The following is a 143,816-nucleotide window of genomic DNA, read 5'->3' as shown; positions in this document are numbered from 1 at the left end:
AGTTGTAGTTGGTAAAATACACTCCCTGGAGGAACACCTTCTATGATGCTGCATTTCTTGCCTTCTAACCTTTCCCCATTTCTTATCTTACATCTTGATTGTATTTTTTTTGGTCAAATTTGATTTCGTATTCATCAGACTTGGTATTCACTGTGTGCTATTAATTTGTTTGTTCGAATGTTGTAAGTCAAAATTAATGGTGTAATTTCATTTCTGATGTCAGAGTTTGACATTGAATGTGCAGGTGTGAATACCAGTGAGTTGTGAAAATAAATCAAGAACTTCTGATTTTACAGCAAAAAGAGCAGTTCACCACTATCAATGGCATTGTCTCATTTGAAGGGGATGAGTTGAGCCTGACCAACAAACCGTTTCAAACAGTCACTAATTTTATAAATATTTTCATTATCTTCATTAAAGATAATAACTCTGGCATGCTAAAATTTATACAATTTGTTTGTAAGATTTATTTATATGTCCATTGCTCTGCCACATTGGGGAGACTGGATGCCAACTTGCAGAACATTTCAGGGAACAGCTCTAGGACTCCAAACCGAAATGACCCCAGCGCCCTGTGGCTGAATACTTTAACTTCCCCTCCCAATCCGTCAAGCGCATTCAAGTCCTGTGCCCCATCCCCCTCCAAGCCCTAGCTACCTGACGCTTGTAGGAAGAACACTTCATCTTTCGCCTTGGGACCCATGGGATCAATGTCGATTTCACCAGTTTCCATATTTGCCCTCACCCTCACTCCCACACCACGCGCCTTGTCCCAGATCCAACCTTCCAACTCGGCATTGGCCTCTTGAGCTGTCCTACATTTTCATCTTGCTTCCCACCTATTCGCTCCACCTTCCTGTCTTACCTCTCACGATAAATCAGCACCTCCATCGACCTATTTCATTCACAGCAACCTCCCCTCCATCCCCATCCTCTTCCCAATTATCTCTCAGCCCCGTTGGACCAACCTTCATTCCTGATGAAGAACGTTTGCTCTAAACCAAGACTGTGGTGAAGGAACATCCTTAATAAGAAAGAGCTCCCAGTTCAGATTTATTCCCCATTTGTTCCCCCGTTCTTCTAGAAGTAAGAAATGTCTTTTTCTTCCACTTGAAAGTGATCTTACACTTTGCAGTGTCTGAAGTGTTATACCACTCCACTTTTTTGCCCACCATTTAAGAATCTTTTCAACCTGTTTTTCGGACAATGGTGGCGATGACCAAAAACAATCATTTCACTCCTCTTCAATGCCCATTTCTCCTCCTCTGAACCACTTTTACAAGTTGTCTGAGTGTACTTGGTTTTCAAAATGTAATTTGGCCATTGAAGTGAACAGGGTTAGTCTATATCGATCGCTAGCTTTGTTTGCACTAACTGTAACTATCGACCAATTTGCTGTTTTTTTTTTTGATCCACCAAAGCTGGAAACAATGATCTGTATTTATTTTGCACTCAGGTGTGAAAAATCATCCCAAGAATCGTCATATTATTATAGTTGATTGAAGCTATAACAGGAGGAATTGTGTGGCAGTTTGAGACTAAAATCTTGGCGGGAAAAAATTTAGATTGATGATGAAAGTCGAAAAGCAGAATCTCTGGCCATAATCTATCAGTCTGGCTTGATTAAGTGGTGGCTCTTCAAAAGCACCTTCCAAGCCATCACCTCAACCACCAAGAGCAGGTAAGTGTGAACACAGCATTCCAACTGTGAAATATATCGCATTGCTTCTTTGTTATTGATCAAAAACCTGGAACTCGCTCCTGAACATCATTGCAGAACAAATCATAATGTGAAGCAATTTAAGAGGCAGCTCAGCACCACATTTTCAAGGACTGTTTGGGAAGGGTTGTTGGCAGAGCCAATGATATTCACATCTCAAGAAATAATAAGCAAAGAGGCATGGATTTCAGGATAGCAAATTGTCACTAGTAGTGTGCCACAGGGATCAGTGCTGGGGCCAAAATTATTTACAGTATGTATTATTTACAATTATTTACTTGGATAAGTAAAGTGAATGCACTATTGCCAAGATTGCAGAAAAGATGGTTGATGGGAAGGCAGGTGGTGAGACGACGTGAAATATCTGCAGAGGTATATAGACTGGTTAAGCAAATGAGCAAACCCTTGGCAAATGGAATAGAATTTGGGGAAATGAGGTTGTGCACTTTGCCGGGAGGAACAGTGCTGAATGTTAAATGGAGAAAGCTGGTGAATAGAGGGATTTGGAAGCCCATACCCATGCATCTCTTCATCTAAGTTCAGTGAGTAATAGGGAAGGCAAATGGGAGGTTGACCTTTAAATAGAGTATAAATGTCGGGAGGTTATAGTGAACCTAATTCAGGCACCAGTCAGGCCAAAACTGAACACTGGGTGGGTCCTTTACCCAAGGAAAGATATACAGGCTTTGGAGGTAGTCCAGTGAAGGTTGACCAGGATGAAAAGAATATCATATGAAGAGAAGTGAATAGGTTGGGCCTATACTTATTAGAAGTGAGAAGATTTAGAGGTAACCTTATTTTCACACAAACGATTCTGAGGAGACTTGACAGGCTTGATGTGGAAAAGTTTACCTTTGTGGGTGAGTCTAGCACCAGAGGGAATAACCTGCCAAGGAGAGATTGCATGTTGAAGACAGATAGGAATTTTTAATGAGGCCAGTAAATCTGTGGAACATGTTATTACAGAGGGTTGTTGAGCTTGGGTCGTAAAGTACATTCAAGGCTGTCAGTTTTTGTTTAACTAGTGAGGGAATTGAGGATTGTATGGAAATAGCAGGCAAGTGGAGTTGATGTTTACCAGAGCTAAAGTGATCTGAATAAATGGCAGAATTGATTCAATGAGCTGAATTGAATAGTTAATAATAAATGGGAAAAGGATACAAGGGGCAACTACAGGCCAGTCAGTGTTGGAAATTAGAGATTGTACGGAGTTGGTAGCATTTTGGCGTTGTTACTGGATTTAACATCTGGAGTTTCAAATTGATGCTGCTATGTCCCTGATGCACTTTGGAATCAATTAATATATCTGGAATTTAAAGCTTATCGCTGCTTTTGTGATCTTAGCAATTGATATAAGGACCTATCTTGTTAAGGAAGGAAATCTTCAGTCCTTACCCAGTTAGGCGATTGTGTCACTCTTGATCCACAGTAATGTGATTAACTGGTAACTGCCCTCGAAAATGGCACTTGGTTTTTCTGGGAGATAAAGTGCCATATCACATGAATGAATAAAGGAAAATATTCAGCAGAAAATTGTCACTGAAGTGAAGATTGTGATCTAGTGATAATGGTTGAGTAACCCAGAGATCTAGGTGTTCTGAGAACAAAAAATCAAATCCCATCATGGCAGCTAGTGGAATTTATGTCCAACTAATAAAAAGATCTGGAAGTGAGAGTTTGTCTCAGTACTGGCCACCAGGAAATCATTATTGTTGAAAACAATGAACTGCAGATGTTGGAGATCGGAAACAAAAGACACAATTGCTGGGGCATCGCAGCAGGTCTGGGAGAGAAAATAGTTAGTGTTTTGAATCCAGCCACTATTGAAGGGCCACTGGACACAAAACATTAACACTAATCTCTTTATAGATGCTGCCAGAACTGTACTGTGTCTCCAACCATTATTGATTGATTGTTGTGAAATTATTCCTTTATGGAGGAAAATCTACCATTCATCAACATGTGATTCCAGACCTACTACAGTGTGGGGCTGACTCTCAGCTGCCTTCTGCATGCAGTCAATTACTCGGTCCAAGAGACGTGAGGGAGAGTGAGAAAATGTTGCACATACCTGCAACAATCACATGCCACAATTTCTTTTTACAAGAAAAGCATTGGTTAATGAAGGACAGACAAGACAAATTGCTATGGGAAGGTCATGCCCAACTGGTTTGATTTCCTTGTAGTAATACGATAATTGTAAGTATTTTTAAAAGTCGTCTTCAGAGGTTACAACACTGTAGGAATACTGAAAGTGTTCAGAAAAGAATTACAAGGACGCTGCCAGGGTTGGAGATTTTGAGCGCAAGAATTTGGGGAAGGTGGGACTTGTACAAACAGGATGGGCTATGGTCCTTGGAGCTTTGGAGGCTGAGGGGTGACTTTATAGAAGTTCATAAAATCATGAGGAGCATGGATAGGGTAAATGGGAAAGGTCTTTTACCTGGGGTTGGGGTATACTGCATGCTGGCCTATTACCTGCCCTCGAACTCTTCATTTCCAACTGCCACCAGGACATTAACCACCTCAACCTGTCTGCCCCCCCCACCCCCACTCCAACCTTTCACCCTCACAACGCACAGATCTCCACTCCCCCTGCTCCAATCTCAACCTCACCTCAAACCAGCAGATAAAGGGGGTGCAGTGGTAGTCTGGTGCATTGATCTCTGCACCGCTGAAGCCAGAGGCCAACTCGAGGACACCTCCTCCTACGGCACCCACGACCATGACCCCACGCCCCATCACCAAACCATCATTGCCAAGACCATACAGAACCTCATCACCTCAGGAGATCTCCCACCCACAGCTTCCAACCTCATAGCCCAGGAACCCCGCACTGCCCGGTTCTACCTCCTTTCCAAGATCCACAAGCCTGACCAACCTGGCCGACCCATTGTCTCAACCTGCTCCTGCCCCACTGAACTCATCTCTACCTACCGCGATGCTGTCCTATCCCTCCTATCCCCCCTAGCCCAGGAACACCCCACATACGTTCGAGACACCACCGATACCCTCCACTTCCTCCAAGACTTCAGTTTTCCCGGCCCCCAACGTCTCATCTTCACCATGGATATCCAGTCCCTCGACACCTCCATCCGCCATGGCCAGGGCCTCCAATCCCTCCTTTTCTTCCTGTCCCCACGTCCTCAACAGTACCCTTCCACCGACACTCTCATTCATTTGGCTGAACTGACCAATAAGTCCTTCGAATCCTCCCACTTCCTCCAGACCAAAGTGGGAGCCATGGGCACCCGTATGGTCCCCAGCTATGCCTGTCTCTTTGTTGGATAGGTAGAACAGTCCATCTTCAGTAATTATACCGGCACCACTCCCCATGTCTTCCTCCGCTTCATTGATGACTGCATTGGAGCCACCTCGTGCTCTTGCGAGGAGGTTTAGCAATTCATCAACTTTACCAACACGTTCCACCTTGACCTTAAATTTACCTGAACCATCTCTGACACCTCCCTCTCCTTCCTGGACTTCTCCACCTCCATTAATGTCGACCGACTTGACACCGACATTTTTTACAAACCCACCGACTCCCACAGCTACCTGGATTACACCTCTTCCCATCCTACCTCCTGCAAAAATGCCATCCCGTATTCCCAATTCCTCCACTCCACCGTATCTGCTTCCAGGAGGACCAGTTCCAATACAGAACACACCAGATGGCCTCCTTCTTTCGAGACCGCAATTTCCTTCCCCACATGGTGAAAGATGCCCTCCAACGCATCTGGTCCACATCCCGCATCTCCGCCCTCAGATCCCACCCCTCCAACCACAGCAAGGACAGACACCCCCACCCCTCTTGGGGTTCACCTTCCACCCTACCGATCTTTGCATAAACCAAATCATCCGACGATATTTCCACCATCCCCAAACGGACCCCACCACCAGAGATAGATGTCCCTCCCCACCCCTTTCGAGCTTCCTCAACGTCCGTTCCCTGCATGACTACCTGGTCAGGTCCACGCCGCCCAATAATCCACCCTCCTGTATTGGCACCTTCCCCTGCCACGGCAGGAATTGAAAAACCTGTGCCCGCACCTCCTCCCTCACCTCTATCCGAGGCCCTAGAGAAGCCTTCCACATCCAAAGTTTCACCTGCACATCATTTATTGGCATTCCAACCGTTGGAATGTCTCCTCAAAATGGAAATTCCTCATTCCTGGACATGATGCACGGCGTACAATTGTGAAGAGGTTTTGGCAAAATATTGTCAGTTAGGAAGTGGAAAAATGTTCATGAAGCAAAACAGAAATCCCACTCTCCAGCTTTGTGAATCTTTGGAAACTCTTTGCAAAGCGGATTTAGAGGAGAATGAGAGATAAACTGTCCGACTGAGCAGAGACAGTCCAGACACCGTCCCCTTGTTGAAGAGGCCGGGAGATTGACTCTGATGTTCTCGGGGTATGAACTGATCTGAGACATTGAAAGAATTGTCGTTCCTGCACATCAGGAATTCAAACCCCTTCTCTCCTCCGAGCTAATGAGGGAACTCGGGAACAGGCAAAACACTGAAAGGCTGGAAGGGCGACGACCTCGGAGTAAGAAAGCTAGTCCCTCGTGACATGGATATGGCTGCAGACTGTCCCCGGTGTCTCCACAATGAATGTCCCAGGCTTTATTATGTAAAAGTAAAACTGTTAGACGACAATTGTAATTCTGGGCGGGGCCGGCTGAATTATGAACTCACTAACAGCCTCCCCTAAGCGATGGTGCAGCCCTCGCTCCCGCTTTCCTCTGTGGCGCAATTGGTTAGCGCGTTCGGCTGTTAACCGGAAGTTTCGTGATTCGAGCCCACCCAGGGGCGGTGTGTTCGCTAGCCGTCCTCGGCTTTGAAGCCGTCCGCTTTTAATGGGGTCAGGAAAATGTTCCCCAAACAGAAACCCTTTCCCCAAAGGGGTTTCTGGATTGAATTAATGTCTGACGTGAGGGAATGCGGATGCTGAGAAGCCGAGACAAAAAGAGAAACTCGACAGGACCTGTTGGAGAAAACGGAATTCTGAAATGTTGTCTCTGATTCTCAGGGCTAGAACAGAACTGTCACCAAATACATTTGCCAATCTACATTCATCCTATCGATTGTCCAGAGACAGTCCAGACAACGTCCTCTTGTTGAAGAGGCCGGGAGATAGACTCTGATGTTCTCGGGGTATGAACTGATCTTAGCCTCCCCTAAGCGATGGTGTACCCAGCGCAGTTGACTGTCTCTGTGACGCAATTGGTCAGCAGAAGCGGCTGTTAACCGAAAGGTTTGTGGTCCAATCCCACCCAGAGGCGGCGTGCCCGCTGCTCTCCCTCCCGCTGCTTCCTTGGTCTGGTGGTGCACTCTTTCTCAACTCTACAGACAGAGAGACCTGGGAAGTAAAGCTGTCAGTGTGGGTGTGTATTCGTGGGCCGAGTAGTTAATGCGATGGTCGTGAAATGCTTTGCCGTTTCCCCGCGCTGGTGCGAGCCCTGCCAACTCCAGTTGAGAAATATTGTCCAAAAAAATGGGACCTTGATCCCTAGTTTCTTCTTTAAGATTCAAATCTGTGGAGGGGGATAAATATTCACCCTCTTTGGAACTGGTTGGAATCAGCGACTGGTGGGAAGCTCATCACTTCCCAATACCTTATGTCTGACATTCCCTGGCCCTGCTTTCCAGGTAAAGGTTATCTTCACGATCTGCCTGTGTTTGTATCAAGCTGCTCATTGACCTCAGAGCTGGACGTTCGGATCGAGCTGGAGATGAGATAGGGACAGAAGCAGGAAGAAATGCGTCATGATTGTATTTAGAGTTTCCCGTGAGTCAGTTGTTTTTAGTGAGGAATGTCTGCCGGGTGCTGTCCTCTTAGATTGCCAGGCGCCGCAGCGAATGCGTCGGTGGATTTTGGGGAATTGAAAGTTGCACGAGCTGCACGTGGGACTGTTTCAACTCACTGTCTATTCCATATCCCAGCTCTCATTGTCTGGAAAAGTGGCTTGTATTCTCCCTCTGATTTTTATTGGAGAAACTGGTGGACATGAAGCACATGGAGTGGGTATAATCCTGAGATCACTGCCCCTGTCCGCGAATGTATCTGCGTGTCTACCTCTGTGGATAAAATGACGATTAGTTCCTAAATGGGGTTTCAACACAGTTTGACCATATCAGACTTCAGGCCCATTGTTGTGTCATTGTGAGATCACAGGGAGAATCTCATTGGCACTAGCCCCGGAAACATCAGAATACACAAGGCTATGGGCGAAATGCTGGAAACTGAGACAAGGACAGATCGATGTCTGATAATCCACACAGCACAGTGGACCGAATGGTCTTTCTGTACGTTGTAAAACCTCGAAGACAGGGAGAAACCAATCTGCAGCGACGATGGTCATAAATGAAAAGGCAAAAACAGTGCAATTGAACAAATATACATTGGCTCGCTCCACCGGTAATCAAGTGCTTAGGATACTATGCTTTTCACGCTGTCCTAAGGGTCCCAGTCCGGGCCAGAGAATGGGAATTCTGCACCTTTCCTTTGTCACGATGGCAACATTTCTGATTTTTTTTTAGAAGCATGAAATACTATGTGAAGCTGGCAGGGATTGATTTTGTCCCAAAAACTATTCAGGTCAATATCAAATAAAGGATTGCAGATGCTGGAAATTTGAAACAAAAACATGAATTGATAGAGAAACTCAGCAGACATGGCAGCATCTATGGAGCGTAACAGAGTTAATGTTATCTTTGCATTGATATGTTATAACACCGGGGAAATGCTCATATTCACCTGTCAAATCAGCGTATTTATCAAAATCTCTCACTCACTTACTAACTTCGCATTTACAAATTTAAAAGGAGATTAGTGGCCCTAATGCTGTATTCTTTTGCCCTGAGCTAGTGAACGGCTGTGCTTAAATGATAACATTTTTCTTTTCATTTCCATCAGTTAGCATCCATGTCGAATGGAGAATTCGTCCTTTCAGTGTCGACCTCAATATATGTCGCCATTTGTCTCTCTTTGTCTCTGTGAATGTGCGCTTTCCACAGGTCCCTTCAGCCTTTTGTCTGGCATGTGGCATGCATGTTCGATACTGTTATCAAAGACCTCCACTGATGTCGTGTAATAATATACTGTTGCGCAGAAGTATGGAGGCTGTGTAAAATTCAACTTTTTTCTAAATTCCTAAATTCTGTTGGTCGACCTGTGATTTCACTCTGAGTCACAACATTTGCCATGTGGCCCACCTTCGCTCTGCTGGTTCTACACCGTAAGTAAACGTGTATCTGTATTCGTATCATTCTCTTGCCTTCTCCATGTAATTCTGCACATTGTTACTTTAAATATGACCACCGAATTCCCGTTTGCGTCTATTGAATCTGCCTCTTTGTCAATGTCAGTTACGGATTTGCTGACCCCAACTACTCCCTGTATGAAAGCGTTCTTCCTAATGTCACTTTTAGTTCTTTTCCTCATGACTTGAAAACTCTGCCGAATCGTTGCCGATCCTTTCAGGCGTGGGAACATTTTGACTACATTACTTTCTGTTGTTGTGGTTCTGTTCGCCGAGCTTGGAATTTGTGTTGCAGACGTTTCGTCCCTTGTCTGGGTGACATCCTCAGTGCTTGGGAGCCTCCTGTGAAGCGCTTCTGTGATCTTTCCTCCGGCATTTGTAGTGATTTGAATCTGCCGCTTCCGGTTGTCAGTTCCAGCTGTCCGTTGCAGTGGTCCAGGTCGATGTGCTTATTGATTGAATCAGTGAATGAGTGTCATGCCTCTAGGAATTCCCTGACTATTCTCTGTTTGGCTTGTCCTATAATAGTAGTGTTGTCCCAGTCGAACTCATGTTGCTTGTCATCCACGTTTGTGGCTAGTAAGGGTAGCTGGTCATGTCTTTTCGTGGCTAGTTAGTGTTCATGGATACGGATCGTTAGCTGTCTTCCTGTTTGTCCAATGTAGTGTTTTGTGCAGTCCTTGCATGGGATTTTGTACACTACATTGGTTTTGCTCATGCTGGGTATCGGGTCCTTCGTTCTGGTGGATATCCAACTGGTCCATTTTGTTGCTTGGGCAGACGTTGAGACCCCTACTCTGGACTTCAATCTCTTCTGGTCGAAGGGTGTGGTCCGATAAGTTGATATAGAAGTCTATTATCACATTTACAGGTGACCACCATTGCACAACACACACACACACACACACACACACACCCACACACACACACACACACACACACTCCTATACACAAATACGTGCACACAGACACCCACACACATGCACCCCCTCACAGACTTAAGACACTCTGAACTCACCACATACACACACACACATGCAAACACACAAAGACCCACATGCACACATACATTTTGTGGGGTGCATTTGTACTTGCAGGGTTACATTGTACTTAGCTCAAAAACTGCATGAATTTATGTAAAACTCTGTTATCTCACTTTTTAGATTGATTCTAATCTAAACATCAGGTCATAGACAGAGAACACGGGGGCCAACACCTTCAACATATTGTCTAGCTATCACCATTGTTAACAGCTAACCCGAGGATGCAATTTTTTTTCAAAAAGGTTTTGTGATTTACACATGAAAGAAGTGAAACTATCACTGTATTCTGAGAGATGAAAGGCTTAACAGACAATCAATTTTTCAATGTATAATTTCAGTTACATCACACTGTAAATTTTTGCTGTATATTCTGTGCATTAGGATTGAGCCCTCCACTATCACCTGATGAAGGAGCATCACTCCGAAAGCTAGTGTACTTCCAATTAAACCTATTGGACTATAATCTGGTGTTGTGTGATTTTTAACTTTCCTATCCATGTATTTGTCCAAGTGCCTTTTAAATGTTGTTAATGTACCTGCCTCAACCACCTTTCACTAGCAGCTCATTCCATATGCATACCACTCAGATTCCCTGTTATTCTTTCCCCTCTAACATTAAACTGATGTCCTCTAGTCCTCGATTCCTCAATTCCAAGACAAAGTCTGAGTGCATACACCCTACCCATGCCTCTCATGATCTTGGATACGTTTTTAATGTTCTTCTCTCAGTCTCCTGTGCTCTCAAGAAAGAAGTCCGATCTTGTCAGACCTCTCCCTATAACTCAAATCTTTGAGTCTTAGAAATATCCTTGTAAATTTCTTCTGCACTCTTTCCAGTTTAATACCATCCTTGTTATAGCAAGTGAACGAAACTGAACACAATACTCCAAGTGTGGCCTCACCAACGTCCTTGATAACTGAAACATAACTTCCCAACTGTTATACTGAGTGCACTGACTGACAAAAGCCTTCTTCACTGTCCTGTCCATCTATGTCTTCAGGAATATAGGACTTACTCCTTTCTCGAGACTAGTCTCCCAGAAAAAGATTGCTGGCTGACTGTCTGATTTACTGAACCTCACAGTGCCCCACAGTCCTTAGGTACATGTGTATGGACCCCTTCTTTATAACTAAGGTGGTATTTGAAACCTTTGTCACCTCTTTGCGATTAATCCTCATTTATTCGATGCTATTGAGTCATACAGCCTAGAAACAGACCCTTCGTTCCAACCAGTCCATGGTGACCCACTAAACTAGTGCAATCTGCCTACTCCAGGTCTGTATCCAGTTGTAATAGTCATAGAGATGCACAGCACAGAAACAGACCCTTCAATCCAACATGTCCATGCTGACCAGATATCCTAACCTCATCTCGTTCCATTTGCCAGCACTTGGCTAATATCCCTCTAACCTCTTTCTATATTTACACACATGAAGATGCCTTTTACATGTTGCCATTTTACCAGTCTCCACCACTTTCACCGGCAGCTCACTCCATACACACACTGCATGAAAAGATTGCTACTCGGGTCCCTTTTAAAATTTTCTCCTCTCACTTAAAACCTTTTCTCTCTCATTCTGGACTCCCCCAACCCAGGGTATGTCCTTGACTATTTACCCTATCTATACCCCTCATGGTGTTATAGACTTCTATAAGGCAACTCCTCAGTCTCTTACACCCCAGGTTAAACTACCCCAGCCTATTCATTCTTTCCCTTTCCCTCAAAACCTTTCCTACTCATGTACCTATCCAAATGTCTTTTAAATGTTGTAATTGTACCCCTGTCCACCACTTAGTCTGGAAGTTAATTCCACACACGAACCACCCTCTCCATAAAAGATTTGATCCACACGTCTGTTTTTCAATCTCTTTCACCTCACCGTAAAAATGTGTCCCCAGCTCTTGAAATCCCCCATCCTCGGGAAGAGACAACTTCCATTAACCTTATCTATACCCCTCATGGTTTTATAAACTTCTCCTCTCAATCTTCTCTGCTCCAGCGGAAAAAAAACATCTCAGCCTACCCAGCCTTAATTCCAATTTGATAATAGTGAAGATTTCGGCTGTGTGTGTGTGTCAAGGATCTCTCAATTCTAAGTCAACACAATGCGTCTTAAGTTCACCCGATCTTAAAATGAATGGCACCCTATTCATTTAAAATGTCTATGTTTTCTGTGCAAAGTCAGTCCTGGTTCGGGAAATTGTCGGTGGTGTTTTATTCCCATAGGCTACGTGTGACCGGGTGTATGCTCTGTTTAGAGATATATGAGTAAAACTTCACAATTAAAGGCGAATGGAGCCTGTGGCTGTCACAGCACAGTGGGGATATGGGCCAATCACTGGCAGGTGGGACTAGATTAGTTTCAGAACACAGTCAGCACAGTTGGACTGAATGGTCTGTTTCTATGCTGTATGACTCTGTAACTGTTCTGTCCTGGTCTTAAAACCAATTTTTGTCTTCCCCCATAACCATCCACTTCTTTGTTTTTCAAAGTCAAGTGAACTCAGCCTTGAATACATTCAATGACTGATCTAACTGCTGAAAGACATCCACACTTCTGAACTCAATTCCTCTTGCTAATATATCACTTGCTTTGCTCATTGCTTGCTACACCTGTCTGACAACTGGCAGTAACTGGTTTCGAAGGTCGCCGAGGCCCCTTTGTCCATCCACACATCTTTCCTGATGAAGAGCTCATGCCCGAAACGTCGACTCTCCTCCTCAATTGCTGCCTTACCTGCTGTGGTTTGCCAGCGCCACACTTTTCAACTCTGATCTCCAGCATCTCACTTTCGCCACATCTCAACATATCACTACATAAGCAATGCATCTCCTTTCTGCTTTTTTTTACATACATCAAAGGCTATACCTTCAAATTGTGGCACTGCGTTTGCAAAGTGAGACACAGACCTGGATCAACTTTTCCAGAGTCTGTCCCCTCCCTCGATTCACTCTTTCCTTTCAGTTGCTATAAATCAATAATTGAACCCCAGTATGAAAAGAAAATGGAAAACATGGTGACAAAAACACTATTATACTCACAAATTTTAGACAGAGGAAGGAATTTATAGTCAGGGGTGAGGTTTAATCTTCATTCAGTGACAAAAGAGTAGCATCAGCGGCTTCAGAGCTCATCATTCCTGATGAAGGGCTTATGCTCGAAACGTCGAATTTCCTATTCCTGAGATGCTGCCTAACCTGCTGTGCTTTAACCAGCAACACATTTTCAGCTGTGATCTCCAGCATCTGCAGACCGCATTTTTTATTCAGAGCTCACGGTCCAACTTCCGCATTTCGACAACGGCTGACTCTGATTGGCAGGAGGACCAGACTGCTTCGGATCTTCCAAGTTTCTCCATTGGTCCATGGAAAGGAGCTCGTGCGCCTTTTCTGCGGACACCCAGGAGTATGTGCAGTACTTTGCTGACACCGGCAGACATGCGCAGTGCTTACTGACACCGCCGAGCATGCTCAGTATGCTCTGTCACGATGCTGGTGTTACTGACAAATTTTAGAGTTAAAAATCACAAAACATCTGGTTATAGACCAACAGGCTTATTGGAAGCATGAGCTTTTGGAGCACTGCTCCTTCATCAGGCGGTTGTGGAGTAAAACATGGGAACACAGAATTTATGATCTTTCCTCCACAACCGCCTGATGAAGGAGCGGCGCTCCGAAAGCTAAGTGCTTCCAAACAAGCCGATTGGACTGTAACCTGGTGTTGTGTGATTTATAACTTTGTACACCACAGTCCAACACGGACACCTCCAGATCATGACAAATTTTAAGTGTCCAAATGCGAATACGAGAGAAAAATGCCAACGCCATTTTTTTCCCGAAATGTTTTATTCCCTGTGCATTTTCTCTGGCTGCTCAACGTTCCTGCCTTTACCTCAGGGTAGTTATTCCAAAACTAGAGGGTATAGGTTTAGGGTGAGGAGGAAAGATTTGAAGAGATTCAAAAGACTCGGCATAGAACATTCACCCCCTACAGGGCAAAAGTGAGGACTGCAGATGCTGGAGATTAGGGTCGAGAGTGTGGAGCTGGAAAAGCACAGCGGGTCAGGCAGCGTGCGAGGAGCAGGAGAATCGATGTTTCCGGCAAAACCCTTCATCAGGAAATAGCTATGTGGAATTGCAGAGCTGCTGCATAATCGAATGGATCTGGATGGGATGCTGTTGAGAAGGATGGTGTGAATGGCCATGAGGGATGATATGATTCCACTGCCTTAGCCACGAGTATATTGAGAAATGATTGCCCCAAATCTGCTGTGGGAGGAGTGGGTTCGTTCGTGGGACACTGATACCAGCTCTGGGGAAGGTAGGATTGTGCTGTCTCTCTCTTCACACTCTGCCCCCCCATCCATTTTCTCCCCGCACACTACCCCCTGCCCATTCCCTCTCCTCACATTGCACCCCCATTCTCTCCCCATAACCCTCTGAACCTTAGTCCTTCTCTACCTCTCAACCTCTGTCCCCCTCTCCGTTTCTCTCCCTTCTCTATCCCCACCAGCGTCCGTACCCGTCCTTTCTGCTGCCTCAGCCCTCTTTGATCGCTGTATCAAGCCCTTTTAAGGAGAGAGAGAGAGAATGGGTGGTGACGATTCTACCTGGGAAACAGGGTGTGCGAGAAATGGCTGATTTTTAAAATTGAGAATAGCTAAAATCATATATTCAGAAACGTTGTTAAAGTCTGGAAGAATGTTCTTTTTTTAAAAAAAACAAGCTGTAGAAATCTTTCTGAAACTTGCATTGATATATGCACAGTTAAGCCACAACCAAGGTCAGGCTGTAAGAGTGAATGAGTGAATAAAAGACAAGTCCCACCTCGCCCATGAGGAGAAAGTGAGAACTGCAGATGCTGGAGATCAGAGTCGAGAGTATGTTGTTGAAAAAGCACAGCAGGTCAGGCAGCATCTAAGGAGCAGGAGAATCAACGTTTCAGACATAAGCCCTTCACCTTGCCCTCTCCAGGGTGTGTTGTGAAACTGCTTAACTGCTTGATCATTTCTATTGGCCGAGCAGAGGCTGATAACAAGTTTGGAGCTCACGAGAATGACCTCAGCAGAGACCTTGGATTCATGTCTCACAATAGGAGACCCAGCTACACAATACACACACAAACTCTCTCTCTCTCTCTCTCTCTCTCACATACACACACACACACACTCAAGTACTCACACGGTTGTGCAGACCCTCTCTGATAGACAGACTCTCAGACACACATTGATACACCCCTCACACTCACCTCCATGCACACACCTTCTCACACAATTATATTCCATCACACGCACACACACAGACTCTCTGTCTCATGCATGCACTCACACATTGACGTCTTTGGGGTGAATTGCATTTGCAGTACTATATTTTTGGAAATAGAACCAGTCTAACTCAAGACTGGGATACAGACAGACTCTAACCTCACAGCTCTCATGCGTTGTCTGACCTGAGGTGTCACCTCCCTTTACAAAACATTAAGTTACCTGGAGAATGTTACTAAAAAGACGTTCTGGGATTTACAGATTAATGAACCGAAATCTGCAACCCATTTTAAAAGATGAAGGACTTAACAGGTTTCTTCAATATATCATTTATGTTGCATGACACTATAATCTTTTGCTATATATTCTGTGTCTTACCATCCCACTCAACAGCTACCTGATGAAGGAACAGTGCTCCAAACCTAGTGCTTCCAAATAAACCTGTTGGACTATACCCTGGTGTTTGTGTCATTTTAAAACTTTGTTTCCAGTGAATACAGCCCACACCTCCCACTGTTGCCAGTAAACTTTGCAATGCCAATGAAACAATAAACCTGCAGTCCTGAAATATTTACAATTTTGAACAATGCTAGCTACTCATTCACTGCTCCTTCTGAGACACAACATTGGAAACTCGGTGCTGGTGGCTGAAAGAACGAGAAGCTGTTGGATCTCACAGCTTTCAATGAGAGTTTAAGCCTCACGGTAAGTTCAGGTCACCTTTACTGCGACCCAACTTTGTTACAGCTTCAGATCTCCACATCACAAGGCGTACAAAAAGTAGGTTTTCTTAAAAAAAACACCTCAAGCTCAAAGTGCACACACTCACCCCCACTCCCCCCACCACACTTTCTTTATTATTGGTCAGTTGAGTTGTCCCTTTGTAACTGGATCCTTCGTACAGCCGGTAAAGCATGCAGCTGGGACGACTGAGTGAATCCTTTTCCGCAACGGCAGTTTCCATCACTGAAAAGGACATGAGTGAATCAGATGGGTTTTTGCCCTCTGAAAATAGTTTCATCCTGAGATTCTGAAGTCCAGATTACTGACCGAATCCCAATTCTGCATCTGCCGCAGCGTGATTCGAACCAGTGAGTCCCCAGAGCTGGGTTGTTAGCGGCACTCGGCCATAGCTCCTTCCATCCACCCTGCGATGGCACGTGAACTCACTGGTGCCTCCGCAGGTGGGAGGAGCAGGTGAAGCCCTTCCGGCACTGACAGCAGGTGAATGGCCTCTCTCCGGTGGGGACCCGCTGGTGGGTCAGCAGTGCAGCTGACTGAGTGACCCCTCTCCTGCACATGGGGCACGTGAATGGCTTCTCTCCCTTGTGGACCCACTCGTGCGCCTGCAGATGGCTGATCCGACTGAAGCCCTTCCTACACACTGAGCAGGTGAATGGCCTGTCCCCGCTGAGAATGCGCCTGTGGGTTTCCAGCACGGATGGGGAAGGGAATCACTTCCCTCAGTCCCCACATTTCCACGGTTTCCCCATTGGGGGAGCTTACATTGTGTTGGTCTGTGTTTGAAATTACAAACAGAACGGGGACATAGTCTATCCCCACCGTGAGGGGTGAGACTTTGATTCCCCCAAGCTGAGTAAATGGTGTGAAGCACTTTTCACAGTCAGCGCACTGAATCTCCTTCACTCGGTGTCTCAGTATTCTTCCTGCCACACCAGTGTCCAAAATCTCTCAAGCAAACTAAAGCAAACATGTCTTCTCGATTTGAATGGTTGCTGATATTCAAGATCCAATGAATCAAGTGACTCTGTCAGAAGTTGATGTATCATTTGTTTTCGAATTTCTTTCGGCACGTCTTTCTGCAAAAAAATCACAAGATAAGTGATCATAGGCAGTACACTAAAACGAACATAACATAGGTGGCAGCTCCTGTAGTTTGCCAGATGCCTGCTGATCACATAATACCCAGCACACAGAAACCTGAAAACCTTCATGCAGCCAGATAGGCTTAGGTGTGTTTCGAGGAAAACTTCATTCAAATCTAATTTAATCTTAAACTAAATACGTGTACATATATATATAGATATATATATATATATCAATATGCCAATCCTTTCAATGCGGCTCAGTTCCATGAGAAACTACACTTTTAATTGTGAACATGAGGAAAAAAGCAATCATTTTCTAGGGTACAAACTGCATACGTGCCAAACTGAAGGAATACACAAGGAAAATACCTAAAAGAGAGATAGAAAGTATTTGAGCACCTTTGCAGAATCTGCTCCATCTCTGGATTCACTCCAGTTGCTACGAGTAAACCTCCCTGGGGGTCAGGCAGCGCTGTATCAGGAAGCACTGGGATGGTCAACTAACACCAGTTTACATGGAGAACACATCTCCGCATTAAACAGCCTCGAGGCAAACTTCCCTTCCTTCCACTTAAACTTCAAGACCCCTCAAAGCGAAATTCCCCAGGTAAGTTTGGTAGAAATTCTTCCAGGTGTTCACTAACCATTTCTATGAGCACTTTCTTAAAGTATGAATATTTGGAATTTTGAAAATTAGTGATTCTGAGCGAAATCATTGTTCGAAAAACAGAATGTGGGAATTTAGACAGAGTTTATTTTTGCACATCGACGATATGTCTGCACAACGGCATATGACACGACAGCAGAGAAGATCTTTTGACGTCATTCTCAAACGTGCCTGCCACACGCCAGATGAAAAGCTAAATACTTCTCTGGAAAAACTGCCGAGCAATGCAGGAGAATGGCACAACGCGGGCGTGTTGGGACCATAACCCAAAAGAGAGACCATTCTCTCCTATTCATTCAACGTCGTCTTCAGCAGCTTTCCCGTATAACTGCGCTCTGTTATGCACCTCGCCTTCTCATCTGCTTCCCAAAAAAGCTTCGACATAAATATTTCACAGTGATATACTGGCCCAATGCGCACAGTTGAGGTGACAGTCTGAGGGGTCTCCTGTTCTCTGTATCCTATGTTGAGGACGATTTGGCAGAGATTGAAAGTCATCAGGAAAATAAGTAAAAGTGACATTAGGAAGACCGTTTTCGCACAGGGAATGGGATCAGTAAGTCGCTGTCTGACAGTGATCAAGAGATAGATTCAATGGACACAAAAGGGAATTCGGTGGGCATGTTCAATGTAACAATGTGCAGATTTACAGGGAGAAGGCGACAGAATGAGACAGTTATTTACATATTGTGTTGAGCCAGCAGATCTAAGGTGGGCTGCATGGCCTCAGTCTGCGCTGTCAGACATTTTGTGATTCTGAGTGAAACCGGAGTGGGACCAACAGAATGTAGGAAATTTGACAACGGGTATATTCTGCCCAACAGGATACTCCATCACAGCAGTGAAGGTGTTTTGACATCATTCTCGAAGGTACATGACACAATGCAGATTCAAAACCGAGTATTCCTTTGAATCACTGAGTAATTTGTTTACAGTTATTCAGTTGAGGAGAGCGGAGTTGCGCATTGGGAGCCACTCCAGTTGATCTGTCGAAGCCGTTTTCTCCTGTGTGATAGTCCCACCAGCACTCCAATTTGCTGTGCTTCCAGTCAGTAGATGCAGATTACTGTCCCATACTGATACACGGGCCACGATGACCCAGCTGTGGTGACAAGCTTGTGAAGGTCTGAGTGCTCTTCTCATGTTCGCTGTCGGCTTTCTATGATCCTAATCATCAAAACTCTCTTCTCTGAGATAGGCATAAACTGGTGAAGGTGAAACACATCAGTTGTGGTGTGTTCCATGCGCAGGAGGCCCTGCAGTAATTGCCCACGCTGTTTCACACAGCAGCACCCTCTCGGTGAATTACGCTTGGCAAAAAAAAAACCGATTGAACCAAATCAGTGTCGGCCACTGGAGTTTAGTGACACCGTTTATAAAATTCAGGCTCACCGTTAATGTGGAGAGGGGCCGTCAGACTGTAGTTTCCGCTCCTTCTGTTGAATAAAGATAATTTTAACTGTGCCCAGTGAGAAGAAAGAATTTACTGTTGGTGGGAAACATTTCTATCTGAACTCGCTGTCACGCTCCTGATAAATTGAAACATAAAGCTGGGAGTCTCTGGATTATGTTGTAAAAACACCGGGATTATGTTATTCACACCGCACTGTCAGCAACTGAACGAAATGGCTGCGTTTAAATCCCGTGATGAACTGGGGGCGCTGAGCATAACACCACCTCCCTGACACAGCGTTCACAAATCAAACTGACAGCAAAGCATGATCAGAAGTCTCCGCAAAGAGGACTCGCCTGAACAGATACACGGAGTGAATGTAATCCTTTCTTGATTTGAAATGTAAGAAGCGGAATTTTAGTGAACCTGACGAGATTTGAACACGCAACCTGCTGATCTGGAGTCAGACGCGCTACCGTTGCGGCACAAACTCACGGGTAATCTGCGACCTCTATTCATGCTTAAGGGAAGTGATCGCACTGCAATGATTTTTCGTTATGAGAAGCAACTGAGATCGACAGTTCATGTCTGTTCTGTCTCTCCCCCCTCTCCTTCTGTCTCTCGAAACAATTTCCAACTCCACCTCAATAAAAAGCTGAAAGAACTGCGGATGCTGTATATCAGAAACAAAAAAAAACCAGGAGTTGCCAGCGACCCTTCCATAGAACTGATGGTGATTGGGAAAACGTTGGTTTCTCTGCAGGAGATATTGTGGGAGGAAGGCGGATGCAGTAAATGATAGATCAGAACAGAGCCCAAAGCGAGGGAAGAACTGTTGGACAGGAAAGGGAGTTGATAACGATCTGCGTGGGAGGGTGAATAGAGACTGTTCGTGGCTAAGAATAGGTAGTGTGTAATGACAGACTATGTGATAACAAGGCTTGGTGTGTGGAAGGGACGAGGATACTAGGAATTCAAGCCCTAGAATTATTGAATTTGATATTGTGACCGGAGGGATGTATGGTCCCCAAGTGGAATATCCGGTACTCTTCGTTCTGCTGGTGCTGAGCTTCGCTGGGACAATACAGCAAACCTGAGACAGAGATGTTGGACACGGAATAGGGTAGGGTGTGGAATTGGCAGGCAACTGGAAGCTCAGGGTCTTTTTTGCAGGCAGAACGTAGATGTTCTGTGCAGCAGTCACCCAGTTTATGCTTCGTTTTCCCCACTGTAGATGAGGCCACATTTTGAGCAGCAAATGCAGTAGACTGGGTTGTGGGAAGTGCAGGTAAAGTGCCGCTTCACCTGGAAGGTAAGTTTGGGCCCTTGGATAGTCAGGAGGGAGCAGGTAAATGGGCTGGTGTCACACATTCGGCAGTTGCAGGGGAAAGTGCCGTTAGACTATTGGGGTAGGAATGGTGTTAGGGTTGGTGGGAATGAAGGAAGAGTGGACCCAAGATATAGCTCCTGCCCATTTATCTATTTGCCAAATCGAGGAATTTATTAAGTGCGTACAAGGACATTTTCTAATTCACAATGTGGATGTACATACAGGCGAGGGTGCAAAACCTAAGGGCCAGCAACCATAATTCTATTAACATTAGAATACTGATTGAAAATAATATATCAGATCTAAAAGTTGAAGTTCTAAATTGGAGGAAGACTCAGGTATTAGGCAAGATCTTTCAAAAGCTGACTGGGGGAAGATGTTTGCAGATTAAAGGACTGCTGGAAAATGGGAAGCCTTCAAATATGAGATAACAAGAGTCCAGACACAGTATATTCCTGTTAGGGTGAAAGGAAAGGCTGGTAGGTTGGGGAATGCTGGATGACTAGAGAAAATGAGATTTTGGTTAAGATAAAGAAGGATGCATGTATCAGGTATCGACAGAGAGATCGAGTAAATCCTTAGACTATAAAGGCAGTATGAGCATACTTAAGAGGGTAATCATGAGGGCAAAAAGGGAACATGAGATAACTTTAGCATATAGAGTCATGGATATCCCAAAGGGCTTTTTGTAAATACATTAGGGACAAAAGGATAGCAAGAGAGAGAATAGGGCCCCTCAAAGATCAGCAAGGCGGTCTTTGTGTGGAGCTGCAGTAGATGGGAGGGTTGGAGTGGAATACTGAACGGATATTGTGCATCAGTGTTTACTGTGGAGAAGGGCATGGAAGATATAGAATGTGAGAAAGTAGGTGGTGACATGTTGAAAAAATGCCCGTATTACAGATGAGAAATTGCTGGATATCATGAAATGCATAATCGTGGATAAATCCCAAAGACCTGATCAGGAGTACCCTAGAACTCTGTGGGAAACTGGGGGAGTAATTGCTGGGCCTCTCACTGAGATATTTGTATCATCCATAGTCACTGGTGAGGTGCCGGAAGGCTAGAGGGTGGCTAATGTAGTGCCAGTATTTAAGAAACATGGTAAGGAAAAGGAACTATAGACCTGTGAGCCTAACATCCGTGATGGGCAAGTTGTTGGAGAGAATCCTGAGAGATAGGATTTACATGTATTTGGAAAGGCAAGAATTGATTTGGGATAGTCAGCATGGCTTTATGCTTGGGAAATCATGTCTCACGAACATGATTGAGTTTTTTGAAGAAGTAACAAAGTGGATTGATAAGGGCAGAGCAATAGACGTGATCTATATTGACTTCAGGAAGGCGTTCATCAAGGGTCCTCATGGGAGACTGGTGAGCAAGGTTTAATCTCATGGAAGCTGAAAATGTGTTGCTGGAAAAGCGCAGCAGGTCAAGCAGCATCCAAGGAGCAGGAGAATCGACGTTTCAGGCATGAGCCCTTCTTCAGGAATTCATGGAATGCAGGGACAACTCGCCATTTGAATACAGAACTGGCGCGAAGGCAGAGTCAGAGGGTGGTGATGGAGGGTTGCTTTTCACACTGAAGGCCTATGACCAATGGTGTGTCAGAAGGATTGATGCTGGGTCAGCTACTTTTTGTCATTTATATAAATGATTTGTATGTAAACGGAGGAGGCATAGTTAGTAAGTTTGTAGATGACACCAAAATTGGAGGTGAAGTGGCAAGCAAAGAAGGTTATCTCAGATTGCAACGGGACCTTGATCAGATGGGCCAATGGGCTGAGAAGTGGCTTTTGGAGGTTAATGTAGATAAATATGAGGTGCTGCATTTTGAAAAAAACAAATCAGAGCAGGACTTTTACACTTAATGGTAAGTTCCTTGGAAGTGTTGCTGAACAAAGAGACCTTGGAGTTCAGGTTGATAGTTCCTTAAACGTAGAGACGCAGGCAGATGGGATAGTAAAGAAGGCATTTGGTATGCTTTCCTTTGTTGGTCAGAGCATCGAGGATAGATGTTGGGAGCTCATGTTGCCACTGTACAGAACATTGGTCAGGCCACGTTTGGAATATTGCATGTAATTTTGGTCAGCTTCCTATTGGAAAGATGTTGTGAAACTAGAAAAGGTGCAGAAAAGATTTACAAGGATGTTCCCAGTGTTGGAGGGTTGAGCTGTAGGGCGAGGTTGAATAGATTGCTATCTCCGGAGCATCGGAGGGTAAGGGGTGACCGTGTAGAGGTTTATAAAACCATGAGGAAGATGGATAGGGCACATAGACAAGTTCTTTTACCTGGGATAGGGGAATCCAGAACTCGAAGGCATAGGTTTAGGGAGGGGAGGGGAAAGATATAGAAGGGACATAAGGGGCAACCTTTTCACGCAGAGGGTGATGCATGTACGGCATGAGCTGCTGGAGAAAGTGATGGAGGTTGGTATAATAACAGCATTTAAAATGTATCTGGATGTGTATATGAATAGGAAGGTTTTATGGGGATTTGGGCCAAGTGCTGGCAAATGGGACTGTATTAGGTTAGGATATCTGGGCTGCATGGACGAGTAGGACCGAAGGGTCTGTTTCCTTGCTGTACATCTGTGTCACTCTGTGAGACTCCATGGGATTCTCTGCCCAAGAGAGCAGTTGAGACAGCTTCATGAAGTATATTGAAGACACAATTGGATGGGTATTTGCGTGGTAGGGGAATTAAGGGTAGTCGGGATTGTGCAGGTTGGTGGAGCTGTGATCTTAATGAATGACGAAGCAGGCTTGACCAAATGGTCTACTCCTGCTTCTGTTAATATGAATCTGTAACACTGCATTTCTCGCGGCAGAGTTTTCCCACGGCACAAAGGAGGTTTTCTAAAATAAATTTAAACCCCTTGCTTTGCTTGATCTCAAACTGCATTGACTTGGAGGAGAGTGGGATTTGCAAAGTGTCCTCCCCTCCACACGTGCCTCAACTGCAGGGCAGCTGTCCGGCCCGCCTCCATTGTTGACGTCACAATGCGGATGCAGCCCTGTCAGCTTCAGAGTGAAACTTCCTCCCTCTGGGCACTATCTGGGAGCAAAGCAATGTCACACCCTTTCCATATACCATCCTCCAGCAGCGAGGGGTAGGGGAGGTAGGGGTGGGTGAAACACTGTTCACTTGTAGCAACTGGAGTGAATCCGGGGAGGGGGCAGACACTCCAAAGGTGCTCAAATACTTTCTATCTCCCTTAAAGCTATTTTCCTTGTGTATTCACTCAGTTTGGCACGTGTACAGTTTGCACCCTCGAATAGGATTGTTTGTTTACTCGTGTTCACAACTAAAAGGTTAGATTCTCATGGAACTGAGCAGCATTTAAGGGATTGGCACATGTTAAAAATATGCAGGGCGCCTTGGGCATGTGGCTCGTTGGTCTAGGGGAATGATTCTCGCTTCGGGCATCCTGGTGCGTGGGCGTGCGAGAGATCCCGGGTTCGTAATCCCGGGCGAGCCCTTGTTTCTTACATTGCCTTGTGCGAAAACGGCCAATCAATTCTCTCAAAAAGCAGCTTCGTTCAACGAGATCCGAATTCCTGAATCAGGGATGGGGCAGAACTACCATTACAATGAACGCGGCAAGGGCAGCACTTGTTCAAAGCGAAAACTAGTTTTACTTCACACAGAGGGTGGTGGGCGTTTGGAACGCATTGCCAGCAGAGGCGGTAGAGGCAGGCGCGGTAGATTCATTTAAGATGCGTCTGGATAAATGCATGAGTGGGTGGGGAGTAGAGGGATACAAATACTTAGGAATTGACCAACAGGTTTAGACAGTACATTTGGATCGGCCCAGGCTTGAAGGGCCTGTTCCTGGGCTGTAAATTTTATTTGTTCTTTGTTCTATATGATGTATATCTGATACTGTTGGCTGTTCTAAAAGTTTCTTTGTAATTATTATTCACCTTCTAATGTAGTAGTGGAGTTACGTCCTTTTTTGTTATAAGTTTTTTATTTAATAGGCCAGCAGGAAGTCATTCAGCAATTTTTCTGCCTTTCTTTTCTCAAGCAGGCTTAACATTTCATTTTCATATCCTTGATTCAGCTCCATTTCTACCATCTTTGCAGGCAGTTTGTTCCATGTTATTGTCACTGGAATGAAGTTTTCCTCCATACATTCTCTCCTGCGTGCCTTTATTGGAAAAAAAACCTACCCAGGTACGTTTGCGCTACACCAGCTTCCGGGTCCGCTCCGCACTTTTTTTGAAAAAAAAATTAAATTTAAACCGTGAAACAAACGTAACCGTGTCTACAAACAGACAGTGCCAAACAGCCCTTACCTGCTCCGCGGAGAGAGTGAGGATTGTTCACTCGTTTGTGGGTGTTGGGATGGTTGCTTCTGCGGTTAAGTATTTGGTTTGCGTGTGTTGTTTTTCTGTCGACGCTAGTTTGAAGTTCCCCATTGACTGTTCGCTCTACTGTGACATCTAGGAATGGCACTTTGTTGCTGTTCTCCTCCTCTTCAAACCAGGAGCCCCCCTCAGGCCACAGTCTCACCACTTGGAACACCAATATACAGACTAGTCAAAGACCTCCACTGAAGACTAAAACACCAAGTCGAAGACTCACGCCACTCCAGTTACTCCATCCAAGAATTCTTGAACACCAAAGACAACAAGATAAAAGAGGATGGAATAATACTGTCCATTGACATACAGCCCTGTTCACATCCATTAACATCAACGTGACCAAAGAAAACTGAAGACACTACTTGAAGAACCAAAGACACAAACACCAAACAGCACCAACGTCATCAGCAAAGATAACACTGTCAAGCTCGTGGAGCTGTGCCTTACCTCCCACTTCCTATTCAGTAACAAGACTAACAAACAAATCAACGGAGCACCCATGAAACCACCAATATCAGGATTCCTAACAGAAGCAATAATGCAGAGATAATGGAACAACTTAGTGGAAACCTACAACACCATCAACAATTTCCTTACTGGCATAAAATTCACAAAAGAGGAGAACAACAACAAAGTGCTGTTGTTCTAGATGTCACAGTAGACCGAACAGTCAATGGTAAATTCAAAACAGCGTCTACAGGAAACAACACACGCGAACCAAGTACTTTAGCTGCAAAAGCAATCATCCCAACACATGCAAACAAATCTGCATCAGGATGCTATTTCAACGAGCTACTTCACACTGAAGCGCCCAGCAACGGCGAAGATCAATAAACAACTGTACAGCGCATTTAAGAAGAACGGATAGCCCGTAGACCCGAATTCGCGATGAAGGGCTTATGCCCAATTTCCTGTTCTTTGGATGCTGCCTGACCTGCTGCGTTTTTCCAGCAACACATTTTCAGCTCTGATCTCCAGCATCTGCAGACCTCACTTTCTCCTCGATAATTTGAACTGTGTCCAGTGAGAGGAAATAATTTGTTGTTGGTGGGAAACATTTCTATCTGAACTCGCTGTCACTCTCCTGATAGATTGAAACACAAAGCTAGGTGTCTCTGGATTATGTAATAAACTTATCTGCATTATGTTATTCACACCGCACTGTCACCAACTGAAAGAAGCGGCTGCCCAGAGATAGACGACTGTGTTTAAATCCAGCGATGAACTCGGGGAGCTGAGCATTTACCCAAACACTGGGCACACCACCTCCCTGACACAGTGTTCACAAATCAAACTGACAGCAAAGCTTCACGTATTATTGAAAATTTCCGGAAAGAAGACTGGGCTTAATAGATATGCGGAGTGGACGCAATCCTTTCTTGATTGAAAATATACGGAAACGATTTCAATGAGGCTGACGTGTTTCGAACACGCAATCTGCTTAGCTGGAGTCAGACGCGCTACCGTTGCGGCACAAGCTCACGGAGAGCTTGGGGCCTCTATTCATGCTTAAGGGCAGTCATCGCACTACAATGATTTTACGTCTGCGTAACAACGGAGATCAACAGTTCATGTCTGTTCTGTCTCTCCCCCTCTCCTTCTGTTTCTCGAAACAATTTCCAACCCTACCTCAATAAAAAGCTGAAAGAACTGCGGACGCTGTATATCAGAAACAAAAAACAAACAGTAGTTGCCGGTGACCCTTCCATAGAACTGATGGTGATTGGGAAAACGTTGGTTTATATGCAGGAGATATTGTGGGAGGAAGGCGGATGCAGTAAATGATAGATCAGGACAGACCCCAAAGCCAGGGAAGAACTGTTGGACAGGAAAGGGAGTTGATAACGATCTGCGTGGGAGGGTGAATAACTGTTAATGGAGACTGTTCGTGGCTAAGAATAGGTAGTGTGTAATGACAGACTATGTGATAACAAGGCTTGGTGTGTGTGGTAGAGACGAGGATACTATGGATTTCAGGCCCTAGAATTATTGAATTTGATATTGGGACCGGAGGGATGTATGGTCCCCAAGTGGAATATTCGGTGCTCTTCGTTCTGCTGGTCCTGAGCTTCGCTGGGACAATACAGCAAACCTGAGGCAGAGATGTTGGTCAGGGAACAGGGTGGGGTTGGAATTGGCAGGCAACTGGAAGCTCAGGGTCTTTTTTGCAGGCAGAACGTAGATGTTCTATAGATGTTTGGGGAACATTTTCCTGACCCCATTAAAAGCACACATTGTCAAAGCCGAGGAAGAGCAGCAAATAAAGCCCTCCTGGATGGGTTCAAACCACCAACCGTCCGGTTAACAGCCGTGAAAGTATTACAAGCATTTTCGACAAGTGATACAGGGGACTGGGAAGAAAAGTATTATGAACTGTGAACAACAAAGTTCTGGAGAACCACACTTACATTCAAACACCAAAAACATCCAGATCCTGATTAATCAGATTGAATTGTGGTGCTTTTCTGCAAAACATCCACTTGTAATGTCCTACAAAAGATTGACAAAACCCATCCCTGTCAGCCTAGGATAGAAAATCCGAAGGGATGAAGGTTTGCATATTTTCTGAAGATTCACAAAGCTAAGACTGGGTTTTGGTGATTGTTTCTTTTCCACTCCCAGGAGCCGCAGTGGTTGAGGCGTTGAGTTGGGGAAAGTGAAATGTGCCTGTGAGCAGCGTGTGAGGCTATTTCAGCTTCCGCTGTGACTTGACTCCGATGTTCTGAGGGACATTTATTGACGCGAGACAGTGAAAAGATTCTCATTCCCGCAGATCGGGAATTCAAACCGTTTGCCGGCTTCAGGACAATGAGAAAGATTAACTGGGGTGTGTGAAGAAGCTGTGAGCTGCATTTCAAACAGTTAGGTGGAGACAGATGCGTCATTCATTGCGCCCCTGGCCCTGTGCGTATGTAACGCCACCATGCTGCAGAGTTCTGACGCTAACACGGACAGGCGCAGCAATGGGAACAGCCACAAGGTCAACAACCAAAGATAATCACCGTTACTGCTTCCCTTCCACAGTCCCAACTTTGTGAAACAGTATCTTTCACTGGCAAAGGAAACACTCTTGTCCTCAGGTGCCTGCTTCATTTCGATCACGATTTCCAGCCCCTCACTGTTCTAGTCTCATTTGCAGACACTTGGCTCAAAGCCTCAAAAGAAGCTCTGCGGGTATCTGCTTGTTCCACCCGAACAGGCAGTGGGTTACAGTTTCCCACCACTCCCAATGTGAGTGAAATATTTTTCCCCCTCCACTGACGTGAATCTTAAAGAAGAAGCCGGGGAGCAAGCTCCCTTTCTTTTCGACGACATTTCACATTTTGTAGTCGGCAGGGGTCACACCTGCGTGGGGAAACCACAATGGGTTTCAAATTCATCGCATAAATCACTCAGCCCACGAATATAGAACCACACTGACAGCTTCACTTCCCAGATCTCTCTGCCTGCGGAGCTGAGAAAGAGTGAATTATCGCAGAGTTTGTTTGAATCCATTCGCTTCACGGTTATTCGAAAGGGTTAAATATCTGCACACGGCGAGTCTAGCTGTTTCATCCCTAAATACGAAATGAACTTCTGGTTAAAAACAAATATGAAAAATTGCAGGAGGAACGGAGAAGGTCAGACAACATCTATGGAAAGAGAATCAGACACAGTATTTCAGAATTCCGTTTTCTCCGACAGGTGCTGTCAAACCGGCCGAGTTGCTTTTTTTGTCTTGGCTTCTCCGCATCCGCGGTCCCTTGAGTCAGACGTTAATTCAATTCAGAAACCTCTTTCTGGAGAAGGTTGACGTTTGGGGAACATTTTCGTGACCCCATTAAAAGCGCACAGATTCGAAGGTAAGAAAGAGCAGTAAACTAACCGTCCCTGGGTGAGTTCGAACCACAAACCTTTCAGTCAACAGCCGAGCGCGCTGACCAATTGCGCCACAGAGACAGGGGTCGCTGGTCGCTTGACTGCACCATGATTTAGGGGTAGCTGTTAGTGAATACATAATTCAGCCTGTCCCGCCTAGAATTACAATTGTCGTCTATCAGTTTTCCTTCTCCTTAATAAAGCCTGGGACATTCATTGTGGAGACACCGGGGACAGTCTGATCCCACCCTCTGCAGACATATCCATGTCAGGAGGAACTAGTTTTCTTACTCCGGGACCGTCGCCCTTCGAGCCTTTCAGTGTTTTGCCTGTTCCCGAGTTCCCTCATTGGCTCGGAGGTGAGAAGGGGTTTGAATTCCTGACGTGCACGAACGACAATTCTTTCAATGTCTCAGATCAGTTCATGTCCCGAGAACATCAGAGTCAATCTCCCAGCCTCTTCAACAAGGGGACGGTGTCTGGACTGTCTCTGCTCAGTCGGACGGTTCATTTTTCATTCTCATCTAAATCCGCTTCCCAAAGAGTTTCTGAAGGTTCACAAAGCTGGAGACTGGGATTTCTGTTTTGCTTCATGAACATTTTTCCATTTCCTAACTGACAATACGTTGCCAAAATCTCTTCCCAAGTGTACGCCATGCTTCTTTTCCAGGGATGAGAAATTCCTATTCTGGGGAGACATTCCCAAGGTTGGGAATGTTCGCTTTGGAGCAAAGAAGGTTAACTGGAGATTTCCTGGAGCTGTTGGTAATGATGGGAGAAGAAGCGGTGGGAATGGGCAGATTAATGATCAGAAGAACCAATAGCCACTGACCAGAGTCAGTTACCAGAGGACAGGAATTGAAGTTCTTGAATGAAAAGCAGCACTTGTGCCTAATAAACACAGAGAATACTGCAGAAAGCTAACAGGTCGAGCAGCATTCGTGGAAAGGTAAACAGAGCTGATGTTTTGAATCTGGTACCTTGTTTGTTGAGAACTCGAGTTTCCTGCATGGCAATAAATTCCCAGACATGAGAAAACGGGACTTTATGAAGACGGGTTTTGTGAAGTTTGAGCGATAATGCAACCAACAGGAAGTCATTTAAAATCGCCAGCGAAGAAAGCATAGTCAGCAGGTTACCACCACGGGCGGGGGGAGGCGGGGATGGGGGAACCCCAAAGGATCTCTACGCCAGCTCTTTAAGTGTTCAGCCACAACTACACGCCCAAAGTTGTGGTCTAAAATTTCCCATGGAATTGCTCGAACAGGAAAGGTGAGTACTGGACTTGTCCTGTCCGTGCCATAGCCCCAACGTATCCTGTTCCCCTGGATTTGATCAGGACAGAAGAGGCTGATGGGAGATCGAATTTAACTACACAGATTGATGAGGGACAGAGCTGGTGGGAAGGATCCAATTCCATGCGTAGAGAGATGAATAATCAGGGCCGAAAATAAGGAGTCACATCAAGAAATTTGGGGTTCATTCAGCAAAGCTAATGTAGAACTGTTGACAGAAAATGGTGATGAAAGTCTCTCGAGTTATTTTGATGGGAAGTGTTCATGATGCTAATAGAATCGAAAGGATGAAGGTAGGTTGGTAAATGTATTTGGTGACAGGTCTGTTCTTACCCTGTGAGCGAAACCTAGATCTGAAGGAATAAAAGGAACATTAACAACATCGATCTGAAATTGGATACTTGACGAGAAACAAAGCCATTATTAACTTATGAACTGGAGAAGGTTTCTCGTGAAATTAGCTTGAGGCTTGAGGTATGCAAGGTCAAGATAACTGAGGTAAAAGACGGAAACGCTATCGTCATTAGCAGACAGTGAAAGGATTACAAGACGTAAATTAAGCATTTTCGACAAGTGATACAGGGGACTGGGAAGAAAAGTATTATAAACTGTGAACAACAAAGTTCTGGAGCACAACACTTACATTCAAAGACCGAAAACATCCAGATCCTGATTAATCAGATTGCATTGTGGTGCTTTTCTGCAAAACATCCACTTGCAATATCCGACAAAAGAGTGACAAAACCCATCCCTGTCAGCCCAGGATAGAAAATCCGAAGGGATGAACGTTTGCTTATTTTCTGAAGATTCACAAAACTAAGACTGGGTTTTGGTGATTGTTTCCTTTCCACTCCCAGGAGCCGCAGTGGTTGGGGCGGTGAGTTGGGGAAAGTAAAATGTGCTGAAAGTGTGTTGCTGGTTAAAGCACAGCAGGTTAGGCAGCATCCAAGGAATAGGAAATTCGACGTTTCAGGCATATGCCCTTTCCTGATGAAGGGCATATGCCCGAAACGTCGAATTTCCTATTCCTTGGATGCTGCCTAACCTGCTGTGCTTTAACCAGCAACACATTTTCAGCTGTGATCTCCAGCCTCTGCAGACCTCATTGTTTACCCGAAAGTAAAATGTGCCCGTGAGCAGCGTGTGGGGCTATCTCAGCTTCCGCTGTGACTTGACTCCGATGTTCTGAGGGACATTTATTGACGAGAGACAGTGGAAAGATTCTCATTCCCGCAGATCGGGAATTCAAACAGGGTGCCGGCTTCAGGACAATGAGAAAGATTAATTGGGGTGTGTGAAGAAGCTGTGAGCTGCATTTCAAACAGGTAGGTGGAGACAGATGCGTCATTCATTGCGCCTCTGGCCCTGTGCGTATGTAACGCCACCATGCGGCAGAGTTCTGACGTTAACACGGACATGCGCAGCAATGGGAACATTCACACAGTCAACAACCAAAGATAATTACCGTCACTGCTTCCCTTCCACAGTCCCAACTTTGTGAAGCAGTATCTTTCACTGGCAAAGGAAACACCCTTGTCCTCAGGTGCTTCATTTCGATCACGATTTCATGTCCCTCACTGTTCTAGTCTCATTTGCAGACACTTGGCTCATAGCCTCAAAAGAAGCTGTGCGGATATCTGCTTGTTCCACCGAACAGGCAGTGGGTTGAAGATTCCCACCAGTCCCAATGTGAGTGAAATATTTTTCCCACTACACTGACTTGAATCTTAAAGAAGAAGCCGGGGAGCAGCTCTCTTTCTTTTGGACGACATTTCTCATTTTGTAGTCGGCAGGGGTCACACCTGCGTGGGGAAACCGCAATGGATTTCAAGTCCATCGCATAAACCACTCAGCCCACGAATACAGAACCACACTGACAGCTTCACTTCCCAGATCTGTCTGCCTGCGGAGCTGAGAAAGAGTGAATCATCGCAGAGTTTGTTTGAATCCATTCACTTCAATGATTCGAAAGGGTTAAATATCTGCTCACGGCGAGTCGAGGTGTTTCATCGCAAAAGATGAAATGAACTTTCAGTTAAAAACAAATCTAGAAATTTCAGGAGGAACGGAGAAGTTCAGGCAACATCTACCCTTCGGTAAACAGCCGAGCGCGCCGACCAATTGCGCCAGAGAGACAGGCGACGTCGGCGACTGCGCCATCGCTTAGGGGAGGCTATTAGTGAATTCATAATTCAGCCTGCCCCGCCTCGAATTACAATTGTCGTCTATCACTTTTATTTTTCCTTAATAAAACCTGGGACATTCATTGTGGAGACACCGGGGACAGTCTGATTCCACCCTCTGCAGACATATCCATGTCAGGAGGAACTAGCTTTCTTACTCCGGGACCGTCGCCCTTCGAGCCTTTCAGTGATTTGCCTGTTCCCGAGTTCCCTCATTGGCTCGGAGGTGAGAAGGGGTTTGAATTCCTGACGTGCACGAACGACAATTCTTTCAATGTCTCAGATCAGTTCATGTCCCGAGAACATCAGAGTCAATCTCCCGGCCTCTTCAACACGGGGACGGTGTTTGGGCTGTCTCTGCTCAGTCGGACGGTTCATCTTTCATTCTCTTCTAAATTCGCTTCCCAAAGACTTTCTAAAGATTCACAAAGCTGGAGACTGGGATTTCTGTTTTGCTTCATGAACATTTTTCCATTTCCTAACTGACAATATTTTGCCAAAATCTCTTCCCAAGTGTACGCCATGCTTCATTTCCAGGGATGAGGAATTTCCATTGTGGGGAGACATTCCCAAGGTTGGGAATGTTCGCTTTGGAGCAAAGAAGGTTAACTGGAAATTTCCTGGAGCTGTTGGTAATGATGGGAGAAGAAGCGGTGGGAATGGGCAGATTAATGATCAGAAGAAACAATAGCCACTGACCAGAGTCAGTTACCAGAGGACAGGAATTGTTGTGGTTCTGTTCGCCGAGCTGGAAGTTTTTGCTGCAAACGTTTCGTTTCCTGGCTAGGGAACATCATCAGTGCTATTGGAGCCTCCTGTGAAGCGCTGCTTTGATGTTTCTTCCGGTATTTATAGTGGTTTGTTCTTGCCGCTTCCGGGTGTCAGTTTCAGCTGTAGTAGTTTGTATGTGGGGTCCAGGTCGATGTGTCTGTTGATGGAGTTTGTGGATGAATGCCATGCCTCTAGGAATTCCCTGGCTGTTCTCTGTCTGGCTTGTCCTATGATGGTAGTGTTTTCCCCGTCAAATTCATGTTCTTGGTTGTCTGAGTGTATGGCTACTCCGGATAGCTGGTCGTGTCGTTTTGTGGCTAGCTGATGTTCATGGATGCGGATTGTTAGCTGTCTTCCTGTTTGTCCTATATAGTGTTTTGTGCAGTCCTTGCATGCAAGGACAAACAGGAAGACAGCTAACAATCCGCATCCATGAACATCAGCTAGCCACAAAACGACACGACCAGCTATCCCTAGTAGCCATACACTCAGACAACCAGGAACATGAATTTGACTGGGAAAACACTACCATCATAGGACAAGCCAGACAGAGAACAGCCAGGGAATTCCTAGAGGCATGGCATTCATTCACAAACTCCATTAACAGACACATAGACCTGGACCCCATATGCAAACCACTACAGCTGAAACTGACACCCGGAAGCGGCAAGAACATCCATCAACAGACACATCGACCTGGACCCCACATACAAACTCCTACAGCTGAAACTGACACTCGGAAGCGGCAAGAACAAACCACTATAAATACCGGAAGAAACATCAAAGCAGCGCTTCACAGGAGGCTCCAATAGCACTGATGATGTTCCCTAGGCAGGGAACGAAACGTTTGCAGCAGAAACCTCCAGCTCGGCGAACAGAACCACAACAACGGACACCCGAGCTACAAACCTTCAACCAGACTTTGGACAGGAATTGAAGTTCTTGAATGAAAAGCAGCACTTGTGCCTAATAAACACAGAGAATACTGCAGAAAGCCAACAGGTCGTGCATCATCTGTGGAAAGGTAAACAGAGCTGACGTTTTGAGTCTGGTACGTTGTTTGTTCCGAATTCGAGTTTCCTGCATGGCAATCAATTCCTAGACATGAGAAAACGGGACTTTATTGAGACGGGTTTTGTGAAGTTTAAGCGATAATGTAACCAACAGGAAGTCATTTAAAATCGTCGGCGAAGAAACCATAGACAGCAAGTTACCACCCTGGGCCGGGGAGCCCCAAAGGATCTCTACGCCAGCACCTTAAGTATTCGGCCACAACTACACGCCCAAAGTTATGATCTAAAATTTCTCATGGAATTGCTCTAACAGGAAAGGTGAGTACAGGACTTGTTCTGTCCGCGCCATAGCCCCAACGTATCCTGTTCCCCTGGATTTGATCAGGACAGAGGAGGCTGATGGGAGATCGAATTGAACTACACAGATTGATGAGGGACAGAGCGGGTGGGAAGGATCCATTTCCATGCGTAGAGAGATGAATAATCAGGGCCGAAAATAAGGAGTCACTTCAAGAAATTTGGGGTTCATTCAGCAAAGCTAATGCAGAACTGCTCCCAGAAAATGGTGATGAAAGTCTCTCGAGTTATTTTGATGAGAAGTGTTCATGATGCTAATACAATCGAAAGGATGAAGGAAGATTGGTAAATGTATTTGGTGGCAGTTCTGTTCATGCCCTGTGAGCGAAACCTGGATCTGAAGGAATAAAACGGACATTAACAATATCGATCTGAAATTGGATACGTGACAAGAAACAGAGCCATTATTGACAGTTGACTTTTGAACTGGAGAAGGTTTCTCGTGAAATTAGCTTGAGGCTTGAGGTATGTGAGGTCAAGATAATTTAGGTAAAACACGGAAATGCTATCCTCATTAGCAGACAGTGAAAGGATTACAAGACGCAAATAAAGCATTTTCGACAAGTGGTACAGGGGACTGGGAAGAAAAGTATTATAAACTGTGAACAACAAAGTTCTGGAGCACAACACTTACATTCAAAGCCCGAAAACATCCAGATCTTGATTAATCAGATTGCATTGTGATGCTTTTCTGCAAAACATCCACTTGCAATATCCGACAAAAGAGTGACAAAACCCATCCCTGTCAGACCAGGATAGAAAATCCGAAGGGATGAAGGTTTGCTTATTTTCTGAAGATTCACAAAACTTAGACTGGGTTTTGGTGATTGTTTCCTTTCCACTCCCAGGAGCCGCAGTGGTTGAGGCGTTGAGTTGGGGAAAGTAAAATGTGCCCGTGAGCAGCGTGTGAGGCTATTTCAGCTTCCGCTTAGACTTGACTCCGATGTTCTGAGGGACATTTATTGACGCGAGACGGTGAAAAGATTCTCATTCCCGCAGATCGGGAATTCAAACCGTATGCCGGCTTCAGGACAATGCCGGGCCTTCACCATCGCTTAGGGGAGGCTGTTAGTGAGTTCATAATTCAGCCGGCCCCGCCGAGAATTACAATTGTCGTCAAACAGTTTTACTTTTCCATAATAAAGCCTGGGACATTCATTGTGGAGACACCGGGGACAGTCTGCAGACACATCCATGTCACGAGGAACTAGCTTTGTGCTCCGGGGCCGTCGCCCTTCCAGCCTTTCAGTGTTTTGCCTGTTCCCGAGCTCTCTCATTGGCTCGGAGGAGAGAAGGGGTTTGAATTCCTGATGTGCAGGAACGACAATTCTTTCAATGTCTCAGATCAGTTCATGTCCCGAGAACATCAGAGTCAATCTCCCGGCCTCTACAACAAGGGGACGGTGTCTGGACTGTCTCTGGACAATCGTTAGGATGAATGTAGATTGGTAAATGTATTTGGTGACAGTTCTGTTCTAGCCCTGTGAGCGAAACGTGGATCTGAAGGAATAAAAGGGTCATTAGCAACATCGATCTGAAATTGGATACGTGACAAGAAACAGAGCCATCACTAACAGTTTGCTTTTGAACTGGAGAAGGTTTCTCGTGAAATTAGCTTGAGGCTCGAGGTATGCAAGGTCAACATAACTTAGGTAAAACACACAAACACTTTCCTCATTAGCAGACAGTGAAAGGATTACAAAACGCAAATTAAACATTTTCGACAAGTGATACAGGGGACTGGGAAGATAAGTATTATAAACTGTGAACACCAATGTTCTGGAGCACAACACACACATTCAAAGTCCGAAAACATCCAGGTCCTGATTAATCAGATTGCATTGTGGTGCTCTTCTGCAAAACTTCCACTTGTAATGTCCTACAAAAGAGTGACAAAGCTCACGATAGGAAATCTGAAGGGATGAACGTTGGCTTATTTTCTGAAGATTCACAAAGCTACGACTGGGTTTTGGTGATTGTTTCCTTTCCACTCCCAGGAGCCGCAGTGGGGGAGAAAAACACCATCTGATTCACTCCTGTCCCTTTTTAGTGAAGGAAACTGCCGCTGCGGGAAAGGGTCCACTCAGTCATCCAAGCTGCATGCTTTACCTGGCTGTACCAGGGATCCAGTAACAAACGGACAACTCAGCTGACCAACAAAGAAAGTGGGGTGGGGGGACTGGGTGCACTTTGAGCTGGATGTGTTTTCTTTTAAAAACACTTATTGTATGCCTTTTTTCCTGGGGAAATCTGAAGGTGTAACAAAATAAGGTCGTAGTAAAGGTTACCTGAACATACCGCCAGGTTCAGACTCTGCGAGGTCCAACAGGTTTTTGTTTTAAAGCTGCTCATTTCTTTCAGCCTCCAGCACTAATGTCATGTCTCAGAAGGATCAGTGAATGAGTAGCTAATCTTGTTAGAAATTGTATATTTTTCAGGACTACAGGTTCATTGTTTCATTGGCATTGCAAAGTTTACTGGCAACAGTTGGAGGTGTGGGCTGTATTCACTGGAAATAAAGTTTTAAAATCTCACAAACACCAGGGTATAGTCCAACAGGTTTATTTGGAGGCACTGGGTTTCGAAGTGCTGCTCCTTCATCAGGTAGCTGTGGAGTAGGATCACAAGGCACAGAATATAGTGCAAAAAGATTATAGTGTCATGCAACATAAGTGATGAATTGAAGAAACCTAGATTTCTGTTAAATCATTCATCTTTTAAAATGGATTGCAGATTTCGGCTAATTAATCTGTACATTCCAGAATTTCTTTTAAGTCACGTTTTCCAGGAAACTTAATGTTTTATAAAAGGAGGTAGCACCTCACGTCAAACAATGCATGAAAGCTGTGAGGTTAGAGTCTGTCTGTATCCCAATCTTGAGTCAGACTGGTTCTACTTCCAAATATATAATCCTGCAAATGCAAATTCACTCCAAATGCGTGAGTGCATGCCTGAGAGAGAGTGTGTGTGTGTAAGTGCGTGTGCATGCTGGGTAAAGTGTGTGTGTGAGATGGAGTATAATCATGTGCGAAGATGTATGCATTGGTGTGAGTGTAGTGACGTATTATTGTGTGTCTGAGAGAGAACATGTCTACCGGAAAGGCTCTGCACGAGCGTGTGAGTGTGTAAGTGTGTGTGTGTGTGTGTGTGTGTGAGAGAGAGAGAGAGAGAGAGAGAGGGAGAGAGAGAGAGAGCATAACAGTGAAGTGGGGTTACCTGTCATGTGACATGAACCCAAGGTCGCGGTTGAGGCCATCCTCCTGGTTTGCCAAATTGGCTATTAGCCTTTGCTGGGCCACTAAAAGTGATTAAGCAGTTACACAACACACATGGGAGAGGGCAGGGTGGGACTTGTCTTTCGATTTGCAGAAGGTGGGACGTTCTGGGTGCTGGAAACTAGGGAAAACACACACTGGAGGACCTTTGGCACAGAGAGATGGAGCTGGAAGCCAGGCTGGAGACACGTTGGGTGAATCACTGTGGATCCAGGCCGTTTGGCCCACCAAGTCCATACTGACCCTCGGAAGAACATACCCCCACCCCCGACCCACCCGATAACCCCCACAGCTTATCCCTGAATTTCGAACGCCCAATCCATTCTAGCCTGCACATTTTTGGAACATGGAAGGAAAACCAAGCACCCAGAGGAAACCCACGTAGACAGGGAGTGGGGGAGGGGTAGGAAAGGGCAAAATCCACACTGTCACCATGAGGGTGGGTTCAAACCCAGGTCCCTGGCGCTGTAAGGAATCCCCTCTCCAGCACTCGGCAACCGATTGGCTTCTGCCCAATCCTGGTGACACTCCAGTCAGTTTGAGGAAATCAATTTGCTTCCATAGAGTTTCCACGGGGCAGGGGTCGTTGTTACCCGCCAGATTCAACAATCCAATGAAAGGCTCGTCTACAGCGAGAACACTAGTCCACATTTCGCGAAAGAATTAAAGTTCTCTCTGCAATTAGAGCCCTTGAGCACTCCCACGCAGGCTGCGTGTATTCATGGGGATTCTCAATGCATGTTGATATTCGAAATTCCCCAATCCTGGGAAAAAAGATTGAGTGCATTCACCCTCTCCATGCCTCTCAGGATCTCTTCACATCTATAAGCCCGCCCCAACACCCCCCCACCCCGCCCACGAGGCTCTTATGCTCGAAATAAAAACGTCTTAGCTTGTCCAACCTCTCCCTGTTACTCAGACCTTGAGTCCTGGTTTCTTGTAAATGTCTTCTGCACTCTTTTCAAGTTTAATAACATCTTTGTTTCGCAAGGTGATCAAAACGAATCACAATACTCCAAGTGTGGCCTCACCAATATCCTGATTAACTGCAACATAACTTGTCAACTTCTATACTCAATGCCCTGACTGATGAAGGCCAGTGAGGCTTAAGCCTTCTTCACTGCCCTGTCTACCTATTTTGTTGGACATATCGGACCTGCTCCAAACTGGATAATCTAACTGATGTGACAGGAAACCGCTTCTTTTCTTGAGAGAAGTCTCCCAGAGAGATGTTGCTGGCTGACTGTCTGAACTACTGAACCTCAGTGCCCTACTGCCCTCAGGAGGGGGGTCCACATATTTGCGTAAAGTGGTGCTCGAAACCTTTATCATCTTTGGGATGGATCTCCATTCATCCAGTGCTATGGAGTCATGTAGGCCAGAAACATACCCTTCAGACCAACCAGTCCATGATCCCCAACTAAACTAATGCCACCTGGCTGCTCCTGGCCTATAACCAGTTTGTTAATAGTTGTGTTTATTTTTTAACTGTAACGATTGGATAAAAAAAATTGCTGATAATTGATTTTAAAGTGTTGGGGATTTATTTTTATCACTAGAACAGGTTACACCACTTTTCAGGCTAATTTTACCTAATGTAGGGCAACATGTTCCTCTGGGTGTTTCTGTTTGAGATCTTGAATGCTGCTGTGATGTCCTGCTGAATGCAATGGAGTCAATATTAATCCTAGCCTCACTGTGGCTGTGGGTGAATTGCCTTAATTTGGCTCCTGACTCAGAAACTGCGCAGAGAATCAACTGCTGAAACAATGATTTACACTTTATTGTATGTAGCAACTAAAAATAACCCCCCCCCCCCCCACCAAGTCACCAAGTTCAACCTCAGTCCCAACTTGGGTATCACCCAATTGATGGCAGAATTTAACTGACTTTCCACCGACAATATCTGTCTCTGGAAGTGTTCAGGGATTCACTGCAGTGTTGTTCTTCCAAGTACTGCTGCTGCATCTTTCTGGGTTTAAATTCTGGTGGAGATTCCTCACTTTGAAATCTGTGGTGTGATGTTTCTTTAGATCCTAACACCATCTCCCCACATTGCTAGAGACCTCCAGTGTGTAGCATACCTTCTTAGCCTTGAGGTTTAGCTGTCTGTTTGAAACAGCCTGTCCTGCAATTAACCTCTTGGTGTCAAGGCCATCCTTCCACAGACAGACTAACTTGTCCTTTTGTCACGAGTTTATTAAAAACTTATCTCATCTGTCCCAGGAAACAGCTTGTTGTTATACATCCTTCTTCCCAGGGATAGTTAACTGGCAGAATTTAGGCCATTCAGCCCATTGAATCTGCTCCACCATTCAATCCTGGCTGATAACTTTCTCATCCCCATTCTCCCCGTAACCCTTGATACTTAAGAATGATTATATGGTGGAGCAGACTCAATGGGCTGAATTGCCTAATTTCTGCTTCTGAGGGCTTATGATTTTGCAGTTTCTCAGTGGCCCTTTTGTTTCTTGGTCCAGAAAGAGTTATTGCTGACCCAGGTAGTTTGGAAAGTTCTGGAGTTTACAGGACCACACCATATTCCTCTCTGCATTGTCCAGGAATAACTATTCCTTCTGAGATATTGGAAATTCCAGAGACACCTTGGTATCCCTGAATAAAATCGGTTTGTCAGAAAATCTCTGCTGCTACTCTGGAACAGAAGGATTATGGGGAGAAAATTCAGAAATCAGATGTGCAAAGAGACGATGGAGTTCTATTCCAGGATTCTCTCAAGGTAAACTTGAAGGTTGAATCACTAGTTGGGGAGGCAAATGCAATGATGGCATTTATTTTGATCAGACTTGAATATAAAGGCAGGGATATACTTCTGAGGCTCTGTAAGGCTCCGGTCAAGCCGCATTTGGAGTATTGAACGCAATTTTGGGTCCCATATATCAGGAAGGATGTACTGGCCCCTTTATTATTAACTATTCAATTCAGCTCATTGAATCAATTCTGCCATTTATTCAGATCACGTTAGCTCTGGTAAAGATCAACTCCACTTTCTTGCTATTTCCACATAATCCTCGATTCCCTCACTAGTTAAACAAAAACTGACAGCCTTGGATGTACTTAACGACCCAAGCTCAACAACCCCCTGTAGTAACATGGTCCACAGATTTACAGTCCCCAGTAAAAATTCCTATCTGTCTTCAACATGCAATCTCTCATTTGCAGGTTATTCCCTCTGGTGCTAGACTCACCCACAAAGGTAAACTTTTCCACATCAAGCCTGTCAAGTCTCCTCAGAAGCGCTTATGTGAAAATAAGGTTACCTCTAAATCTTCTCACTTCTAATAAGTATAGGCCCAACCAATTCACTTCTCTTCATATGATATTCTTTTCATCCTGGTCAAACTTCTCTGGACTGCCACCAAAGTCAGTATATCTTTCCTTGGGTAAAGGACCCACCCAGTGTTCAGTTTTGGCCTGACTGTTGCCTGATAGAGGTTCACTATAACCTCCCGACATTTATACTCTATTTAAAGGTCAACCTCCCATTTGCCTTCCCTATTACTCACTGAATTTGGATGAAGAGATGCATGGGTATGGGCTTCCAAACCCCTCAACAGCTTTCTCCATTTAACATTCAGCACTGTTCGTCCTGGCAAAGTGCACAACCTCATTTCCCCAAATTCTATTCCATTTGCCATTTGCTTAACCTGTCTATATACCTCTGCAGATATTTCATGTCTTCTCACCACCTGCCTTCCTATCAACCATCTTTTCTGCAATCTTGGCAACAGTGCATTCACTTCACTTATCCAAGTAAATAATTGTAAATAATACATATTGTAAATAATTTTGGCCCCAGCACTGATCCCTGTGGCAAACTACTGATTACAATTTGCTATCCTGAACATGCCCCTTATCCCAATTGCATCATTGGTTAGCCAATCCTCTATCCATGCCTCTTTGCTTATTATTTCATGAGATGTGAATATCATTGGCTCTGCCAATAACCCTTCCCAAACTGTCCTTGAAAATGTGGCGCTGAGCTGCCACTTAAATTGCTTCACATAATTTGGTCTGCAATAATGTTCAGGAGCGAGTTCCAGGTTGTTGATCAATAACAAAGAAGCAATGCGATATATTTCACAGTTGGAATGCTGTGTTCACACTTACCTGCTCTTGGTGGTTGAGGTGATGGCTTGGAAGTGCTTTTGAAGAGCCACCAATTAATCAAGCCAGACTGATAGATTGTGGCCAGAGATTCTGCTTTTTGACTTTCATCATCAATCTACATTCTTTCCAGCCAAGAGTTTAGTCTGAAACTGCCACACAATTCCTCCTGTTATAGCATCAATCAACTATAATAATATGACGATTCTTGGGATGAGTTTTCACACCTGAGTGCAAAATAAATATAGATCATTGTTTCCAGCTCTGCTGGAACAAAAAAACCCAGCAAATTGGTGGATAATTACAGTTGGTGCAAACAAAGCTAGCGATCGATAAAGACTAACCCTGTTTACTTCAACGGCCAAATTACATTTTGAAAACCAAGTACACTCAGACAACTTGTAAAAGTGGTTCATAGGAGGAGAAATGGGGCATTGAAGAGGAGTGAAATGATTGCTTTTGGTCACCGCCACCATTGTCTGAAAAACAGGTTGAAAGGATTCTTAAAAGGTGGGCAACAAAGTGGAGTGGTATAACACTTCAGACACCGCAAAGTGTAAGATCACTTTCTAGTGGAAGAAAAAGACATTTCTTAATTCTCGAAGAACGGGGGAACAAATGGGGAATAAATCTGAATTGGGAACTCTTTCTTATTAAGGATGTTCCTTCACCACAGTCTTGGTTCAGAGCATAAGTTCTTCATCAGGAATGAAGGTTGGTCCAACGGGGCTGAGAGATAATTGGGAAGGGGATGGGGATGGAGGGGAGGTAGCTGTGAATGAAATAGGTCGATGGAGGTGCTGATTTATCGTGAGAGGTAAGACAGGAGGGTGGAGCGAATAGGTGGGAAGCAAGATGAAAATATAGGACAGCTCAAGAGACCAATGCCGAGTTGGAAGGTTGGATCTGGGACAAGGCGCGTGGTGTGGGAGTGAGGGTGAGGAGAAATATGGAAACTGGTGAGATCGATATTGATCCCATGTAGTTGCTGGGTCCCAAGGCGAAAGATGAAGTGTTCTTCCTACAAGCGTCAGGTAGCTAGAGCTTGCAGGGGGATGCGGCACAGGACTTGCATGCCCTTGACGGATTGGGAGGGGAAGTTAAAGTATTCAGCCACAGGGCGGTGCGGTCGTTTAGGTTTGGAGTCCGAGAGCTGTTTCCTGAAATGTTCTGCAAGTTGGCATCCAGTCTCCCCAATGTGGCAGAGCAATGGACATATAAATAAATTTTATAAACAAATTGTATAAATTTTAGCATGCTGGAGTTATTATCTTTAATGAAGATAACGAAAATATTAATAAAATTGGGTGACTGTTTGAAACGGTTTGTTGGTCAGGCTCAACTCATCCCCTTGAAATGAGAAAATGCCATTGATAGCGGTGAACTGCTCTTTTTGCTGTAAAACCACAAGTTTTTGATTTATTTTCACAACTTACTGGTATTCACACCTGCACATTCAATGTCAAACTCTGACATCAGAAATGAAATTACAACATTAATTTTGACTGACAATATTCGAACAAACAAATTAGTAGCACACAGTGAATACCAAGCCTGATAAATATGAAATCAAATTTGACCAAAAAAATATACAATCAAGATGGGAGATAATAAATGGGGAAGTGCAGAAAGCAAGAAATGCAGCATCACAGAAGGTGCTCCTCCAGGGAATGTATTTTACGAACTACCACTGCTAAATATAAACACTCTGACATGACCCTCCGGTTGTAATGTGAACCAAAGCCCCATACAGTAGGTACCATTTAAATAAGTTAATAGATACAAGCCTTGAGCAAATCCAGCCCCCCTTTTGGAACTCGGAGTTTTCTCCAGCTCCGGGGGGTTGTTGAGCTCCTGGGCTCTAGCAGCCACTGCTCTACTGAAGAAGCTTTGGGAAGCAGATGCAAAGGCAAGATACAGAACAGAGCACCTTTGCCAAGGAAAGCAGCTTATGGAGACATTGAGCAATAGCATCACATGGTCTTGACCCCTCGGTTATGCGCCCAGCACACTCATACTGCACTACTCTGCTTCAGTGCTCCCAGTCGCAGGATTGTGGATCAGTTTAAAGTCGATCCTATATCTCTGATAACATCGCTGCACAAGGCAGTGAAGAAAGGTTTAGGCACACTAATCTTCATCAGTTAGGGAATTGAGTATAGATGTTGGCAAGATATAGTGTAGTTATACAGAACGTTGATGAGGCTGCACCTGGAATATTGTGATCAGTTTTGGTCCCCTCGGTATCGTGTGATTTCTGACATCTTCAACTCTGGGTTTGTGTTGAACTTGATAGGATATTTTGTCCAACTCAGCATGTTTAAACAGTATCGCTCGGATGGAGTCATTTGAAACATTTGAGGAGGTGAGTTCAACAAGATTGAACTATTCAAAGTTACTTGGACTCTCTTTTAAACTTACATCAAGACCAGTAGTCAGAGACACATACAACATGGAAACAGACCCTTCGGTCCAACTTTTCCATGCTGACCTGATATCTTAAATTAACCTAGTCCCATTTGACAGCACCTGACCCATATACTCTGGAAGCTCATTTCATGTATGTGCCACCCACTGCATGAAGAAGTTGTCCCTTTAATATATTTCGCCTCTCACCCTGAACCTATACCCTCTATTTCTGGACTCCTCCAGCCCAGGGAAAATACCTTGTCTTTTACCCTGTCCATCCCTCTCATGAATTTAAACGCCTATTAGGTCACTCCTCTACCTCCGATGCTCCAGTGAAAACAGCCCCAGCCTATTCAGACTCTCCCTGTAGCTCAAACCCTCCAACCCCCAGCAACGTTCCGTAAATCTTTTCTCATAGAGAAGTCAACGTTTCAGTCCTGAAGAAGGGTTAATACCCAAAATGCTGACTACTCCACATCCTGATGCTGCCTGGCTTGCTGTGTTCTCCAGACCTCCTGCTTGCCTACTTCGGGTTGCAATAGGTAGTGGCTCAGTGGTTACCACTGCAGCCTAACTGTGCCACAGATCCAGGTTTGATTCCAGCCTTGAGTGTCTGTCTGTGAGGAGTTTGCATATTCTCCCAGTGTCTGCGTGTGTTTTCTCTGGGTGGTCGTGTCCAAAGACGTGCAGGTCTGAGGTTTGATGAAGGCCTTCCTGCACTTAGAGCAACTGAACACCATCTCCCCCATGTGGACCCACCAGTGGGCCAGCAGGTCAGAAGAAAGAGCAAAGCCCGTCATGCACTCGGGGCAGAAGAACCGCCTCTCCTTGGTGTGGACCCACTTGTGTCTCAGCAGGTGGGAAGAACTGCTTAAAGCCATCTTGCACTCAGGGCTTGAGAACAGACGTCCCGGGTGCTGCACTCAGGGCAGCAGAAGGGCCTCTCCTCTCTGTGGACCCATTGGTGCTTCAGAACCCTTTCAAATTTCCCAATATCCTTCTGATAGGAGGGAGACCAGAATTGCACACAATATTCCAAATGTATTCCACAATATTCCAGTGTCCTGTCCAGCCACAACGAAACTTCCCAACTCCCATACTCAAGTTAGAGGATTGCGATAGTTTTTAAAACTCACAAAATAAAATAGGAAAAAAATGGAAGGACAAACCGAATTTTTGAAGTCAACTTGGAAGCATCATTGAGAAATCGGCGGACTGGGTTTATTAGGTACCTGTTCTCCTTAAATACACGATATACATCTTTATCTTCTGCTCTTCGTAGTTCACAAAACCATGCTGAGTATCCTTGATCACATTATTCCTATCCAGATGTTCATAAATCCTATCCCTTACAATTTTCTCTAAGACTTTGCCCACAACAAAAGTGAGACTCACCGGCCTATAGTTACTAGGGTTATCTCTACTCCCCTTCTTGAACAAGGGAACTACATTTGCTATCCTCCAGTCTTCTGGCACTATTCCTGTAGACAACGAAGTCATAAAAATCAAGGCCAATGGCTCTGCAATCTCCTCCCTTGCTTCCCAGAGAATCCTAGGATATATGCCATCGGGCCCAGGGGACTTATCTATTTTCACCGTTTCCAGAATTTCCAATACCTCTTCCCTACATACCTCAAAGCCATCAATTTTAATTGATTGTGACTCAGTATTCACATCGGCAACAATGTCCTGTTCCTGAGTGAATACTGATGAAAAATATTCATTCAGTGTTTCCCCAATCTCTTCGGCCTCCATGCGCAACTTCCCACTACTATCCTTGACAGGACCTATTCCTACCCGAGTCATTCTTTTATTCCTGACATACCTATAGAAAGCCTTTGGGTTTTCCCTAAACCTACCAACCAAGGACTTTTCATGTCCCCTCCTTTCTGCTCTTAGCTCTCTCTTTAGATCCTCCCTGGCTAATATAACTCTCAATCGCCCCAATTGAATTTCATGCCTCATCTTTACAGAGGCCACCCTCTTCACTTTAACAAGGGATTCCAATTCATTATTAAACCACGGCTCCCTCACACGACCCTTTACTCCCTGCCTGACTGGTACATACTTATCAAGAACATTCAATAGTTGCTCCTTGAACAAGCTCCACATATCGATTGTGCCCTTCCCTTAAAGACTACTTTTCCAAGCCACGCATCCTAAGTCATGCCTCACCGCATCATAATTTCCTTGCCCCCAGCTTTAACTCTTGCCCTGCAGTGCACATTTATCCTTCTTCATCACCAGAGTAAAAGTCACCGAATTGTGGTCACTGTCCCCAAAGTGCTCACCTACCTCCAATTCTAACACCTGGCCTGGTTCATTACCCAGAACCAAATCCAGTACGGCCTCACCTCTTGTTGGCATGTCAACATATTGTGTCAGGAAACCCTCCCGCACACATTGGACAAACACCGCCCCATTTAATGTACACGAGCTATAGCTTTCCCAGTTAACATCTGGAAAGTCAAAGACTCCCATAACAACCACCCTATTACTTTCACTCTTCTCCTGAATCACCCTCGCAATCCTTTCTTCTACATCTCTAGGACTATTAGGCCTGTAGAAAACTCCTAACAGGGTGACCTCACCTTTCCTATCTCTAACCACAGCCCAAACTACCTCAGATGGCGAGTCTTCATCCATCGTCCTTTCCACCACTGGAATACGATCCTTGACAAGCAATGTCACACCTCCCCCTCTTTTCCCCTCACCTCTGACCCTACTAAAACATTTAAACACTGGAACCTGCAACAACCAATTCTGTCCCTATTCTACCCATGTCTCCTCAATAGCCACAACATCGAACTCCCAGGTATCAACTCACGCTGCAAGTTCACCTACCTTATTTCGTATACTTCTCAAATTGAAGTATATACACTTCATGTCACATTCCTGTTTAGAGGCAATCTCCTGTAAAATTGATGCCATGTTCCTAACCTCCCTCCACTCAAGGTCCTGCACCCTAAAGCTACAGTCTCGGTTCCCATGTCCCGGCAGAGTTAGTTTAAACCCCACCAAAAACAGCACTAGCAAACGTCCCCCCAAAAGATACTGGTGCCCCTCAGGTTCAGGTGTAGACCCTCCTGTTTATAGAGGTCCCACCTTCCCCAGGAAGAATCCCAGTTATCCAGATACCGGAATCCCTCCCTCCTGCACCATCCCTGTTGCCACGCTTTTAACTGTTCTCTCTCACTATTCCTTGACTCGCTATCAAGTGGCACGGGTAACAAACCAGAGACAACAACTCTGACTATTCTAACTCTGCACTTCCAACCTGGCTCCCTGAAAGCTGCCTAACATCCTCATCCTTCTTCCTATCTATGTCGTTGGTGCCAATGTGGACCACTTCGGGCTGCTCCCCCACCCCCTGAAGGACCCGGAAAATACGATCAGAGACGTCGCTTACCCTTGCACCTAGGAGGCAACATACCAATCGTGAGACTCTCTCGCCCCCACAAAACCGCCTATCTGTGCCCCAAACTATCGAGTACCCAATAACTATTGCTCTGCTCTTCTCCACCCTTCCCTTCTGAGCAACAGGAACAGGCTCCGTGCCAGAGGCCTGAACCCCACTGCTTACCCCTGGTAAGTCCTCCACGCAACAAGGATTCAAAAGGGTTACTTGTTCTTGAGGGGAACGACCGCAGGGGGTCTCTGCATTGGCTGCTTTCTCCAAATCCTCCTCAGTGTCACCCGTCTGCCTGCAATCTTTGGAGTTGCAACTTTCCTGAAGCACCGATCTATGACCCCCTCTGCCTCCCAAATGATTCTAAATTCATCCAACTCCAGCTCCAGTTCCTGAACACGGTCTTGGAGGAGCTGGAGATGGGTACACTTCCTACAAGTGTAATCAGCAGGGACAACCATGGCATCCCCCACCTCAAACCTGTCGCAAGAGGAACATTACACTGTCTTCACTGCAATCCCTCCAAAAGCAACCTTCAAAAAAAAACTAGGTCTGAAGAACAGAACAAGCAAAATGCAGCACTGACCTGCTTACCACATTGGTTATTATTATTAGGTTAGAGGAGGAGGGCGGGAGGGAGGCACTACCCGGGTAGTGCCTCGGGTTACTCTCCTGCTCGCCTTTATTGGGAAAAAAAAACCTACCCAGGTAAGCTTGCGCTACACCAGCTTCCAGGTCCGCTCCGCGCTTTTTTCCAATAAAGGCGCGCAGGTGAGTCCCGGAGATGTGACATGACTCTCCAGTCTCCCCAATGCTATAGAGATCGCATCGGGAGCAAGGGATACAAGAAAATTATATTGATGGATGTACCGGTGAAAGTCTTCTTTCTGCCGCAGCCCAGGTTCGATTCACGGGCAGCGAGGCAATTTTCAGCAGAGCTACCAAGAGGCGTCCATGTCTCCCTGGTGGTCTAGTGGTTAGGATTTGGCGCTTTCACCGCCGCGGCCCGGGTTCGATTCCCGGTCAGGGAAGCAGTTTTCAGCGGGTCAGAGGACTCTTTATTCGTCTTAAACGCACTGCATAGTTGTCTGTTGATCTTCGTCGTTCCTGTGTGCTGCAGTGTAAAATAGCTCTTTGAAATAGCATCCTGATGCAGATTTGCTTGCATGCGTTGGGATGTTTGCTTCTGCAGTAGCAAACGAGTGAGCAATCTTCACTCTCTCGGCGGAGCAGGTCAGGGCTGTTTAGCAGTGTCTGATTGTAGACGCGGTTACCTTTGTTTAACAGTTTAAATGTAATTTTTTTGATGTATCCATTGCTCCCAATGCGATCTCTGTAACACTGGGGAGACTGGAGAGTCAAGTCACATCTCTGGGACTCTCCTGCTCGCCTTTATTGGGAAAAAAAAACCTACCCAGGTAAGCTTGCGCTACACCAGCTTCCAGGTCCGCTCCGCGCTTTTTTCCAATAAAGGCGCGCAGGTGAGTCCCGGAGATGTGACATGACTCTCCAGTCTCCCCAATGCTATAGAGATCGCATCGGGAGCAAGGGATACAAGAAAATTATATTGATGGATGTACCGGTGAAAGTCTTCTTTCTGCCGCAGCCCAGGTTCGATTCACGGGCAGCGAGGCAATTTTCAGCAGAGCTACCACGAGGCGTCCATGTCTCCCTGGTGGTCTAGTGGTTAGGATTTGGCGCTTTCACCGCCGCGGCCCGGGTTCGATTCCCGGTCAGGGAAGCAGTTTTCAGCGGGTCAGAGGACTCTTTATTCGTCTTAAACGCACTGCATAGTTGTCTGTTGATCTTCGTCGTTCCTGTGTGCTGCAGTGTAAAATAGCTCTTTGAAATAGCATCCTGATGCAGATTTGCTTGCATGCGTTGGGATGTTTGCTTCTGCAGTAGCAAACGAGTGAGCAATCTTCACTCTCTCGGCGGAGCAGGTCAGGGCTGTTTAGCAGTGTCTGATTGTAGACGCGGTTACCTTTGTTTAACAGTTTAAATGTAATTTTTTTGATGTATCCATTGCTCCCAATGCGATCTCTGTAACACTGGGGAGACTGGAGAGTCAAGTCACATCTCTGGGACTCTCCTGCTCGCCTTTATTGGGAAAAAAAACCTACCCAGGTAAGCTTGCGCGACACCAGCTTCCAGGTCCGCTCCGCGCTTTTTTCCAATAAAGGCGCGCAGGTGAGTCCCGGAGATGTGACATGACTCTCCAGTCTCCCCAATGCTATAGAGATCGCATCGGGAGCAAGGGATACAAGAAAATTATATTGATGGATGTACCGGTGAAAGTCTTCTTTCTGCCGCAGCCCAGGTTCGATTCACGGGCAGCGAGGCAATTTTCAGCAGAGCTACCAAGAGGCGTCCATGTCTTCCTGGTGGTCTAGTGGTTAGGATTTGGCGCTTTCACCGCCGCGGCCCGGGTTCGATTCCCGGTCAGGGAAGCAGTTTTCAGCGGGTCAGAGGACTCTTTATTCGTCTTAAACGCACTGCATAGTTGTCTGTTGATCTTCGTCGTTCCTGTGTGCTGCAGTGTAAAATAGCTCTTTGAAATAGCATCCTGATGCAGATTTGCTTGCATGCGTTGGGATGTTTGCTTCTGCAGTAGCAAACGAGTGAGCAATCTTCACTCTCTCGGCGGAGCAGGTCAGGGCTGTTTAGCAGTGTCTGATTGTAGACGCGGTTACCTTTGTTTAACAGTTTAAATGTAATTTTTTTGATGTATCCATTGCTCCCGATGCGATCTCTGTAACACTGGGGAGACTGGAGAGTCAAGTCACATCTCTGGGACTCTCCTGCTCGCCTTTATTGGGAAAAAAAAACCTACCCAGGTAAGCTTGCGCGACACCAGCTTCCAGGTCCGCTCCGCGCTTTTTTCCAATAAAGGCGCGCAGGTGAGTCCCGGAGATGTGACATGACTCTCCAGTCTCCCCAATGCTATAGAGATCGCATCGGGAGCAAGGGATACAAGAAAATTATATTGATGGATGTACCGGTGAAAGTCTTCTTTCTGCCGCAGCCCAGGTTCGATTCACGGGCAGCGAGGCAATTTTCAGCAGAGCTACCAAGAGGCGTCCATGTCTCCCTGGTGGTCTAGTGGTTAGGATTTGGCGCTTTCACCGCCGCGGCCCGGGTTCGATTCCCGGTCAGGGAAGCAGTTTTCAGCGGGTCAGAGGACTCTTTATTCGTCTTAAACGCACTGCATAGTTGTCTGTTGATCTTCGTCGTTCCTGTGTGCTGCAGTGTAAAATAGCTCTTTGAAATAGCATCCTGATGCAGATTTGCTTGCATGCGTTGGGATGTTTGCTTCTGCAGTAGCAAACGAGTGAGCAATCTTCACTCTCTCGGCGGAGCAGGTCAGGGCTGTTTAGCAGTGTCTGTTTGTAGACGCGGTTACCTTTGTTTAACAGTTTAAATGTAATTTTTTTGATGTATCCATTGCTCCCGATGCGATCTCTGTAACATTGGGGAGACTGGAGAGTCAAGTCACATCTCTGGGACTCTCCTGCTCGCCTTTATTGGGAAAAAAAAACCTACCCAGGTAAGCTTGCGCGACACCAGCTTCCAGGTCCGCTCCGCGCTTTTTTCCAAAGGTAAAAACAAGGTAAAACAAAGGTAACCGCGTCTACAAACAGACACTGCTAAACAGCCCTGACCTGCTCCGCCGAGAGAGTGAGGATTGTTCACTCGTTTACAGCTGCAGAAACAATCATCCCAACACATGCAAACAAATCCGCATCAGGATGCTATTTCAATGAGCTACTTCACTCTGCAGCACCCAGGAACGACGAAGATCAATAAACAACCGTACAGCGTATTTAAGACGATTGGATAGCCCGTCGACCCGCTGAAAACTGCTTCCCTGACCGGGAATCGAACCCGGGCCGCGGCGGTGAGAGCGCCAAATCCTAACCACTAGACCACCAGGGAGACGGAGATTGGCTCCTGCAGCTCTGCTGAAAATTTCCTCTCTGCCCGGGAATCGTACCCGGGCTGCGGCAGTAAGAAGACTTCCACCGATCTCGAGAACACTGGGGAGACTAGAGAGTCAAGTCACATCTCCGCAACTCTCCTGCGCGCCTTTATAGGGAAAAAAGCGCGGACCGGACCCAGAAGCTGGTGTAGCGCAAGCTTACCTGGGTAGGTTTTTTTTCCCGATAAAGGCGAGCAGGAGAGTCCCAGAGATGTGACTTGACTCTCCAGTCTTCCCAATGTGATAGAGATCGCTTCGGGAGCAATGGATACAAAAATATTAAATTTAAACTGTTAAACAAACATAACCGCGTCTACAAACAGACACTGCCAAAAAGCCCTGACATGCTCCGCCGAGAGAGTGAGGATTGTTCACTCTTTTGTAGCTGCAGAAGCAATCATCCCAACACATGCAAACAAATCTGCATCAGGATGCTATTTCAACGAGCTACTTCACATTGCAGTGCCCAGGAGCAACAAAGATCAAGAAACAACTGTACAGCGCATTAAGACCCGTTGAAAACTGCTTTCCTGACCGGGAATCGAACCCGGGCCGCGGTGGTGAAAGCGCCAAATCCTAACCACTAGACCACCAGGGAGACGTAAATCTACGCTGTGCTGAAAATTGCCTCGCTGCCCGGGAATCGAACCCGGGCTGCGGCAGTAAGAAGACTTTATCCGATCTCGAGAACATTGGGGAGACTGGAGAGTCAAGTCACATCTCCGGGACTCACCTGCGCGCCTTTATTGGTGAAAAAAGAGAGGATCCCGAGGCACTACAGTGATAGTGCCTCCCACCCGCCCTCCTCCTCTAACCTTATAATAAGACCCATTGTGGTAAGCAGGTCAGTGCTGCATTTTGCTTGTTGTATTCTTCAGACCTAGTTTTTCTTAAAGGTTACTTTTAGAGGGATGGCAGTGAAGACAGTGCAATGTTCCTCTTGCAACATGTTTGAGGGGAGGGATGCCATGGTCGTCCTTGATGATTACACTTGCCGTAAGTGCACCCATCTCCAGCTCCTCCAAGACCATGTTCGCGAACTGGAGCTGGAGTTGGATGAATTTAGAATCATTCGGGAGGCAGAGGGGGTCATAGATCGGTTCTTTAGGAAAGTAGCAACTCCAAAGATTGCAGACAGATGGGTGACAGTGAGGGTCTTGGAGAAAGCAGCCAATGCAGAGACATCCTGCGGTCGTTCCCCTCAAGAACAAGTATACCATTTTGGATTCTTGTTGGTACGACGACTTACCGGGGTAAGCAGTGGGGTTCAGGGCTCTGGCACGGAGCCTGTTCCTGTTGCTCAGAAGAGAAGGTTGGAGAAGAGCAGAGCAAGAGTTATTGGGGACTCGATAGTTTGGGGCACAGATAGCCGGTTTCGTGGGGGCGAGAGAGACTCACTTTTGGTATGTTGCCTCCCAGGTGCAAGGGTAAGTGACGTTTCTGATCGTGTTTTCCGGTTCCTTAAGGGGGTGGGGGAGCAGCCCGAAGTCGTGGTCCACATTGGCAGCAACGCCATAGGTAGGAAGAAGCATGAGGATGTTAGGCAGGCTTTCAGGGAGCTAGGTTGGAAGCGCAGTGTTCGAACAAACAGAGTTGTTGTCTCTGGTTTGTTACCCGTGCCACGTGATAGAGAGTCGAGGAATAGTGAGAGAGAACAGTTAAATGCATGGCTACAGGGATGGTGCAGGAGGGAGGGATTCCAGTATCTGGATAACTGGGGTTCTTTCTGGGGAAGGTGGTATCTGTATAAACAGGATGGTCTCCACCTGAGCCTGAGGTGCACCACCATCCTTTGGGGGAGGTTTGCTAGTGCTCTTTGGGAGGGTTTAAACTAACTCTGCAGGGACATGTAGACTGCAGCTTTAGGGTGCAGGACCTTGAGTGTAGGGAGGTTAGGAACATGGCATCAATCTCGAAGGAGGTTGCCTCTAAACAGGCAGGTGGCTTGAAGTGTATATACGTCAATGTGAGAAGTATACGAAATAAGGAAGGTGAACTTGCAGTGTGGGTTGGTACCTGGGATTTCGATGTTGTGGCTATCACGGAGACATGGGTAGAACAGGGACAGGATTGGCTGTTGCAGGTTCCAGTGTTCAAATGTTTTAGTAGGGTCAGAGGTAGGGGTAAAAGAGGGTGTGTGTGGCATTGCTTGTAAAGGATAGTATTTCAGCGGTGGAAAGGACGATGAATGAAGACTCGCCATCTGAGGTAGTTTGGGCTGAGGTTAGAAATAGGAAAGGTGAGGAGTTTTCTACAGGCCTAATAGTCCTAGAGACGCAGAAGAAAGGATTGCCGGGGTGATTCAGGAGAAGAGTGTAAGTAATAGGGTGGTTGTTATGGGGGTCTTTAACTTTCCAGATATTGACTGGGAAAGCTATAGCTCTAGTACGTTAGATGACACAATATGTTGACAGGCCAACAAGAGGTGAGGCCGTACTAGATTTGGTTCTGGGTATCGAAACAGGCCAGGTGTTAGAATTGGAGGTAGGTGAGCACTTTGGGGACAGTGACCACAATTGGGTGACTTTTCCTCTGGTGATGAAGAGGGATAAGTATGCACTGTAGGGCAAGATTTATAGCTAGGGGCTGGGAAATTATGATGCGGTGAGGCATGACTTAGGATGCGTGGCTTGGAAAACTAGGCTTCAAGGGAAGGGGACAATTGATATGTGGAGCTTGTTCAAGGAGCAACTATTGAGTGTCCTTGATAAGTATGTACCAGTGAGGCAGGGAGGAAAGGGTCATGTGAGGGAGCCATGGTTTAATAATGAATTGGAATCCCTTGTTAAAGTGAAGAGGGCGGCCTATGTAAAGATGAGGCGTGAAATTCAATTGGGGCGATTGAGAGTTATAAGTTAGCCAGGGAGGATCTAAAGAGAGAGTTAAGAGCAGCAAGGAGGGGACACGAAAAGTACTTGGTTGGTAGGATTAGGGAAAACCCAAAGGCTATCTATAGGTACGTCAGGAATAAAAGAATGACTCGGGTAGGAATAGGTCCAGTCAAGGATAGTAGTGGGAAGTTGCGCATGGAGGCCGAAGAGATTGGGGAGACACTGAATGAATACTTTTCATCAGTATTCACTCAGGAACAGGACATTGTTGCCGATATGAATATTGAAAATTGATGGCTTTGAAGTATGTAGGGAAGAGGTATTGGAATTTCTGGAAAGGGTGAAAATAGATAAGTCCCCTGGGCCTGATGGCATTAATACTAGGATTCTCTGGGAAGCAAGGGAAGAGATTGCAGAGCCATTGGCCTTGATTTTTATGACCTCGTTATCTACAGGAATAGTGCCAGAAGACTGGAGGATAGCAAATGTGGTTTCCTTGTTCAAGGAGCAGAGTACGGATAACCCTAGTAAGTATAGGCCGGTGAGTCTCACTTTTGTTGTGGGCAAAGTCTTAGAGAAAATTGTAAGGGATAGGATTTATGAACATCTGGATAGGAATAATGTGATCAAGGATACTCAGCATGGTTTTGTGAACTACGAAGAGCAGAAGAGAAAGATGTATACAGTGTATTTAAGGAGAACAGGTACCTAATAAACCCAGTCCGCTGATTTCTCAATGATGCTTCCAAGTTGACTTCAAAAATTCGGTTTGTCCTTCCCTTTTTTTCGTATTTTATTTTGTGAGTTTTAAAAACTTTCACAATCCTCTAACTTGAGTATAGGAGTTGGGAAGTTTCGTTGTGGCTGGACAGGACACTGGAATATTGTGGAATACATTTGGAATATTGTGTGCAATTCTGGTCTCACTCCTATCAGAAGGATATTGTGAAATTTGAAACGGTTCTGAAGCACCAATGAGTCCACAGTGAGTAGAGGCCCTCCTGCTGCCCTGAGTGCGGGAAGGCCTTTAGTGATTCCTCTGCCATGCGGACGCACTGGTTGATCCACACCCAGGACGGCTGTTCTCATGCCCTGAGTGCGAGATGGCCTTTAGCAGTTCTTCCCACCTGCTGAGACACCAGTGGGTCCACACCGAGGAGAGGCCGTTCTTCTGACCCGAGTGCATGAAGGGCTTTGCTCTTTCTTCTGACCTGCTGGCCCACTCGTGGGTCCACATGGGGGAGAGGTTGTTCAGTTGCTCTAAGTGCAGGAAGGCCTTCATCAAACCTCAGACCTGCATGTCTTTGGACAGGACCACCCAGAGAAAACCGACGCAGACACTGGCAGAATGTGCAAACTCCTCACAGACAGTCACTCAAGGCTGGAATCAAACCTGGATCTGTGGCACAGTTAGGCTGCGGTGGTAACCACTGAGCCACTACCTATTGCAACCCGAAGTAGGCAAGCAGGAGGTCTGGAGAACACAGCAAGCCAGGCAGCATCAGGATGTGGAGTAGTCAGCATTTTGGGTATTAACCCTTCTTCAGGACTGAAACGTTGACTTCTCTATGAGAAAAGATTTACGGAACGTTGCTGGGGGTTGGAGGGTTTGAGCTACAGGGAGAGTCTGAATAGGCTGGGGCTGTTTTCACTGGAGCATCGGAGGTAGAGGAGTGACCTAATAGGCGTTTAAATTCATGAGAGGGATGGACAGGGTAAAAGACAAGGTATTTTCCCTGGGCTGGAGGAGTCCAGAAATAGAGGGTATAGGTTCAGGGTGAGAGGCGAAATATATTAAAGGGACAACTTCTTCATGCAGTGGGTGGCACATACATGAAATGAGCTGCCAGAGTATATGGGTCAGGTGCTGTCAAATGGGACTAGATTAATTTAGGATATCAGGTCAGCATGGAAAAGTTGGACTGAAGGGTCTGTTTCCATGTTGTATGTGTCTCTGACTACTGGTCCTGATGTAAGTTTAAAAGAGAGTCCAAGTAACTTTGAATACTTCAATCTTGTTGAACTCACCTCCTCAAATATTTCAAATGACTCCCTGCGAGCGATACTGTTTAAACATGCTGAGTTGGACAAAATATCCTATCAAGTTCAACACAAACCCAGAGTTGAAGATGTCAGAAATCACACGATACCAAGGAGACCAAAACTGATCACAATATTCCAGGTGCAGCCTCATCAACGTTCTATATAACTACACTATATCTTGCCAACATCTATACTCAATTCCCTAACTGATGAAGGTTAGTGTGATTAAACCTTTCTTCACTGCCTTGTGCAGCGATGTTATCAGAGATAGAGGATCGACTTTAAACTGATCCACAATCCGGTGACTGGGAGCACTGAAGCAGAGTAGTGCAGTATGAGTGTGTTGGGCGCATAACCGAGGGGTCAAGACCATGTGATGCTATTGCTCAATGTCTCCATAAGCTGCTTTCCTTGGCAAAGGTGCTCTGTTCTGTATCTTGCCTTTGCATCTGCTTCCCAAAGCTTCTTCAGTAGAGCAGTGGCAGCTAGAGCCCAGGAGCTCAACAACCCCCCGGAGCTGGAGAAAACTCCGAGTTCCAAAAGCGGGGCTGGATTTGCTCAAGGCTTGTATCTATTAACTTATTTAAATGGTACCTACTGTATGGGGCTTTGGTTCACATTAAAACCGGAGGGTCATGTCAGAGTGTTTGTTTATATTTAGCAGTTGTAGTTCGTAAAATACATTCCCTGGAGGAGCACCTTCTTTGATGCTGCATTTCTTGCCTTCTGCCCTTCCCCCATTTATTATCTCCCATCTTGATTGTGTATTTTTTTGGTCAAATTTGATTTCATATTTATCAGGCTTGGTATTCACTGTGTGCTACTAATTTGTTTGTTCGAATATTGTCAGTCAAAATTAATGGTGTAATTTCATTTCTGATGTCAGAGTTTGACATTGAATGTGCAGGTGTGAATACCAGTAAGTTGTGAAAATAAATCAATAACTTGTGATTTTACAGCAAAAAGAGCAGTTCACCGCTATCAATGGCATTGTCTCATTTCAAGGGGATGAGTTGAGCCTGACCAACAAACCGTTTCAAACAGTCACCCAATTTTATTAATATTTTCGTTATCTTCATTAAAGATAATAACTCCAGCATGCTAAAATTTATACAATTTGTTTATAAGATTTATTTATATGTCCATTGCTCTGCCACATTGGGGAGACTGGATGCCAACTTGCAGAACATTTCAAAATACAGCTCCAAGTCCCCAAACCTAAACGACCCCACCGCCCTGTGGCTGAATACTTTAACTTCCCCTCCCAATCCGTCAAGGGCATGCAAGTCCTGTGCCGCATCCCCCTCCAAGCTCTAGCTCCCTGACGCTTGTAGGAAGAACACTTCATCTTTCGCCTTGGGATCCAGCAACTACATGGGATCAATATCGATTTCACCAGTTTCCATATTTCTCCTCACCCTCACTCCCACACCACGCGCCTTGTCCCAGATCCAACCTTCCAACTCGGCATTGGTCTCTTGAGCTGTCCTACATTTTCATCTTGCTTCCCACCTATTCGCTCCACCCTCCTGTCTTACCTCTCACGATAAATCAGCACCTCCATCGACCTATTTCATTCACAGCTACCTCCCCTCCATCCCCATCCCCTTCCCAATTATCTCTCAGCCCCGTTGGACCAACCTTCATTCCTGATGAAGAACTTATGCTCTGAACCAAGACTGTGGTGAAGGAACATCCTTAATAAGAAAGAGTTCCCAATTCAGATTTATTTCCCATTTGTTCCCCCGTTCTTCGAGAATTAAGAAATGTCTTCTTCTTCCACTAGATAGTGATCTTACACTTTGCGGAGTCTGAAATGTTATACCACTCCACTTTGTTGCCCACCTTTTAAGAATCCTTTCAACATCTTTTTCAGACAATGGTGGCGGTGACCAAAAGCAATCATTTCACTCCTCTTCAATGCCCCATTTCTCCTCCTATGAACCACTTTTACAAGTTGTCTGAGTGTACTTGGTTTTCAAAATGTAATTTGGCCATTGAAGTAAACAGGGTTAGTCTTTATCGATCGCTAGCTTTGTTTGCACTAACTGTAATTATCCACCAATTTGCTGGGTTTTTTTGTTCCAGCAGAGCTGGAAACAATGACCTGTATTTATTTTGCACTCAGGTGTGAAAAATCATCCCAAGAATCGTCATATTATTATAGCTGATTGAAGCTATAACAGGAGGAATTGTGTGGCAGTTTCAGACTAAAATCTTGGCTGGAAAGAATGTAGATTGATGATGAAAGTCAAAAAGCAGAATCTCTGGCCACAATCTATCATTCTGGCTTGATTAATTGGTGGCTCTTCAAAAGCACTTCCAAGCCATCACCTCAACTACTAAGAGCAGGTAAGTGTGAACACAGCATTCCAACTGTGAAATATATCGCATTGCTTCTTTGTTATTGATCAAAAACCTGGAACTCGCTCCTGAACATTATTGCAGACCAAATCATAATGTGAAGCAATTTAAGTGGCAGGTCAGCGCCACATTTTCAAGGATAGTTTGGGAAGGGTTGTTGGCAGACCCAATGATATTCACATCTCATGAAATAATAAGCAAAGAGGCATGGATAGAGGATTGGCTAACCAATGATACAATTGGGATAAGGGGCATGTTCAGGATAGCAAGTTGTAATCAGTAGTTTGCCACAGGATCAGTGCTGGGGCCAAAATTATTTACAATATGTATTATTTACAATTATTTACTTGGATAAGTAAAGTGAATGCATTATTGTCAAGATTGAAGAAAAGATGGTTGATGGGAAGGCAGGTGGTGAGAAGACATGAAATATCTGCAGAGGTATATAGACAGGTTAAGCAAATGGCAAATGGAATAGAATTTGGAGAAAAGAGGTTGTGCACTTTGCCAGGAGGAACAGTGTTGAATGTTAAATGGAGAAAGCTGTTGAATAGAGGGATTTGGAAGCCCATACCCATGCATCTCTTCATCCAAGTTCAGTGAGTAATAGGGAAGGCAAATGGGAGGTTGACCTTTAAATAGAGTATAAAAGTCGGGAGGTTATAGTGAACCTCTATCAGGCAACAGTCAGGCCAAAACTGAACACTGGGTGGGTCCTTTACCCAAGGAAAGATATACTGACTTTGGTGGCAGTCCAGAGAAGTTTGACCTAGATGAAAAGAATATCATATGAAGAGAAGTGAATTGGTTGGGCCTATACTTATTAGAAGTGAGAAGATTTAGAGGTAACCTTATTTTCACACAAACGATTCTGAGGAGACTTGACAGGCTTGATGTGGAAAAGTTTACCTTTGTGGGTGAGTCTAGCACCAGAGGGAATAACCTGCAAATGAGAGATTGCATGTTGAAGACAGATAGGAATTTTTACTGGGGGCAGTAAATCTGTGGAACATGTTACTACAGGGGGTTGTTGAGCTTGGGTCGTTAAGTACATTCAAGGCTGTCAGTTTTTGTTTAACTGGTGAGGGAATTGAGGATTATGTGGAAATAGCCAGAAAGTGGAGTTGATGTTTACCAGAGCTAACGTGATCTGAATAAATGGCAGAATTGATTCAATGAGCTGAATTGAATAGTTAATAATAAAGGGGCCAGTACATCCTTCCTGAGATATGGGGCCCAAAATTGCGTTCAATACTCCAAATGCGGCTTGACCAGAGCCTTACAGAGCCTCAGAAGTACATTCCTGCCTTTATATTCAAGTCTGATCAAAATAAATGCCATCATTGCATTTGCCTCCCCAACTAGTGATGCAACCTTCAAGTTTACCTTGAGAGAATCCTGGAATAGAACTCCATCGTCTCTTTGCACATCTGATTTCTGAATTTTCTCCCCATAATCCTTCTGTTCCAGAGTAGCAGCAGAGATTTTCTGACAAACCGATTTTATTCAGGGATACCAAGGTTTCTCTGGAATTTCCAATATCTCAGAAGGAATAGTTATTCCTGGACAATGCAGAGAGGAATATGGTGTGGTCCTGTAAACTCCAGAACTTTCCAAACTACCTGAGTCAGCAATAACTCTTTCTGGACCAAGAAACAAAAGGGCCACTGAGAAACTGCAAAATCATAAGCCCTCAGAAGCAGAAATTAGGCAATTCAGCCCATTGAGTCTGCTCCACCATATAATCATTCTTAAGTATCAAGGGTTACAGGGAGAATGGGGATGAGAAAGTTATCAGCCAGGATTGAATGGTGGAGCAGATTCAATGGGCTGAATGGCCTAATTTCTGCTAGTTAACTATTCCTGGGAAGAAGGATGTATAACAACAAGCTGTTTCCTGGGACAGATGAGATAAGTTTTTAATAAACTCGTGACAAAAGGACAAGTTAGTCTGTCTGTGGAAGGATGGCCTTGACACCAAGAGGTTAATTGCAGGACAGTCTGTTTCAAGCAGACAGCTAAACCTCAAGGCTAAGAAGGTATGCTACACACTGGAGGTCTCTAGCAATGTGGGGAGGTGGTGTTAGAATCTAAAGAAACATCACACCACAGATTTCAAAGTGAGGAATCTCCACCAGAATTTAAACCCAGAAAGATGCAGCAGCAGTACTTGGAAGAACAACACTGCAGTGAATCCCTGAACACTTCCAGAGACAGATATTGTCGGTGGAAAGTCAGTTAAATTCTGCCATCAATTGGGTGATCCCCAAGTTGGGAGTGAGGTTGAACTTGGTGACTTGAGGGCGGGGGGGTTATCTTTGGTTGCTACATACAATAAAGTGTAAATCATTGTTTCAGCAGTTGATTCTCTGCGCAGTTTCTGAGTCAGGAGCCAAATTAAGGCAATTCACCCACAGCCACAGTGAGGCTAGGATTAATATTGACTCCATTGCATTCAGCAGGACATCACAGCAGCATTCAAGATCTCAAACAGAAACACCCAGAGGAACATGTTGCCCTACATTAGGTAAAATTAGCCTGAAAAGTGGTGTAACCTGTTCTAGTGATAAAAATAAATCCGCAACACTCTAAAATCAATTATCAGCAATTTTTTTATCCAATCGTTACAGTTAAAAAATAAACACAACTATTAACAAACTGGTTATAGGCCAAGAGCAGACAGGGGGCATTAGTTTAGTTGGGGATCATGGACTGGTTGGTCTGAAGGGTATGTTTCTGGCCTACATGACTCCATAGCACTGAATGAATGGAGATCCATCCCAAAGATGATAAAAATTTCGAGCACCACTTTACGCAAATATGTGGACCCCCCTCCTGAGGGCAGTAGGGCACTGAGGTTCAGTAGTTCAGACAGTCAGCCAGCAAGTTCTCTCTGGGAGACTTGTCTCAAGAAAGGAAGCGGTTTCCTGTCACATCAGTTAGATTATCCAGTTTGGAGCAGATCCGATATGTCCAACAACATAGGTAGACAGGGCAGTGAAGAAGGCTTAAGCCTCACTGGCCTTCATCAGTCAGGGCATTGAGTATAGAAGTTGACAAGTTATGTTGCAGTTAATCAGGATGTTGGTGAGGCCGCACTTGGAGTATTGTGATTCGTTTTGATCACCTTGCGAAAAAGGATGTTATTAAACTTGAAAAGAGTGCAGAAGACGTTTACAAGAAACCAGGACTCAAGGTCTGAGTAACAGGGAGAGGTTGGACAAGCTAAGACGTATTTGTTTCGAGCATAAGAGCCTCGGGTGGTTGGGGCGGGCTTATAGAGGTGAAGAGATCCTGAGAGGCATGGAGAGGGTGAATGCACTCAATCTTTTTTCCCAGGATTGGGGAATTTCGAATATCAACATGCATTGAGAATCCCCATGAATACACGCAGCCTGCGTGGGAGTGCTCAAGGGCTCTAATTGCAGTGAGAACTTTAATTCTTTGGCGAAATGTGGACTAGTGTTCTCGCTGTAGACGAGCCTTTCATTGGATTGTTGAATCTGGCGGGTAACAACGACCCCTGCCCCGTGGAAACTCTATGGAAGCAAATTGATTTCCTCAAACTGACTGGAGTGTCACCAGGATTGGGCAGAAGCCAATCGGTTGCCGAGTGCTGGAGAGGGGATTCCTTACAGCGCCAGGGACCTGGGTTTGAACCCACCCTCATGGTGACAGTGTGGATTTTGCCCTTTCCTACCCCTCCCCCACTCCCTGTCTACGTGGGTTTCCTCTGGGTGCTTGGTTTTCCTTCCATGTTCCAAAAATGTACTGGCTAGAATGGATTGGGCGTTCGAAATTCAGGGATAAGCTGTGGGGGTTATCGGGTGGGTCGGGGGTGGGGTATGTTCTTCCGAGTGTCAGTATGGACTTGGTGGGCCAAACGGCCTGTATCCACAGTGATTCCCCCAACGTGTCTCCAGCCTGGCTTCCAGCTCCATCTCTCTGTGCCGAAGGTCCTCCAGTGTGTGTTTTCCCTAGTTTCCAGCGCCCAGAACGTCCCACCTTCTGCAAATCGAAAGACAAGTCCCACCCTGCCCTCTCCCATGTGTGTTGTGTAACTGCTTAATCACTTTTAGTGGCCCAGCAAAGGCTAATAGCCAGTTTGGCAAACCAGGAGGATGGCCTCAACCGCGACCTTGGGTTCATGTCACATGACAGGTAACCCCACTTCACTGTTATGCTCTCTCTCTCTCTCTCTCACTCACACACACACACACTTACACACTCACACGCTCGTGCAGAGCCTTTCCGGAAGACATGCTCTCTCTCAGACACACAATAATATGTCCCTCCACTCACACCAATGCATACATCTTCGCACATGATTATATTCCATCTCACACACACACTTTACCCAGCATGCACACGCACTTACACACACACTCTCTCTCTCATGCACGCACTCACGCATTTGGAGTGAATTTGCATTTGCAGGATTATATATTTGGAAGTAGAACCAGTCTGACTCAAGATTGGGTTACAGACAGACTCTAACCTCACAGCTTTCATGCATTGTTTGACGTGAGGTGCTACCTCCTTTTATAAAACATTAAGTTTCCTGGAAAACGTGACTTAAAAGAAGTTCTGGAATGTACAGATTAATTAGCCGAAATCTGCAATCCATTTTGAAAGATGAATGATTTAACAGAAATCTAGGTTTCTTCAATTCATCACTTATGTTGCATGACACTATAATCTTTTTGCACTATATTCTGTGCCTTGTGATCCTACTCCACAGCTACCTGATGAAGGAGCAGCACTTCGAAACCCAGTGCCTCCAAATAAATCTGTTGGACTATACCCTGGTGTTTGTGAGATTTTAAAACTTTATTTCCAGTGAATACAGCCCACACCTCAAACTGTTGCCAGTAAACTTTGCAATGCAAATGAAACAATGAACCTGTAGTCCTGAAAAATATACAATTTCTAACAAGATTAGCTACTCATTCACTGATCCTTCTGAGACATGACACTAGTGCTGGAGGCTGAAAGAAATGAGCAGCTTTAAAACAAAAACCTGTTGGACCTCGCAGAGTCTGAACCTGGCGGTATGTTCAGGTAACCTTTACTACGACCTTATTTTATTACAGCTTCAGAATTCCCCAGGAAAAAAGGTATACAATAAGTGCTTTTAAAAGAAAACACCTCCAGCTCAAAGTGCACCCAGCCCCCCGACCCCACTTTCTTTGTTGGTCAGGTGAAATGTCCGTTTGTTACTGAATCCCTGGTACAGCCAGGTAAAGCATGCAGCTGGGATGACTGAGTGGACCCTTTCCTGCAACGGCAGTTTCCTTCACTAAAAAGGGACAGGAGTGAATCAGATGGTGTTTTTCTCCCCCACTGCGGCTCCTGGGAGTGGAAAGGAAACAATCACTAAAACCCAGTCTTAGCTTTGTGAATCTTCAGAAAATAAGCCAACGTTCATCCCTTCAGATTTTCTATCCTGAGCTTTGTCACTCTTTTGTAGGACATTACAAGTGGAAGTTTTGCAGAAGAGCACCACAATGCAATCTGATTAATCAGGACCTGGATATTTTCAGTCTTTGAATGTGTGTGTTGTACTCCAGAACTTTGGTGTTCACAGTTTATATTACTTATCTTCCCAGTCCCCTGTATCACTTGTCGAAAATGTTTAATTTGCGTCTTGTAATCCTTTCACTGTCTGCTAAAGAGGCAAGTGTTTGCGTGTTTTCCCTAAGTTATGTTGACCTTGCATACCTCGAGCCTCCAGCTAATTTCACGAGAAACCTTCTCCAGTTCAAAAGCAAACTGTTAGTGATGGCTCTGTTTCTTGTCACGTATCCAATTTCAGATCGATGTTGTTAATGACCCTTTTATTCCTTCAGATCCACGTTTCGCTCACAGGGCTAGAACAGAACTGTCACCAAATACATTTACCAATCTACATTCATCCTACCGATTGTCCAGAGACAGTCCAGACATCGACCCCTTGTTGTAGAGGCCGGGAGGTTGACTCTGATGTCCTCGGGGTATGAACTGATCTGAGACATTGAAAGAATCGTCGTTCCTGCACATCAGGAATTCAAACCCCTTCTCTCCTCCGAGCCAATGAGAGAACTCGGGAACAGGCAAAACACTGAAAGGCTGGAAGGGCGACGGCCCCGGAGCACAAAGCTAGTTCCTCGTGACATGGATGTGTCTGCAGACTGTCCCCGGTGTCTCCACAATGAATGTCCCAGGCTTTATTATGTAAAAGTAAAACTGATAGACGACAATTGTAATTCTCGGTGGGGCCGGCTGAATTATGAACTCACTAACAGCCTCCCCTAAGCGATGGTGCGGCCCACACTCGCACGTGCCTCTGTGGCGCAATTGGTTAGCGCGTTCGGCTGTTAACCGAAAGGTTGGTGGTTCGAGCCCACCCAGGGGCGGTGTGTTTGCTGCCCGTTCTTGGCTTTGAAACCGTCCGCTTTTAATGGGGTCAGGAAAATGTTCCCCAAACAGAAATCTTTTCCCCAAAGGGGTTTCTGGTTTGAATTAATGTCTGACGTGAGGGAATGCGGATGCTGAGAAGCCGAGACAAAAAAGAAACTCGACAGTCCCTGTCGGAGAAAACTGAATTCTGAAACGCTGTCTCTGATTCTCATTCCACCGATGTTGCCTGACCTTCTCAGTTCCTCCTGCAGTCTCGTGTTTTGTTTTTGACTGAAAGTTCATTTCATCTTTTGCGATGAAACACCTAGACTCGCCGTGTGCAGATATTTAACCCTTTCGAATCACTGTGAAATGATTGGATTCAAACAAACTCTGCGATAATTCACTCTTTCTCTGCTCCACAGGCAGACAGACCTGGGAAGTGAAGCTGTCAGTGTGGTTCTGTATTCGTGGGCGGAGTGGTTAATGCGATGGACTTGAAATCCATTGCGCTTTCCCCACGCAGGTGTGAACCCCGCCGACTACAAAATGAGAAATGTCGCCGAAAAGAAAGGGAGCTTGCTCCCCGGCTTCTTCTTTAAGATTCAAATCAGTGGAGGGGGAAAAATATTTCACTCACATTGGGAGTGGTGGGAAACTGTAACCCACTGCCTGTTCGAGTGGAACAAGCAGATACACGCAGAGCTTCTTTTGAGGCTATGAGCCAAGTGTTTGGAAATGAGACTAGAACAGTGAGGGGCTGGAAATCGTGATCGAAATGAAGCAGGCACCTGAGGACAAGGGTGTTTCCTTTGCCAGTGAAAGATACTGCTTCACAAAGTTGTGACTGTGGAAGGGAAGCAGTGACACTGATTATCTTTGGTTGTTGACCTTGTGACTGTTCCCATTGCTGCGCATGTCCGTGTTAACGTCAGAACTCTGCAGCATGGTGGCGTAAGATACGCAAAGGGCCGGGGCGCAATGGATGACGCATCTGAGTCCACCTAACTGTTTGAAATGCAGCTCACAGCTTCTTCACACACCCCAATTAATCTTTCTCATTGTCCTGAAGCCGGCAAACGGTTTGAATTCCCGATCTGCGGGAATGAGAATCTTCTCATTGTCTCGCGTCAATAAATATCTCTGAGAACATCGGAGTCAAGTCACAGCGTTGTCAGATGAGAGGAAGCTGAAATAACCCCACACGCTGCTGACGGGCACGTTTTACTTTTCCCAACCCACCGCCCCAACCACTGCGGCTCCTGGGAGTGGAAAGGAAACAATCACCAAAACCCAGTCTTGGCTTTGTGAGTCTTCAGAAAATAAGCAAACGTTCATCCCTTCGGATTTTCTATCCTGGGCTGACAGGGATGGGTTTTGTCACTCTTTTGTAGGACATTACAAGTGGAAGTTTTGCAGAAAAGTACCACAATGCAATCTGATTAATCAGGACCTGGATGTTTTCGGTCTTTGAATGTAAGTATTGTGCTCCAGAACATTGGTGTTCACAGTTTATAATACTTATCTTCCCAGTCCCCTGTATCACTTGTCGAAAATGTTTAATTTGCGTCTTGTAATCCTTTCACTGTCTGCTAAAGAGGCAAGTGTTTGCGTGTTTTACCTAAGTTATGTTGACCTTGCATACCTCGAGCCTCAAGCTAATTTCACGAGAAACCTTCTCCAGTTCAAAAGCAAACTGTTAGTGATGGCTCTGTTTCTTGTCACGTATCCAATTTCAGATCGATGTTGGTAATGACCCTTTTATTCCTTCAGATCCACGTTTCGCTAGATCCACAGGGCTAGAACAGAACTGTCACCAAATACATTTACCAATCTACATTCATCCTAACGATTGTCCAGAGACAGTCCAGACAACGTCCTCTTGTTGTAGAGGCCGGGAGATTGACTCTGATGTTCTCGGGGTATGAACTGATCTGAGACATTGAAAGAATTGTCGTTCCTGCACATCAGGAATTCAAACCCCTTCTCTCCTCCGAGCCAATGAGAGAACTCGGGAACAGGCAAAACACTGAAAGGCTGGAAGGGCGACGGCCCCGGAGCACAAAGCTAGTTCCTCGTGACATGGATGTGTCTGCAGACTGTCCCCGGTGTCTCCACAATGAATGTCCCAGGCTTTATTATGTAAAAGTAAAACTGATGGACGACAATTGTAATTCTCGGTGGGGCCGGCTGAATTATGAACTCACTAACAGCCTCCCCTAAGCGATGGTGCAGCCCACACTCACACGTGCCTCTGTGGCGCAATTGGTTAGCGCGTTCGGCTGTTAACCGAAAGGTTGGTGGTTCGAGCCCACCCAGGGGCGGTGTGTTTGCTGCCCGTTCTTGGCTTTGAAACCGTCCGCTTTTAATGGGGTCAGGAAAATGTTCCCCAAACAGAAATCCTTTCCCCAAAGGGGTTTCTGGATTGAATTAATGTCTGACGTGAGGGAATGCGGATGCTGAGAAGCCGAGACAAAAAAGAAACTCGACAGTCCCTGTCGGAGAAAACGGAATTCTGAAACGCTGTCTCTGATTCTCATTCCACCGATGTTGCCTGACCTTCTCAGTTCCTCCTGCAGTCTCGTGTTTTGTTTTTGACTGAAAGTTCATTTCATCTTTTGCGATGAAACACCTAGACTCGCCGTGTGCAGATATTTAACCCTTTCGAATCACTGTGAAATGATTGGATTCAAACAAACTCTGCGATAATTCACTCTTTCTCTGCTCCACAGGCAGACAGACCTGGGAAGTGAAGCTGTCAGTGTGGTTCTGTATTCGTGGGCCGAGTGGTTAATGCGATGGACTTGAAATCCATTGCGCTTTCCCCACGCAGGTGTGGACCCCGCCGACTACAAAATGAGAAATGTCGCCGAAAAGAAAGGGAGCTTGCTCCCCGGCTTCTTCTTTAAGATTCAAATCAGTGGAGGGGGAAAAATATTTCACTCACATTGGGAGTGGTGGGAAACTGTAACCCACTGCCTGTTCGAGTGGAACAAGCAGATACACGCAGAGCTTCTTTTGAGGCTATGAGCCAAGTGTTTGGAAATGAGACTAGAACAGTGAGGGGCTGGAAATCGTGATCGAAATGAAGCAGGCACCTGAGGACAAGGGTGTTTCCTTTGCCAGTGAAAGATACTGCTTCACAAAGTTGTGACTGTGGAAGGGAAGCAGTGACACTGATTATCTTTGGTTGTTGACCTTGTGACTGTTCCCATTGCTGCGCATGTCCGTGTTAACGTCAGAACTCTGCAGCATGGTGGCGTAAGATACGCAAAGGGCCGGGGCGCAATGGATGACGCATCTGAGTCCACCTAACTGTTTGAAATGCAGCTCACAGCTTCTTCACACACCCCAATTAATCTTTCTCATTGTCCTGAAGCCGGCAAACGGTTTGAATTCCCGATCTGCGGGAATGAGAATCTTCTCATTGTCTCGCGTCAATAAATATCTCTGAGAACATCGGAGTCAAGTCACAGCGTTGTCAGATGAGAGGAAGCTGAAATAACCCCACACGCTGCTGACGGGCACGTTTTACTTTTCCCAACCCACCGCCCCAACCACTGCGGCTCCTGGGAGTGGAAAGGAAACAATCACCAAAACCCAGTCTTGGCTTTGTGAGTCTTCAGAAAATAAGCAAACGTTCATCCCTTCGGATTTTCTATCCTGGGCTGACAGGGATGGGTTTTGTCACTCTTTTGTAGGACATTACAAGTGGAAGTTTTGCAGAAAAGTACCACAATGCAATCTGATTAATCAGGACCTGGATGTTTTCGGTCTTTGAATGTAAGTATTGTGCTCCAGAACATTGGTGTTCACAGTTTATAATACTTATCTTCCCAGTCCCCTGTATCACTTGTCGAAAATGTTTAATTTGCGTCTTGTAATCCTTTCACTGTCTGCTAAAGAGGCAAGTGTTTGCGTGTTTTACCTAAGTTATGTTGACCTTGCATACCTCGAGCCTCAAGCTAATTTCACGAGAAACCTTCTCCAGTTCAAAAGCAAACTGTTAGTGATGGCTCTGTTTCTTGTCACGTATCCAATTTCAGATCGATGTTGTTAATGACCCTTTTATTCCTTCAGATCCACGTTTCGCTAGATCCACAGGGCTAGAACAGAACTGTCACCAAATACATTTACCAATTTACATTCATCCTAACGATTGTCCAGAGACAGTCCAGACAACGTCCTCTTGTTGTAGAGGCCGGGAGATTGACTCTGATGTTCTCGGGGTATGAACTGATCTGAGACATTGAAAGAATTGTCGTTCCTGCACATCAGGAATTCAAACCCCTTTTCTCCTCCGAGCCAATGAGAGAACTCGGTAACAGGCAAAACACTGAAAGGCTGGAAGGGCGACGGCCCCGGAGCACAAAGCTAGTTCCTCGTGACATGGATGTGTCTGCAGACTGTCCCCGGTGTCTCCACAATGAATGTCCCAGGCTTTATTATGTAAAAGTAAAACTGATAGACGACAATTGTAATTCTCGGCGGGGCCGGCTGAATTATGAACTCACTAACAGCCTCCCCTAAGCGATGGTGCAGCCCACACTCGCTCCTGCCTCTGTGGCGCAATTGGTTAGCGCGTTCGGCTGTTAACCGAAAGGTTGGTGGTTCGAGCCCACCCAGGGGCGGTGTGTTTGCTGCCCGTTCTTGGCTTTGGAACCGTCCGCTTTTAATGGGGTCAGGAAAATGTTCCCCAAACAGAAATCCTTTCCCCAAAGGGGTTTCTGGATTGAATTAATGTCTGACGTGAGGGAATGCGGATGCTGAGAAGCCGAGACAAAAAGAGAAACTCGACAGTCCCTGTCGGAGAAAACGGAATTCTGAAACGCTGTCTCTGATTCTCATTCCACCGATGTTGCCTGACCTTCTCAGTTCCTCCTGCAGTCTCGTGTTTTGTTTTTGACTGAAAGTTCATTTCATCTTTTGCGATGAAACACCTAGACTCGCCGTGTGCAGATATTTAACCCTTTCGAATCACTGTGAAATGATTGGATTCAAACAAACTCTGCGATAATTCACTCTTTCTCTGCTCCACAGGCAGACAGACCTGGGAAGTGAAGCTGTCAGTGTGGTTCTGTATTCGTGGGCGGAGTGGTTAATGCGATGGACTTGAAATCCATTGCGCTTTCCCCACACAGGTGTGGACCCCGCCGACTACAAAATGAGAAATGTCGCCGAAAAGAAAGGGAGCTTGCTCCCCGGCTTCTTCTTTAAGATTCAAATCAGTGGAGGGGGAAAAATATTTCACTCACATTGGGAGTGGTGGGAAACTGTAACCCACTGCCTGTTCGAGTGGAACAAGCAGATACACGCAGAGCTTCTTTTGAGGCTATGAGCCAAGTGTTTGGAAATGAGACTAGAACAGTGAGGGGCTGGAAATCGTGATCGAAATGAAGCAGGCACCTGAGGACAAGGGTGTTTCCTTTGCCAGTGAAAGATACTGCTTCACAAAGTTGTGACTGTGGAAGGGAAGCAGTGACACTGATTATCTTTGGTTGTTGACCTTGTGACTGTTCCCATTGCTGCGCATGTCCGTGTTAACGTCAGAACTCTGCAGCATGGTGGCGTAAGATACGCAAAGGGCCGGGGCGCAATGGATGACGCATCTGAGTCCACCTAACTGTTTGAAATGCAGCTCACAGCTTCTTCACACACCCCAATTAATCTTTCTCATTGTCCTGAAGCCGGCAAACGGTTTGAATTCCCGATCTGCGGGAATGAGAATCTTCTCATTGTCTCGCGTCAATAAATATCTCTGAGAACATCGGAGTCAAGTCACAGCGTTGTCAGATGAGAGGAAGCTGAAATAACCCCACACGCTGCTGACGGGCACGTTTTACTTTTCCCAACCCACCGCCCCAACCACTGCGGCTCCTGGGAGTGGAAAGGAAACAATCACCAAAACCCAGTCTTGGCTTTGTGAGTCTTCAGAAAATAAGCAAACGTTCATCCCTTCGGATTTTCTATCCTGGGCTGACAGGGATGGGTTTTGTCACTCTTTTGTAGGACATTACAAGTGGAAGTTTTGCAGAAAAGTACCACAATGCAATCTGATTAATCAGGACCTGGATGTTTTCGGTCTTTGAATGTAAGTATTGTGCTCCAGAACATTGGTGTTCACAGTTTATAATACTTATCTTCCCAGTCCCCTGTATCACTTGTCGAAAATGTTTAATTTGCGTCTTGTAATCCTTTCACTGTCTGCTAAAGAGGCAAGTGTTTGCGTGTTTTACCTAAGTTATGTTGACCTTGCATACCTCGAGCCTCAAGCTAATTTCACGAGAAACCTTCTCCAGTTCAAAAGCAAACTGTTAGTGATGGCTCTGTTTCTTGTCACGTATCCAATTTCAGATCGATGTTGTTAATGACCCTTTTATTCCTTCAGATCCACGTTTCGCTAGATCCACAGGGCTAGAACAGAACTGTCACCAAATACATTTACCAATTTACATTCATCCTAACGATTGTCCAGAGACAGTCCAGACAACGTCCTCTTGTTGTAGAGGCCGGGAGATTGACTCTGATGTTCTCGGGGTATGAACTGATCTGAGACATTGAAAGAATTGTCGTTCCTGCACATCAGGAATTCAAACCCCTTTTCTCCTCCGAGCCAATGAGAGAACTCGGTAACAGGCAAAACACTGAAAGGCTGGAAGGGCGACGGCCCCGGAGCACAAAGCTAGTTCCTCGTGACATGGATGTGTCTGCAGACTGTCCCCGGTGTCTCCACAATGAATGTCCCAGGCTTTATTATGTAAAAGTAAAACTGATAGACGACAATTGTAATTCTCGGCGGGGCCGGCTGAATTATGAACTCACTAACAGCCTCCCCTAAGCGATGGTGCAGCCCACACTCGCTCCTGCCTCTGTGGCGCAATTGGTTAGCGCGTTCGGCTGTTAACCGAAAGGTTGGTGGTTCGAGCCCACCCAGGGGCGGTGTGTTTGCTGCCCGTTCTTGGCTTTGAAACCGTCCGCTTTTAATGGGGTCAGGAAAATGTTCCCCAAACAGAAATCCTTTCCCCAAAGGGGTTTCTGGATTGAATTAATGTCTGACGTGAGGGAATGCGGATGCTGAGAAGCCGAGACAAAAAGAGAAACTCGACAGTCCCTGTCGGAGAAAACGGAATTCTGAAACGCTGTCTCTGATTCTCATTCCACCGATGTTGCCTGACCTTCTCAGTTCCTCCTGCAGTCTCGTGTTTTGTTTTTGACTGAAAGTTCATTTCATCTTTTGCGATGAAACACCTAGACTCGCCGTGTGCAGATATTTAACCCTTTCGAATCACTGTGAAATGATTGGATTCAAACAAACTCTGCGATAATTCACTCTTTCTCTGCTCCACAGGCAGACAGACCTGGGAAGTGAAGCTGTCAGTGTGGTTCTGTATTCGTGGGCCGAGTGGTTAATGCGATGGACTTGAAATCCATTGCGCTTTCCCCACGCAGGTGTGGACCCCGCCGACTACAAAATGAGAAATGTCGCCGAAAAGAAAGGGAGCTTGCTCCCCGGCTTCTTCTTTAAGATTCAAATCAGTGGAGGGGGAAAAATATTTCACTCACATTGGGAGTGGTGGGAAACTGTAACCCACTGCCTGTTCGAGTGGAACAAGCAGATACACGCAGAGCTTCTTTTGAGGCTATGAGCCAAGTGTTTGGAAATGAGACTAGAACAGTGAGGGGCTGGAAATCGTGATCGAAATGAAGCAGGCACCTGAGGACAAGGGTGTTTCCTTTGCCAGTGAAAGATACTGCTTCACAAAGTTGTGACTGTGGAAGGGAAGCAGTGACACTGATTATCTTTGGTTGTTGACCTTGTGACTGTTCCCATTGCTGCGCATGTCCGTGTTAACGTCAGAACTCTGCAGCATGGTGGCGTAAGATACGCAAAGGGCCGGGGCGCAATGGATGACGCATCTGAGTCCACCTAACTGTTTGAAATGCAGCTCACAGCTTCTTCACACACCCCAATTAATCTTTCTCATTGTCCTGAAGCCGGCAAACGGTTTGAATTCCCGATCTGCGGGAATGAGAATCTTCTCATTGTCTCGCGTCAATAAATATCTCTGAGAACATCGGAGTCAAGTCACAGCGTTGTCAGATGAGAGGAAGCTGAAATAACCCCACACGCTGCTGACGGGCACGTTTTACTTTTCCCAACCCACCGCCCCAACCACTGCGGCTCCTGGGAGTGGAAAGGAAACAATCACCAAAACCCAGTCTTGGCTTTGTGAGTCTTCAGAAAATAAGCAAACGTTCATCCCTTCGGATTTTCTATCCTGGGCTGACAGGGATGGGTTTTGTCACTCTTTTGTAGGACATTACAAGTGGAAGTTTTGCAGAAAAGTACCACAATGCAATCTGATTAATCAGGACCTGGATGTTTTCGGTCTTTGAATGTAAGTATTGTGCTCCAGAACATTGGTGTTCACAGTTTATAATACTTATCTTCCCAGTCCCCTGTATCACTTGTCGAAAATGTTTAATTTGCGTCTTGTAATCCTTTCACTGTCTGCTAAAGAGGCAAGTGTTTGCGTGTTTTACCTAAGTTATGTTGACCTTGCATACCTCGAGCCTCAAGCTAATTTCACGAGAAACCTTCTCCAGTTCAAAAGCAAACTGTTAGTGATGGCTCTGTTTCTTGTCACGTATCCAATTTCAGATCGATGTTGTTAATGACCCTTTTATTCCTTCAGATCCACGTTTCGCTAGATCCACAGGGCTAGAACAGAACTGTCACCAAATACATTTACCAATTTACATTCATCCTAACGATTGTCCAGAGACAGTCCAGACAACGTCCTCTTGTTGTAGAGGCCGGGAGATTGACTCTGATGTTCTCGGGGTATGAACTGATCTGAGACATTGAAAGAATTGTCGTTCCTGCACATCAGGAATTCAAACCCCTTCTCTCCTCCGAGCCAATGAGAGAACTCGGGAACAGGCAAAACACTGAAAGGCTGGAAGGGCGACGGCCCCGGAGCACAAAGCTAGTTCCTCGTGACATGGATGTGTCTGCAGACTGTCCCCGGTGTCTCCACAATGAATGTCCCAGGCTTTATTATGTAAAAGTAAAACTGATGGACGACAATTGTAATTCTCGGTGGGGCCGGCTGAATTATGAACTCACTAACAGCCTCCCCTAAGCGATGGTGCAGCCCACACTCGCACGTGCCTCTGTGGCGCAATTGGTTAGCGCGTTCGGCTGTTAACCGAAAGGTTGGTGGTTCGAGCCCACCCAGGGGCGGTGTGTTTGCTGCCCGTTCTTGGCTTTGAAACCGTCCGCTTTTAATGGGGTCAGGAAAATGTTCCCCAAACAGAAATCCTTTCCCCAAAGGGGTTTCTGGATTGAATTAATGTCTGACGTGAGGGAATGCGGATGCTGAGAAGCCGAGACAAAAAGAGAAACTCGACAGTCCCTGTCGGAGAAAACGGAATTCTGAAACGCTGTCTCTGATTCTCATTCCACCGATGTTGCCTGACCTTCTCAGTTCCTCCTGCAGTCTCGTGTTTTGTTTTTGACTGAAAGTTCATTTCATCTTTTGCGATGAAACACCTAGACTCGCCGTGTGCAGATATTTAACCCTTTCGAATCACTGTGAAATGATTGGATTCAAACAAACTCTGCGATAATTCACTCTTTCTCTGCTCCACAGGCAGACAGACCTGGGAAGTGAAGCTGTCAGTGTGGTTCTGTATTCGTGGGCCGAGTGGTTAATGCGATGGACTTGAAATCCATTGCGCTTTCCCCACGCAGGTGTGAACCCCGCCGACTACAAAATGTGAAATGTCGCCGAAAAGAAAGGGAGCTTGCTCCCCGGCTTCTTCTTTAAGATTCAAATCACTGGAGGGGGGAAAATATTTCACTCACATTGGGAGTGGTGGGAAACTGTAACCCACTGCCTGTTCGAGTGGAACAAGCAGATACACGCAGAGCTTCTTTTGAGGCTATGAGCCAAGTGTTTGGAAATGAGACTAGAACAGTGAGGGGCTGGAAATCGTGATCGAAATGAAGCAGGCACCTGAGGACAAGGGTGTTTCCTTTGCCAGTGAAAGATACTGCTTCACAAAGTTGTGACTGTGGAAGGGAAGCAGTGACACTGATTATCTTTGGTTGTTGACCTTGTGACTGTTCCCATTGCTGCGCATGTCCGTGTTAACGTCAGAACTCTGCAGCATGGTGGCGTAAGATACGCAAAGGGCCGGGGCGCAATGGATGACGCATCTGAGTCCACCTAACTGTTTGAAATGCAGCTCACAGCTTCTTCACACACCCCAATTAATCTTTCTCATTGTCCTGAAGCCGGCAAACGGTTTGAATTCCCGATCTGCGGGAATGAGAATCTTCTCATTGTCTCGCGTCAATAAATATCTCTGAGAACATCGGAGTCAAGTCACAGCGTTGTCAGATGAGAGGAAGCTGAAATAACCCCACACGCTGCTGACGGGCACGTTTTACTTTTCCCAACCCACCGCCCCAACCACTGCGGCTCCTGGGAGTGGAAAGGAAACAATCACCAAAACCCAGTCTTGGCTTTGTGAGTCTTCAGAAAATAAGCAAACGTTCATCCCTTCGGATTTTCTATCCTGGGCTGACAGGGATGGGTTTTGTCACTCTTTTGTAGGACATTACAAGTGGAAGTTTTGCAGAAAAGTACCACAATGCAATCTGATTAATCAGGACCTGGATGTTTTCGGTCTTTGAATGTAAGTATTGTGCTCCAGAACATTGGTGTTCACAGTTTATAATACTTATCTTCCCAGTCCCCTGTATCACTTGTCGAAAATGTTTAATTTGCGTCTTGTAATCCTTTCACTGTCTGCTAAAGAGGCAAGTGTTTGCGTGTTTTACCTAAGTTATGTTGACCTTGCATACCTCGAGCCTCAAGCTAATTTCACGAGAAACCTTCTCCAGTTCAAAAGCAAACTGTTAGTGATGGCTCTGTTTCTTGTCACGTATCCAATTTCAGATCGATGTTGGTAATGACCCTTTTATTCCTTCAGATCCACGTTTCGCTCACAGGGCTAGAACAGAACTGTCACCAAATACATTTACCAATCTACATTCATCCTAACGATTGTCCAGAGACAGTCCAGACAACGTCCTCTTGTTGTAGAGGCCGGGAGATTGACTCTGATGTTCTCGGGGTATGAACTGATCTGAGACATTGAAAGAATTGTCGTTCCTGCACATCAGGAATTCAAACCCCTTCTCTCCTCCGAGCCAATGAGAGAACTCGGGAACAGGCAAAACACTGAAAGGCTGGAAGGGCGACGGCCCCGGAGCACAAAGCTAGTTCCTCGTGACATGGATGTGTCTGCAGACTGTCCCCGGTGTCTCCACAATGAATGTCCCAGGCTTTATTATGTAAAAGTAAAACTGATGGACGACAATTGTAATTCTCGGTGGGGCCGGCTGAATTATGAACTCACTAACAGCCTCCCCTAAGCGATGGTGCAGCCCACACTCGCACGTGCCTCTGTGGCGCAATTGGTTAGCGCGTTCGGCTGTTAACCGAAAGGTTGGTGGTTCGAGCCCACCCAGGGGCGGTGTGTTTGCTGCCCGTTCTTGGCTTTGAAACCGTCCGCTTTTAATGGGGTCAGGAAAATGTTCCCCAAACAGAAATCCTTTCCCCAAAGGGGTTTCTGGATTGAATTAATGTCTGACGTGAGGGAATGCGGATGCTGAGAAGCCGAGACAAAAAGAGAAACTCGACAGTCCCTGTCGGAGAAAACGGAATTCTGAAACGCTGTCTCTGATTCTCATTCCACCGATGTTGCCTGACCTTCTCAGTTCCTCCTGCAGTCTCGTGTTTTGTTTTTGACTGAAAGTTCATTTCATCTTTTGCGATGAAACACCTAGACTCGCCGTGTGCAGATATTTAACCCTTTCGAATCACTGTGAAATGATTGGATTCAAACAAACTCTGCGATAATTCACTCTTTCTCTGCTCCACAGGCAGACAGACCTGGGAAGTGAAGCTGTCAGTGTGGTTCTGTATTCGTGGGCGGAGTGGTTAATGCGATGGACTTGAAATCCATTGCGCTTTCCCCACACAGGTGTGGACCCCGCCGACTACAAAATGAGAAATGTCGCCGAAAAGAAAGGGAGCTTGCTCCCCGGCTTCTTCTTTAAGATTCAAATCAGTGGAGGGGGAAAAATATTTCACTCACATTGGGAGTGGTGGGAAACTGTAACCCACTGCCTGTTCGAGTGGAACAAGCAGATACACGCAGAGCTTCTTTTGAGGCTATGAGCCAAGTGTTTGGAAATGAGACTAGAACAGTGAGGGGCTGGAAATCGTGATCGAAATGAAGCAGGCACCTGAGGACAAGGGTGTTTCCTTTGCCAGTGAAAGATACTGCTTCACAAAGTTGTGACTGTGGAAGGGAAGCAGTGACACTGATTATCTTTGGTTGTTGACCTTGTGACTGTTCCCATTGCTGCGCATGTCCGTGTTAACGTCAGAACTCTGCAGCATGGTGGCGTAAGATACGCAAAGGGCCGGGGCGCAATGGATGACGCATCTGAGTCCACCTAACTGTTTGAAATGCAGCTCACAGCTTCTTCACACACCCCAATTAATCTTTCTCATTGTCCTGAAGCCGGCAAACGGTTTGAATTCCCGATCTGCGGGAATGAGAATCTTCTCATTGTCTCGCGTCAATAAATATCTCTGAGAACATCGGAGTCAAGTCACAGCGTTGTCAGATGAGAGGAAGCTGAAATAACCCCACACGCTGCTGACGGGCACGTTTTACTTTTCCCAACCCACCGCCCCAACCACTGCGGCTCCTGGGAGTGGAAAGGAAACAATCACCAAAACCCAGTCTTGGCTTTGTGAGTCTTCAGAAAATAAGCAAACGTTCATCCCTTCGGATTTTCTATCCTGGGCTGACAGGGATGGGTTTTGTCACTCTTTTGTAGGACATTACAAGTGGAAGTTTTGCAGAAAAGTACCACAATGCAATCTGATTAATCAGGACCTGGATGTTTTCGGTCTTTGAATGTAAGTATTGTGCTCCAGAACATTGGTGTTCACAGTTTATAATACTTATCTTCCCAGTCCCCTGTATCACTTGTCGAAAATGTTTAATTTGCGTCTTGTAATCCTTTCACTGTCTGCTAAAGAGGCAAGTGTTTGCGTGTTTTACCTAAGTTATGTTGACCTTGCATACCTCGAGCCTCAAGCTAATTTCACGAGAAACCTTCTCCAGTTCAAAAGCAAACTGTTAGTGATGGCTCTGTTTCTTGTCACGTATCCAATTTCAGATCGATGTTGGTAATGACCCTTTTATTCCTTCAGATCCACGTTTCGCTCACAGGGCTAGAACAGAACTGTCACCAAATACATTTACCAATCTACATTCATCCTAACGATTGTCCAGAGACAGTCCAGACAACGTCCTCTTGTTGTAGAGGCCGGGAGATTGACTCTGATGTTCTCGGGGTATGAACTGATCTGAGACATTGAAAGAATTGTCGTTCCTGCACATCAGGAATTCAAACCCCTTCTCTCCTCCGAGCCAATGAGAGAACTCGGGAACAGGCAAAACACTGAAAGGCTGGAAGGGCGACGGCCCCGGAGCACAAAGCTAGTTCCTCGTGACATGGATGTGTCTGCAGACTGTCCCCGGTGTCTCCACAATGAATGTCCCAGGCTTTATTATGTAAAAGTAAAACTGATGGACGACAATTGTAATTCTCGGTGGGGCCGGCTGAATTATGAACTCACTAACAGCCTCCCCTAAGCGATGGTGCAGCCCACACTCGCACGTGCCTCTGTGGCGCAATTGGTTAGCGCGTTCGGCTGTTAACCGAAAGGTTGGTGGTTCGAGCCCACCCAGGGGCGGTGTGTTTGCTGCCCGTTCTTGGCTTTGAAACCGTCCGCTTTTAATGGGGTCAGGAAAATGTTCCCCAAACAGAAATCCTTTCCCCAAAGGGGTTTCTGGATTGAATTAATGTCTGACGTGAGGGAATGCGGATGCTGAGAAGCCGAGACAAAAAGAGAAACTCGACAGTCCCTGTCGGAGAAAACGGAATTCTGAAACGCTGTCTCTGATTCTCATTCCACCGATGTTGCCTGACCTTCTCAGTTCCTCCTGCAGTCTCGTGTTTTGTTTTTGACTGAAAGTTCATTTCATCTTTTGCGATGAAACACCTAGACTCGCCGTGTGCAGATATTTAACCCTTTCGAATCACTGTGAAATGATTGGATTCAAACAAACTCTGCGATAATTCACTCTTTCTCTGCTCCACAGGCAGACAGACCTGGGAAGTGAAGCTGTCAGTGTGGTTCTGTATTCGTGGGCGGAGTGGTTAATGCGATGGACTTGAAATCCATTGCGCTTTCCCCACACAGGTGTGGACCCCGCCGACTACAAAATGAGAAATGTCGCCGAAAAGAAAGGGAGCTTGCTCCCCGGCTTCTTCTTTAAGATTCAAATCAGTGGAGGGGGAAAAATATTTCACTCACATTGGGAGTGGTGGGAAACTGTAACCCACTGCCTGTTCGAGTGGAACAAGCAGATACACGCAGAGCTTCTTTTGAGGCTATGAGCCAAGTGTTTGGAAATGAGACTAGAACAGTGAGGGGCTGGAAATCGTGATCGAAATGAAGCAGGCACCTGAGGACAAGGGTGTTTCCTTTGCCAGTGAAAGATACTGCTTCACAAAGTTGTGACTGTGGAAGGGAAGCAGTGACACTGATTATCTTTGGTTGTTGACCTTGTGACTGTTCCCATTGCTGCGCATGTCCGTGTTAACGTCAGAACTCTGCAGCATGGTGGCGTAAGATACGCAAAGGGCCGGGGCGCAATGGATGACGCATCTGAGTCCACCTAACTGTTTGAAATGCAGCTCACAGCTTCTTCACACACCCCAATTAATCTTTCTCATTGTCCTGAAGCCGGCAAACGGTTTGAATTCCCGATCTGCGGGAATGAGAATCTTCTCATTGTCTCGCGTCAATAAATATCTCTGAGAACATCGGAGTCAAGTCACAGCGTTGTCAGATGAGAGGAAGCTGAAATAACCCCACACGCTGCTGACGGGCACGTTTTACTTTTCCCAACCCACCGCCCCAACCACTGCGGCTCCTGGGAGTGGAAAGGAAACAATCACCAAAACCCAGTCTTGGCTTTGTGAGTCTTCAGAAAATAAGCAAACGTTCATCCCTTCGGATTTTCTATCCTGGGCTGACAGGGATGGGTTTTGTCACTCTTTTGTAGGACATTACAAGTGGAAGTTTTGCAGAAAAGTACCACAATGCAATCTGATTAATCAGGACCTGGATGTTTTCGGTCTTTGAATGTAAGTATTGTGCTCCAGAACATTGGTGTTCACAGTTTATAATACTTATCTTCCCAGTCCCCTGTATCACTTGTCGAAAATGTTTAATTTGCGTCTTGTAATCCTTTCACTGTCTGCTAAAGAGGCAAGTGTTTGCGTGTTTTACCTAAGTTATGTTGACCTTGCATACCTCGAGCCTCAAGCTAATTTCACGAGAAACCTTCTCCAGTTCAAAAGCAAACTGTTAGTGATGGCTCTGTTTCTTGTCACGTATCCAATTTCAGATCGATGTTGTTAATGACCCTTTTATTCCTTCAGATCCACGTTTCGCTAGATCCACAGGGCTAGAACAGAACTGTCACCAAATACATTTACCAATTTACATTCATCCTAACGATTGTCCAGAGACAGTCCAGACAACGTCCTCTTGTTGTAGAGGCCGGGAGATTGACTCTGATGTTCTCGGGGTATGAACTGATCTGAGACATTGAAAGAATTGTCGTTCCTGCACATCAGGAATTCAAACCCCTTTTCTCCTCCGAGCCAATGAGAGAACTCGGTAACAGGCAAAACACTGAAAGGCTGGAAGGGCGACGGCCCCGGAGCACAAAGCTAGTTCCTCGTGACATGGATGTGTCTGCAGACTGTCCCCGGTGTCTCCACAATGAATGTCCCAGGCTTTATTATGTAAAAGTAAAACTGATGGACGACAATTGTAATTCTCGGTGGGGCCGGCTGAATTATGAACTCACTAACAGCCTCCCCTAAGCGATGGTGCAGCCCACACTCGCTCGTGCCTCTGTGGCGCAATTGGTTAGCGCGTTCGGCTGTTAACCGAAAGGTTGGTGGTTCGAGCCCACCCAGGGGCGGTGTGTTTGCTGCCCGTTCTTGGCTTTGAAACCGTCCGCTTTTAATGGGGTCAGGAAAATGTTCCCCAAACAGAAATCCTTTCCCCAAAGGGGTTTCTGGATTGAATTAATGTCTGACGTGAGGGAATGCGGATGCTGAGAAGCCGAGACAAAAAGAGAAACTCGACAGTCCCTGTCGGAGAAAACGGAATTCTGAAACGCTGTCTCTGATTCTCATTCCACCGATGTTGCCTGACCTTCTCAGTTCCTCCTGCAGTCTCGTGTTTTGTTTTTGACTGAAAGTTCATTTCATCTTTTGCGATGAAACACCTAGACTCGCCGTGTGCAGATATTTAACCCTTTCGAATCACTGTGAAATGATTGGATTCAAACAAACTCTGCGATAATTCACTCTTTCTCTGCTCCACAGGCAGACAGACCTGGGAAGTGAAGCTGTCAGTGTGGTTCTGTATTCGTGGGCCGAGTGGTGAATGCGATGGACTTGAAATCCATTGCGCTTTCCCCACGCAGGTGTGGACCCCGCCGACTACAAAATGAGAAATGTCGCCGAAAAGAAAGGGAGCTTGCTCCCCGGCTTCTTCTTTAAGATTCAAATCAGTGGAGGGGGAAAAATATTTCACTCACATTGGGAGTGGTGGGAAACTGTAACCCACTGCCTGTTCGAGTGGAACAAGCAGATACACGCAGAGCTTCTTTTGAGGCTATGAGCCAAGTGTTTGGAAATGAGACTAGAACAGTGAGGGGCTGGAAATCGTGATCGAAATGAAGCAGGCACCTGAGGACAAGGGTGTTTCCTTTGCCAGTGAAAGATACTGCTTCACAAAGTTGTGACTGTGGAAGGGAAGCAGTGACACTGATTATCTTTGGTTGTTGACCTTGTGACTGTTCCCATTGCTGCGCATGTCCGTGTTAACGTCAGAACTCTGCAGCATGGTGGCGTAAGATACGCAAAGGGCCGGGGCGCAATGGATGACGCATCTGAGTCCACCTAACTGTTTGAAATGCAGCTCACAGCTTCTTCACACACCCCAATTAATCTTTCTCATTGTCCTGAAGCCGGCAAACGGTTTGAATTCCCGATCTGCGGGAATGAGAATCTTCTCATTGTCTCGCGTCAATAAATATCTCTGAGAACATCGGAGTCAAGTCACAGCGTTGTCAGATGAGAGGAAGCTGAAATAACCCCACACGCTGCTGACGGGCACGTTTTACTTTTCCCAACCCACCGCCCCAACCACTGCGGCTCCTGGGAGTGGAAAGGAAACAATCACCAAAACCCAGTCTTGGCTTTGTGAGTCTTCAGAAAATAAGCAAACGTTCATCCCTTCGGATTTTCTATCCTGGGCTGACAGGGATGGGTTTTGTCACTCTTTTGTAGGACATTACAAGTGGAAGTTTTGCAGAAAAGTACCACAATGCAATCTGATTAATCAGGACCTGGATGTTTTCGGTCTTTGAATGTAAGTATTGTGCTCCAGAACATTGGTGTTCACAGTTTATAATACTTATCTTCCCAGTCCCCTGTATCACTTGTCGAAAATGTTTAATTTGCGTCTTGTAATCCTTTCACTGTCTGCTAAAGAGGCAAGTGTTTGCGTGTTTTACCTAAGTTATGTTGACCTTGCATACCTCGAGCCTCAAGCTAATTTCACGAGAAACCTTCTCCAGTTCAAAAGCAAACTGTTAGTGATGGCTCTGTTTCTTGTCACGTATCCAATTTCAGATCGATGTTGTTAATGACCCTTTTATTCCTTCAGATCCACGTTTCGCTCACAGGGCTAGAACAGAACTGTCACCAAATACATTTACCAATCTACATTCATCCTAACGATTGTCCAGAGACAGTCCAGACAACGTCCTCTTGTTGTAGAGGCCGGGAGATTGACTCTGATGTTCTCGGGGTATGAACTGATCTGAGACATTGAAAGAATTGTCGTTCCTGCACATCAGGAATTCAAACCCCTTCTCTCCTCCGAGCCAATGAGAGAACTCGGGAACAGGCAAAACACTGAAAGGCTGGAAGGGCGACGGCCCCGGAGCACAAAGCTAGTTCCTCGTGACATGGATGTGTCTGCAGACTGTCCCCGGTGTCTCCACAATGAATGTCCCAGGCTTTATTATGTAAAAGTAAAACTGATAGACGACAATTGTAATTCTCGGTGGGGCCGGCTGAATTATGAACTCACTAACAGCCTCCCCTAAGCGATGGTGCAGCCCACACTCGCACGTGCCTCTGTGGCGCAATTGGTTAGCGCGTTCGGCTGTTAACGGAAAGGTTGGTGGTTCGAGCCCACCCAGGGGCGGTGTGTTTGCTGCCCGTTCTTGGCTTTGAAACCGTCCGCTTTTAATGGGGTCAGGAAAATGTTCCCCAAACAGAAATCCTTTCCCCAAAGGGGTTTCTGGATTGAATTAATGTCTGACGTGAGGGAATGCGGATGCTGAGAAGCCGAGACAAAAAGAGAAACTCGACAGTCCCTGTCGGAGAAAACGGAATTCTGAAACGCTGTCTCTGATTCTCATTCCACCGATGTTGCCTGACCTTCTCAGTTCCTCCTGCAGTCTCGTGTTTTGTTTTTGACTGAAAGTTCATTTCATCTTTTGCGATGAAACACCTAGACTCGCCGTGTGCAGATATTTAACCCTTTCGAATCACTGTGAAATGATTGGATTCAAACAAACTCTGCGATAATTCACTCTTTCTCTGCTCCACAGGCAGACAGACCTGGGAAGTGAAGCTGTCAGTGTGGTTCTGTATTCGTGGGCCGAGTGGTGAATGCGATGGACTTGAAATCCATTGCGCTTTCCCCACGCAGGTGTGGACCCCGCCGACTACAAAATGAGAAATGTCGCCGAAAAGAAAGGGAGCTTGCTCCCCGGCTTCTTCTTTAAGATTCAAATCAGTGGAGGGGGAAAAATATTTCACTCACATTGGGAGTGGTGGGAAACTGTAACCCACTGCCTGTTCGAGTGGAACAAGCAGATACACGCAGAGCTTCTTTTGAGGCTATGAGCCAAGTGTTTGGAAATGAGACTAGAACAGTGAGGGGCTGGAAATCGTGATCGAAATGAAGCAGGCACCTGAGGACAAGGGTGTTTCCTTTGCCAGTGAAAGATACTGCTTCACAAAGTTGTGACTGTGGAAGGGAAGCAGTGACACTGATTATCTTTGGTTGTTGACCTTGTGACTGTTCCCATTGCTGCGCATGTCCGTGTTAACGTCAGAACTCTGCAGCATGGTGGCGTAAGATACGCAAAGGGCCGGGGCGCAATGGATGACGCATCTGAGTCCACCTAACTGTTTGAAATGCAGCTCACAGCTTCTTCACACACCCCAATTAATCTTTCTCATTGTCCTGAAGCCGGCAAACGGTTTGAATTCCCGATCTGCGGGAATGAGAATCTTCTCATTGTCTCGCGTCAATAAATATCTCTGAGAACATCGGAGTCAAGTCACAGCGTTGTCAGATGAGAGGAAGCTGAAATAACCCCACACGCTGCTGACGGGCACGTTTTACTTTTCCCAACCCACCGCCCCAACCACTGCGGCTCCTGGGAGTGGAAAGGAAACAATCACCAAAACCCAGTCTTGGCTTTGTGAGTCTTCAGAAAATAAGCAAACGTTCATCCCTTCGGATTTTCTATCCTGGGCTGACAGGGATGGGTTTTGTCACTCTTTTGTAGGACATTACAAGTGGAAGTTTTGCAGAAAAGTACCACAATGCAATCTGATTAATCAGGACCTGGATGTTTTCGGTCTTTGAATGTAAGTATTGTGCTCCAGAACATTGGTGTTCACAGTTTATAATACTTATCTTCCCAGTCCCCTGTATCACTTGTCGAAAATGTTTAATTTGCGTCTTGTAATCCTTTCACTGTCTGCTAAAGAGGCAAGTGTTTGCGTGTTTTACCTAAGTTATGTTGACCTTGCATACCTCGAGCCTCAAGCTAATTTCACGAGAAACCTTCTCCAGTTCAAAAGCAAACTGTTAGTGATGGCTCTGTTTCTTGTCACGTATCCAATTTCAGATCGATGTTGTTAATGACCCTTTTATTCCTTCAGATCCACGTTTCGCTCACAGGGCTAGAACAGAACTGTCACCAAATACATTTACCAATCTACATTCATCCTAACGATTGTCCAGAGACAGTCCAGACAACGTCCTCTTGTTGTAGAGGCCGGGAGATTGACTCTGATGTTCTCGGGGTATGAACTGATCTGAGACATTGAAAGAATTGTCGTTCCTGCACATCAGGAATTCAAACCCCTTCTCTCCTCCGAGCCAATGAGAGAACTCGGGAACAGGCAAAACACTGAAAGGCTGGAAGGGCGACGGCCCCGGAGCACAAAGCTAGTTCCTCGTGACATGGATGTGTCTGCAGACTGTCCCCGGTGTCTCCACAATGAATGTCCCAGGCTTTATTATGTAAAAGTAAAACTGATGGACGACAATTGTAATTCTCGGTGGGGCCGGCTGAATTATGAACTCACTAACAGCCTCCCCTAAGCGATGGTGCAGCCCACACTCGCACGTGCCTCTGTGGCGCAATTGGTTAGCGCGTTCGGCTGTTAACGGAAAGGTTGGTGGTTCGAGCCCACCCAGGGGCGGTGTGTTTGCTGCCCGTTCTTGGCTTTGAAACCGTCCGCTTTTAATGGGGTCAGGAAAATGTTCCCCAAACAGAAATCCTTTCCCCAAAGGGGTTTCTGGATTGAATTAATGTCTGACGTGAGGGAATGCGGATGCTGAGAAGCCGAGACAAAAAGAGAAACTCGACAGTCCCTGTCGGAGAAAACGGAATTCTGAAACGCTGTCTCTGATTCTCATTCCACCGATGTTGCCTGACCTTCTCAGTTCCTCCTGCAGTCTCGTGTTTTGTTTTTGACTGAAAGTTCATTTCATCTTTTGCGATGAAACACCTAGACTCGCCGTGTGCAGATATTTAACCCTTTCGAATCACTGTGAAATGATTGGATTCAAACAAACTCTGCGATAATTCACTCTTTCTCTGCTCCACAGGCAGACAGACCTGGGAAGTGAAGCTGTCAGTGTGGTTCTGTATTCGTGGGCCGAGTGGTTAATGCGATGGACTTGAAATCCATTGCGCTTTCCCCACGCAGGTGTGAACCCCGCCGACTACAAAATGTGAAATGTCGCCGAAAAGAAAGGGAGCTTGCTCCCCGGCTTCTTCTTTAAGATTCAAATCACTGGAGGGGGGAAAATATTTCACTCACATTGGGAGTGGTGGGAAACTGTAACCCACTGCCTGTTCGAGTGGAACAAGCAGATACACGCAGAGCTTCTTTTGAGGCTATGAGCCAAGTGTTTGGAAATGAGACTAGAACAGTGAGGGGCTGGAAATCGTGATCGAAATGAAGCAGGCACCTGAGGACAAGGGTGTTTCCTTTGCCAGTGAAAGATACTGCTTCACAAAGTTGTGACTGTGGAAGGGAAGCAGTGACGCTGATTATCTTTGGTTGTTGACCTTGTGACTGTTCCCATTGCTGCGCATGTCCGTGTTAACGTCAGAACTCTGCAGCATGGTGGCGTAAGATACGCAAAGGGCCGGGGCGCAATGGATGACGCATCTGAGTCCACCTAACTGTTTGAAATGCAGCTCACAGCTTCTTCACACACCCCAATTAATCTTTCTCATTGTCCTGAAGCCGGCAAACGGTTTGAATTCCCGATCTGCGGGAATGAGAATCTTCTCATTGTCTCGCGTCAATAAATATCTCTGAGAACATCGGAGTCAAGTCACAGCGTTGTCAGATGAGAGGAAGCTGAAATAACCCCACACGCTGCTGACGGGCACGTTTTACTTTTCCCAACCCACCGCCCCAACCACTGCGGCTCCTGGGAGTGGAAAGGAAACAATCACCAAAACCCAGTCTTGGCTTTGTGAGTCTTCAGAAAATAAGCAAACGTTCATCCCTTCGGATTTTCTATCCTGGGCTGACAGGGATGGGTTTTGTCACTCTTTTGTAGGACATTACAAGTGGAAGTTTTGCAGAAAAGTACCACAATGCAATCTGATTAATCAGGACCTGGATGTTTTCGGTCTTTGAATGTAAGTATTGTGCTCCAGAACATTGGTGTTCACAGTTTATAATACTTATCTTCCCAGTCCCCTGTATCACTTGTCGAAAATGTTTAATTTGCGTCTTGTAATCCTTTCACTGTCTGCTAAAGAGGCAAGTGTTTGCGTGTTTTACCTAAGTTATGTTGACCTTGCATACCTCGAGCCTCAAGCTAATTTCACGAGAAACCTTCTCCAGTTCAAAAGCAAACTGTTAGTGATGGCTCTGTTTCTTGTCACGTATCCAATTTCAGATCGATGTTGTTAATGACCCTTTTATTCCTTCAGATCCACGTTTCGCTCACAGGGCTAGAACAGAACTGTCACCAAATACATTTACCAATCTACATTCATCCTAACGATTGTCCAGAGACAGTCCAGACAACGTCCTCTTGTTGTAGAGGCCGGGAGATTGACTCTGATGTTCTCGGGGTATGAACTGATCTGAGACATTGAAAGAATTGTCGTTCCTGCACATCAGGAATTCAAACCCCTTCTCTCCTCCGAGCCAATGAGAGAACTCGGGAACAGGCAAAACACTGAAAGGCTGGAAGGGCGACGGCCCCGGAGCACAAAGCTAGTTCCTCGTGACATGGATGTGTCTGCAGACTGTCCCCGGTGTCTCCACAATGAATGTCCCAGGCTTTATTATGTAAAAGTAAAACTGATAGACGACAATTGTAATTCTCGGTGGGGCCGGCTGAATTATGAACTCACTAACAGCCTCCCCTAAGCGATGGTGCAGCCCACACTCGCACGTGCCTCTGTGGCGCAATTGGTTAGCGCGTTCGGCTGTTAACGGAAAGGTTGGTGGTTCGAGCCCACCCAGGGGCGGTGTGTTTGCTGCCCGTTCTTGGCTTTGAAACCGTCCGCTTTTAATGGGGTCAGGAAAATGTTCCCCAAACAGAAATCCTTTCCCCAAAGGGGTTTCTGGATTGAATTAATGTCTGACGTGAGGGAATGCGGATGCTGAGAAGCCGAGACAAAAAGAGAAACTCGACAGTCCCTGTCGGAGAAAACGGAATTCTGAAACGCTGTCTCTGATTCTCATTCCACCGATGTTGCCTGACCTTCTCAGTTCCTCCTGCAGTCTCGTGTTTTGTTTTTGACTGAAAGTTCATTTCATCTTTTGCGATGAAACACCTAGACTCGCCGTGTGCAGATATTTAACCCTTTCGAATCACTGTGAAATGATTGGATTCAAACAAACTCTGCGATAATTCACTCTTTCTCTGCTCCACAGGCAGACAGACCTGGGAAGTGAAGCTGTCAGTGTGGTTCTGTATTCGTGGGCCGAGTGGTTAATGCGATGGACTTGAAATCCATTGCGCTTTCCCCACGCAGGTGTGAACCCCGCCGACTACAAAATGAGAAATGTCGCCGAAAAGAAAGGGAGCTTGCTCCCCGGCTTCTTCTTTAAGATTCAAATCAGTGGAGGGGGAAAAATATTTCACTCACATTGGGAGTGGTGGGAAACTGTAACCCACTGCCTGTTCGGGTGGAACAAGCAGATACACGCAGAGCTTCTTTTGAGGCTATGAGCCAAGTGTTTGGAAATGAGACTAGAACAGTGAGGGGCTGGAAATCGTGATCGAAATGAAGCAGGCACCTGAGGACAAGGGTGTTTCCTTTGCCAGTGAAAGATACTGCTTCACAAAGTTGTGACTGTGGAAGGGAAGCAGTGACGCTGATTATCTTTGGTTGTTGACCTTGTGACTGTTCCCATTGCTGCGCATGTCCGTGTTAACGTCAGAACTCTGCAGCATGGTGGCGTAAGATACGCAAAGGGCCGGGGCGCAATGGATGACGCATCTGAGTCCACCTAACTGTTTGAAATGCAGCTCACAGCTTCTTCACACACCCCAATTAATCTTTCTCATTGTCCTGAAGCCGGCAAACGGTTTGAATTCCCGATCTGCGGGAATGAGAATCTTCTCATTGTCTCGCGTCAATAAATATCTCTGAGAACATCGGAGTCAAGTCACAGCGTTGTCAGATGAGAGGAAGCTGAAATAACCCCACACGCTGCTGACGGGCACGTTTTACTTTTCCCAACCCACCGCCCCAACCACTGCGGCTCCTGGGAGTGGAAAGGAAACAATCACCAAAACCCAGTCTTGGCTTTGTGAGTCTTCAGAAAATAAGCAAACGTTCATCCCTTCGGATTTTCTATCCTGGGCTGACAGGGATGGGTTTTGTCACTCTTTTGTAGGACATTACAAGTGGAAGTTTTGCAGAAAAGTACCACAATGCAATCTGATTAATCAGGACCTGGATGTTTTCGGTCTTTGAATGTAAGTATTGTGCTCCAGAACATTGGTGTTCACAGTTTATAATACTTATCTTCCCAGTCCCCTGTATCACTTGTCGAAAATGTTTAATTTGCGTCTTGTAATCCTTTCACTGTCTGCTAAAGAGGCAAGTGTTTGCGTGTTTTACCTAAGTTATGTTGACCTTGCATACCTCGAGCCTCAAGCTAATTTCACGAGAAACCTTCTCCAGTTCAAAAGCAAACTGTTAGTGATGGCTCTGTTTCTTGTCACGTATCCAATTTCAGATCGATGTTGTTAATGACCCTTTTATTCCTTCAGATCCACGTTTCGCTCACAGGGCTAGAACAGAACTGTCACCAAATACATTTACCAATCTACATTCATCCTAACGATTGTCCAGAGACAGTCCAGACAACGTCCTCTTGTTGTAGAGGCCGGGAGATTGACTCTGATGTTCTCGGGGTATGAACTGATCTGAGACATTGAAAGAATTGTCGTTCCTGCACATCAGGAATTCAAACCCCTTCTCTCCTCCGAGCCAATGAGAGAACTCGGGAACAGGCAAAACACTGAAAGGCTGGAAGGGCGACGGCCCCGGAGCACAAAGCTAGTTCCTCGTGACATGGATGTGTCTGCAGACTGTCCCCGGTGTCTCCACAATGAATGTCCCAGGCTTTATTATGTAAAAGTAAAACTGATAGACGACAATTGTAATTCTCGGTGGGGCCGGCTGAATTATGAACTCACTAACAGCCTCCCCTAAGCGATGGTGCAGCCCACACTCGCACGTGCCTCTGTGGCGCAATTGGTTAGCGCGTTCGGCTGTTAACGGAAAGGTTGGTGGTTCGAGCCCACCCAGGGGCGGTGTGTTTGCTGCCCGTTCTTGGCTTTGAAACCGTCCGCTTTTAATGGGGTCAGGAAAATGTTCCCCAAACAGAAATCCTTTCCCCAAAGGGGTTTCTGGATTGAATTAATGTCTGACGTGAGGGAATGCGGATGCTGAGAAGCCGAGACAAAAAGAGAAACTCGACAGTACCTGTCGGAGAAAACGGAATTCTGAAACGCTGTCTCTGATTCTCATTCCACCGATGTTGCCTGACCTTCTCAGTTCCTCCTGCAGTCTCGTGTTTTGTTTTTGACTGAAAGTTCATTTCATCTTTTGCGATGAAACACCCAGACTCGCCGTGTGCAGATATTTAACCCTTTCGAATCACTGTGAAATGATTGGATTCAAACAAACTCTGCGATAATTCACTCTTTCTCTGCTCCACAGGCAGACAGACCTGGGAAGTGAAGCTGTCAGTGTGGTTCTGTATTCGTGGGCCGAGTGGTTAATGCGATGGACTTGAAATCCATTGCGCTTTCCCCACGCAGGTGTGAACCCCGCCGACTACAAAATGTGAAATGTCGTCGAAAAGAAAGGGAGCTTGCTTCCCGGCTTCTTCTTTAAGATTCAAATCAGTGGAGGGGGAAAATATTTCACTCACATTGGGAGTGGTGGGAAACTGTAACCCACTGCCTGTTCGGGTGGAACAAGCAGATACACGCAGAGCTTCTTTTGAGGCTATGAGCCAAGTGTTTGGAAATGAGACTAGAACAGTGAGGGGCTGGAAATCGTGATCGAAATGAAGCAGGCACCTGAGGACAAGGGTGTTTCCTTTGCCAGTGAAAGATACTGCTTCACAAAGTTGTGACTGTGGAAGGGAAGCAGTGACGCTGATTATCTTTGGTTGTTGACCTTGTGACTGTTCCCATTGCTGCGCATGTCCGTGTTAACGTCAGAACTCTGCAGCATGGTGGCGTAAGATACGCAAAGGGCCGGGGCGCAATGGATGACGCATCTGAGTCCACCTAACTGTTTGAAATGCAGCTCACAGCTTCTTCACACACCCCAATTAATCTTTCTCATTGTCCTGAAGCCGGCAAACGGTTTGAATTCCCGATCTGCGGGAATGAGAATCTTCTCATTGTCTCGCGTCAATAAATATCTCTGAGAACATCGGAGTCAAGTCACAGCGTTGTCAGATGAGAGGAAGCTGAAATAACCCCACACGCTGCTGACGGGCACGTTTTACTTTTCCCAACCCACCGCCCCAACCACTGCGGCTCCTGGGAGTGGAAAGGAAACAATCACCAAAACCCAGTCTTGGCTTTGTGAGTCTTCAGAAAATAAGCAAACGTTCATCCCTTCGGATTTTCTATCCTGGGCTGACAGGGATGGGTTTTGTCACTCTTTTGTAGGACATTACAAGTGGAAGTTTTGCAGAAAAGTACCACAATGCAATCTGATTAATCAGGACCTGGATGTTTTCGGTCTTTGAATGTAAGTATTGTGCTCCAGAACATTGGTGTTCACAGTTTATAATACTTATCTTCCCAGTCCCCTGTATCACTTGTCGAAAATGTTTAATTTGCGTCTTGTAATCCTTTCACTGTCTGCTAAAGAGGCAAGTGTTTGCGTGTTTTACCTAAGTTATGTTGACCTTGCATACCTCGAGCCTCAAGCTAATTTCACGAGAAACCTTCTCCAGTTCAAAAGCAAACTGTTAGTGATGGCTCTGTTTCTTGTCAGATGTGCAGATTTACGCTGGGAAGGCGAGAGAATGAAACGAATAGAGACACACGTTGACTTAAGTGTAGAACCAGCAGAGCGAAGGTGGGCCGCATGGCCTCCGTCTGCGCTGCGACACATGCTGTGATTCAGTGTGAAATCACAGTTCGACCAACAGAATGTGGGAATTTAGTAAAAACGTTTCTATTTACACAGCCTCCATACGTCTGCGAAACAGCATTTTACACGACAGCAGCGGAGGTCTTTGACATCAGTCTCGAACGTGCATGCCGCGTGCCAGATGAAAACCTGAAGTGCTCTGTGGGCAGCGGTCACACAAGCAGAGTGGCGCAGCGGGAGCGTGGTCGTTGGATCGAAACCGTCCTCTACTATTGTTCAATGCTACCTCGAGCTGCTTTCCTTTGGATCGGCGCTCTCTTCTGAATGGCATGTAGCATATCCGTGCACTCGCCAACTCCACTCCATTCAAGGGGCATGGTTTTAGAAGTCTCAGTGGCATTCTGTTCTTCAGCAGTTTTCTCTGAACTGAATCGCAAAACCAGTTCTCTGCGATGCCAATCAGCTGGTCAAGTTGAAACAAATGCCTTGCGTTTTCGTCCATTCCCTGCAGTGATTCGCCACCCTGGTTCAGACGTGAATGACAAGCATGTCAAATACCTCATCACGACTCAGACACAGTTCCCCAACGATTCGGACGGATCCCACCGATTGTGAGTAACCTCAGAGAGAGAGAGACAGGCAGTCGCCGTGGACTCGATGGGCTGAACGGCTTGTGTCTACTCGAGAATGGTGCTACGTGTTTATGCCGTCCCACTGCCTGTCTCTGGGACAGAGAGGCTGAGGGAGCAAAACTGGTTCATTTTTAACTGTCCCTTCCGTGTTGGACTGCCTGCAGTCCCTCAGCTCAGGGCCGTGGGGAGGACTCTCAGTGAGTGAAGGTTTCACTCGGATTCTCTTCATCTGCGACACTTGGGGCTCAGATGTTAACTGCTGCGCGGTAGCAACAAAGAAAGCGATGCCCACTTTGCAATAGACTTTCCGTAAGATTGCTGCGTGAAGACGATTTCTGAACACCAACAAGGATGCACAACAATGTGAATTTACCTGGGCGAAGAGTCCTCGGTGTCCATTTCTTTCTGTCCTGCCAGCACAGCATCTTTCTATCTCTCCGATAACAGACCTTTGGAGAAAGTTCACAATCAAAGTTGTTCATGTTCCCCGCGTTAGTATAACTGACACCTCTCACCCCAAGGGTTTCAGGGAGAGAGGGAGAAAGAGAGAGAGAGAGAGCAGAAGAGCGAATGGACTCTACCCTCCACCAACCCTAAATCCGCCCCCCCCCCCTCCTCCCAGAACAACGTGCAAGTAGAAATAAACTGGTTTAATTATCTACCAGTGGAGATAGTCCAGTTCCTGGGGATGAGACAAACATCAGCGCCTCGGGGACAGAATGGCAAGCAGATTTTCTGGAAACGCTTTGCTGCTTGCAATTCTTGGAGCAATGTGGAATGTACTTCACACTGAGCAAGTTTCAGCTGGCTCAGAGTCTCCAATGTACATTGCTGTGTTTGCCGCCAGCACAGGGAGAGAACAATAGGAAGGACGTAGGAGTGAATAACGATCCGCGTGAGAGGGCGAATAACTGTTCATGGAGACTGTTAGTGGCTAACAATACGTAGTGTGTCATAGCAGACGAGGTGATAACAAGGAGTCGTTTGTGTGGTAGGGGTCAAGGACATGGGGGAGTTCAAGCCCTAAAGTTCTGGAACTCGATATTGAAGACCGGAGGGCTGGAAGGTCTCCAAGTGGAAAATGAGGTGTTGTTCTTTCATCTGGAGCTAGAACACTGCTGCAAGCCTGAGACAGAGATGTTGGCCAGGGAACAGGGTGATGTGTTAAAGTGGCAGACAACCGCCAGGTCAGGGCCTTTTTCCTCCGGGCAGAACCGGGATGTTCTGCGAAGCAGTCACCTAGTTTATGCTTCATGCTACATTGGGGAAACGACACTGCGAGCAGTGAATGCAGTGGACTAGGTTGTGGCAAAAGTGCTGCTTCACCTGGCAGGTATGTTTGAGCCCTTGGATATTCTGGAGGGGGCAGGTAAATGGGCAGGTGTTACACATTCGGCGGTTGCAGGCGAAAGTGACTTGGCACAATGGGAGGTGGGTGTGGGGTGTTGCGATTGAAGGAAGAGTGGACCCGAAGTGTAACCCCTGGCACAACGGGTGTGTGTTGGGACCATAACCCATTCTCTCCTATTCACTCAATGTCGTCTTTAGCAGCTTTCCCGTATAAAAGCGCTCTGTTCTGCACCTCGCCTTCTCATCTGCTTCCGAAAAAAGCTTGGGGCATAAATATTTCACAGTGATATACTGATCCAATGTGCACAGTCGAGTTGATACACTTGTGGAGATCTGCGTGGTCTTCTCCTGTTCTCTGTATCCTATGGTGAGGAGGGTAATGCTTGTCACTGGCCGCTCGGGTGTCAGAGACGAGTTTTAACCTTCCCTTCCGTGTTGGATTGCCTGCAGGCCCTCAGCTCAGGGTCGTGGGGATGACTCTCAGTGAGTGAAGGTTTCACTCGGATTCTCTTCATCTGGGACACTTGGGGCTCTCAAAAAGCACCTTGATGAAACGAGGTTGGGCTGTCTGGAGTACGAACGAGGCTGAAAACACGGAAGTGAAATGGTTGGAGATAGTGTTGAACAGGTTGACGTGAGCTGTGCGGTGTTTGAGGAATGTCAGCAATGAAGGTAGTTTGCAAAATTGGGTCAGCTTTCCTCAGAGAACCGAAGTTTTCCAAGTCATGTGGGACCGAGAAAAAGGAAGATAAAATGACATTATAAAGGACGTTTTCGTGCAGAGAGTGGTTCGGGTCAGATTTCCACTGTTGCGCTGGCTCCCTTGTGGAGCTCTGAGTTGTTTCGTGCTCTTCTGTCGGTGTGTTCTGACCTCATGTGAAACCTCTTCTCTCAGGATGGTAATGAACTGGTGAAGTTGAAACACATGACTTGCTGTTTTTGTCCATTTCCTGCGGTAAAGTAACAGACGCCCGTGTAACAAAATACTTTCTGCAGGATTGCTGTGTCAAGGCAAATTCTGAACACCAAACAGGCTGCGCAAGAAGGCACTCGTATCAATTTACCTGAGGGAAGACTCTCCGGTGTCCATTTCTGTCTGTCCCGATAGCACATCACCTTTCCATTTCTCCCATAACAGACCTTTGGAACAAGTTCAAAGTTGTCATTTGATGCATTCGTGTCAATGACGTCTCCTACCCCATGTGATAGTGAGAGGGAGCAGAAGAGCGAATGGGCTCTGCCTTCCACCAGCACAGCTTGCAAGTAGAAACAAAATGGATCAATTATCCGCTAGTGGAGAGAGCCCGGTCCCTGGGGACGGGACAAACAGCAGTGTCCTGGGAACAGGGAGACAGATTGAAAAGCAGATGTTCTTGAAACTCGTTGCTGCTTGAAATTCTGGGAGCAATGTACAATGTATTTCATACTGAGCAAGTCTCAGCTGCTTCTGGAGCTGGCTGCGCCCATGGCATGTAGCTCGTTGGTCTCAGGGTATGAACAGGTTGACGTGAATGGTGCCGTGCCTGAGGAGTGTCAACAATGAAGGTAGATTGGAAAGTTGGGACAGATCTCCTTGGACCTGTGGTTCTGTGGAGGAGGATCATAAGACACAGAATATAGAATAAAAGATTATAGTGTTATGCAACATAAATGATATATTGAAGAAACCTAGATTGCTGTTGAGTCTTTCATCTTTTAAAACGGGTTGTAGATTTCGATTCATTCATCTGTAAACCCCAGAACTTTTTAAAAGTCACATTCTCCAGGTAACCTAAGGTTCAATAAAAGGTGGTGACACCTCAGGTCAGACAATGCATGAAAGCTGTGAGGGTAGGGTCTGTCTGCATTCTTATCTTGAGTGAGACTGGTTCTATTTCCAAATATGTAATCCTGCAAACGCAGATTCACCCCAAAGACTTCTATATGTGAGTGCATGCATGAGAGAGAGTGGGTGAGTTTGCGTGTGCATGCTGGATATGATGTGTGTGTGTGTGTGTGTGTGTGTGATGGAATATAAGCATGTGAGATGGTGTGTGCGTGAGTTTGAGTGTGGGGATGTATTACTGCGTATCTGAGAGAGAGCAGGTCTATCAGAGAGGGTCTGCATGAGCGTGTGAGTATGTAAGAGAGTGTGCTTGTGTGTGTGAGTGTATTGTGTAGGTGGGTCTCCTGTAGTGTGAAATGAACCCAGTGTCTCGGCTGAGGCCATCCTCATGTGTTCTAAACTTGGCTATCAGCCTCTGCTCGGCCACTAGATCAAAGAGGGCTGAGGCACGAGAAAGGATGGGCGGGGGCACTGGTGGTGGTGGAGAAGGGAGAGAAATGGAGAGGGGCAGAGGTTGGGGAGTAGAGAATGACCGGGGTTCAGAGGGTTGGGGAGAGAATCGGGGTGCAGTGTGAAACGGGGAGAAAGGGCAGGGGGCAGTGGTTGGGGAGAAAATGGACAAGGGGCAGAATGTGAAGCGAGAGACAGCACAAATCCCACCTTTCCCAGGACTGGTGTCAGTGTCCCACGAACTGGAACCCACTCGTCCCATAGCAGATTTAAGGCAATCCTTTTTCAATATAAGCATGGCTAAGGCATATCATCCCTGCAGGCCATCACATCGACCTTCCCAACAGCATCCCACCCAGACCCACTCGATTAAGCCAGTTCCCCATGGCTATTTTCTGATGAAGGGTTTTGCCCAAAACATCGAATATCCTGCTCCTCAGATGCTGCCTGACCTGCTGTGCTTTTCCAGCACACAGTCTCGACCCTAATCTCCAGCATCTGCAGTCCTCACCTTCGCACTGTAAGGGATGTATGTTATATTCTTAGTCTTTTAAATCTTTTAAAATCTTTTCCCCTCACCCTAAACCTATACCCTGTAGTTTTGGAATACCTCTACCCTGGGGAATGGACAGAAACATTGAGCAGCCAGACAAAATGCAAAAGGAATAACATGTCAAGGCACAGGGGAAAAACATTTCGACAAAAAATTGCTTTGGTATTTTTCTCTCGTATTCGCAGTTGGACACTTAAAATTTGTCATGATGTGGAGGTGCCCGTGATGGACTGGGGTGTACCAAGTTAAAAATCACACAACAGCAGGTTACAGTCCAATCGGCTTGTTTGGAAGCACTAGCTTTCGGAGCGCCGCTCCTTCATCAGGCGGTGGTGGAGTATAAGATCATAAATTCTGTGTCTTACGATCTTACACTCCACAATCACCCGGTGAAGGAGCAGCGCTCTGAAAGCTAGTGCTTCCAAATCAGTCTGTTGGACTCTAACCAGGTGTTTTGTGATTTTTAACTTTAAAATCTGTAACAACTTCCTGCATACTGAGCATGCTCCGCGGTGTCAGCAAAGCACTGCGCACATTCCTTGGTGCCCGCAGAAACTGTGCGTCAGCTCCTTTCCATTCACCAATGAAGAACCTTGGAGGACCGGAAAGAGACTGGTCCTCCTGCCAATCAGAGCCGGCCATTGTCGAAATGTGGCGATTGGACCGTGAGCTCTGAAGCTGCTGCTCCTCCTTCCTCTGTGAACTTTACCCCAGACTGTAACTTCCTTCCTCTGTCTCACTTTTGTAAGTACAACAGTCTGTTTATGACCAATTTTTCCATTTTTTGTTTCATTCTGGGGTTCAATTGTTTACATGCAGCAACTGAAAGGAAAGAGTGAATTGAGGCGTGGGGGAGGGGACAGACTCTGGAAAAGTTGATCCAGGTCTGTGTCTCAATTTGCAAACACATGGCAAATGAATTGACACAATCTAAAGCTTTTGATATTAAAAAACGCAGAGAAGAGGCGCATTGTTTAAATGGTGATTTGTTGAGATGTGGCGAAAGTGAGATGATGGAGATCAGAGTTGAAAAGTGTGGCGCTGGAAAAGCACAGGAGGTCAGTCAGCAACTGAGGAGGAGGAGAGTCAATGTTTTGGGCACGAGCCCTTCATCAGGAATGATGTGTGGATGGACAGAGGGGCCTCAGCGTCCTTCTACACCAGTCACTGTCTGTTGTCAGACAGGAGCAGCAAGCAATCAGCAAGGCCAGTGATATATTAGCAAGAGAAGTTGGGTTCACAAGTGGCGATGTCTTCCTGCAGTTAGATCAGTCATTGAATGTATTCAACGCTGAGTTCATTTGACTTTGAAGAACAAAGTGGATGGGTATTGGGGAAGGTGAGAAACTGGTTTTAAGACCAGTATAGAACAGTTACAGGGTCATACAGGACAGAAACAGACCATTAAGTCCAACTAGTCCATGCTGACTGTGTTCTGAAACTAAACTAGTCCCACCTGCCAGTGTTTGGTCCAGACTCTCTGAACCTTTCCTATTACAATTGCAACATTTAAGAGGCATTTGGATGGGTATATGAATAGGAAGGGTTTGGAGGGATATTGGCCGGGTGCTGGCAGGTGGGACTAGATTGGGTTGGGATATCTGGTCAGCAGGCACGGGTTGGACCGAAGGGTCTGTTTCCATACTGTACATCTCTATGACTCTATGTACTTATCCAAATGTCTTTTAAACACTGTAACTGTACCTGCATCCACCACCTCCTCTGGACATTGATACCACATGAGAACTATTCTCTGTCTTAAAATAAAAAGGTGCCCCTCATGTCTTTTTAAAACGCCATCCCATACTCCTAATTTCTTCGTCTCCGCCGCATCTGCTCCCAGGAGGACCAGTTCCAATACAGTAAAACCCAAATGGCCACCTTCTTCAAAGACCGCAATTTCCCCCCAGACGTGATCGATGATGCCCTCCACTGCATCTCCTCCACTTCCCGCTCCTCCGCCCTTGAGCCCCGCCCCTCCAATCGCCACCAGGGCAGAACCCCACTGGTCCTCACCTACCACCCCACCAACCTACACCCGGACTAACCAACCCAACCACCCGTGGCTCAACACTTCCACTCCTCCTCCCACTCCACCAAGGACATGCAGGTCCTGGGGCTCCATCGTCAGACCATAGCAACACGACGGCTGGAAGAAGAGCACCTCATCTTTCGCCTAGGAACCCTCCAACCACAACGGATGAACCTAGATTTCTCCAGTTTCCTCATTTCCCCTCCCCTCACCTTGTCTCAGTCAAATCCCTCAAATTCGGCACCGCCTTCCTAACCTGCAATCTTCTTCCTGACATCTCCGTCCCCACCCCCTCTCCGGCCTATCACCCTCACCTTGACCTCCTTCCACCTATCGCATTTCCAATGCCCCTCCCGCAAGTCCCTCCTCCCTACCTTTTATCTTAACCTGCTGGACACACTTTCCTCATTCCTGAAGAAGGGCTCATGCCAGAAATGTCGATTCCCCTGCTCTTTGGATGCTGCCTGACCTGCTGCGCTTTTCCAGCAACACATTTTCAGTTCTGCAAGGAAGTGTACAAACAACTGAACAGGAACACGACAGGCAACTACCAGAAGATCTGACCAAAGAGCACAACCGTGAACTGACAGCATTCATCAAGACTTCTGATCCAATCCTTCCAGAAGCTCAGCATCCACAGACGAGTTGAATCCGTGAACATGTCAGTATTCTACACCAGCATTCCTCACGATCATGGCATCACGGTAACAGCCTCAGTACTCAATACCAACAACTGCCAATCTCTGAGCACTGTCCTACAACTCATCCGCTTCATTCTCAACCACAACATTTTCACCTTTAACAACCAGTTCTTCATCCAGACACATGGAACAGCCATGGGGACCAAATTTGCACCCCAGTATGCCAACGCTTCATGCACAGTTTCGAACAAGGCTTTTTTTCTGCACAGGACCTCCAACCAACAATATACACTAGATATATGAATGACATTTCTTCCTCTGGACCCAAGGTGAGGAGTCACTGAAACAACGATCCTGTGGTATTAACAAGTTTCATCCCACCATCACACTCGTCACACTATTTAGTATCTGTCTCATTTTTGAACACATGCAGCTCTATCAAGGATGGATATCTCAGCACTTCTCTACACCGCAAACCCACGGATAACCTGACAGTGCTACACTTCTCTAGTGAAACATATTAAAACAGCCATTCCCTCTGGACAAGCCCTTCACATAAACAGGATCTGTTCAGGTGAGGAGGAACATGACAGACACTTTGAAGTACACAAACGTGCTCTCATTAGAACGGGGTACAATGCTCAACTCATCAACTGCCAGTTCCAATGTGTCACAGCAAGAAACTGTAATGACTTCCTTTAGGAGACAGACATGAGCTGCAACCAAAATGGTACCCTTTGTTGTCCAGTACTTCTCAGGAGCCGAAACACTACGCCACATTCTTCGCAGCCTGCAACACATTATTGATGAGGATGAGCACCTCGCCAAGACCTTCCCCATGACTCCACTTCTCGCCTTCAAACAACCACTAAACTTTACACAGATAATTGTTCGCAGAAAATCACCTAGCCTTCAGGACAACACGATACAACTCTGTCACGGCAGATGATGAAAGACGTATCAGAGTGTTGACACGCTTACCACCATTACACATGGGGACACCACCCACCATGAGTGCAGCAGGTACTCATGTGACTCAGCCAGCATTGTTTACCTCATACGTTGCAGGCAACAATGCCCTGAGTCTTGGTATATTGGTGAGACCGAGCAGAGGCTACAGCAACAAATGAACGGACACTGCACAACAATCACCAGCTAGGAGTGTTCCCTCCCAGTTGAACCTTGGACCTTCGGGTGACCATCCTTCAAGGTAGACTTCAGGATAGGCAAAAAAGGAAAGTGGCTGAGCAGAGACTGATAGCCAAGTTCAAAATCCATGGAGGTGGCCTCAACCAGGACTGTAGGTTCATGTCACACTACAGGTGACGCCACTACACTCTCTCTCTCTCTCACTCACTCACTCACTCACATACACCCTCACACAGACTTATACCCCATTATACTCTCTCACACACACATGATCACTCGGTTTCTCCTGCGCGCACACACACACAAATTTGTGGGTTGAATTTGTACTTGCAGAATCGCATTTTATTTTGCAGAAAAACGCATAAACGTAAGATTCTGTAATACCACGATAGAAATAGAATCCGTCTGACCTAACATTGGGACACAGACAGACTTTAACTTAACACCTTCAATGCATTATCTGATTGAGATGACACCTATTGTTAAAAGCTATCTTGAGAACGTAACTTTTGAAAAGTTCTGGGATTTACAGATGTAGGAATCAAAACTAACATGGTCATTCTAAAAGATGGTAGAGGTCAGCTGAAGTTGTTTAATATTACATCTCATGACACTGCAATCCTGTTGCTATAAAGTCTGTGTGTTATGATTCTGCTCCACAACCAACCGATGAAGAAGCAGCGCTTCGAAAACTAGTGATTCCAAATTAACCTGTTGGACTAAAACCTGGCATTGTGTGAATTTTAACTTTGAAAATCTGTCAGTAATGCCAACATCTCCGTACTGCGCATGCTACTCGGTGTCAGCAACCCAGTGCGCATGTTCCACGGTGTCAGCAAAACATTACGCATACTCACGCAAAAGGCGGAAACACTCTGTGATCTTGTTTTGATGGACCAATGAGAAGCTCTGGAGGACCGGATGGAGACTGGTCCTCCTGCCGATCACAGCAAACCCATTGTCTGGATGCGGAAGTAGGACCATGAACTTCTGAAGTTGCTGCTGCTGTTCCTCTCTCTCTGAATGAAGATTGAGCTTCACCCCAGACTGCAACTTCCTTCCTCTCTCCAACATCTGTGAGTACAGCACGCTCTTTTCTCAACCCCTTTTCCATTCAGGAACTGAAGGGAAACGGAGTGAATCCAGGGAGGGGAGAGACTCTGGGAAAGTTAGTCCAGGTCTTTTTTCAATGGAAAATACAGGAGAATTGACATTTCAGGCTCGAGCCTTGCATCAGAAATGATGTGTGGATGTACAAAGGAGTCTCTGCGTCCTTCTAATCCAGTCAGTGCAAGTTGTCAGACAAGTGCAGCAATAGTGAGCAAGGCAAGTGGGATATTAGCAAGAAGAATTGAGTTGAGAAGTGGGGACGCCTTCCTGCAGTTTGGGAGTAACTGAATATATCCAAGGCTGAGTTCATCTGATTTTCGAACAACAAAGAAGTGATGGTTATGGGGGAGGCAAGACCAGTACAAATCAGTTATAGAAACAGACCCTTCAGTCCAACTAATCCACGCTGACTATGTTCTCAAACTAAACTGGACCCACCTGCCTGTGTTAAACCTATATCCCTCTGAATCTTTTATATTGGAGTCATAGAGATGTACAGCACAGAAACAGACCCTTCGGTTCAATTTGTCCATGCCTACCAGTTATCCTAATGTAGTCTATTTGCCAGCCCCGGGCCCATATCCCTTCTATTATAGACCAATCCAAATGCCTTTTTAAATTCTGTAATTATACCAGTCTCCACCACTTCCTCTGGCTGGTCATTTCATATATGCACTATTGTGTGAAAAGGCTCCCCTTAGAGGTTCACCTACCTCCCAACTCCTTTACTCAGTGCTGTAATCGATGAAGGAAAGCATACCTTCAAGGAACTATGAACCTGCACTCCAAGGTCTCTGTTCAGCAACACACCCCAGGACTTTACCATAAAGTGTATAAGTCCTGCTCTGATTTGCTTTTCCAAAATCCAGTGCTTCACATTTATTTAAAATCAACTTCATCATTCATGTACTAATCCAAATGTCTTTTAAATGTTCTAACTGTATCTGCATCCACCCCTTTGTCTGGAAATTCATTCCACACACAAACCACTCTCTTGGGGACGGAATAAATGGAGACCGTCATGTCCTTTTATAATCTTTCTCCTCTCTTTCTTTCAAAATTTGCTCCGTAGTCTTGAATTCCCAGCCTAGAGAAAGGATTTTGGCCATTCACCTCATCTATACCCCTCACGATTTTATAATCCTCCTCTGCTCCAGTGGAAAAATTTCCAGCCTATTAACCTGAATGTAGGTATATTCATGGCAGGTCAGGCAGCATCCGAGGAGCTGCCTGACCTGCTGTGCTTTTCCAGCACCACTCTAATCTAGACTCTGGTTTCCAGCATCTGCAGTCCTTGTTTATACCCTTTAGATCATATCTACTTATGATCTGTTCAATGCTGGTGCAAACCTGACAGGCTAAATGGCCTATTCCTGCTCCCAATTTGCACACTCCTAGTCCAGGACAGCAAGAGACCATAAAACACAGGAGCAGAAATTAGGCCTCTCAGCCCATCAGGGCTGCTCCACTATTAGGTTCTGGCTGATCAGTTTCTCAATCCCATTCTCCCACTTTCTCTCTGTAACCCTCGATCCCCTTGATACTCAAGAACCATCTATCTACATCTGAAATCTACTCCGTGACCTGGCCTCCACAGCCTTCTGTAGCAATGAATTCCACATATTCACCACTCACCGGCTGAAAATGTTTCACCTTATCTTTGTTCTAAAAGATATTCCTTTTACTCTGATGCTGTGCCCTCAGGTCCTAGACTCTCCTACCAATAGGAACATCTTCCCCTGAACTCTGTCCAGGCCAGTCAGAATTCTGTCTGTTTCAATTTGATCTCCACCTCCCCCGAGTGAGAGTCTGTTAATCAGGATGAACCACACCCTTCAGGATGAGTTACAGCAGGAATTAGGTTCAGCAAAGTCAGAATGGAGGAAGTGATTGTAGGATGGAGATTCTCAGCTTTTAGGGGATGAGAGAGGAAACAAAGTTCAATATAAATTAGAATTGATCGGATGGGCTGATGGGCCAAGGAGTGGCAGAATGAGTTTAATTTAGATAAATGTGAGGAGTTTCATTTTGTAAGGCAAATCAGGGCACGACCTACATAGTTAAAGGAGAGTGTTGCTAAACAAAGTGTCCTTGCAGGTTCATAATTCCTTGAAAGTGGAATTGCAGGGAGACAGGATAATGAAGAAGGCATTTGGTACACTTTCCTTTATTGGTCAGAGCATTGAGTACAGGGGTTGGGAGGTCATGTTAGGCCACTTTTAGAAAACTGTGTGCAATTCCAGTTGCCGCCCTCTGGAAGAATGTTGTGAAACTTAAAAGGGTTCAGAAAAGCTTTACAAAGATGTAGGCAGAGTTGGAGGGTTTGAGCGATAGGAAGATGCTGAATACGCCAGGGATAATTTCCCTGGAGCATTGGAGGCTGATGGGTGGCCTTAAAGAAGTTTATAAGGGGTATGGATAGGTTGGACAACCAAACTCTTTTCCCCATGGTAGGCGACTCCAAACCTAGAGGGCATAGGTTTCACGTGAAAGGGGAAAGATCTAAAACTGACCTGAGGGACAACTTTTTCACACGGGGTAGTGCATGTTTGGAATGAGCTGCCAGAGGAAGTGGGGAGGCTGCTACAATTACCCATCCAGATGCCTTTTAAACGTTGTATGTGAATAAGAAGAATTTAGAGGGATACAGGCCAAATGCTGGCAAATGGGATTAGATGAGTTTCGGATATCTGGTCAGCAAGGATGAGTTGGACTGAAGGCTGTGTTTCTGTGCTGTATGACTTTAATCATCTTGCGTGAAAGCAGAAGTGTTGTTGTGAAGAGTGGACTTTCAGAGCAGCTTTCAAAGATGTTTTGCCTTTACTGAAGCAGAAGAAGTTACAATGAAATATTTAATTGGTGAGACAGCAACTGAGTACATGAGTACTTCTAGGATTTTGGTGGAATGTGGGAATTCATTGCACTGTGGGGGTGAAGTGCTTTAAGGCTTACCAGCAGTAAGGACAGTGTGCTGATTGGGGTGCCCAGTGAAGGGCTAGGTGGAATTTTGAGTTAAACTGCTCATTTCTGTTAGCCTTCGATGTTTTGTTTCCAATGCTATCCATCAGGAGCGGTGAATGAGTAACTGGTATTGTTAGAAGCCTTACAGTTTTCAGTACTGCAGGAATTGCATTATTTCATCAGCATTGTAAAGGTTACTGGCAGCAGCAGGAGGTGTGGGCTGTATTCACTAGAAATGATTAAGCATTTAGATCACATACATACAAGAGGGCTGGGGCGGGGGGGACTTGTCTTTTGATTTGCAGAAGGTGGGAGATTCTGGGAGCTGTGATCTGAGGCAAACACAACTGCGGTAAATCATAGAAGTCCTACAGCGTGGAAGCAGGCCAATCAGCCCATCAAGTCCATTCTGACCCCTCCAGAGAGCATCCTGCTCCCGCCCCTACCCCTCAGGGAATCAAGGGTAGTTGGGATAATGCAAGTAAGAAGAGGTGAGATGATGGATAGATCAGTCACGATCTTAATAAATGGTGAAGCAGCTTAACAGGCCAAATGGCCTACTCCTGCTTCTATTAAGACGAAACTATAACCCAGCATTTCCCATTGGCTAAGCCACCTAACCTGTACATCCCTGGGCACTATGGGCAATTTAGTAAGGCCAATCCAAATCAAGGTAGATAAGCAATGTAGTGATGTGGAAAATGGACATCAGAGAACAATAGAAAGGAACAAGGAGAATAAACGTACCAGCAATTAAAACTGGATTCAAAAGATTACAAACAATAAAACTAAAAGGTCAGTGTCTGACTGTGTGCTTGTTATGAAGGTGTAGAGGTACTGTACCTTGAAGAGAGTTTAAAAATCGAGCAGAACAAAGTGTTCTAAACAAGATGAGAATGTAATATTTGGTCAACACAAATAGAGCAACTGGGTTGCCATGAGGCACAAACAAATTTAAATTTGGCCAATCAGTTTAAATTTTGCCCCAAAATACCAAAGTCCAATCAAGTTTGAATTAAGTATTTTGATAATATTAACACCAATAAAATGATCCGATGTTTGGACTATAAAACTGGGCATTTCTGTGAGTTTTAAAATTCTCTGTTGGACGTAAAGAGTAAAGTTGTTAAATGTTTACTTTTAAATATTTACCTTTGGGATAGTTCTTTGCCTCTCGAACTTTTACAGATTACTGCATGGGGTGAATCATCTCTATATTGCTGGTTTAATTGAGCAGAGGGGGTTACCCGTGTCGTAATAGCGCTGCAACGTAACAAAAGTGAATGAATTGACTGCTCACATTGAAGAGAATAATTATGATCTGAGACTCCTTACAGAGACATAGCTTCAGGGTGACAAGGATTGGATCCTAAATATTGAGGGCAGATGTGGCATTCAAGTCGAATGCGAAGCTAGGTAAAGGTAGAGGGTTGACACTGCTAATCAAAGCAACTGACCACAGGGTAGTCTGGTGTCAGCTCGGATTTCTGGTTTCTTTGTCCTTGGTTGATCTTCCTGTTCCCACACAGTTGTTGTCTGTTCTCAGCTGTGCTTCATTTCTGCTGAAGCTTTAACCTCCTTTGACACCTTCTGGAACAATAAAACATTCACTCAATCAAAGTCCAACCTACAGTCTCCCAGCCTGTAAACCATCCAGACACAGAATCATATTACCAGAAAATATAACAGAAAAGCGAAAAATTAGAATTAAATAGGTGTTTGTGTTTGTTCATTGGCAAGTAAACTAGAAATAGGGGTCTGCTAGGATTCTTATAGTGCCCTAATTGAAGAATTCTCTCTCCCTTACATCTAAGTATTAGCACCCAGCTATGATTTATAACAATATTTACATCAACAGAAATAAAGCATCTGTTATGCAATACAGTATGGAACTAGACTTTTTCTCTCTCTCATGTACGCGACACACACACACCCACACACGTCTATGGGGTGTATTTGTATTTGCAGATACATTGTGCATTTTGCTCAAAAAATGCACAATCTGCAGGCAGACAATACATGAAATATTTTATAAATTCCACTTTGGAAATAGAACCAGTCTGACTCAAAAACTGGGATACAGACAGACTCTGGCCTCACACCTTTAATGCATTGCCTGAGTTGAGTTGTCATCTTTTCTAATAAAACCTTAAGTTATCTCGAGTAGGTGTCTTATTAGAAGTTCTGGGATTTACATATTAATGACACCAGCAACTCATTCTAAAAGATGAAAGACTTTACAATCCAGGGTTCTTCAATGTATCATTTCAGTGGCATGACTCTGTAATGTTTTGCTGTAAACTCCGTGTATTATGATCTTATACTCCACAACCACCTGAAGAAGGAGCAGCGCTCCAAAAGCTAGTGCTTCCAAATAAACCTGTTGGACAGGTGTCATGTGATTTTTATCTTTGCCCAGGTTAGGGTGGATTGGCCCTGCTAAATTACCCACAGTGTTCAGGGTTTTGCGGGTGTGGGAGAATTGTTAGAAGCGATTTGATGCCACCTTCTCGTGACTGTCTGTGTGAACTTTGGTATGTTCTCCCCCTTCTGTCTGCGCAGGTTACCTCTGGGTGCTCCGGTTTCCTCCCACAGTCCAAACATCAGCAGTTTCAGATGGATCGGATTCTTATGGTACCAAACTGGAGGAATTCTCTCTCCCTTACATCTAACTATTAGTACCCAACTCTGATTTATAACAACATTTACAGAAATAAAGCATTTGTTATCAAAATAGACATAGAGACAAACAGCATAGACATCAACATTTGCTTTCTCTCATGCATGCATATAAGTGTAAAGGGTGAATTTGTATTTGCAGAATTATATTTTTACACACATAGAACATTACAGCGCAGTGCAGACCCTTCAGCCCTCAATATTGCATCGACCTGTGGAACCAATCTGAAGCTCATCTAACCAACACTATTCCATTCTCGTTCAGATGCCTATCCAATGACCATTTAAATGCCCTTAAAGTTGGCGAGTCTACTACTATTGGAGGCAGTATGTTCCACACCTCTACTACTGAGTAAAGAAACTACCTCTGACCATCTGTCCTATATCTATCACCCCTCAATTTAAAGTTATATCCCCTCGTGCTAGCCGTTGCCATCCAAGGAAAAAGGCTTTCACTGTCCAGCCTAACTCTCTGATTATCTTCTGTCTCACTTAAGTCATCTTTCAACCTTCTCCCTAAAGAAAACAGCCGCACGCCCGTCAGCCTTTCCTCCTAAGACCTTCCCTCCATACCAGGTAACATCCTAGTAAATCTCCTCTGAACCTTTCCCAAAGCTTCCACATCCTTTCTATAATGCGGTGACCAGAACTGTACGCAATACTCCAAATCTGGCCGCACCAGAGTTTTGTACAGCTGCAGCATGATTTCATGGTTCTGAAACTCAATCCCTCTACCAACAAAAGCTAACACACTGTATGCCTTCTTAACAGCCCTATCAACCTGGGTAACTTTCAAGGATCTACGTACTTGGAAACAGAGGTCTCTCTGCTCATCTACACGACCAAGAATCTGACCATGAGCCCAGTACACTCATTCCTGTTGCTCTTTCCAAAGTGAATCACCTCACACTTTTCCACATTAAACTCCATTTTGAACCTCTCAGTCCAGCTCTGCAGCTTATCTATGTCCCTCTGTAACTGCCAACATCCTTAGTCAGTATGCACAACTCTACCGCCTTTAGTGTCATCTGCGAATTTACGAACCCACCTTCTATGCCCTCATCCAGGTCATTTATAAAATGATGAAGAGCAGTGGACCCAAAACAGATCCTTGTGGTACCTCACTAGTAACTGAACTCCAGGATGAATATTTCCCATTAACCACCACCCTCTGTCGTCTTTCAGCTAGCCAATTTCTAATGCAAAACTTTGATTTGTTCAAAAAATGCGCAAAATGCTGGCAGTCAATGCAGGCAGTGAATGCATATAATAGTTTGTAAATTTCACTTTGGAAACCGAACCTGTCAGATTCAAAATTGGGATACAGACTGACTGTGACCTCGTACCTTTAATGCATTGTCTGAGCTGAGGTGTCACCTTTTGTTACAAACCTTAAGTTATCTCGAGAAGGTGATTTGTTAGAAGTTCTGAGATTTACATATTAATGATTCCTACAACCCATTCTGAAAGATTAAAGACTGATGGTTTGCCACGTCTGTATGTTGAGTTTCTCTCTGGTGTTGGTGTCAATGCCTTGACCCCGGGTCTGGTCGTTTCTAAAGACGCTGTATTGCAGGTTTATCCTGAATTTAGACAGTTTTTCTTTGCTTTCCAAAATCAGATCTGCTCACACTGAGCAGTATCCCAATGTTGTGAAAGATGTGAACTTTCAGGTAGTGTTATTCAAAAGAGATGTTTTTACTTTTTTGGCCCTGTAAGATCCTGAATTAGCACCCTTCAGGAAAATTAGAGTGGAGTGAGAATGGATGGGGGGGGGGAGAGGGTGGGATGGTGCTTTCAATTTTGTAGAATAACAAACGAAAAGATTGTTCTGCAGAAAAAGAATTGCTTGTTGTGAATTTCTACCCTGGACTGATGTGAAAGTGAAGATTTGAGACCGCCCAAGGAATCCCTTGTGGACTCAGACCTGTAAAGCCTCTCTCTTGGTTCGTCCCGGAAATCGTACTGTTTGGAAGTCTGGAATAAAAACTTGTTAGTTATGGACAGTTTAGTATAATTTTAGTTATCTCCTTTATTCACTAATAGCATCACTGTGACAACATAACATTGATACCTATAAGCTAAACTAACTAGGTTCTAATAATCTAGGAGAGTAGGTTACCAGCTGTCCAGATGCCCAGCAGGCGACTCCAATGTATTGATACAAAGTGGCTTCCTTTCTACAAAAGTTTGAAAAAGGAATTGCATGTTCTTAATTAGACAGATAACAGTGAAAGACAATAATTCATAAGGAAGAAAAGCTCATTGACAGATCTGTGAAGCTTGACTAATCACTCCTACAGGCCCGAAGCCATTCGTCAGGTGGGAAAAACAGCTGAGTTAGGCGCCTGCGAGCGAGATAACCTCCTCTCATAAAGAGGTATCAGTCTCAGCTAATTGGAGAGTTCACAAGATAACCTCGCACAGCTCACATGTCAGATACAGTTGTTTTATAAAACAGCTTCTTAGTAAGGAGGGCAAACGTTCAATCATAAAATGGTTTCCCGACACATTGTGCAAGAATCTCTTCAATATCCGACCGAGAATAATTTCTAAGCTGGGAGCAGACTCCTGCTTTTTAAGCCCTAAATCATTCTGTCCCTGAGGCTGAGATGTTACCGTGAGGTTTCATTTCAACTGATTCATTCGTCTTCGAATGGAACATGCCTTCTTTTCAAGTTTGTGATTGAAATTCGAATAAGACATAAGATCTGATTAGTTAGAATTGATAGTGGGGCAGTCTGTAAAGTCTGTAAAAACAGCAAGTAAGTTAAAGCTTTATCAATATTTCCTTTCACAGAGTTTGCATTTCATAACCAGAATTGGCTACTCAAAAGCACCAAAAAGTCTCGAAGCGCAATTAAAGTCAATCCATAGCAGCTAAGCACTAAGAGTTAATTTTCTACTGGATTCAACAGGCTCAGCACTAAAATGGTGTCCTTTTGAACTCTCAGGTCAGGGTTTTGTAACAGCAAAGATTTATTTTCTCTGGGACTGCCCTGCTTGCAAGGGGTATAAGAATCCATTATAACTGACAGCAACTGACCGTTAATTACAAAGCTTTTGATAGTACCGAGTTTCGTTTCAGGGTCAGAATCAAACACGGTCATTAATTTCACAAGGGAATGGCTGTGAATGTTATCACTTGGTGTCCTGTTCATACAGATTCACTGATGCTAAGGCAAACGTTCTTAATTGTCTTACAGCATCCTGTTATCACTTGGTAAGCCCAGGTGTCCCTATCTTTTGCATTCTTTCGGATCCCCCCTTTTCTGAGCCTTGCTGTCTGTCTATTTTCTAGTGCAATAAATGTGTTCTATAATTCAGCATTACATTGAGTCTAAATGTTTAAAGACAAGTTTTAAGGCTATAGACCTTCTCAGTGACAATGATGACTTTTGTAATCTCTTTTTACAGAGTATTTGATATGAAAACTGAAGTTTAAAAAACAACAGATGAAGGGCTTATGCCCAAAACACCGACTCTCCTGCTCCTCAGATGCTGCCTGACCTGCTGTGCTTTTCCACACTTTTCGACTCGGACTCCCAAGCGTCTGCTGTCCTCAATTTCAAGTCAATGTCTGACAGTCGTTCAGTCCATTGGGCCTGTAACGAGTTTTGACTAAGATTCTGTGAGAAGGAGCAAAGTTTTTTGGTCCCTGTTTCAGTACGTTTTCAGCATCAGTGGGACGGAATGAGAGATCCTACTGTTACAGTGCACTGAGTGTGGAACCTAAAACAGTTATTCAGCCTGGAAAGAGGAATTCACGGTGGGGAGGGACTGTACACATGTTTGTGTACCGCTGAAGCTTCAGCCATGGAGAAACCCGAGGAATCCCTCCCCGTGGAGAAATCTTGGAAGTGTGGCGACTGTGGGAAAGGCTTCCATGTCCCGTCTGTCCTGGAGGCTCATCGGCGCAGTCACACTGGGGTCAGGCCATTCTCCTGCCCTGAGTGTGGGAAGGGGTTCAGCAGTTCCTCCACCCTGCTGAGGCACAGACGGGTCCACACAGGGGAGAGGCCCTTCAGCTGCTCCGAGTGCGGGAAGGCCTTCAGCAATTCCTCTGACCTACTGAAGCACCAGCGTGTCCACACCGGGGAGAGACCATTTGCCTGCCCAGAGTGCGGGAAGGGGTTCAGCAGTTCCTCCGCCTTGCTGACCCACCAGTGGGTCCACACAGGGGAGAAGCCCTTCAGCTGCCCCAAGTGTGGGAAGGCCTTCACCCAGGCCTTTTCCCTGCTGAGGCACCAGAGTGTCCACACCAGGGAGAGACCATTCGCCTGCCCAGAGTGCGGGAAGGGGTTCAGCGATTCCTCTGCCCTGCTGACCCACCGGCGGGTCCACACAGGGGAGAGGCCTTTCAGCTGTCCTGAGTGTGGGAAGGCCTTCACACATGCCTCCAACCTGCTGACCCACCGGTGGGTCCATACCAGGGAGACGCCCTTCAGTTGCCCCGAGTGTGGGAAGGCCTTCAGCAATTTCTCCCACGTGGTGATCCACCGGCGGGTCCACTCCGGGGAGAGGCCATTCACTTGTCCTGAGTGCGGGAAGGCCTTCAGCAATTCCTCTGACCTACTGAAGCACCAGCGGGTTCACACCGGCAAGCGGCCCTTCAGCTGCCCTGTGTGTGGGAAGGCCTTCACCCAGTCCTGCAACTTGCAGAGGCACCAGCGGGGGCACCAGCGCTCCCAACAATCGGATTCTGCCGGTGAGGCTGCTGTGGGTCACCCCCAGGACTGAACCTCCTGCCCAGTCTGACAGTGGGAGAGTTGGTGGGCTTGTTTTGTTTTCTGCTGGACAGCACCCACTCCCACGGTGGCTCAGTGGTGAGTAGCATTGCCTCCCAGTGCCAGGGACCTGGCTTTGATTCCACTATTGGGGCAACTATCTGTGTGGAGTTTGCACATTCTCCTCCTGTGCCTGTGTGGGTTTCCTCTGGGTGTTCCGGTTTCCTCCCACAGTCCAAAGGTGTGCAGGCAGGGTGGATTGGCGAAGCTAAATTGTCCCAGTGTTCAGGGATGTGTAGGTGTGGTGTATTAGTCAGGGGAAATGTCGAGTAATAGGGTAGGGAAATGGGTCTGGGTGGGTTACTCTTCAGAGGGTCAGTTTGAACTTGTTGGGCTGAAGGACTTGTGTCCCCACTGTAGGGATTCTGTGATTCTATGAACGCTGCTGCTCATTGAGCCCGGGACTGCGCATTCCCACTGAAACAATCTGCACAAACCTAAGCCTGCAAGGCCATTGGAGCAGAAGTTAGGCCATTCAGCCCATCGAGTCTGCTCTGCCATTCGTTAGAGACAAAAATAAACTGCAGATGCTGGAATCCAGAGTAGGCAAGCAGGAGGCTGGGAGAACACAGCAAGCCAGGCAGCAGCAGCAGTGAAGTCAGTGTTTCAGGTATTAACCCAAATCATTGACTTCTCTACCAGAAATGATTTACCAGGATGTTGCCGAGAGGTTGAATAGACTGGGGCTGTTTTCGCTGGAGTGTCAGAGGTTGTGGGGTGACCTTATATGGGCTTATAAAATCATGAGGGGTATGGATAGGGTAAATAATCTCCCTGGAGGTTGCACAGTCCAGAACCAGAGGGTTTATGGTGAGAGGGGAAAGATTTAAATGGGACCTAAAGGGCAACCTTTTCATCCAGAGGGTGATGCATGTATGGAATGAGCTGCCAGAAGAAGTGGTGGAGGCTGGTACAATGACAGCTTTTAACTGGCATCTGGATGGGGACATGAATAGGAATGGTTGAGGGGGATGTAGGCCAAGTGCTGGAAACCGATCCTTTGGTCCAACTCATTCATGCTGACCAGATATCCGAAATTACTCTAGTCCCGTTTGCCAGCACTTGGCTTGTATCCCTCTAAACTCTTCCTGTACATACACCCATCCAGGTGCTTTTCGATTAGATTCCCTGCAGCTTGGAAACAGGCCCTTCGGCCCAACACGTTCTCACCGACCCTCCGAAGAGTAACCCACCCTAACACTACAGGCAACTTAGCATGGCCAATTCACCGAACCTGCACATCTTTGTGACTGTCGGAGGAAACCCGCGCAGAGATGGGGAGAGTGTGCAAACTCCACACGCAGTTGCCAGAGGCTGGAATCGAACCTGGGAACCCTAGTGCTGTGAGGCAGCAATGCTAACCACTGAGCCACCGTGTCACCCAAGGCTTGTGCATGTTGACATTGTCCCAGCATCCACTACTTCCTTTGGCAGCTCACTGCATCCATGCACCACCCTCTGTATGAAAAAGTTGCCCCTCGCGTCCCTTTTAAAATGTTTCTCCTTTCACTTTAAACCTATTCCCGCTAGTCCTGGACTCGCAGGGAAAAGACCTTGACTATTTACCCTATCCGTGCCCCTCATGGCTTTTTAGACCTCGATAAGGCAACCCCTCAGCCTCTGAGACCCCAGGGTAAACAACCCCAGCTTATTCAGCCTCTCCCTGTCCCTCCAAACCTTTCCTACTCATGCACTTATCCAAATGTCTTTTAAATGTTGTAATTGTGCCCATGTCCACCACTTCCTCTGGAGGTTCATTCCACACGTGAACCACACTCTCCACATGTCTTTTTGTCAATCTCTCTTCTCTCACTAAGTTTGTGCCCCCTGGACTTGAATCTCCCATTCTAGCGAAGAGACAATTACCATTAACACTATCTATGCCCCTCATGATTTTACAAAACTCACCTCTCAACTTCCTCTGCTGCAGCGGAAAAAAAAATCCAGCCTTAATTCCAATTCGCTAATAATAGTGCAGCAATGATTTCAGGTCTTTGTGTGTGTCAAGGATCTCTCCTTTCTAAGCCAATGCAGTCCCTCTTATGTTCACCTGATCTTAAAATGAATGGTGCCCTATTCATTTAAAATGTGTGTTTTCTGGGCAAAGTCAGTCCTGGTGGGGAAATAGCCGGTGACGTCTTATTCTGGGAGGCTGCTTCTGACCAGGTTTAGATTAGATTAGACTAGATTACTTACATTGTGGAAACAGGCCCTTCAGCCCAACAAGTCCACACCGACCCTCCGAAGAGCAACCCACCCAGACTCATTCCCTCTGCACCTAACACTACAGACAATTTAGCACGGCCAATTCACCTGACACACTTTTGGCCTGTGGGAGGAAACCCACACAGCCATGGGGAGAATGTGCAAACTCCACACAGACGGTTTGTATGCTCTGTTTTGAGATGTAGGAGTAGAATTTCACAATAAAAGATGAATGCAGCCTTTATTCATGACTCATTATTAAAGACACTTTCTGCATTTACAAATGTGATTCAGAAGCTTCTACAAATGAATCTTTAATGTCAGTCAGGATTTTGAGAGTCACTGTGGCTCTGTCACAGCACAGGGGAGGACTCTTTTTCAGACAGAAAAGAATCCTGCAGAAAACTCTCCCACATCAGATGACCAAAACCAACATGTTTGTAACAAGCTGTGAAACTTGAAAGGGCTCTGAAAAGATTGACAAGTATGTTGGTAGGGTTGGAAGGTTTGAGCCACAGGAAGGGATTGAATAGGCAGGGGCTATTTTCACTGCAACATCGGAGGCTGAGGGGTGACCTCAGATTTATAAAATCCATGAGGATCTTTTAGGCAGAGGTATCCCAGGAGTGATAAATTTGGCCAAACCACAAGGTCTTTTCCCCTGGGTGGGGGGAATCCAGAACTAGAGAACAGAGGTTTGGGTGAGAGGGGGAAAATTTAGAAGGGACCTCAAAGGGACAAGTTTTCTCACACAGGGTGGTGCATGTACAGAATGAGCTGCCAGAGGAAGTGGTGGAGGTTGGTACAATTACAACATTTAAAAGGCATCTGGATGGGTACATGAGCTAAATGCTGACAAATGGGAGTAGATTAAATTTTGGATGTCTGGTCAGCATGGACGAGTTGTACCGAAGGATCTGTTTCAGTGCTGTACATCCCTACGACTAGGCCCCTCGGGTTCACACACAAAGAAACTGTCAGCAACGTTGGGTTTCAGAGTTCGGTTGAAGTAATGTGGTATCTTTTAGAGACTTCGACTCAAAAGAGATGCACAGCAGGGAAACAGACCCTTCAGTCCAACTTGTCCATGCTGGCTGTATATCCTAAATTAATCTCATCCCATTTGCCAGCACTTGTCCATATCCCTCTAAACTCTTCCTATTCATGTTCCAATCCAGGTGCCTTTTAGATGTTGAAATTGTACCAGCCTCCACCACTTCCTCTGGCAGCTCATTCCATACACACACCACACTCTCCGTGAAAAGGTCTCCCCTCAGGTCCCTGTTAAATCTTTTCCCCCTCATCATAAACCTCTCGTTTTGGATTCCCCACCCCAGGGAAAAGATTTTGACTATTTACCCTATCTGTGCCCCTCAATTTTATAAATATCTACCAGGTCACTCCTCAGCCTCTGATGTTCCAGGGAAAATACCTGCAATTTATTCACTCTCTCCCTCTAACTCAAACCCTCCTACCTCAGAATCATCCAATCATTTCAAGTTTCACTACATCCTTTCTGGAGACACAATTTGCAGGTGTACAGTGTTATGGACCAGGCCAGATCCCCTCAAAACATTCTAGGAAGGTAGCCCAGGCCCTAACTTTTTTTAGTTGTTTCAGGCAGAGGTACCTCAGGAGTGATGTAGCTGGTCAAATCACTTGGCTTCGAGGAAAACAATTTACTTACACACCGCCGAATGAAACAAAAGCAAAAGGAATCAGAATTTAGAATAGCAGCCATTTATAAACCCGACCGTCACGACCTCCCCACAACTTAAGAAAGCAGCTGTTCAGATTTCCTGAAACATTCTCATAAACACACCCCCACGGCAAAAAAGAATGGTCAGTTCAAACACAGATTCTTAGAGGAGAGATTTTAGTGAGAGAGAGTCAGCCAGAAACATTTGTTGGAATCAGGGAACCTTTCTCCCCCCAGTAGCTTCAGACAGACTGCTTGCTCAAACTCAAACCAAATCAGGGTTAACAAAAAGGAGAACCGTCCTTTCATCGTACAAGCGTTTTAGAAAAAAAAAGTCTCAAACCCTTTTTCCCGATTGTTGCCTTAGCCAGTATCTGTTAGCCATTAGCAAAGTCCCTAACCCCAGATGAATCAGAACCTCTGCCTTTTACAACCTCTCTTCAAAAAAAAACCAAGAACAACATCATCTTAAAGGAGCAGCATTGTCACAACAGAGAGCACCTGAACTGAAACATTTGTATTGAAAGGCCAGACAGTTAGCAGGCTAAGACAACAGTTCTTCAATTTAGCCAATCAATTTAAACCAGGCCCTTTGGCTTCCAAAAACCTGTTAAATTTCAATCTGATGGTTTTGAAAACAGAGAAACAATCCTATCATAAAAAAGAAAGATATGTCATCAAGGGTACAAAAGGGGGCAGTTGGACAGAAGCCTGAGCTAAACAAGGAACAAAGAAAGCTACGGCACGGGAACAGGTTCTTTGGCCCTCCAAGCCTGTGCCAACCCAGATCCTCTATCTAAACCTGTTGCCTGTCTTCTAAGGATTTGTATCTCTCTGCTCCCTGCCCTTTCATGTATCTGTCTAGATACATCTTAAATGACACTATCATGTCCGCCTCTAAGACCTCCTGTGGCTACGCGTTCCAGGCACCCACCACCCTCTGCATCAGGAACTTGACACGCATATCCTCCTTAAACTTTTCCCCATTCACCTTGAACTTGTGACCCCCACCTAGTAATTGTGTCTCCCACTCTGGGAATAAAAGCTTCTTGTTCTCTACTTCGATTAGATACACTATTGTATGGAAACAGGCCCTTCAACCCTTCAAGTTCACACCAACCACCTGAAGAGTAACCCACCCAGAGACATTCTCCTACCCTTTACTTACCCCTGACCTGGCAACTTAGCATCACCAATTCACTTGACCCACACATCTTTGGATTGTGGGAAGAAACTAAAGCACCTGGAGGACAAACAATCAGAGACGGGGAGAATGTGCAAACTCCACACACATGCCCAAGGCGGGATTAAATCCAGAGGCCTGGTGCTGAGGCAGAGGTGCTAACCACTGAGCCACCATGCCACCCCATGGTTTGTAGATCTCATTCAGGTTCCCCCCCTCAATCCCCATCTTTCTAATGAAATAATCCTAATCTACTCAACCTCTCCTCATAGCTAGCGCCCTGTTTACCAGGCAACATCCTGGTGAAACTCCTCTGCACCCTCTCCAAAGCATCCACATCCTTTTGGTAATGTGGCAACCAGAACTGTGTGAAGTATTCCAAATGTGGCCGAACCAAAGTCCTATACAACTGTGACATAACCTGCCAACCCTTGTACTCAATCTCAGGGAAGGAAAGCATTCCATATGCCTTCGTGACCACTCCATTGACCTGTGTTGCCACCTTCAGGGTACAATCGACTGAACACCCAGATCTCTAACTCCCCCTCACGAGAGCTAAGAGTCCTCAGTTCTATTGAGGGGGGGAAATTGGCTGTCAGTCATCTCTGTATTAGAGAATGCATCATTTTAAAAAAACTGAGAAGGACATTCCTGAGAGAAGATTCAACAGAAGGCGGCACAGAGTATTCCAAACGACACGGAACCTGGCTGTAATCTGAGAGACTAAATTCTATTTTTTGTTACGAGAGGGAATCATATTTATTGGATCAGCATATCACAAGAAACTTGTTTTATTCCGGAACAGTCAGTAGTTAGAAGGAATTTATTCGGTTTGTTAATAGTTTAGTTCATCTGTTCACCGTTACTGTTGGATAAATAAATGGATTTTTGTTGATTTTTAAAAGTGCCAGGGATTTATTTTTAAACTTTAGAGCAGGTTACACCACTTTTCACATTAATTTTACAGATTATAGGGCGATGCACTTCTCTTTGGATCGCTGGTGGGGTGGGAGTTGGTGTCAGCTTTCGCTTTCTAACAGTATTGACGTGATGTCATGCTGAATGCAGTGGAGTCAATATTAATCCCAGCGTCCTGCTCTGGTTGTGGGTGAATCGCCTTAATTTGGCCACTGACTCAGAAACAACACACAGAACCAACTGCTGAAACAATGATTCACACTTCATTGCATATAGCAACCAAAGCTAAAAACCCTCAAGTAAGCAAGTTCAGCCTCACCGCTGCCACCCTCCCCCAACCCCGGCTATCACCTGATTGCTGGCAGAATTTAACCGAGTTTCCATCGACAGTGCGCATCTCTGGAAGTGTCAAGGGGTTTGAAGCAATTTTGTTCTTCCAATACTGCTGCTGCATCGTTCTGGAACGAGCACATGGAACAATACAGCACAGTTCAGACCCTTCAGCCCTCGGTGTTGTACCAGCCTTTTATCCAACTTGAAGATGAGACTAGCCTGCACATCCCTCAATTTACTGCCGTGGATGCTCTGGGAGAGGATGCAGAGAAGGTTCACAAGGACGTTGCCTCTCATGAAAGCAAAAATCCTCTTTGGATTTCTTTTGATTAGCGTAAACAGGTACTAATGTGGGTCTTCTGTAAAAGCAAAGTTGCATAAAGCAAACGTGCGATAAGTGGGGGATATCAGTTTGCTGATGAGGGATGGGAAGGGACGATGAAGAAGGGTGGGTGGAGGCTCAGGCAGAGCGAAAACACTGAGCTGACCAGCCGGGCCCTGTGCTGGAGACTCAATGGGACAGAGACAAATGTATCTATTTCAGATCCACCTGCAGGGGTTGGACAAACATTACGTTTCACCCAGGATAAAAATGTCCTCCATCTGCTCCTGCAATTCAATTCTGTCAGACAGCACTGGTAGTAAAGTGGGTGTGAGAGCAGCAAGTCCGGCAGAAAGGATCCTCTTGCCCTTCCCACTTCACCCACTAAATAGGGTTCAAGGGGTGACTCAGCGGCAGTAACAGCAGAATATACTGGCACTAGAGTGTGTCCAGCAGAGATTCTCACGATCGATCCCTGGAATGGTACGATTAACATACGATGAATGGCTGATGGTCCTGGGATTGTACTCATTAGCGTTCAGAATGTTGAGGAGAGATCTAATAGAAACTTACAAGATTATGCTTGGCTTAGAAAGGGTGGATAGTGGGAAGTTGTTTCCATTAGGCGGAGGAGACTAGGATCCAGGGACACAGGCTGATAATTAGAGGGGGTCAATTTAGAACAGAAATTAGGAGACATTTCTTCAGCCAGAGAGTGTGGGCCTGTGGAATTTATTGCCAGCGAGCCCAGTGGAGGCCAGGACATTAAATATCTTCAAGGCAGAGATTGATAAATTCTTGATTAAGGAATTAAGGGCTACGGGGAGAGTGTGGGTAAATGGAGCTGAAATGCCCATCAGCCATGAGTAAATGGCAGAATGGACTCAATGGGCTGAATGGCCTTACTTCCACTCCTATGTCTTATGGTCTTAATTCATTGATGTTGACTAGATATTCTAAATTAATCTAGTCCCATATGCCAGCACATGGCCCATACCCCTCTGAACCCTTCCTATTCAGAAACCATCCAGATGCCATTCCCATATTGTAATTGTACCAGACTCTACCATTTCCTCTGGCAGCTCTTTCTTTACGCTCACTACTCTCTGAGTTAAAAAGTTGCCCTTAGGTTTCTCTTAAATCTTTGCTCATCCACGTCATCCTAAAACTATTACACTTTAGTTCTGGACACCCCCAGACCCAGGGGATAATACCTTGTCTATTTATCCAATCCATGCCTTTCATGATTTTATAAATGTATACAAACGCCTCTGCCACACTCGGGAAAACAGCCCAAAACAATTCAGCTCAAACCCTCCAACACTGGCAGCATCCTTGTAAATCTTTTCTGAACGCTTTCAAGTTTCACAACGTCCCTTTGATAGGAGAGAGACCAGAGTTGCACACAATATTCCAAAAGTGGCCTAACCAATGTCCTGTACAGCCACAACATCACCTCCCAACTCCGATACACAGAGGATTGGGAAAGTTGTATTTTGTGGGTTTTGAAATCTGGGAAAGAATGGAGGTATAACCTGAACTTTTGAGGGTCAGCTTGGAAGCATCAACACTTTGGGGGGTGGGGGGGGTGGTGCAGGAAGAAAAGATGAGGGAAGGAAGCCAAATGTGCTGCAGCCAACACAGAGGAAGAACAGAGGATGTAAAACTGTTGCAGCCAGCTTGAAGCTGCAACGTGGATCATTGCGTGTGCTCTACTTGAACCTGATGCATTTATTTGTGAGAATCAGATGCATTTTAAAAATAAAAATAAGGTATCGCCCCTTCCCCATTTGCTATTATCCGTCCCTCCTCACCCGGGTAATTAAGACATACCTGAGTTGGCAGAGTAGATTCCCGCCTTGGATTCACTCCAGTTGCTACAAGTGAACAGATTCCCCCCTCCCTCTCTCCCTCCCAGGATGAGGAGTTGCCCAGAGGAGGGTGTTTCACATTGAAACTGATACAGCCACTTCAGCGTTGTGATGTCAAAAATGGGGCAGGGAGCGGGGACAGGCCAACAGTGGAACTCTGCAGCAGATGGAAGGAGAGCAGTTTGCAAAAATCCCTTCCCTTCAAAAGAATCCTCACAGTGTGGAAGCAGGCCACTCGAGCCAACAAGTCCAAACCAATGTTCTGAATGGTAATTCACCCATACTCCTTCCCTTATTGCCCTACATTTATCCCAGAGTAATACACTGAACTTACACATCTTTGGACACGATGAGGGAATTTAGCATGGCTAATCCACCCTTGAAGATCTGGATCCCAGGCGGGACCCCTCCGTTTTGAGATTGGTCAAAGAATGAATGGAATGCAGACTGTACAAAGCAAAGTTATCAGTTTCATAAAGCAAGGCAGTCTGACGCAATTCTGTCCAGCAACACAGAAGTTAAAGCTTCTGTGCTCCGTGGTGAAATTACAGAATTACTTTCGAAAATTACACATCATTTACATGTTTTCTAAGAGACAGCACAGCCTTAAAAGACCAATCAAATGTAATAAGATGACATGATTGACAGCAGCTTAGTCCAATATTTCCTAGGAAACAGACTGTTTTACTCTCAAAATCATCCCGTGCTTGCTAGTTCAAGGTTAGTTCGAATACCAAATTCATATGATTCATATTATTCAACTCCATTGTTTTCTTTTCCCCAAAGCTAACCAACTCAGCAAAGCAGCAATTCAAGTTCACAGTGTCAAATCATAACCTGAAGCCATTTTAAAGTGAAAAGCCATTTTGTGGTTAATAAAAACCTACATACACCTGTTGCTCCTAACAAGAGCCTAAATTCAAATTTTAAATTCTCATCTCCCCCTGGATTCATCTCCATCATTGCAAGCTCATCAGACGAGCCCCTTGTAAGGTGGGGGGTGGGGGTGGGGAGTGGGTTGTGGGGGTGTTGGGGGGCTGTGGGGATGGGGTTGGGTGGGGGGGGGGGTGGGGGGGAGTGGATGATAATAAAGATCGAACTTGCCCTGCTGTATGGATTTGCCATTGCCAGCATTGGTGCACAAGGAGGAACAGTTTACCTGTGAATCCTGAGCAACCAGAGACTGTGCACCAACTATGCCAGGAAGATGTCCTCGTTTGCTGAGGGACTGAACATTACCAAGAATGACTATTGCAGTGGTCAGAGACTGAACAGTTCATTTACAAAGCAAGTCTAAACGGTCTTTACCCTGTAAAGGTGTTGTGTGCCAGTTTGATACCAGTTGTGCTGTGGGCTACCCTGGTAAGCCTTGCCCCATCCAAATAAGTCACACCGCAAAAGAGAAGATAGGGAAATGTTATCTTTCGGATACAATTTGTTTCTTCAAAGTCACAATAGAATATTTGGCAGGGACGAATGTACTGACCTCAGCAAAAGACTTTTTGACCCCAAATGGCACCAATGTCTTCCCAATTATGGGATGGGTGGTACTTTTCTGGGACAACAACCGCATCTCTTACCAAAAGACTCATGTATTGAACAGCCTCAAGGAAGTCACAAAGGTAGGCATGCCTCTTATTTGCAAGGTCCCTCCCTTACCTACATGAAACCTGGTTATTATTTTGAATCAAGTAAGTACTCCTCGTGCTGTAACTGTAGGAACATAGTCTCCCCTGAGTTTTGCACAGAATGGAAGAATCCAAGAGCTCTACAAAACAGTAATATCACACTTTGGGATATGCAGCTCTCAGTGACTTTTTGTTTTGTAGGAGGATTTTCAGGAGTTATTAGCCATCAAAACCGTATTTATATCGTTTGTGGTCTCACCCTTTTGGGTAATGAGACAACTGCTGCTTTATTGAGATCAGGATTTAAAATTTGAATGTAGGCTGTTGTTAGGAGCAACAGGTGTATGTAGGTTTTTATTAACCACAAAATGGCATTTCAATTTTAAATAATATTTTAAAATAATATAACAAAATGGCTTCAGGTTATGATTTGACATTGAACTTGAATTGCTGCTTTGTTGAGTTGGTTGGATTTAGAAATAAAAGAGAACAATGGAGTTTGCATAATGTGAATCATAAGTAATTTGGTATTCGAACTAATCTTGAACTAGCAAGCGTGGGATGATTTTGCACGTAAAACAATGTTTCCCAGGAAATATCATTGGACTAACCTGCTGTCAATCATGTCACCTTATTACATTTTATTGGTCTTTTCTTGTCATTAAGGCTGTGCTGTCTCAAAAATAAATAATGTGTAATTTTCAAATGTAATTGTGTAATTTTGCCACGTAACATAGAAGCTTTTAACCTGAGTTGCTGGACAAATCTGTGCGGGCTGCCTTATTTCATTAAGCTGATAACCTTGCTTTAAATAGATCGTACTCCTAGTGATTCTTTTGACCGATCTCGGGGGTCCAGACCTTCACCCTAACCTGCAGAACCCCGAACACTATGGATACACTTACCTCGGCCAATCCACTCTAACCTGCACATCTCTGGACACTGCGGGTAAATTAGCATGGCCAACATACACTAACCAGACCATCCTTGGGCATTATCAGTAATTTAGCATGGCTGAGCCCCCCTAACCTGCACATCACTACACTGTGTGGGGAATGAAGCTCGGCCAAGGCCGGGGTTACCACGAGGTTGGAATTCTCTCCCAGAAATGACAGTTGATGGTGCCCTCACCAAGATGGCCGCCCGCGCTCCCCGCCCCAAGACAACATGCGCCTTGCCCTCACAAAGATGGCGCCCGGTTGCCAGGCAACTCGCCGGTGAAGTAAACACTGGGCCTGTGGGGCTTTTATTCGCGGCCTGCGGCCTCCCCCTAGGAGTTTATAAACTCCCCAGTCTCCCTCCTCCCGCGGTTCCCAATCCTACCCTGTCTCACTGTCTCCTCTCCCCGGGGGCAGGAGCCAGGTCTTGGCGCTCGGGCCTGGCGACCTCCCCGGGATGTTTCTGAAACCTGGTCCTGTTCTGAAGAAGGATCCCCGGACCCGAAACACGTCCTCACATTTCTCTCAACACGAGCTGCCGGACCTGCTCAGCTTTTCCAGCGGTTTCTGTTCTTGTTCCTTCAGCCGCCGGCGCCATTCCTCTCCCACACTCAGTAACACGGTCTTTGTCCGGCCGCGGGACCTACACTGCACATGCGCCAGCAAACAAGGGGCGGGGTCCCGCCGTGACGTCATGGCGGGCTGAGGGGGCGTGGTTGGGGAGACCACCAAACAATCGGAGACAATGGGGGCGGGGCGATCGTTTTGCCGGCCCCCAGCCGCCAGAAAGGTGTCATTTAAAAAAGTTTCAAAGTAGTTTTTTAAAAACTTTTCAGCCAGTTGTGAAATGTTATTCTAGACCTCTGGAAGGGTCAAACATTAGGAAAGTTTCAAACATGAACAAAGGGATAGTAAAAACGATAAATAAAAATAGGTAAGTTAACTTACAAAAGAAACCTCGCACTAAATATCAAAAAGGACAACAAAAGCTTCTGTTGGTATGTTAATGGGAACAGAGTCGCTGAGCTAAGTGTGGTACCTTGGAAGATGAGAACTGTGAGTTCATGGGGGAACACTGAAGTGGCAGAGATGATCTCAGTTTTTATATTGGCAGACAACAGAACTATTCCTATTAGAATTGGCAAGTCTGGGGCTATAGAAAGAGTAGAACTTAAACAATCAACATTGAGAGGGTAAAGGTACACAGCAAGCTATTTGGATTGAGGACAGACAAGTCGACTGGTGCTGATGGCCTACATCCTGGGTCCTGAAGGAAGTGGCAGTGGAGATAGTGAATTCATTACTTACAAAATTCCAAAAATCTCTGAACATGGGAAAGATTCATTGCGTTTATTTAAGACTTGATATATATATGTTCTTGATTGTCAAGGGGATCAAAGGTTACGGGAAGAAAGCTGGAGAATGGAGTTGAGAAACATCTCAGCCATGATTGAATGGTGGAGCAGACTCGATGGGCTGAATGGCCTAATTTCTGCTCCTGTGTCGTATGATCTTATGGTTCCATTGGTTTGGAAAAATGCTAATGTAACACCTGTATTCAAAATGGGAGGGAGGCCATATGTGGGAAATTGCAGACCAGTTCGTTGAACATTTGTTATAGAGTCATAGAGATGGAGGACCGGAAAATTTGTGGCTGTAAGAGCTGCTCCTTTTTTGAGGTATTTTCAGTTTTGGAGGTGATTTCCTTGAATTCCAGGAACAGCTATTAATGTTTTATATGTTGATGCATTGTTTTGGAACTTTGGAGTAAAAAAATCAAGACAACAGCAATTTCAAAATGGAGAAAGACAGCCAAAGGCAGTGAGCACATGGTCTGTAAGGGAGAGAGAGAGAGAGAGAGAAACGTATATTACTAACGGACACAGCAGTGAATCTGCATAGTTACTGCCTCTGCTGTTTGAAATCATGTCTCTCTGAACATCTTGGAAAAATTTAAAAACAGCAAAATTCACAGCTGATCTTGGAGGAAAATGTGTAGGAGAGCTCACAGCACAGGAACAGATTAGTGCACACTTTTTAACGTGTAACCTTGCTGTAAGTCTGCAGTAGTGAATAGAGTGGGTTTTTTCTTGATTATATGGTTTGAGATTTTCGAAGTTCACCAGCGAGTCCACAACAGGGGAATGGCCAATCACCTGCTCCAAGCACAGGAAGGGATTCATCAATTCCTCCAGCCTGCAGACACACTAGCGGGACGACACCAGGCACAGCATGCTCACCTACTCTCAGTGTGGGAAGGGCATCACCCCCTCCTCTAACCTACGGAGGCACCAGTGAGTTCATGTGCCAGCAAAGGGTGATTGAAGGAACAAGGGCTGAGTGCCATTATCGACTGGACTATCAACCCAGTTCTGGGGACTCCTCGGGACTCCTGCGTTTGAATCCCGCCACAGCAGATGGCGGAACGGGAATTCAGTCAGAAATCTGGAGTTCGGAATCTCACGATGAAATCATTTTCTGGGGAAAGAAAACCATCTGATTCACTCATGTTAGAGTCTGTCTGCAACCCAATCTTGAGTCAGACTGGTTCTGTTTCCAAAGTAGGGATTTCAAAGTTTGTGAGAAGATTTGTAGCTCGGGTGCTCGTTGTTGTGGTTCTGTTCGCCGAGCTGGGAATTTGTGTTGCAGATGTTTCGTCCCCTGTCTAGGTGACATCCTCAGTGCTCGGGAGCCTACTGTGAAGCGCTTCTGTGATGTTTTCCTCCGGCATTTATAGAGACAATCAGAAGCGGCAGATACAAATCAGTATAAATGCTGGAGGAAACATCACAGTAGCGCTTCACAGGAGGCTCCCAAGCACTGAGGATGTCACCTAGACAGGGGACAAAACGTCTGCAACACAAATTCCCAGCTCGGCAAACAGAACCACAACAAGTAGGGATTTATAACATGTCACATGGATTGACTGCCTGAAGATTGTGTGCTTTTTGAGCAAAATATAATGTATCTGCCAATAAAATTCTGCAATTGCAATTTTACCCCATAAACTGATTGGTGTGCATGTTAGTGTGTGTGTATGTGCAGAGAGCATGTGTTTGCATACGACCATGCTTGGTAACGTGTGTGAGTAATGGGGTACAAGCCTGTATGAGTGGGGTCACTTGTAGTGTGACATGAGTCCAAGGTCCCTGTTGAGGCCATCCTCATGGGTTCCGAACTTGGCTATCAGTTATACAACACACATTGGATAGGGCAGGGTGGGGCTTGTCTTACAATTTGCAGAAGGTGGGAGGCTCTGGATGCTGTGATCCAGGGCAAACACATCCTAGAGGACATTCGTTCAGAGAGATGGAGCTGGAAGCCAGGCTGCAGACATGTTGAGGATAAAGTGAGAAAGTTAACCAGGCACTTTACTCTGGGAGACGGTCATTCCCCTCTGGAGAGAGCCTTTTGTTTGCATCAGTGGATAGGGTCAGGTGGGTGTAAGTGCAGGACTGGCAGGTAAAGGGGATCTGATAGAGGGCTGCAGGTTGGAGGAGTTAACTGGTTGGGCAGTGGGAGTAAAAACAACATTGGGGAGGGGGAGGTGGTGGTAAGGGACAGAACAGTGACAGGGATGGTCTCCGTTCTCTGCAGTTGTCAGCAGGAGCACAGATGGCATTGGTGTCTGTTTGGTGCCAGGATTCAGGAACCGATGTGCTCAGGGCTGGAGAAGTGGGAAAGGGAGGTTGCAGTGGGTGTGGTCCAACAATGTCAGGAGGAGAGAGCCTCTGCTGAGGGCACATGAGAAGTTAGAAACTACTAGGACAAAGCAGAACATCAAAGCTCTGGGTGGCTCAGTGGTTCGTACGACTGCCTGACAATGTCAGGGACCTGGATTCGGTCCCACTCTTGAGCAGCTGTCTGTGTGAACTTTAACAAGTTCTCACTCTTCTGTCTGCGTGAGTTAGCTCTGGGTGCTCCAGTTTCTTCTCACAGTCTAAATATCTGCAGTTCAGGGTGGATCAGCTGTGCTGAAGTGTCCACATATGTGCAACTGAGGATCGGTTAACCATGGGGAACTGTAGGAAAAACGGGTGGGTCTGGATGGGATACTGTTTGGAAGGTCAGTCTGAATTTTATGGCCAAATGGCCTGTCGGGATTATATGATTCTACTGCATTAGCCAAGCATCTATTGAGAAACGATTGCCTCAGGTCTGCTGTGGGTGGAGTGGGTTCCAATTCATGAGACACTGACACCAGTCCTGAGGAAGGTGGGATTTGTGCTGTCAGTCCCCCAACCTTTTGGTCCCCATCCACTCTCTCTCCTCACACTCTGCACTCACCAATTCTCTGTGCTCAGCCTTCTTCTCTCTCTTCCCCTCATTTTCTGCACCCCACCCTCTGTCCCCTGTAATTTTCTCTCTCTCTCTCTACCCCGCTCCCCTGTCCATTCTCTCCCCCTTCTACCATTCCCCCATGTTTTCTCATGCCCTCTTTGATTGCTGTATCTCTTTCTCAGGAATTGGAGAGAATCAATAGTGATGACTCTACCTGGAAGACAGGGGTGTGCAAGAAATGGCTGATCTTTAAAATTAAGAACAGCTAAAATATATTAATTTTTTTAAAGCTGCAGTCATGTTTCTGAAACTTGCATTGAAATAGACGCATAGAGTCATACAGCACAGAAACAGATCCTTTAGTCCAACTCGCCCATGCCCTCCAGATATCCTAAATTAATCTCGTGACCTATTTGACAGCATTTCACCCATATCTCTCTCACACCTTCCTATTCAGATACCCATCCTGATGCCTTTCAAATGCTGTCATTGTACCAGCCTCCACCACTTCCTCTGGGCAGCTCATTCCATACACACACCACACTCTACATGAAAGTTACCCCTGAGGTCCCTTTTAAACCTTTCCCCTCTCACCCTAAACATATGCCGTCTAGTTTTGGACTTCCTCTATCCTGAGGAAAAGACATACAAAGCCGGACGAAATTCAAAAGGAATAAACTGTCGAGCCGCAGTGAAAAATAAAATTGTGGCTGCAGCTTTTTTTCTCCTATTCAAATCAGTCGGTAACGCCAGCACCTCCACAGAGCATACTGCGCATGTGCTGCAGTGTCAGCAAAAGCACTGCGCATGTGCTGCGGTGTCAACAAAAACACTGAGCATGCTCGTCGCTGTCCGCGGAAACGGCGCTTGATTTCCTTCTGAAGGACCAATGGTGAGAGCCGGAGGACCGGAAGGGGCCTGGTCCTCCTGCCAATCAGAACCGCCTCTTTGTCTGAATGCGGAAGTTGGGCCGTGAGTTTCTGAAGTTGCTGTTGTTCCTCTCTCTCTTTGAATGAAGATTGAGCTTCACCCCAGACTGCAACTCTGCCCAATATCTGTGGGTACCGCACTCTCTTTTCATCCACGTTTTCATTTCTCTTTCGTTCTGGGATTCAGTTGCTGACTTTACACAAACTGAAGGGAAAGGGAGTGAATCCAGGGAGGGGACAGACTCTGGAAAAGTTGGTCCAGGTCTGTGTCTCCGTTGGCAAACGCACAGCAAATGCAGTATCACAATGTAAAGTTAAAGCCTGTTGCTTTAAAAAAAGGTAGAAAGGAGGTGCATGGTTTAAATGATAATATATTGGTCTGTGGAGAAAGTGAGGACTGGAGATCAGAGTCAAGTGTGGCTGGAAAACACAGCAGGTCAGGCAGCATCCGAGGAGCAGGAGAGTCAATGTTTTGGGCACGAGTCCTTCATCAGGAATGATGTGTGGATGGACAAAGGGGCCTCAGCGTCCTTTTGCACCGGTCACTGCCAGTTGTCAGACAGGTGCAACAAGCAATCAGCAAGGCAAGTGGTATATTAGCAAGAGGAATTGAGTTCAAAAATGGGGATGACTTCCTGCAATTGTGGGGGTGGGGGGTCGTGTTATTGAATATATTCAAGGCTGAGGTCATCTGACTTTTGAACAACAAAGAAGTGGATGGTTATAGGGGAAGGCAAGAAAATGGTTTTAAGACCATTACAGAATGATACAGCACAGAAATAGACCTTCAGTCCAACTACTCTATGCTATGTTTGCATACTAAACTAATGCCATCTGCCAGTGTTTGGCCCATATCCCTCTGTCACAAAGTTGGTCCTTTTTCTAAAAGCTGGTCCTTCTTCTCAAGGATGCTGTGTCCTTGGTTTTTTTCAGAGTGGTGGTAAAATGGCCCTGGGCTCCAAAATGGATGGGTCAGTACAGAAATGAAAAGGGTATTGGTTGGCTTTTTTGTTTGTACATCAACAGATGAGACTTTAGGCCCAAGCTTTAAGTTTTCGAAGTGACCTGCATAATGAAAGACGAGTGATCTGTCGTGAAAGCTGAGGCCTTGTTTGAGTGAGTTCAGCAGTGGACTATGTGGAGAAAAATTGTTAAACTCTCTCTCCTTCAGTCCTTCTAACTTTGACCTGTCAGCCTCTGTTTCAGTTTTACTGTATGTTGAAGGGGTTTGTTTATTGGGACTGTTATGTATATTTGGAACAGCATAATTAAGTCTAGTTTAGACAGACTGAGTTCTGTGGTTATTCTATATTCTGTTCTTTGTGTTTCATTCTGTATTCCTGTGAATACATTTATCTGCTTTAAATCCTGGTAGTCAACCTAGCTAACTTTGGGTAATTTTCACTGTGCACTTACTGAAACAAATAGCAAAGCTACGGTCTGTGCTGCCTGCTTAAGAATGTTTTGAGGGGTCTGGCCTAGTCCATAACATGTCGAAACCTTTCCATTCATGTCCTTATCCAAATGTCTTTTAAACTGTACCTGCATCCCCACTTTCTCTGGACATTCATTCCACATACGAACAATTCTCTATGGGAAAACAAAAGGTGTCCCTCCTGTCTTTTTAAAATCTTTCTCCACTCACCTTCAAAATTTGCTCCCTAACCTTGAAACCCCACTCCAAGGAAAGGACACCCATCATTCACCTCATCTATTCCCCTCATGATTTTATAAAGCTTGATAAGATCACCTCTCAACCTCCTATGCTCCAGTGAAAAAGGTCCCACACTATCCACCAAGATGTAGGTATATTCATATCCAGTTCAATGTTGGTGCAGATCTCTTCACTGTTGATACAGGCTTGAAAGACCAAATGGCCTACTCCTGCTCCCAGTTCTCTCTCACTATGTCCAGGACAGCAAGAGACCATAAGACCGAGGAGAAGAAATTAGGTCATTCAGAAAATCAGGTCTGCTCCACCATTCAATTATGGCTGACAAGTTTCTCAAGCCCATTCTCTTGCTTTCTCCCTGCAACCCTCAATCTCCTTGATACACAAGAACCTATTTATCTCTGTCTTGAATATACTCAGTGACTTGCCCAACACAGCCTCTGTGGCAATGAATTCCATAGGTTTCACACTCTCTGGCTACAAAGGTTTCTCCTTTCTCTGCATTCTAAAAGGTCTTCCCTTTACTCTAAGGCTGTCCCCTTGGGACCTAGTCTCTCCTACCAATGGAAACATCTTCCCAACATCCACCCTGTCCAGGGCAATCAGTATTCTGTATGTTTCAATTAGATCCCCCAAGCATGGGCTGTAAATCAGCGTAAACCAGACCCTTCAGGATACAGCACGGATTAGGTTCAGCAAAGTTAGAATGGAGGGAGAATGTGTGGGATGGAGTTTTCAGCGTTTAGGAAATAAGAGTTCTGGTCTCCTTCCTATCGGAAAGATGTCATGAAACTTGAAAGGCTTCAGAAAAGATTTACAAGGATGTTGCCAGGGTTGGAGGATTTGAGCTATAGGGAGAGGTTGAATAAGCTGGTGCTGTTTTCTGTGGACGTTGGAGGCTGAGGGGTGACCATATAGAGGTTTATAAAAGCATAAGTGGCATGGATAGGATGAACAGACAAAGTCTTTTCCCTGGGGTGGGGGAGTCCAGAACCAGAGGGCAAAGGTTTAGGGTGAGAGGGGAAAGATGTAAAAGAAACCTAAGAGGCAACTTTTTCACTCTAGTTTGTGTATGGAATGATCTGCCAGAGGATGTGGTGGAGGCTGGTACAATTGCAACATTTAAAAGGCATCTGGATGGGTATATGAATAGGAAGGGTTTGGAGGGATATGGGCCGGGTGCTGGCAGGTGGGACTAGATTGGGTTGGGATATCTGGTCGGGTTGGACCGAAGGGTCTGTTTCCATGCTGTACATCTGTATGACTCTATGATGTTTCATTTTCATATCCTTATTCAGTTTCATTTCCAAGTCATTGTAACCAATGAAGTTTTCCTCAATACACGCTTAAGGCTCTCTGGCTGCCTGATGTGTCCTGGATAATATGTGATCAGCAGGCATCCGGCAATCTACAGGAGTTGTCATATTTTTTTTAGATTATTTACAGTGTGGAAACAGGCCCTTCGGCCCAACAAATTCACACCGACCCACCAAAGCGCAACCCACCCAGACCTATTCTCCCACACTTACCCCTGCACCCAACACTACGGGCAATTTAGCATGGCCAGTTCACCTAACCTGCACATTTTTGGACTGTGGGAGGAAACCAGAACACCTGGAGGAAACCCACGCAGACATGGGGAGAATGACTGTGTGGAGTTTGCACAGTCGCCTAAGGCGGGAATCGAACCCGGGTCTCTGGCACTGTGAGGTAGCAGTGCTAACCACCGTGCTGCCCACATTATATTTATTTGACTGTACTGACCGCGATCACTTATTTCGTGAATTTTGTTGTAAGACGACATGGGGAAAGAAATCTGAAACCAAATATCACATCAACCTCTGATGGAGCCACTTGATTCATTGGGAAAGGAATCAAGGAAATCATACCAAACATCATCTTCACTATCCTATCTACCTGCAACTCTGAAGGAATTATGAATCTGTACTCCAAGGTCTCTTTGTTCAGCAAAACTCCCCAGGACCTTACCAATAAGTCCTGCTCTGATTGGTTTTTCAAAAATGCAGCACCTCGCATTTATCTGAATTAAACTCCATCTGCCCATTGGCCCATCTGATCAAGATCCTGTTTTAATCAAAAGTAAACTTCTTCACTGTCCACTATACTTCCAATTTTGGTGTCCTCTGCAAACTTACTCTACTTATGTTCACAGCCAAACCACTTATAAAATGATTAAAAGTCATGGACCCAGCACCAATCCTCGTAGCACACACTGGTCACAGGCCTCCTGTCTGAAAAGCACCCCTCCACCACCACTCCCTGTCTTCTACCTTTGAGCTAGAACTTTGAAAAAAATAATTGAGGTTAAAATGCCTCCCCTCGTTGTGGTTCTGTTCGCCAAGCTGGGAATTCGTGTTGCAGACGTTTCGTCCCCTGTCTAGGTGACATCCTCAGTGCTTGGGAGCCTCCTGTGAAGTGCATCTGTGATCTTTCCTCCGGCATTTATAGTGATTTGTATCTGCCGCTTCCAGTTGTCAGTTCCAGCTGTCCGCTGCAGTGGACAGATACAAATCACTTTAAATGCCGGAGGAGACATCACAGAAGTGCTTCACAGGAGGCTTCCAAGCATTGAGGATGTCACCTAGACAGGAGATGAAACATCTGCAACACAAATTCCCAGCTCGGCGAACAGAACCACAACAACGAACACCCGAGCTACAAATCTTCTCCCAAACTTTGAATGCCTCTCCTCCTCTTCTCCTGCTCACAGTACGCTGGCTGTAGCCAGCCAGCTGAGAGTCAGTCCTCAACGGAGGAGATTCCAATCTCCTGGGTTTTTTTAAAACTGAGGTGGCTAAATCTCTTGGTTAAACTTTTTTTTAAATCCCCTCACTAACGCTACTGCGATAGTGCTTATTTTTTCCCCAGCACCCATGTTGTGTGTAGGGAGGTGAGAGATAGCAGACACATTCAATTTTGCTCAAAGCACACAATCTGCAGGCAGTCAATCCATTAATATTTTATACATTCCAACTTTGGAAGTAGAACCAGTCTGACTCAACATTAGGAGACAGGCAGGCTCTAACCTCACACCTTTAATACATTCTCTGAGCTGAAATATCACTTTCAAATTACATTGAGAACGTTCCTTATAAGTAGTTCTGGGATTTACATATTAATGAACTGAAACCTGCAACCCATTCTAAAGGATGAAAGACTTGATAACAATCTAGATTTGTTCAATTCAGTTGTATGACACTGTAATTTTTTAGTTCAAATCCTATGTCATGATCCTGCTCCACAACTACCTGATGAAGGAACAGCACTCCGAAAGCTAGTCCTTCCAAATAATATCAGATTATATTCCAATACCTTTGTCTGATTTTTGCCTTTGTTTCTCATGAACACAGCCCACACTTTCTCCTGCAGGCAGTAACCTTTACAATGCTGATGAAATGAGATGATGATGAGATGAAAAACTTCAGTTTTAATTTTAATTCTGTGTCTTATGATCCTGCTCCACAGCTACCCGATGAAGGAGCGGTGCTCCAAAAGCTAATACTTCCAAATAAACCCGTTGGACTATAACCTGGTGTTGTGAGACTTTTAATCTTTGTTTCGAGCCCACACCTCCCACTGCTGCCAGTAAACCTTACAATGCTGATGAAACAATAAACCCGCACTCCTGAAAAATTTACAATTTCTCACAATTCTGCCACTCATTCACTTCTGATCCAGGACATTGGAAACTTCGTGCTGGAGGGTGACAGAAATTAGCAGCTTTAAAGCAAAAACGTGTTGGATCTCACAGCTTTCAATGAGAGTCTGAGTCAGACGGTGAATTCCGGTAACGTTTATTACAACCCTGCTTCATTACAGTTTCAATTTTTCCCAGAAAAAAAAAGTGCACGAAAAGTAGCGTTTTTTAAATAAAAAGCTCAAGGTCAAAGTGCACACACTCCCCATCCCCCACTTTCTTTACTATTGGTCAGCACCAAATTATCCCTTTGGAACTGGATCCTTGGTACAGCCTTCATCTGGAGGAAGTATTGCCTCACTCAGCAGTTTCAGCCTACACCCTGTATACAAGTTAGTTTCTCCAGCTCATATACAGGAGGGGGATGCAATCAAGAGTCAACCACACTGCTGTGGGTCTGGAGTCAGGGGTAGGCCAGACCAGGTAAAGGATGCAGCTGGAATAACTGAGTGATTCCTTTCCTGCAAAGATAGCTTCATTCTCTAAAAAAGGACATGAGTGAATAAGGTGGGGTTTTTCTTCCCCTGAAAATGGTTTCATCATTTGATTCTGAACTCCAGATTTCAATTGCACCATCTACCACGGTGGGATTCAAACCTGGGAGACCCCAGAACGGGGTTGATAGTCTAGTCAAAAATGGTACTTATCTGTCACTCCTTCAATTTCCCTGTGATGGCACGTGAACTCGTTGATGTCTCTGGAGGTCAGAGGAGCAGGTGAAGCCCTTCCTGCACTTGGAGCAGGTGAATGGCCTCTCCCCAGTGTGGATCCGCTGGTGGGTCAGCAGGTGGGAAGAGTTGGTAAATCCCTTCCCACACTCGGGGCAGGTGAATGGCCTCTCCCCAGTGTGGACCCGCTTATGCTGCCGCAAATTGCTCATATGATTGAATCCTTTCCCGCACACAGAGCAGGTGAATGGCCTTTCCCCTGTGTGGATCCGCTGGTGGTTCAGCAAGCTGGAAGAATCAATGAATCCCTTCCCACACTCGGGGCAGGTGAATGGCCTTTCCCCCATGTGGACCCGCTCGTGCTTCCTCAAGTTGCTCACACGACGGAAAGCCTTCCCGCACTCTGAGCAACCGAACGGCCTCTCCCCAGTGTGGACCCGCTGGTGGGTCAGCAGTGCAGATGAATGCGTGAACCCCTTCCTGCACACCAAGCAGGTGAAGGGCTTCTCTCCCGTGTGGACCCACTGGTGCGCCCGCAGGTTGGAAGAATTTGTGAATCCCTTCCCACACACTGAGCAGATGAACGGCTTCTCCCCGCTGTGAACACGTCTGTGAATTTCCAGCACTGAGGGGGAAGGGAATCCTTTCCCACAGTCCCCACATTTCCACGGTTTCCCCATGGGGAGTGTATTCCTTGTGTCACCTGGGTTTGAAATTACAAACAGAACTGGTACACAGTCTGTCCCCACCGTGAGGGGTGTGATTTTGATTCCCCCAAGCTGAGGAAATGGTTTGAAGCACTTTTTCCACAGTCAGCCCACTGAATCTCCCTCACTCGGGTGTCTTAGTATTCTTCCTGCCACACTAGTGTCCTGCAAAAATAAACTCACAAAATAAGTGATCACGGTCAGTACAGTTAAATAAAGATACATTGATGGCAATTCCTGTAGATTTCCAGGTGCCTGCTGATCACATTATCCAGGTCACAGAAACCTGAAAACCCTCATGCAGCCAGATAGCCTTAAGTGTGTATGGAGGAAAACTTCATTCAGGGGAGAATGACCTAGAACAAGCTGCCGACAAAGGTGCTGGATCAAGATATGAAAATAAAATGTCAAGACTGCTTGCAGAAAGAAAGCCAGTGAAGTTGCTGCTGCAAATAAGATGGGGGATGGGTCCCAGGAAAACAGTGAGGAAAGAGACTAACCCGAGAATCGTACAGTTGGGAAAGGGAGTGAATCAAACAGTCAGGGCAGGAAGGAATAATGCAGAGAACAACGTAGGACTGAAGTTATACTGTATTTATGTCAAAGCAAGAGACCTAATAGGGAAGGCAGGTGAAATCAGGGTTTATGGTCAGAAACATGGGACTGGGACATCATAGCAACTACAGAAATGTGGCTCAGGGATGGACAGCTCAATGTTCCAGGATACATATGCCACAGGAAAGATACGGGGGTGGAGGGGGGTGGCAAGAGAGGTGGGGAGTGGTGTTTTGATAAGGAATAGTATTGAGGGAGGATATTCCTGGGAATACATCCAGGGGAGTTATTTGGGTGGAACTGAGAAATAAGAAAGGGATGATCACCTTATGGGATTGTAATATAAACCTCTAATAATCAGCAGGAAATTGAGAAACAAAGTTGTAAGGAGATTTCAGTTATCTGTAAGAATAATAGGATGGTTATGGTCAGGGATTTTAACTTTCCAAACATTGACTAGGACTGCCAGCGTTCAGGGTTTAGATCAAGAGGAATTTGTTAAGCATGGACAAGACAATTTTCTGAGGCAGTATGTGGATGTTCCTACTAGAGGAGGTGCAAAACCTGACCTAAGGCAGGGCAGGTGACTGAGGTGTCAGTGCTGGACCACTTTGGGAAAGGGACAGACTGGATCTAAAAGTTGAAGTTGTAAATTGGAGGGAGGCTAATTTTGATGGTATTGGGCAAAAACTTTCAAAAGTTGATTGGAAGGCAGATATTCACAGGTGAAGGGAAGGCTGGAAAATGGGAAGCCTTCAAATATGAGATAATAAGAGTCCAGAGACAGTATGTTCCTGTTAGGGTGAAAGAAAAGGCTGGTAGGTGTAGGGAATGCTGGATGACTAGAGAAATTGAGGAGTTGGCTAACAACAAGAAGGAAGCATATGACAAGTATGGACAGGACAAATCGAATGAATCCTTAGAACAGTATAAAGGCGGTAGGGGTATGCTTAAGAGGGAAATCAGGAGGGCAAAAAGGGGACATGAGATAGCTTTGGCAAATAGGGTTAAGGAGAATTAGAAGGGTTTTTATAAATTAAGGACAAAAGGGTAATTGGGAGAGAATACAGCCCCTGAAAGATCAACAAGGGCAGCCTATGTGTGGAGCCGGAGTAGATGAGGAAAATACTAAATGAGTATCAGTGTTTACTGTGAAGGAGGACATGGAAGATATAGAATGTGGGGACATAGATGGTGACGTCTTGAAAAATGTCCACATTACAGAGGAGGTAGAGCTGGATGTCTTGAAACACAAAAGTAGATAAATCCCCAGAAGCTAGGCAAGTGACTCTTGGGCCCCTTGCTGAGATATTTGTATCATCCTTAGTCACAGGTGAGGTGTTGGAAGACTGGAGAGTGGCTAACGTGGTGCCATTATTTAAGAATGGTGGTAAGGAGAAGCCAGGGAACTATAGACCAGCGAGCCGACATCAGTGATAGGCAAGTTGTTGGAGGGAATGCTGAGAAACAGGATTTCCATGTATTTGGAAAGGCAAGGACTAATTAGGGATAGTCAGCATGGCTTTGTGCTTAGCAAATCAATCAAACAAAGTTCCTCATGGAAGATTCGTTAGCAAGGTAAGATCTTATGAAATACAGGGAGAACTAGTCAACCGGATACTGAACTGGCTTGAAGGTAAAAGAAAGAGGGTGGTGATGGAGAGTTCCTTTTCAGACTGGAGCCTGTGACCAGTGGTGCCACAAGGATCGGTGCTGAATCCACTACTTTTTGTCATTTATAAAAATGATTTGGATGTGAACATAGTAGGTATAGTTAATAAGTTTGCAGATGACACCAAAATTGGAGATTCAGTGGACAGCGAGGAAGGTTGCCTCTGATTAAAATAGGATCTTGGGCTGAGGAGTGGCAGATGGAGTTTAATTCAGATAAATGCGAGGTGCTGCATTTTGGAATTGCAAATCAGATCAGGACTTATTCAACCTCAATGTCATGGAGATGTACAGCTTGGAAACAGACCCTTCGGTCCAACTTGCCCATGCTGACCAGATATCCAGAATTAATCTAGCTGCATTTACCAGCCCATCTCTCTCTCTCTCGACCTTTCCTATTCAAACACCCATCCAGAGGCATTGTAAATGTTATCATTGTACCAGCCTCCATAACTTCCTCTGACAGCTCAATCAATACACGCACTACCCTCTGCATGGAACTTTACATCATTCCCCTCTCATTCTCAACCTCTGCCCTCTACTTCTGGACTCCCCGATCCCAGGAAAGAGACCTTGTCTATTTACCCTATCCATGCCCCTCATGAATTTACAGGAAGATCACCCCTCAGCCTCTAACACCCCAGGGAAAACAGCCCAATCTATTCAGCCCCTTCCTGTAGCTCAAACCCTCCAACCCCGGAAACGTCCTTGTGAAGCTTTTCTGAACCGTTCCATCCTTGATATTCAAACACTAATTTTACACAGAGGGTGGTTCATGTGTGGAATGAACTTCCTGAGGCAGTGGTGGATGCCGGTAGAATTTAAAGACATTTATTTCAGTATATGAATAAGAAAGGTTTTGAGGGATACAGTCGAAGAGCAGGCAGGAGAGACTGGTTTAATGTGGGATTATGGTTGGCATGGATTGGTTGGACTGAAGGTCTGTTTCCATACTGTATGACTATGGCAGGCTTTTAGTTCTTGACAGTGGAGTCACAGGTAGACAGGACAGTGAAGGTGGTGTTTGGTACACTTCACAGGACATCGGTTAGGCCACTTTTGTAGTATTGCATGCAATTCTGTTACCAGTGATCCCACCCTGACACGCCATGCACCAGAGATAATGACTAAAATTGACTGGGTCACAATAAAATCATAAAACCCCTACAGTGCATAGAAAGGCTATTTAGTCCATTGAATGCATTCGATATAGGAATTGGGAGGTCATGATGCAGATGTACAGGACATTGGTTAGGCCACTTTTGGAATATTGCATTCGATTTTGGTCTCCCTGTTATTGGGTAGGAAGGATGTTGTGAAACTCGAAAGAATGCAGGACAGATTGATAAGGATGTCGCCAAGGTTGGAGGGTTTGTGGTATAAAGAGAGGCTGAATAATATGGGGCTGTTTCCCTGGAGCATCAGAGGCAGAGGGATAACCTTGTCAAGGTTTATAAAATCATGTGGGGCATGAATGGAATAAATAGGGAAGCACATTTCCCCAGGGTGGGGGTCTCCAAAACCAGAGGGTTTAGGGTGGGAGGGGAAAGATTTAAAAGTGACCCAAGGGTCAATGTTTTCACACAGAGGGTGGTGCGTTTATGCACTGAGCTGCCAGAGGAAGTGGTCAGTACAATTACATTTAAAAGGCATCTAGATGGGTATGTGAATGGGAAGGCTTTGGAGGGATAACAGCCAAATGCTGGCAAATGGACCTAGGTTTACATAGGATATCTTGTCTGCAAGGATGTGTTGGATCGCAAAGTCTATTTCCATGCTGTATGTTTCCATGTCTATTTGATAACACGTGCTTTATTTCTGTTGATGCAAATATTTTTTTCAATCATGCCTGAATGGTAATACTTAGAGTCATAGAGATGTACAGCATGGAAACAGACCCTTCGGTCCAACCTGTCCATGCCGACCAGATATCCCAACACAAGCTAGTCCCACCTGCCAGCACCTGGCATAGATGTAAGGGAGCGAGAATTCCTCAATTAGGGCACTATAATAACCCTGGGAGACACCAATTTCTGGTTTACGTCCTAACGAACAAACATTAAGTACAAGCACCTATTTATTCTCAATTTTGTTTCATTTTTCTTGTTTTATTCCCTGCTATGATGATTTTCTGTCTGGATGGTTGACAGGCTGGGAGATTGTGGGTTGGGCCTTGATTGACTGAATGTTTTATTGTTCCGGAAGGTGTAAAAGGTTTCAGCAGAAACCCTGCAGAGCTGAGAACAGACCGACATTTTACTCTGTGGAAACAGGGAGATCAACAGACGACAGAAATCAGGACCTGAAATCCGAGCTGACACCAGACTACCGTGTTATCAGTGCTTTGATTGGCAGTGCCTCTACCTTTACCTAGCTTCTCATTTGACTAGATTGCCACGTACCCCTTCAATATTCAGGATCCAATCCTTGGCACCCTGAAGCCATGTCTCTGTAAGGAGTCTTAGATCATAATTATTCTGTTCGATGTGTGCAGTCTATTCATTCACTTTTGTTATGATGCAGCACACCTTCAGACACAGTCTTCAGTTTCAATTTTTGTGACCTTTAGAATCCAGCTTTGATTGCTGGTACATTTACTCTCCTTGTCCCTTTCTACCGTTCTCTGATGTTCATTTTCACATCACAACATTGTTCACCTGCCTTGATTTGGATTGGCCATGCTAAATTGCCCAGGGATGTGCAGGTTGGCTGGGTTAGCCATGGGAAATGCAGGGTTATAGTTTCATAGTAATAGAAACAGGAGTAGGCCATTTAGCCTGTCGAGCCTGCTCTGTCATTCATTAAGATCACGGCTGATCTATCCATCATCTCAGCTCCTCCTACCTGCATTATCCCAACTATCTTTAAATCCCCACCATGCAAATACCTACTCACCTGTGTCTTGAATATTCTTAGTGAAGCTGTCTCTACCAGTTCCATAGGCAGAGAATTTCATGGAGTCACTATAGTGAATATAGCCCACACCTCTCACTGCTGCCAGTAATGATTAGATTAGACTACTTACAATGTGGAAACAGGCCCTTTGGCCCAACAAGTCCACACTGACCCTCCAAAGAGCAATACAATGCTGATGAAACAATGTAATTCTTGCAGTACTGAAACCCGTGAGGCTTCTAACGATACCAGTTACTGACTCACTGCTCCTTCTGATGCACAGCATTTTATTTTCAATGTTGAAGGCTGAATGAAATGAGCAGTTTAACTCAAAAATCCACCTAACCCTTCACTAGGCTCCCCGCTCAGCTTACTGTTGGTAAACCTTAAACCACTTCATTCCCACAGTGCAATGATTTCATTGTAACTTCCGAGTCCAGTAAAGGCAAAACATCTTTGAAAGCTGCTCTCAAAGTTCAGTCTTCACAATCACACTTCTGCTTTCACGGAAGATGATTAGAGTCATACAGCACAGAAACTGAGCCCTCAGTCCAATTCATCCATGCCGGCCAGATATCCTAAAATAATCTAGTCCCATTTGCCAACATTTGGCCTGTATCCCTCTAAAGCCTTCTCATTCACATACCCATCCAGATGCCTTTTAAATGTTGTAATTGTAGCAGCCTCCATCACTTTCTCTGGCAGCTCATTCCAAACATGCATTACCCTCTGTGTGAAAAAGTTGCCCCTCGGGTCCGTTTTAAATTTCTCTTCCCTCACGTGAAACTTATGCCTTTCAGTTTTGGATTCCCCTGCCATGGGGAAAAGATTTTGGCTATTCACCCTATCCATACCCCTTATAAAATTCTGTAAGGTCACCCCTCAGCCTCTGATGCTGCAGGGAAATTATCCCTGGTGTATTCAGCATCTCCCTATAGCTCTAACCCTCCAACTCTGCCAACATCCTTGTAAATTTTGTCTGAACTCTTTCAAGTTTCACAACATTGTTCCATAGGAGGGGGCCCAGAATTGTGCACACTATTCCAAAAGTGGCCATGACAATGACCTCCCACCTCCTGTACTCAGTGCTCTGACCAGTAAAGGAAAATGTACCAAATGCCTTCTTCACTATCATGTCTCCCTGCAATTCCACTTTCAAGGAACTAGAACCTGCAAGGTCTCTTTGTTTAGCAACACTCCCCATTAACTGTGTAAGTCATGCCCTGAGTTGCCTTATAAAATGCAGCACCTCGTATTTATTGAAATTAAACTCATTCTGCCACTCCTTGGCCCATCAGCCCATCTTATCAATGCTAATTTATATTGAATTTTCTTTCCTCTCTCACCCCCGAAAAGCTGAAAAATCTCCATCCATTCTGACTTTGCTGAACGTAATTCCTGCTGTACCTCATCCTGAAGGGTCTGGTCCATGCTGATCAACAGGCCCACACTTGGGGGAGGTGGGTGGAATCTAGTTGAAACAGACAGAATACTGAACGGCCAAGACAGAGTGCACATGGGGAAGATTAGATTAGATTAGATTACTTACAGTGTGGAAACAGGCCCTTCGGCCCAACAAGTCCACACCGACCCGCCGAAGCGCAACCCACCCATACCCCTACATATACCCCTTACCTAACACTAAGGGCAATTTAGCATGGCCAATTCACCTGACCCGCACATCTTTGGACTGTGGGAGGAAACCGGAGCACCCGAGGAAACCCACGCAGACACGGGGAGAACGTGCAAACTCCACACAGTCAGTCGCCTGAGGTGGGAATCGAACCCAGGTCCCTGGCGCTGTGAGGCAGCAGTGCTAACCACTGTGCCACCGTGCCGCCACACTGTGCCACTACACAAGATGTTTCCATTGGTAGGAGAGACTAGCACCTGAGGGCACAGCATTAGAATAAAAGGAAGACCTTTTAGAACAAAGATACAGAGAAATCATTTCAGCCAGAGAGTGGTGAACATGTGGAAGTCACTGCTACAGAAAGCTGTGGACGCTCGTCACTGAGTATATTTAAGATGGAGGTAATAGGTTCTGAGTATCAAGGGGGATATTGAGGGTTACGGGAGAAAGTGGGAGAATGGGTATTGAAGAAACTTACCAGCCATGATTTAATGGCAGAGCAGCACCCCGACGGCAGAACATCTAATTTATTTTCCTCCATGTTTTAATGGTCTTTTGCTTTCCAGGACACAAAGAATTGGGAGCAGGAACAGGCAGTTCAGCCTGTTGAGAGCCTGTACCAACATTCGTGGATAAGAAGATACCTACACCGAGGGTGGATAAGCTGGAAATATTCAGTGCAGGACTTATACACTTTATGGTAAGGTCCTGGGGAGGGTTGCTGAACAAAGAGACCTTGGACTGCAGTTCATAGTTCCTTAAAGGTAAGCCACAGATACATAGGATAGTGAAGGCAGTATTTGGTATGCTGTCCTTCTTGGTTAGAGCATTGAGTAAAAGTGTTGGAGGTGATGTTGCATCTGTAAAGGACATGGTGAGGCCACATTTGAAATATTGCGTGCAACTCTGGTCTTCTTACCGTCAGAAGGATGTTGTGAAACTTGAAAGGGTTCAGAAAAGATTCACCAGAACGTTACCAGGTTTGAAAGATTTGAGCTCTTGGTGAGGCTAAATAGGCTGGGGCTGTTTTCCTTGGAGTGTCAGAGGCTGAGGGTGACCTTACAGAGGGGCATGGAGAGGGCAAATAGACAAATCTTCTCTGTGAGGTGGGGAGTCCAGAACTAAAAGATTTAGGTGAGAGGGGGAAAGACATAATAGGGAGCTAAGGGGGGCTTTTTCACAAGAGAGTGGTGGCGTGTATGGAATGACCAGCCAGAGGAAGTGGATGGAGGCTGGTATAAATACAGCATGTAAAAGGCATCTGGATTGGTCTATAAATAGGAAAGTTTTAAAGGGGTATAGACCAAGTGCTGGCGAATAGGACTAGATTAGGATAATTGATCAGCATTTCTTTAGTTGGACTGTGGCTGTTTCTGTAACCATCTATACTGGTCTTAAAACCACTTTGTTGCCTTCCCCGTAACCATCCACTTTGTTGTTCAAAAATCAGATGAACTCAGTCTTGG

The 143,816-nt window shown here is 45.7% G+C and overlaps 2 protein-coding genes and 17 non-coding genes across 19 annotated transcripts in view; 17 read left to right on the top strand and 2 right to left on the bottom strand.

Moving 5' to 3' along the window:
- Positions 1–48,539: 48,539 nt before the first annotated feature.
- trnae-uuc (transfer RNA glutamic acid (anticodon UUC)) lies at positions 48,540–48,611 on the top strand. Its single transcript has one exon. It is a non-coding gene; the product is annotated as a tRNA-Glu (tRNA).
- Positions 48,612–49,249: 638 nt separating this feature from the next.
- trnae-uuc (transfer RNA glutamic acid (anticodon UUC)) lies at positions 49,250–49,321 on the top strand. The gene has a single exon. It is a non-coding gene; the product is annotated as a tRNA-Glu (tRNA).
- Positions 49,322–49,958: 637 nt separating this feature from the next.
- On the top strand, positions 49,959–50,030 carry trnae-uuc (transfer RNA glutamic acid (anticodon UUC)). Its single transcript has one exon. It is a non-coding gene; the product is annotated as a tRNA-Glu (tRNA).
- A 638-nt stretch (positions 50,031–50,668) lies between these two features.
- Positions 50,669–50,740, top strand: trnae-uuc (transfer RNA glutamic acid (anticodon UUC)). Its single transcript has one exon. It is a non-coding gene; the product is annotated as a tRNA-Glu (tRNA).
- Positions 50,741–51,444: 704 nt separating this feature from the next.
- On the bottom strand, positions 51,445–51,516 carry trnae-cuc (transfer RNA glutamic acid (anticodon CUC)). Its single transcript has one exon. It is a non-coding gene; the product is annotated as a tRNA-Glu (tRNA).
- A 13,602-nt stretch (positions 51,517–65,118) lies between these two features.
- trnan-guu (transfer RNA asparagine (anticodon GUU)) lies at positions 65,119–65,192 on the top strand. The gene has a single exon. It is a non-coding gene; the product is annotated as a tRNA-Asn (tRNA).
- Positions 65,193–67,425: 2,233 nt separating this feature from the next.
- Positions 67,426–67,499, top strand: trnan-guu (transfer RNA asparagine (anticodon GUU)). The gene has a single exon. It is a non-coding gene; the product is annotated as a tRNA-Asn (tRNA).
- Positions 67,500–69,732: 2,233 nt separating this feature from the next.
- trnan-guu (transfer RNA asparagine (anticodon GUU)) lies at positions 69,733–69,806 on the top strand. The gene has a single exon. It is a non-coding gene; the product is annotated as a tRNA-Asn (tRNA).
- Positions 69,807–72,040: 2,234 nt separating this feature from the next.
- trnan-guu (transfer RNA asparagine (anticodon GUU)) lies at positions 72,041–72,114 on the top strand. The gene has a single exon. It is a non-coding gene; the product is annotated as a tRNA-Asn (tRNA).
- A 2,234-nt stretch (positions 72,115–74,348) lies between these two features.
- trnan-guu (transfer RNA asparagine (anticodon GUU)) lies at positions 74,349–74,422 on the top strand. The gene has a single exon. It is a non-coding gene; the product is annotated as a tRNA-Asn (tRNA).
- A 2,229-nt stretch (positions 74,423–76,651) lies between these two features.
- trnan-guu (transfer RNA asparagine (anticodon GUU)) lies at positions 76,652–76,725 on the top strand. The gene has a single exon. It is a non-coding gene; the product is annotated as a tRNA-Asn (tRNA).
- A 2,229-nt stretch (positions 76,726–78,954) lies between these two features.
- On the top strand, positions 78,955–79,028 carry trnan-guu (transfer RNA asparagine (anticodon GUU)). The gene has a single exon. It is a non-coding gene; the product is annotated as a tRNA-Asn (tRNA).
- A 2,234-nt stretch (positions 79,029–81,262) lies between these two features.
- Positions 81,263–81,336, top strand: trnan-guu (transfer RNA asparagine (anticodon GUU)). Its single transcript has one exon. It is a non-coding gene; the product is annotated as a tRNA-Asn (tRNA).
- A 2,229-nt stretch (positions 81,337–83,565) lies between these two features.
- Positions 83,566–83,639, top strand: trnan-guu (transfer RNA asparagine (anticodon GUU)). Its single transcript has one exon. It is a non-coding gene; the product is annotated as a tRNA-Asn (tRNA).
- Positions 83,640–85,868: 2,229 nt separating this feature from the next.
- Positions 85,869–85,942, top strand: trnan-guu (transfer RNA asparagine (anticodon GUU)). Its single transcript has one exon. It is a non-coding gene; the product is annotated as a tRNA-Asn (tRNA).
- Positions 85,943–88,171: 2,229 nt separating this feature from the next.
- On the top strand, positions 88,172–88,245 carry trnan-guu (transfer RNA asparagine (anticodon GUU)). Its single transcript has one exon. It is a non-coding gene; the product is annotated as a tRNA-Asn (tRNA).
- A 2,229-nt stretch (positions 88,246–90,474) lies between these two features.
- Positions 90,475–90,548, top strand: trnan-guu (transfer RNA asparagine (anticodon GUU)). Its single transcript has one exon. It is a non-coding gene; the product is annotated as a tRNA-Asn (tRNA).
- Positions 90,549–101,962: 11,414 nt separating this feature from the next.
- Positions 101,963–112,796, top strand: LOC132808478 (gastrula zinc finger protein XlCGF8.2DB-like). The gene is made up of 2 exons (XM_060822145.1): positions 101,963–102,063; positions 111,155–112,796. Exon 2 carries the CDS (start codon positions 111,554–111,556, stop codon positions 112,475–112,477), a length of 924 nt encoding a protein of 307 aa, XP_060678128.1. The 5' UTR covers positions 101,963–102,063; positions 111,155–111,553; the 3' UTR covers positions 112,478–112,796.
- Positions 112,797–134,317: 21,521 nt separating this feature from the next.
- Positions 134,318–143,816, bottom strand: part of LOC132808467 (zinc finger protein 229-like) — a 40,813-nt gene continuing 31,314 nt past the window's right edge. Inside the window, exon 3 of the mRNA XM_060822127.1 lies at positions 134,318–135,698. Coding sequence (XP_060678110.1) covers positions 134,880–135,698 — 819 coding nt within the window. The 3' untranslated portion in view covers positions 134,318–134,879. The remainder of the gene's footprint in view (positions 135,699–143,816) is intronic.

The sequence above is a fragment of the Hemiscyllium ocellatum genome (genome assembly GCF_020745735.1).
Source record: "Hemiscyllium ocellatum isolate sHemOce1 chromosome 27 unlocalized genomic scaffold, sHemOce1.pat.X.cur. SUPER_27_unloc_6, whole genome shotgun sequence".
Taxonomy (NCBI): domain Eukaryota; kingdom Metazoa; phylum Chordata; class Chondrichthyes; order Orectolobiformes; family Hemiscylliidae; genus Hemiscyllium; species Hemiscyllium ocellatum.
Note: the sequence above shows the minus strand (reverse complement) of the source record. Positions and strands in the feature narration are given on the sequence as shown.

Excerpts from the sequence above, each read along its gene's own strand:
- LOC132808478 (XM_060822145.1), top strand. The coding sequence starts at position 111,554 with ATGGAGAAACCCGAGGAATCCCTCCCCGTGGAGAAATCTTGGAAGTGT.